At 49.7% G+C, this 118077-nt stretch overlaps 2 protein-coding genes and 2 long non-coding RNA genes across 12 annotated transcripts; 2 read left to right on the top strand and 2 right to left on the bottom strand.

The window, feature by feature from the left end:
* The first annotated feature begins 3971 nt into the window (after positions 1–3971).
* ZXDC (ZXD family zinc finger C) lies at positions 3972–42158 on the top strand. Of its 5 annotated transcripts, XM_021934155.2 has the most exons (11): positions 3972–5002; positions 7574–7726; positions 7829–7907; positions 9148–9278; positions 13831–14001; positions 17623–18308; positions 19403–19465; positions 20111–20195; positions 37655–37836; positions 39868–39963; positions 41132–42158. In XM_021934155.2, exons 1-11 carry the CDS (start codon positions 4096–4098, stop codon positions 41216–41218), a joined length of 2640 nt encoding a protein of 879 aa, XP_021789847.1. In that variant the 5' UTR covers positions 3972–4095; the 3' UTR covers positions 41219–42158. The 5 variants fall into 5 exon arrangements, with proteins under 5 accessions (XP_021789847.1, XP_003894098.1, XP_021789850.1 ...); XM_003894049.5 differs by lacking the exon at positions 19403–19465 and having other exon boundaries at positions 3973–5002; XM_021934158.2 differs by lacking the exons at positions 37655–37836; positions 41132–42158 and having other exon boundaries at positions 3973–5002.
* An 866-nt stretch (positions 42159–43024) lies between these two features.
* CFAP100 (cilia and flagella associated protein 100) lies at positions 43025–84208 on the bottom strand. Of its 5 annotated transcripts, none has more exons than XM_017955221.3 (18): positions 83619–84029; positions 83000–83107; positions 74691–74759; positions 71337–71417; positions 64438–64532; positions 62099–62291; positions 61339–61409; positions 61090–61253; positions 60697–60777; positions 60041–60222; positions 59837–59878; positions 59641–59758; positions 56479–56530; positions 56211–56362; positions 46363–46498; positions 45179–45384; positions 43909–44002; positions 43025–43289 (listed from the first exon to the last, which is right to left on the bottom strand). In XM_017955221.3, the coding sequence occupies exons 2-18, from the start codon at positions 83046–83048 to the stop codon at positions 43176–43178; spliced, it is 1899 nt and encodes a 632-aa protein (XP_017810710.1). In that variant the 5' UTR covers positions 83049–83107; positions 83619–84029; the 3' UTR covers positions 43025–43175. The 5 variants fall into 5 exon arrangements, with proteins under 5 accessions (XP_017810710.1, XP_017810711.1, XP_017810712.1 ...); XM_017955222.3 differs by having other exon boundaries at positions 61339–61406; positions 83619–84028; XM_017955223.3 differs by lacking the exons at positions 74691–74759; positions 83619–84029 and adding an exon at positions 84113–84208 and having other exon boundaries at positions 61339–61406.
* Positions 45373–46374, top strand: LOC108584499. Its single transcript, XR_004182078.1, has one exon. It is a non-coding gene; the product is annotated as an uncharacterized LOC108584499 (long non-coding RNA).
* Positions 70499–71307, bottom strand: LOC110742532. Its single transcript, XR_002520305.2, has 2 exons — positions 71167–71307; positions 70499–71071 (listed from the first exon to the last, which is right to left on the bottom strand). It is a non-coding gene; the product is annotated as an uncharacterized LOC110742532 (long non-coding RNA).
* Positions 84209–118077: the final 33869 nt, after the last annotated feature.

Here is a 118077-nt window from a genome sequence, read left to right as displayed (position 1 = left end):
CCTGGGTTGGTGGGATTTCTCCCCAGACACAAATAAATCTGAATGTGCATGCGTGTGTCATCTGTGTCCCTTCCCTTGGCTTCTCCAAAATCCTTTCCACACAGCCTGGAGAGTGCAGGTCTGAGTGGCCAAGGCGCAAGCTCTGTGGTCCTTGTAATTTGGGGGACTCCTTTGAGACTACCAAGTTCAAGTCTCTGCCTGAGTCCCACTGAATGACAACATTGAGCTGACTCGAGCCCTCCTGGTGAAGTGGTGCGTCTGACCCTCGCCAGGAGTCCTGTTGCTACTTTCAGGGTGTCTCAGCAGAGGGCATTAGAAACAACCGAGTATCAGATTTGAGCTTTGGTTGGGTGGGGGAGTCTTAGGAAGCGGGGATTTGCCTGGATTGGCTCTTACCAGAAATCGAGTCAACACCACGACTAGGTTTCTGACTAAATCCTATATATAGAGAGGGGGGCACACAGACAGACAGGCTGTCAGGGGTACAAAAGCGGCAGTCGCTCACGTTAGCTGAGAGAGGGGGTGCTGGGTGTCTTGTAAATGGCACAGCAAGTGACCTCGCTTTACCTGGGTGGAGACACATCATGACGTGGCCTTGCTTTGTCTCATGTCATTGTGTCTCAGTGACCTTGGCCTAGGTTGGTTTTCTGCGTGATGGTTCAAGTCTTACAGAACAGAGTGGCCCAGCTTTAGCCCCCGACCAGTTTCTGGATGGCAGGGGCTGCCCTTTTTCTTTCTCAGTCCTCTTCATTTTACAGATGAGGAAACTGAGGCACAGAGTTGTGATAGTTTAAAGATGGCTGCAAATTATTTCCAGTACCTCCCATTGAGAGGTGGAGTACAAATTCCCCTTGCCTGGGTCTGCAATGTCTTATGACTTACTTTGATCACGAGAATGTGGCATAATCAATGCTGTACAACTTCTGGGTCTGGGTCCTAAGAGAGGGCTGCTGGAGTTCTAGCAACATACCCTCTGAGAGGCCAGCTGCCATGCTGGGGCACCTGGTGAGCTGTGTGAAAGACCAGGACAGCAGCAGCCTCCAGACCCTGCCTTACAGCAGTGACAGACCTAGTGGCGGTCTGCACTGTCCAGTGTGGTAACTGCAGGCTGTACACAGTGTGTTCAGTATTTGACATAGTATTTGACACAGAGAGGAACTGAACTCTAAAATTTGATTTTTTAATCCATGTAAATCAAATTTGATTATATTTAATATAAATGTACAGTAAGGAATCTCTTAATGAGCTCTTAATGAATACTTTCTGAGAAATGCATTAATAGATGATTCCATCATCGTATGCATGTCATAGAGTATCCTTTCACAAACCTAGATGGCACAGCCTACTACACACCTAGGCTATGTGGGATAGCCTACTGCTCCTAGGCTATACACCTGCACAGCATGGTACCATGCTAAATATGCCAGGTAACTGTAACACAACAGTAAGTGTTGTGTCTCTAAACATAGATAAATATAGAAAAGGGACAGTAAAAATAAGCTATTTACACAAAATATAAAGAAATGGTACAACCGTATAGGGCACTTACCATGAAAGGAGCTTGCAGGACTGGGAAGTGCTCTGAGTGAGTCACTGAGTGAGTGGTGAGTGAATGTGAAGGCCTCGGGCATGACTGCACTACCGTAGACTTTATAGACACCGGACACTTAGGCTACACTACATTTATTTTAAAATATTTCTTTTTCTTCAAGTTGGGCATGATGGCATATGCCTGTAGTCCAGTTAATTGGGAGGCTGACCTGGAAGGACTGCTTGAGGCCAATTGGAGGCTGAGTTATGACTGCACCTGTGAAGAGCCACCACACTTCAGCCTCAGCAACATAGGGATGGACTTGCTGGCTCATGTGGAGATTATGTTTAGCTTTCTGCAGAACTGCCAAACTGTTTTCCACACCGCACCATTATACATTCCCACCAGCAATATGTGAGGGTTCCAATTTTTCTATATCCTGTTTTTTAAAAAATTACCGCTATTTTAGTGGGTGTGAAGTTGTATCTCACTGTGTTTTGATTTGCATTTCCCTAATGATTCATGATGTTGAGCCTCTTTTTATTTGCTTATTGGCTGTTTGTATTATCTTCTTTGGAGAAATGTGTCTATTCAAACCTTTGCCTTTTAAAAAAGTGGACTATTTGTCTTCTTGTTGAGTTAAAAGAGTTCTTTATATATTCCAGATAGTAGATCCTTATCAGATACACGATTTGCACACTCTTCTCCCATTCTGAGTTGTCTTTTCACTGTTTTATTGGTGTCCTTTTACCTGAGTAAGTTTTCAATTTTGATGAAGTCCAAGTTATCTATTTTTCTTTCTTATGCTTTCAATATTATATCTAAGAAACTATTCCCTAATACAGGGTCACATAGATTTACACCTATTTTTCTTCAAATAGTTTTATGCTTTACATGTAGGCTTTTGCTCTATTTTGAGTTAATTTTTGCCTCTGATGAGAGATACAGGTCCAAATTGGTTCTTTTGCATGTGGAGATCCAGTTGTCCCAGTGCCGCCATTGTTGAAATGACTATTCTTTCCTCCACTGAATGGTCTAGGAACAATATGCTTTTGGCATAAACTGATATATTTAATGGATGTATCCTATTCTTTTTAATATTATAATTTGTGTTGCTTCTAAAAAATACTCTTAATAATAAAGCATTCATGTATTTAATAAATATGCATCAACAGTCTTCCTGGGCACACACCGTGAATAGGACACAGTTCCTGGGCTCCAGCAGACTACATTCCAGAGGGGGAGAGGCAGTGAAGGAGCAGGGAAGGAACACACAAAACAGCGGGTGATGAGAGCTCTAAGAGCAAACAGATCAGACAGAGGTGGGAATAAGGGACTGGGTAAGCATGTGCTTTGGATCAGAAGGGCCGCAGAGTCCTCCCGGAGGAATCAGAATCAGCTGCGCCAAGTCTCTGAGGCTGGAACCAGCTTGGCCTGCTGGATGAACTGGGAAAAAGAGGTGGGGTGCGGGGGAAGGGTCGGGGGCAGCGGGAGAGTGGCGGGAAGTGAGGGAAACAGGTCTGGGAGGGTAGACTAGCAAGGCCATAGGCGCCTTCGGGAGTAAGGTGGGGGTGAGCATAATTTGATGTGCAATTTTTACATCATAAAACCGTGCCCCATGGACGGGAGCGAGTGGAGCGGAGGGAGACCGATGACCAGCTAGTAGTTATTTTTCAAGTACCCAGGAATAAAGTGCGAGTTTGGATCTGAGTGGTGGTGAGGTTGAAGTGGAGGAGTCCAGATTGAATGTGGAGGTGCACGGTGAGGTGGGAGAGGGCAAGGAACGGAAACAGTAAGTAATTCAGCTGTTGCAGAGTGAGGTTGTGTCAAGTTTAGTAGGAAATACAGTTGGAAATACAGACAGGGGTCCTACCTATCAGGGAGGCCCCGTGTGCCCAGCAAGGACCTGGGCCAAAGCAAACGAGGTCTGTGCGCCAGCGGCGGCGGGCGGGCTTGCACTTAAGTGAGCTGGGGGTAGGCATCCAGCTTGTTGGACAGGTTCGAATCCTGAATCTGCCGGCTGCCAACTGTGTGTGTGACTCAAGCTCTCCGTACCTGTTTCCTCACCCCTGGGTGACCGCGCACGCTTAATCAGCTCAAACAGGCACAGCCCCTGGGACGCGGTCAGTGCTTACGAGAGGCTGCTTGTGAAGTGTCTGAAATACTAATATGACTCGAAGTCAGACAAGCTTCGACTCCCATGCCAGCGGGAACAAGAGGGAAGCGCTCACTCAGCTTTCGGGGCCTCACCCAGTCCCCGGCAGTCCTGCGCCCCGCCCTCCGCCCTTTACGGGGCCGGCGCTCCGCCCCCCGACCCCGCGCCCCGCCCTAGTCGGTCCCGGCGCCCCGCCCCCGCCTCTGGCGCCCCCGCAGCCCCGCCCCACGTCACGTCGGCCCAGCAGGCCTCGCGCATCGCCCGGCGGCGTCCGCGCACGCGCGGTTCCGAGCCGGACTCTGCGACGGGTCTTGGCGCGGATCGCGTCCCGGGGCAGTGCACGCACACTTGGGCGGGGCGCGGGCCGCGCTGCGTCCGAAGCGGGTCCGACGCCGTCGCTGGGCCCAAGATGGACCTCCCGGCGCTGCTCCCCGCCCCGACCGCGCGCGGAGGGCAACATGGCGGCGGCCCCGGCCCGCTCCGCCGAGCCCCAGCGCCGCCCGGCCCGAGCCCCGCGCGCCGCCGCCTGCTATTGGTGCGGGGCCCCGAAGATGGCGGGCCCGGGGCGCGGCCCGAGGAGGCCTCCGGGCCGAGCCCGCCGCCCGCCGAGGACGACAGCGACGGCGACTCGTTCTTGGTGCTGCTGGAAGTGCCCCACGGCGGCGCCGCCGCCGAGGCTGCCGGATCACAGGAGGCCGAGCCTGGCTCCCGTGCCAACCCGGCGAGCCGCCCGGAGCAGGGCCCCAGCGGCCCGGCAGTCGCCGCCGGCCCTGGCGTAGCCCCGGCGGGCGCCGTCACCATCAGCAGCCAGGATCTGCTGGTGCGCCTCGACCGCGGCGTCCTCGCGCTGTCTGCGCCGCCCGGCCCCGCAGGCGCGGGCACCGCCGCGCCCCGTCGCGCGCCCCAGGCCTCCGGCCCCAGCACGCCCAGCTACCGCTGCCCCGAGCCGCAGTGCGCGCTGGCCTTCGCCAAGAAGCACCAGCTCAAGGTGCACCTGCTCACGCACGGCGGCGGTCAAGGCCGGCGGCCCTTCAAGTGCCCGCTGGAGGGCTGCGGCTGGGCCTTCACAACGTCCTACAAGCTTAAGCGGCACCTGCAGTCGCACGACAAGCTGCGGCCCTTCGGCTGTCCGGTGGGCGGCTGTGGCAAGAAGTTCACTACGGTCTATAACCTCAAGGCGCACATGAAGGGCCACGAGCAGGAGAGCCTGTTCAAGTGCGAGGTGTGCGCCGAGCGCTTCCCCACGCACGCCAAGCTCAGCTCCCACCAGCGCAGCCACTTCGAGCCCGAGCGCCCTTACAAGTGTGACTTTCCCGGTAACTGCGCGCTCGGGGGCGGGCGGGCTGCGCGGTGTTGCAGGCAGGCCCCGGGTGCCACGTCCGTCCCACAGAGGGGCCTGCCAGACCTTAGCAAGCCGGGGACGCAGGCTCTTCGGGATTTGTGTTCTAGCTCCTTCCATGTCATTCGATTTGAGATCTTGGCCCTGCCTTGCCGCAGGGATTTCGATGGCAGGTAGCGCAGATCACCACAGCTGCGCTTCCCAAAGGCGGCGGCAACAGATACCCTTAACCTGCTTGCGCTTGATGAAAGCGGCAGCGCATCTTCACAGAGTGGCACGGAGCTGTGTGTCAGGTCTTTATTTTCCTCAGTCTCGTCATTTACTTATGGGGTGCACACTCCGTGCTGGAGGAGCAGAGATGAATGTGGCCAGATTCAGGACCTTAACACGCTGGGAGGATAGCCACAGGTGTGCGCACATCCTGGCTTTTTTGCCTTTTATACTTTTATTTCCGTTTTACCTCACAGTTTTGTGAAGTTTTAAAAATTAGCCGACTGTGAAGGTTAAAAACTGTCCTCATTTTACACATGAAGAAACAAAGGCCGAGCCTCGTGGAGAAAGTCCACTGCTGGTGGCCGGGCGCTGTGGCTCACGCCTGTAATCCCAGCACTTTGGGAGGTCGAGGCGGATGGATCACAAGGTCAGGAGATCGAGACCATTCTGGCTAACACGGTGAAACCCTGTCTCTATTAAAAGCACAAAAAATTAGCCGGGCGTGGTGGCAGGCGCCTGTAGTCCCAGCTACTCGGGAGGCTGAGGCAGGAGAATGGCATGAACCCCAGAGAGGGAGCTTGCAGTGAGCCTAGATCTCGCCACTGCACTCCAGCCTGGGCGACAGAGCCAGACTCTGTCTCAAAAACAAAAACAAGAAAAGTCCACTGCTGGTTATTTCTCCGCTGTCTCCACTGTGTGGACTTACAGTTGTAGGGAATGTAGGACTCCAACACAGTTAATTCTTCACCAGGATGGGCAGCTTTCCCTGCTTTCACAGGGACGGGGTTCCTCCAGAAGGGCAAGAGAGGATTCCTGCCTGGAAAGGCAGAAGAATGGGGTCGGCTGGATGGCAGAACCCAGGTGGGGATTGTGGGCTGTGGTGAGGGCCCAGGAAGAAGGACCAGTCATTCAAACCAAACTGGAACGTGTGCCTAGCATGCCCTTAACCTGTATATGCACACGGCTCTCCTTATAATGTTTTCAAACAAGAATTTTGAAAGGATGAGATGATAATTATGAACGGGTTTTATTATTTTTTCTCTCACATATGCCCGTGGACTGTCTTGCGCATTCCTCTTCAGAGAGAATGTGGCTTGAGGCCACTAGCTCAAAGCCTTTTTTAGTCATACATTCTTGGGAATCTGATGGTGGCTGTAGACCCTCTCCCTGCTAAAAAAGTTTCATTCTGTGTATGATGCTAGGAAGGTTAGGGATCCTGCCTGCTTCCAGGCGTGAGGTCCCTTGAGGGTTTTGTGTTGGCTGATCCATGAGGCTTCTTGTGTTGAGATGAGATTAGATGGTTAAAAGCAGGAGCAGTACCAGTGAAGCATCATCAAAGGGCCCAGACCTGAATTTCCTGAGGGCCTGAGCCAGGGAGTGGGAATGATGAGGGTCTCTAGCAGGTGAGACTGCAGAGGGAGAACCAAAGGGTGTAATTATCTATGGGGTTGTGGGGGGTTCTTGGGGGTATTTTGGGACCAATCGAGGCCAAAGATCAGCATTTCCTGGTTAGATGTTGCTGGGGAAAGTAGGGTTCCTTGGGTTGATACTTTTGGGCAGTGCTATGCCATGTGCATCTGTGTGGCAGTTCACAGGCACGATGGTATCTTGTTAAAGTCTCCAAGAAGAGCTGCGGCAAAGACCCGTGTTAAACATCCTGCAGCCTCATATTTTCCACCCTGTTGGAGCCTTGAATGTTTCTGTTGGAGGAGAAGCATTGCTGTGGAATTGTTAAGGCTTGGCTGCTTTGGCCGGGGGTTAGGATGGAGGTGAAGATTACAAAGCAGAGAACCTAAGGAAATGGCAAAAGGAAAAAGAAGCCAAATAGCAAGGGACAGGGCTGGCAGTTAGAGGGTGTCAGGGAGGAAATTTGGATGTGTAGAGGATGCAGCATCACCCCCAAGGGGTGAAAATCCTGGCCAGTAGGATGATTTGTAACCTTTCAAAGATCAACCCTGCCAGACAAAATCTTGTTCCTTAGTATTTGATTTCTCTCATGGGGTTCTTGGGTCTCAGCCTGTGTTTAGGATCAGTACTCTGGAACTGGCCAGTAGATGGCTTTGAACAGAGAGCTTTCTCTTTATCAGTTGTTCCATCTCAAAGTCGTGTTGCAGCAGGTGGCCAGCGTGTGCCTATTGGCTGCCATTAGCTGCCTTCTTGTGGTGATCACAAAGCCAACAAGCATTAATGGTCATCCCTTTTTAGAGAGTGCTTGTGAGTCATGTTTTTCCTTGTCTGCTTCAGGGTGAACAGTGTCCGGTGGGTGTGACTAGCATTAGCTATGTTGTATAATTTTTGCCACACTTTGAGCAGGGTTTGTGTTTTCCTTGTTCAGGCTGTGAGAAGACATTTATCACGGTGAGTGCCCTGTTTTCCCATAACCGAGCCCACTTCAGGGAACAAGAGCTCTTTTCCTGCTCCTTTCCTGGGTGCAGCAAGCAGTATGATAAAGCCTGTCGGCTGAAAATTCACCTGCGGAGCCATACAGGTAATGAGCTAGGGAACGCAAAGCATTTGGACCCAAGATTTGTCTTCATCGTAGCTGTTGGAGTTGTAAATTTTATGCTGTGTACTTTTTTTCTTTTACAAGGTGAAAGACCATTTATTTGTGACTCTGACAGTTGTGGCTGGACCTTCACCAGCATGTCCAAACTTCTAAGGCACAGAAGGTAATCCTTACATTTTGGTTTGCATTATCAGCTTTGAAAATGAGTGATCTGTCAGCAGCAGAAACTAACGAATGAAATATCTGTAGACGTTTTTTAAGTTGTAAAAATAGCTCAGTGTTGATAATTTGGAAAATTCAGAAAACTGTAAAAAAAAAATTGCTGAGAATCTCATCACCTGAAAATACTTTTTTCTGTGTGTACTTTTTTTTTTTTCCCCGAGACGGAGTCTCGCTCTGTCGCCCAGGCTGGAGTGCAGTGGCGCGACCTCGGCTCACTGCAAGCTCCACCTCCCGGGTTCACGCCATTCTCCTGCCTCAGCCTCCCGAGTAGCTGGGACTACAGGCGCCTGCCACCACGCCTGGCCAATTTTTTTTTTGTATTTTTAGTAGAGACGGGGTTTCACCGTGTTAGTCAGGTTGGTCTCGATCTCCTGACCTTGTGATCCGCCCACCTCAGCCTCCCAAAGTGCTGGGATTACAGGCGTGAGCCACCACACCCGGCCCTGTATATAATTAAAAAAAAAAAACTTAATTGGTATACTCTGTTCTTTAAAAAAAAAAATTCCAGTTTTGTTTAACTTAACATTGTAGAATAAGCTTTCTTCATGTAATTACAAGTTTTCGTGGTGGTAATGACAACCCTGGAGACTGTCCAGGTGATGCTCAGCACTTTACATGTGTGTCTTCTATCTTCACAACAACCTCAAAGCTAATGTTCTTATTCTCCCTGTTTTACAGTGAGACTCGGAGAGATTCGATGGTTTTTCTGTGCTTGCACAACTGGGCTCTGAGGATTTAATATAAAAATGTCACTTAGGAAAAGACACAGTCTTTACAAGTTGGCTTAAGAGAGTCTTTTAGCATTGCAGCTGATGCTCTGTGCACATTTCTCATGGCCCTCTGTCGCTCGGAAAGCTTGTTGATCATGAGGGTTTCTAAACAATAGAAACACCTTCATCAATACATTTGGGACTCCACTGTTCTTAAATTGAAATAGCATTAATTGTTCAATGTGTGACTCTGGGGTCTGCTTAGTCATTAAGGTAGAATTTTTAACTATGGGGTAGCTAAATTGCAAATCTTCTCACATGGATTAAAGACAGAGTAAAGATTTCCTGAAATGTACTACTGATTTTTGTAAATGTGAAGTTTGTATTTTGGTATATTTTGTAGAATTTTAAACAAAGAATCACGGTGAATTGTATGAGGAATCACAGCTCCTTTATTTTTCTGTCTGGCAGGAAACATGATGATGACCGGAGGTTTACCTGCCCTGTCGAAGGCTGTGGGAAATCGTTCACGAGAGCAGAGCATCTGAAAGGCCACAGCATAACCCACCTAGGCACAAAGCCATTCGAGTGTCCTGTGGAAGGTAGATTTTAAAACATTGCTTTGAGCAGTAAACTAAGTACCAGGCCAACATTTATCTTGTTAAGTTTCCATTGTTTGAAGGTAAATGTTAGCTGCTTAAAGACTGACTCAATATAAGTTGTGGCGTTATGTTTAGTTACCTCGTTGAGTTAGTTGTACTATTTTGGGAGTAGTGACTTGAGAATCAGACATGGTTTGACTCATGGCCCTGATCCTCACTAGATCTGTGGCTCTAGTTAAGTTACCTGTTTAATTTGGTGGTCATGAGGATTAGGTGAAACGTGGAAAATGCCTGTTTATCCATCTGGCGTGGAGCTCGGACTCAGTAAATTGTAGGTACTTTTGAGATCACGTCTGAATGGTCGCTCCAATCATTTTGTAATTGCATAGCAATAAAGCTAGACTGACTTTTTTTTGTTTGTTTTAATTTTTGAGACAGAGTCTTGCTTTGTCGCCCAGGCTATAGTGCAATGGCGCAATCTTGGCTCATTGCAACCTCTGTTTCCCAGGTTTAAGTGATTCTCATGCCTCAGCCTCCTGAGTAGCTAGGGCTACAGGCGTGCGCCACCACGCTTGGCTGATTTTTATGTTTTTAGTAGAGACAGGGTTTCACCATGTTGGCCAGGCTGGTCTCAAACTCCTGACCTCAAGTGATCCACCCACTTTGGCCTCCCAAAGTGCTGGGATTACAGGTGTGAGCCACCGCACCCAACCTGACTTTTTAAAAGGGATAGTAGAGAGGTTTCTTCCTTTAAAACACTGAAGCCTTAGTTCATTTGCCAGAAATTGGCTGCGTGACCTGTGCGTGCTGGCCCTACTCTAGTTCTGCAGGTGCACTGGGAGGCAGTGAGCCAGGGCATGTCGGGTGGTCATGGATTCAAAGTCTGGCTCTACTGCCCCCTAAAGTGGTGACCTCAGGCAAGCTGCTTCTTTGGGCCTTGGTTTCCTTATCTGAAAGAGAGAATATTAAAGACCCATTTAAAGCTGAGACTAGCTCTTAGAACATAGTGAACATATATACAAGTGAACGTATATGCAGTTCCTTCTTCCGTCAGGGTTTCAGCTGGAGGTGCAGACAGGGGAACAGGTAACATGTAGGGTGCTGCAGGGACACAGAGGGTTTCCCCAGACTGCTCTTCGGGGTGAGAATGACCTCACAGTCAGCTGAAGAAGGGGAAAGCGCACCAGACATGTGCGTGTGGGTGTTGGGGGTGGAATGGCCTGGGAGAGCCTCTCAGGGCCACGAGTGGCAGGCTTGAGTGTTTGGGTGAGCGTATAATGTGATCATGTTTGAGTTGTGGCTCAGTCTGACTTCAGGAAGGAAAGCAGCCAAGGGTGTGGGGAGGTGGGATGGCCTGGATGGGGGCGTTAATGGTGGGAAAAGAGAAAGCGGCATCGATGGCAGAGGTGGGAGTTAGAAGTCACAATATACGGTGATGGATTTGGATTTTAGTTGAGGTCAGTGTCTCAGCTGAGTGGATTTGGAGGAAACAGTTTGGTTTGGACATGTTGTGTTTTTGGTACCTTTGTGCATCTAATGCACAAAGGGCAGGGGATGTGCTGCTGGCGCTGAGGAGAGTAGACCAGGCAGGGAGCGAAGCAGACAGCACCCAAGTCGTCATTTAAGCCACAAAAGTGGATGAAATTCTCAAGGAAGAGTATAAATGGAGGAGAGGCAGGGTAGTGTAGTTGATCAAAAACCTGAATTCTGGAGTCACACTGCCTGGATTCGAGTCCCAAGTCTGCCTCGTAAGTAGCTCTGGGACCTTGGACAAACACTTGAAGCTCTCTGTGCCTCTTCCTTGTCTGTAAAGTGAATAAAACCTCCCAGGGTTGTTGGCGAAGGCTGGATTGGTTAGTAAGTTTAGAGCATATGGAAAACATCAGTACATATGTCAGTTTACTGTTGTTATGATTGCTGTTAGATTTTCTTAAAAAGGACCTAGGACAGAGCCCTGGAGCTGCCCCCGATTCCAGTGGAGTGGCTGGGACGGGTACTGGCAGGACCAGCAAGAGCACAGAGGGGGTGGTGCTGAGGTGAGAGGGGATGTGTGGAAGTGGGGGTCACCTTGAGTGCTAGGGTGAGCCAGGACCAGGGAAGACATGCCTCAGTGCCACCTGCGGGGTTGTCTTGGTGTGTTGATGGATGAGGTTCCGTGGGGTCACTCAGGCAGAGTCCTGCTCTGATGCCCTGAGAGGTGGCCTGAGTGGGAGACGGGGATGGTTTGTGCTGACACTTCCACCAGAGGTGACTGGGGAAAGGGGAAAGGTGGGAGTTGGCTGTGGAGGATGGGGCATTTATTTCTGTAGAGCTCTGTTTCTTCCAGCAAGTCTAGGTGTTCTGCTGGGAGAGAAAGGGGGCACTCCCCACGTGGTGTGGGCAGCATGTGGAGATGGAGTTGGAGCTAGTGGGAGGAGCCCAGAACCTCTTCTCAGCTGGACTGAGAGTTGATCATTCTTGGGGCTGGGCAATAGTTGGGACTGATGATACCATTTTTTCCACTTTGGTAGATGTTTGAACTGTTGTATAATAAAAAGTAAAAGGCAAAACTACCTTTTTTATAGTAACAGGAGGAGGAGGAAAGGACAGGACCACAGACCAGAAGTCTGTCTGAGGGCAGGCACTGGGTGGCATCATGACAGCCTCGGGGCTGTGTGTTGCTGGGGCCTGTGTCTCGTGTGTTGCTGAGCCTCGTGCTTGCCTGGCCATCCACATGAGCGCCTCACTGTCCTCTGAATGCAGCTTGCAGACAGGTCTATCAGTAATGGCTGCTTCTGCCTCTCCCTGGTTGCAGCGTGGATTTGTAAAGAATGGACACAGATCTCAATATATGGGCAGAATTTGGAAAAGCCAGCAGTTAGTACACATGGAGAAATGATTACATTCCTGGTTGTCACAGGAAATACAAACCAAAATGAAATAATTTTTGCCTATGGAATTAGCAAATACTTTAAAAAATGGAAACCCAGTGCTGGCAAGAGTGTGCAAGGGTCCTGTTGTAGCGTGGCCCTGCCATTGGGAAGGCATTTTACAGAAGATGTGCTTAGAGCCTCTGCTCTGTGACCTGTCTCTAGAAATCCGTGCTCAGGACCCCCAGCTGGGAAAGGGGGTTCCAGGGTACCCTGTGTACCATGGTGAGCAGGGCATGCGGAGGAAACTGTGCATTTTCAGGGCAAGCCTGGGCCATCGGACCATCTCCTGTGTTTCCCAGATGGTCTTTGATGAGCCTGACCTGGAAATGAGTTTGCAGCTGTATTAGAAAATGAAAAATGTAGTTGAAAACTACATTCACAGGCAGCCAAGGCCCTTACTCATCTGGCCGTATCCTATCTTCATAGCCTCTTTCCTTAAAATATCCCTCCTCCAGGTGCTGGGCTCCAGCAGTACCGCCCCACCGTCCTGAGAAGGTGCTGCGAGTGCGTCGTTGCTCGCTCCACTTGCTTAGGTCCGTGCAGAGGCTCTGTAGACAGATATGGCTTTATTGGGCCCTCAGCACCCCTGAGAAGCAGGTGTCATTCCCATTTCACAGAACAGAAAAAGGAGACCCGCAAAGGATAAATAATTTGTCTAAGGCCACACTGCTGGTAAGAGGTTGAACTGGAACCCAGGCTGGGGTGCCTGCACAGCTGCCCTTCATGCCCCCATACCTTGGCTGGGCAGCTTTTGCGGCAGGAGCACCATCTGCTTTGCTGCACAGTGGCCCAGTCACCTCAAATGCTGTATACTCCTGAGACCACTTTTCTGCCTTCTTGGGAGGTGTGCGGTTTCCTCTGCCGCTTGCATGCTTCAGTGTTGGCACTGACTTACTGCCCTTTATTGAAGCAGCTGGCTATTCTACTTGCCCCTGCTGGGTGCAGGTCTCTGGCCGCCAAGAGCTCCACGTCTTCTCCCTGCACCCGTATGGGGCAGAGCGCCAGCGTAGTGGAAAGCCAGGGCACGGAGGGGAGGTGACTATAACTTTGAATGTGTCTTGTTTTTCCTCTGATGCCTGTGTGCAGATCAGAGTCATAAGTGGATTGGGAGTGTAAGCAAGGAGATGCCAGCTCTGGGCTCCAGGACACCCGCTCAGTCTCCCTGGGCATCCAGTGTCTCAGGGGGAAAGTGAAAGGACTGGCTTTGGTGATCTGTCAAGATAGTTTCCAGCTCTAAATGTCATCCTAGGATTACATTTTTTATGGTAATAGCTTAATCGAGATGACTAGAATAAATTGTTTGCAACTGAATGTTTAAGCAGTTAATACTTAATTTGACTTAATCTTCCCAACATCTCCATGTAGTGGGTGAAGAAACAGGCACAGAGGTTGCTTAGACATAGCTGAGGTAGGACTTCAAATCTCCCTACGGGTTTCACTGTATCTCTTGCTTTTTAAAAAGTCTGCTTTTGACTTGAATTGCTTGTGATGCTACTCCTAGAGATATTTGGTTTCTGTCCTTGCCAGTAGCCAGGGTGCAAAATGCAGGTCTGGTGGTTCTGATCTGATGAGGAAGTGTCACTTGTTCCTGGTTCCTTGGTGATCCTCAGGTTTCACACTCATTACTCTTTTTGTTCCAGGATGTTGCGCAAGGTTCTCCGCTCGTAGCAGTCTGTACATTCACTCTAAGAAACACGTGCAGGATGTGGGTGCTCCGAAAAGCCGTTGCCCGGTCTCTACCTGCAACAGACTCTTCACCTCCAAGCACAGCATGAAGGCACACATGGTCAGACAGCACAGCCGGCGCCAAGGTCTGCACTTTCCACGGCCCCCGTGGGGAGCTGCTTCCCTGCAAGAAACAGGAATAGTGCCAGTGCCGTCTGTTCCTTCTTCACCTCTTGGAAGTCGTCGGGCAGTGGGGTTGTGGCCATGGTTGCCAAGCCAAGTGGCCTCTTTTGCACTTTCTCTGCCACTTTCTTGCTTTCGACCCTCTAATCCCTCCCATGTCTTTTGTTTTTTGAGACAGGGTCCCTCTGTCACCCAGGCTGGAGTGCAGTGGTGTGATCGTGGCTCACTGGAACCTCAGGGTCCTGCTCAAGTGATCCTCCCACCTCAGTCTCCAGAGTAGCTGAGCCCACAGGCATGCACCACCATGCCCAGCTAATTTTTGCATTTTTTATAGAGACAGGGTTTTACTATGTTGCTCAGGCTGGTTTTGAACTACTGGGCTCAATCAGTCTGCCCACCTCAGCCTCCCAAAGTGCTGGAATTACAGGCATGAGCCACCATGCCTGGCCCCTCCCGTGTCTTTGAAATGCTTTCCTGGAAGAATGTTTCACTTTGTTGACTTTCCCTAGCATATGTCCCCTAAGCCTGTGTCTCTCACTGGGACTTTTGTCCTGAATTCTGGACCTGCCCCTCCTGCGTTTCCGTCTGCCTCAGCTATTCTCTCTCTAAGTAACAAAGGCCAGAGCAGAGTTGTGTTTCAGGAGTGGACTGGGAGCAGTGAGGGCTGGAGAGGGCAGGGTTAGAGGGGAAAGTGACAGTGGCTGGGTGACCTGTAAGGGGAATGCTGAGTATGTGAGTGCCTGGTCATTGGGCAGCTTTGCAGCATGGGACTAGGAAACCTATCCCACTAGGCCTTCTCCACAGTGCAGGATGCAGAAGTGCCTGGCAGCTGTGGTGGCGGCCCGTCTGAGGAGCACGCACATGTGCCCTGCTCTCTGGGGCCTGGTGCGGTTATCGCTCCTCACTGGGCCTGGCTGATGGCATCCTAGCTAGCCCTAGAGTTACTTCTGCTGCTCAGTCCGTGGAAGCTGTGTGTGTCACCAACTGGGTCCTCCTGTGGATTGTGTGACCAGCAGCACCACAGGAGAGCACTGGCCTTGAGGCGCAGCTGTGTCACAGCTGCCGCATTGGCAGGGGACAGGCCTCCATGCCTCGCACAGAGTTTGATGAGGGGTTGGGCTCAGGGCAGGTCTGTGGCCTTTGCTTTCTTGTGATCCTATTTGGAAGTGGTCATGAAGCCCCTCCTTGGAATCTTGGACACTGATCTTTCACAGTTTACAGCAGTTGCCATTCAGCTTTATATTTAAATAAATTGCCCTTCTTGCTTCAGTAGTGTCTTGAGGACAGGGAATGTGTGTGCCACCTGATTCATGTTGGAGGGTGTCATCTTTGCTCACAGAGGCCCACATGACCAGGCCCCCTTTCTCTGATGGCTCTATGAGACTACATCACTCAGGCCTCTCCCCTGTTCCGCCGTTCCCTCTCATGGCACACTTCCCCTTTCCTGACCTGGCCAATTCAGAAGTCAGCAGAAGCCCAGTGTTATACCAGATGCACTTTCCTTAAACTCTAGTGGGATGTGAGACCCTCTTCTGCAGCAGCTTGTGTATCCCAGGCTTGAATTTCTTGTGCAACAATGACTTATTTGTGTGTCATCCCCCTTCCAGCTGTCGGGTAGGAGACCAGGTGTCACCATTTCTCCTAGTGAAAAACAGGCACTAGAACACCTGGTTACTGTGGGATTATGTCATGCCCTCAGTGGGTTGTTTCAGTCCCCCTAACGGTGGTCCTGGGAGTGGGGTCCTCACTGGTGAAACCAAGATAGAAAGTACTTGCCAGGGTCACACCCGCAAGAAGGGCTGGGGCTGGGCTTTGAACTGTGGTGATCATGACTGTTTTGCCAGATGCTCTGCTTACTGATGTTTATTTAGTGATTGTGTTAATATCTGGCCCTTGTACATGTCTGGTCTCTCTAGTAGTAAATGTTTATAGAATTAGTAAAGTGCTAAATAAGGAAATTTATTAATAAATGGGTATCATTTGCACTGAGATTATTCATGGTCTCTTCACAGGGAGCTGAATCCTCAAGAGAGTCAAGGGAGTTTTTAGAAAGTTTTGAAAAACTGACATAGTTTTCCATTTTTAATTTCGCCAAAGGATCACTACCATTTTCTTTCAAAATGCTTCATTGGTACCAAGGGATATTTATTGAAGAAGTGATGCTATATTGATGCTTTTTTTTAAGCTTTGAAGTAATATGACAACCAAAGACGATACATTCTGAATTTGATTTGCTTTTTGTCTAGAATAGATTTTTGCAGATTTGCATTAGTAAAAATATAAAATATAATAGACACTCTGGCCAGGTGTTCACAGCCTGCAGGTATGAGTTTGGGGTCAGTAACAGCTGGCGTGGGAGAAATAGGATCAGAGAACTGAGAGCAGGTTTTCCTCTGGGCCAGGCGCTGGCACAGTCAGGAAGCTTGGGGACAGTCCTCAGGAAAGGGTGACATCAAGTCCTTATTTGGCTCTTTTGCCCAAATTAATTATTCTCCCATTTTACCATTTGCTTGATGCTTGAAGCATCCTGTGATTTGGTATAACTGGCATGTACTTGTATACAAACCCAAAACTTGCCTATGCATTGAAATTTTTTGGAAGTCATTATTCTCCCAAAGGTATGCTGATTATTTAAATTTCATAGTCATAGAATAACAAATAATCAAATATTTAAAGAGTATTATGACCAAAAATTAAGACTCCAGATGAAGAAGGGCCTGTTAGAATCATTACATGCTGCATCAGGGCTGGGCACTGTGCTGGGAGCTGAGGGGACAGTGGTGGTCAGACGGCTCTCCACCCTCAGGAGGCTTGCAGTCCTGGTGGGGAAATGTGAGGCTGGAAATGCAGTGGTAGGGGAGGCTCTGGGAGGGAAAGCCCGTCAGGAACAGCTCTGTCTAGGGGGCCCCCAGCATGCCTAGAGGTCCTGTGCATCTGCCTAGAGCTGAAGCTTCGGGTCTGTCCTGGCTTTGCCAGGCAGCCAGTTTCATTTCCTTTGTTTACCCCTATATGGCTCCAGTCGGTTTTGGGGTGGCAGCTAGTTGTGGAGTGGAGCACAGAGTTTGGCAAACATGAGCTGACAAGCTGATTTCGAAAATATCCTCAGAGCACAGGCCAGCCAGCAACTGGCAGCTGAGGATGATGTGCCGTGGAAAGGTTCAGTCCTCTCGGGCAGCTCCTGTAGCACCGGGAGGGGAGAGGGCGCAGGCTTTGAAGCCAGAAAGACATGGATGCAAGTCTTACTTTGCTTCTTGCTGTTACCAGTTGGCCTGACCTTAGGAAATGTTATTTAATCTCTCTCCAATTGTTCCTACTGGAGAAAGTCCTGTCAGCCTGAGGATCCAAGACGCATACATAAAGTGTCTGATGTCAGCCGGCATCCCTTCCTGTCCCTTCCTGGGGTGTGTGTCAGGTGCCCCGAGAGACTGGCCGTGGGACTCTGTCATGATAACCAAGCTTCAGGGTCTGGGAAGAGGACAGTCAGTGCTTCCTTGGGGCATCACTTGGTAACATCATGGGCATAAACAAAAGTACTCAGTCTTCAAGGTCATAAAGTAACCGGAGTGTATTCCTTTTTTTTTCAGATCTCTTACCTCAGCTAGAAGCTCCGAGTTCTCTTACTCCTAGCAGTGAACTCAGCAGCCCAGGCCAAAGCGAGCTCACTAACATGGATCTTGCTGCGCTCTTCTCTGACACACCTGCCAATGCTAGTGGTTCTGCAGGTGGGTCGGACGAGGCTCTGAACTCCGGAATCCTGACTATTGACGTCACTTCTGTGAGCTCCTCTCTGGGAGGGAACCTCCCTGCTAGTAATAGCTCCCTAGGGCCAATGGAACCCCTGGTACTGGTGGCCCACAGTGATATTCCCCCGAGCCTGGACAGCCCTCTGGTTCTCGGGACAGCAGCCACGGTTCTGCAGCAGAGCAGCTTCAGTGTGGATGACGTGCAGACTGTGAGTGCAGGAGCATTAGGCTGTCTGGTGGCTCTGCCCATGAAGAACTTGAGTGACGACCCACTGGCTTTGACCTCCAATAGTAACTTAGCAGCACACATCACCACACCGACCTCTTCAAGCACCCCCCAAGAAAATGCCAGTGTCCCGGAACTGCTGGCTCCAATCAAGGTGGAGCCGGACTCGCCTTCTCGCCCAGGAGCAGTTGGGCAGCAGGAAGGAAGCCATGGGCTGCCCCAGTCCACGTTGTCCAGCCCAGCAGAGCAGCACGGTGCCCAGGACACAGAGCTCAGTGCAGGCACTGGCAACTTCTATTTGGTATGAAGCAATCTATTCAGTCACCACCATATAGGTCACTTCTCTCATACTCAGTCTTGAGGATATTCTGGATTAATCCTTTCTATGCAGATGTTTCTGGTTTACAAAAGGACGCAGCCCTGGACTACAAGTCTGGAACTGACAAGTTCTTATGACCTTGACAAATCACCTTAACCTATCTGAGCCTTAAATTCTCATTTATTTCCTACATAAGGAGATTTGGCTAAATGCTTTCTGAGGTCCTTTGGAGTCCTGTGGCTCCATGGTAATGTGCTCCTTTCCTTGAAAATTGGGGGTTTTGTAATGTTGAGATACTTTGCCTCTATGCTTCTCAGCTCATGACCAGCCCTAGAAGAGGAGTCAAGACATAAGCCACCTTCAGAGGTTCAATGGAAACTTTAAAACCATACCAAACTCTTTTTTAGAACTAGAATTAACAAGAAAAGAAAAAAAGGGAGGGGGTTTATGAGCCTTAGTTCTTGGAGGATTATAAGAGTACTCCAATTTTGAGGCTGAACAGTTAATATACTTTATATCAATTATACATTTAATATAATTTAATTTAAAATAATTTAAAGATTATTGGGAGATAGTCTGATTTTCCTGACTCAGATGGGAATGATCAGATAGGGTTTTTTTTGTGTGTGTGTGGCACAGGCTAAATTTGATGGTGACATTTATATTGTTCAGAGTGTTACATCTTATTTTACAACTTTTAAAAAATGTTAAATCTTTTGAAGTAGGATCAGTTGTGAGGCACATAGTAACTGAGGCTCCGTGGAGCCAGCTTTCATTTCTTTCAGTGGGAGAGGACGGTCTCTGTCTCTGCATTTCTGGTGTCTTGCTTGTCGGTGGCAGAGCTATGCTTGCCAGCCTTTGCTTAGGCAGCTATAGCAGTTGCTAAGTGTACAGGTGACTGGGCAGGGATGGGAGGTGGCCACAGTTAGAGACAAGTGTGCAGTCAGTCCCTGGTGCAAGGACTGTGTGCCTCGGTGCCTTGGGAAATGGAAGCTTCCTGGTGCAGCTGTAGCTGTGGGTGGAGGTGGAGAAGCCAGCAAGACCTCGGTCCTAACCCGTGTTCGTTTTCTTGCTAGCTGTGTGGCGTTGGGCTACCTCGCTTCTCTGAGTACAAATGGTGTGTGGTGAATGGGTCCCAGGTATGCTACGAGCTTTGAGGGCTGCTCTTTTTCTCTTCATAGTGATAAGTGTTAAACTGTCTTTCTTTGGAAATGTTCACAGACTTCCAACAGCTGAAGTCCTCTGAATACTGTCTGGCACCCTCAGGAAAGTTCCTGAATTCAGTACCATCATTATTGTTTTTGCGTAAGACTTTTGAGTGTAGCCCCTGCCACCAGAGCGGCCTCTGCCGTGGGTCTCTAAGGTGGGACCTGTCCCGGGCCTGCCGTACACGTGTGTGGCACAGTGTGAAAAGTGTCGCGGAGTGCCATGGTAAGGTGACCCTGGGTCACCCAGGCAAGGCTCAGTGTTTGTTTCAGAAAGCAGAGAAGTATGTAATTGATTTAAAAAGTTTCTGTGTAAAATATTTTACTATGTTTTAGACTTTGGAGGAATACACTTTGCTTCTCTGGATAAGAAAGTCACATACATTGTTCGAGCTCCAAGTTTGTTCGGCCTTCGCCACAAGTGGACGTAGCATTTGGCCCTTTGTGTGCCTTGCTGGCGACTCTGGTTATGGGAGCTCGGATATGTCCCAGAAGCAGGCTTATGGCACTTCTCTAGCTCCCTTGCTACCCTTCCTTTGTGTCTAGATAAGTGACTGATACGCTTTTCTTTGGTCTCAGGAAAGTGGGGGCTCAGCAAGAACTGATTACCGAGCCATTCAACTAGCCAAGGAAAAAAAGCAGAGAGGAGCGGGGAGCAATGCAGGTGAGGCCGTGTGTGCTGCAGCCCTGATGAGCGAGGGCCTGAGGGTTCTCTGTCACTATTACTGGCAGAAGAAACACACAGCAGGTGTTTCTGTGCTCTTGATTTTACTTTTCTGTTCAGAATACCCTTTTTATCAACTCCTTAGTTTTATTTGAACTTAAGGGAAAAAATTAGTAACAAAATTCCCAGCATCAGTATGAACCTATTTTATTTGCCTAAACAAGCTTTGTGAAAGTTAAGGGTTCAAACACCAGTGTCAGTTACCTGGAAGGCTACTAAGGTAAATAAGCAAAGCAGGCCAGGTGTCAGGAAAGCAGAGATTGTGCCTGGTGCTGAATGGCCTTGGGGCCTGATCTTGGCATGGCAGAGACCTGGGGACTGCCACTGTCCCCAGGTACATGTACATGGAGCCAAACTGTGTGTCCTGTGGCATTGTCAGAGTTTTGTTGAAATCTTATTTGAAAATGTTAGCAACTTATTTGTATTTTTAAAGACCAAACAAGAGCTGGTAACCTATGTGGCCTCAAGCATCTGTCCTTCCTGAAAATGGAATAGTGGGATGTAGTGCTTAATGGAAACTGCTAAATCTTTTTCTAAAAAGTAACAGTGGATTTTTAAAATGTATTGTTTTTTGTGTATTTCATTTGTCCTTTGTATTTATCTAAAAGGGTTGATACGATTTTATATCTTGCTCTCTATTCCTAATAGTATCATGACTGACTTCTTATTTAAAATAAATAACAATTGCCGATTTTCTGTTAATCAGTTTTCTTCAAGCCAATGTTTCCCTATAATGTTGTATGCATCAGTGTGGATTGTGACTTAGGAAGAGACACCTCCACGGTTCACGAAGTACCAGAATGGAACTTGCAGAGATAATAGAAGGAAGTGTGGTGGTGAAATTTGTAGAAAGAGTTGACCATAGACCAAGTAAAGTTCATGAAGGAAAGCGGATGCCTTTATTGAACCTGATAGATAATATTGAAGGAAAAAGAGACAAACATTCAAGTATATACCACGTGTCCTATTTCTTACATTGCTTTGGAGTACTATCTATAAAGGAGATTTGATGTTTTCATTACTGTTTTTGTAAATATTTCAGCATTATCTTTAAAAAGTTAAGGATATTGAGGCCGGGCGCGGTGGCTCAAGCCTGTAATCCCAGCACTTTGGGAGGCCGAGACGGGTCGATCACGAGGTCAGGAGATCAAGACCATCCTGGCGAACACGGTGAAACCCCGTCTCTACTAAAAAATACAAAAAACTAGCCGGGCGAGATGGCGGGCGCCTGTAGTCCCAGCTACTCGGGAGGCTGAGGCAGGAGAATGGCGTGAACCCGGGAGGCGGAGCTTGCAGTGAGCTGAGATCTGGCCACTGCACTCCAGCCTGGGCGGCAGAGCGAGACTCCGTCTCAAAAAAAAAAAAAAAAAAAAAAGGATATTGGCCAGGTGCGGTGGCTCATACCTGTAATCCCAGCACTTTGGGAGGCTGAGGCGGTGGATCACCTGAGGTCAGGAGTTCAAGACCAGCCTGGCCAACATGGTGAAACACTCTCTCTACTAAAAACACAAAAAAATTAGCTGGGAGTGGTGGCGCATGTTTGTAATCCTAGCTACTTGGGAGGCTGAGGCAGGAGAATCGCTCAAACCTGGGAGGTGGAGGTGGCAGTGAGCCGAGATTGTACCACTGCATTCCAGCCTGGGTGACAGAAAACAAGACTCCATTTCCAAAAAAAAAAAAAAAAAGTAAGGACATTAAAAAAAATTATAGCCGCCTACTGTTGCCAATTCTTTAAAAATTAACAGTATTTTCTTAATGTCAGTATCTAGCAAATGTTCAAATTTTCAGTTGTCCCAGATGCCTCAAATGTTTTGTGTAACTGTTGTTGGAATTAGAATCCAGTGGGGTTCATATGTCACTACTGGTTGATACATCATCTCTTGACTCTGTTTGACAGCTGTAGGGTTCTCTGCTATCTCTTGTCTGGTTTTTGTTGAAGGAACTGATTGTTCTTTCGAGTGTGCCAGTCTGGACCTTAATGATCACATCACTGTTTTAACACGTTCCTTCCTTTTTTTTCTTTTTCTGTAAATTAGTAGTTATGTCTAGTGGTTAGATCTGGTTGGTTGATAAAACTCTGCTGCAGGTAGGGGTGGGTTCTCGCTGGAGGCCCCCAGCCTTTGGCGGGCTGTCTGTCTGTACTGCTGGCGACCATTGTGACCAGATACTGGATCCACTTATTCCTTAGGGGTTACTCTAAACGGTGGCACTCTAAATCTGTCATTTCTTTCTTACTTATAGCTGGGACATGTCTATAAAGAGCAGCTTCTCATTTTTTTACCCTGAGGTGCAGTTAATGATGTTTGAATCTGTTTGAGTTTCTTAGCATTCTACAGTGATGGTCAGAGTATTTTAATGCACTCATTGGTTTAAATACTTCATAGACTTCTAAGGGAAATTGAAACCTGGTACCTGCTAGGTCTCCTTGTGTGAGTGCAGCAGGAGAATGTCGTCGTGAGGGTGAGGCTGCTGCCACCGCCACTCACATCCTTGAAAAGCCCCTCCGGGTGCCTCAGCCAGTGGAGGAAGGCCACTGTCTCTTTTCCAAAACCTGCAGGGCACCGTTGTCTTCCTGCGCCCATGTGTCTGCTCTGGTTTTAGACCCCTGCCCCCCCCCCAGCATGGGGGGATGCCCGCCTCCCCTCAAAACAGCATCCTGCATACTCATGCTGCATTTATCACAGCTGAGAGTCCCCTGTGGCCGCAGTCCTGGGAGCTGAACGGCAGACTTGATGTGGATATGACCAGGCTCCCCCAGTGCCCTTCCCTGTTCCAAGCCGCATGTGCATTTAATTGTCACACCTCCCCATCTCCTCTGGTCTGGGTGAGGGCCTTGGCCCTCCCTTGTCATGGTGCTTTCAAAGAGGGTGGGCCTATCACTTTGGACTGTCCTCCCTGTGGGCCTGCCTGGTATCTTCTGGAGATGAGACCTGGGCTGGGGTTGCTAGAGACGGGGGCGAGGTGCCCTCCCCCACACATCTTCCCTGGGCTATGCTGTCTACATGTCAGGTATGTAAACCTGGATCCCTGGTTAGGGTGGTAGCTGCTAGGTTTCTTCATCAACCTCCTGGTTTTCCTTTTGTAATTAACTATCTTGCAGTGGATGCTTTGAGACTGTGTGTGGAGCTTGGGGCTCCCTAAGACCATCTTCACTTCTGATACCAACTGCAAGCTTGGGGGTCCTCAAGACCACCCTTAGGTAATTCTCTAGAAGGACTCATGGAGCTGACCGATAGCTGTTGTACTCACAGCTAACGCTTATTGCAGCAAAAGGACACAAATTAAAGCCAGCTGAGGGAAAAGGGGCCCACGCAGGGCTCATGAGAGTTCCTAGTGTGACACTTCAAGTGTCCTCCCATGGAAGTGTGAACAGTGCCAACTTCTCCCAGCAAGTGACAGCACACACAGGTACCATTGCCCCCCAAGGAAGCCCACCTGAGACTCGCAACAAATCTGGAGTTTTGTTGAGTCTCAGTTGTGTGGACTTGCTGGCCTTACTCTCCAGCCCTCCAGAGGCTGAGCTGGCGCTATGTGCCTGAGGCCTCCACCATGGGTTAGCACAGACTGTGGAAGTGGCCCAGTGCGCCCAGTTAGACAGACATTCTTACCAGACAGGGCATTCCAAGGGCCTAGAGATCTCCCAGGAGCCGGGGCCAGAGGCCAGGCCTCTCTGGGCAGGGTTAACCCTTTGCCTTGCAGTGCAAGTGCCCTGTTTCTCTTTAAGCTTTCCTCTCATGTAACACTCAGCGGGGGCTTTTGCCTGTGGGGTTCTAATGGTGATTTTCCATTTCCCTTATTTTTGTATACTTATTTATTAGAATTTTGTAAGGAAGAGCTGTCTCTTCTCCCTCATTTACTTATTCAGTTATGCAGTATGGATTCAATGATACTGATTTGCGATCTCCGCTCACTGCAAGCTCTGCCTCCCAGGTTTACACCATTCTGCCTCAGACTCCCGAGTAGCTGGGACTACAGGCGCACATTGCCACGCCTGGCTAATTTTGTTTTTGTATTTTTAGTAGAGACGGAGTTTCATCGTATTAGCCAGGATGGTCTCGATCTCCTGACCTTGTGATCCGCCCGCCTTGGCCTCCCAAAGTGCTGGGATTACAGGCGTGAGCCACCGTGCCCGGCCTCAACGGTATTGATTCTTTAGGCTGTAGTTAATATTGGATTATGATTAATATTATCACCATTTATTTTGTTGCTCCAGTTGTTCCAGCTGTGGACAATCCTTCAGTTGGATTCTTGTGCCCCATCAGCATTCTCCACCCTAGCTTTTTGTTTTGAGCACTTCCTTCCTTCCTAGCACCAGCAGGCTCTTGTATTATCCCTGTCCCTGCCCTGGAATCAACTCCTCCTCCAGAGAGCCTGGTTTCTTTTGTTAGAGGGTGGTATTTAGAATGCAGACACTAGTTGTACTTACTGTTACTGGGGTGTTGTTACACTAGGGTTTCAGTGGTCAGTGCTGGTGTTTATGTTAACCCACGCTGTGCTTTGGATTCAGGCTATTTCAAATTTTAGATGATATGGTACATATATTATGTATTCATACCACTAGTTACTACATTGGTACTTTTCAGCAAAATATATCTAAATATATCTAAATAAGACTGTAAATAGCTTTACATCAGTTCAGGTCAGTTATGTTGCTAAATTACTTTTGGCATTAAGTTCAGGGGAAAAAAATGGGGTTTGGGACTTTTTGGGTTTCAGGATTTGTGATTGAGAGACTGTGGACCTGTAATAAGTTCAAGAATGAGCAGTTTCTGTGTAAAAGGACTGTTAATGGAATCAGGTCATTTAGAAACAGTCAAGACTCTGCTGTTGTGAATGTGGTTAGGAGCCAGTGCACACCTCAGTTCTTAGGAAATGTGCAGTCTGAGCAATAGCATCTGAAATTCAAGACTGTTCCCATTGTGTTGCTGTTGAGTGTAGAAAATAAAATGTGCCAATTTCTTTATCTCGAGTATTGAGATTCTCCCCTTAGAATAAAACAAGAATTTTTCTCTCAGTGTAAAACTGTCAAGTTTTATTCTTGAAACGAATAGCAAAGTTAAGCTTAAAAAAAGCGTAAACAGCTTCAGAACTATAAATGGGTATGTATACCTCTCTGCTGTCTAAGGGGCAGAGAAGGGAAAGATGATGTGGTGCTTGTCAGAGACAGCAGCAAGACACATGGTGACAGAAAACCAAGGGTATCCTGTGTCACAGTGAAATGTAATGAGGGCAACTCTCCTGCCAAGAGACAAAGATTGAATACATCGGAAGCACACTCTCCGCTGTGTGTTGTCTAGGAGAGTTGCACCCTGTATGGAAATACTTGGGAAGGTTAAGATTAAGACAGGGTAAAATAAAACAAAGGCAAATCACAAAGCAAGGGCTAATGTTAATATGAAAAGTGTAGAATTCAAGGAAAAAGCATGGGGACAAAGAACATTTTTCCTCTTTTTGGTTGCTGTTCATGTGTAGCCTACAACAGAACTATAAGACCCACAGACATTTATTTGAATATTTATTGGAAAACATATACTATCAAACAATATAAGGTAAAAGCCGATAGAAATCTAGAATAATTGAATGTATAGAAACTAGCAGTTTGAAAGTGATTAGTTCATTATCTGCTGATCAAGCAGAAAAAAATAAGCATACGAAGGATGTTTATAATGGGATTAATAAAGTTGATTTAATGGATCCTACTCCATGTCTGTGGAATATTTGTAGAAATTAAACGGAACAAATTAGGGCATCAGGAAAACTATACAAGTCTTTACAAAAAAAAAGTATATATAGTACTGCCTATATATACACATAATATATAGTACTGCCTATATATGCCTATATATGTATATGTATATATGCGTGTATATATGTATATGTGTATATGTATATATGTGTATACACATACATATACGTATACAGATGCATACACACACATGTATATGTATACACGTATGTATATGCATACACACATATACATATATGCACATACATACACATGCACATGTACATATGTGTATATGTGAGTGTGCATGTATACATGTATACATGTTTGTGCATATGTACATATATGTATGTGCATGTGTATGTGTGCATATATGTATATATGTGCATGCGTGTGCATATGTGTATTACAGATGTGTATATGTGTAGGAATGTATATATGTGTATGTGTACATATATGTATATGTGTACATATGTACATGTATAGGCAGTACTATGTTTTCTGATCATAATATGTTAAATTAGTAAAAATTACTTGGAAAACAAAAGAAAACCTCTAGACAATTGGGTGAAAGAAGAAATAAAAGCAAGGCTGGGCGTGGTGGCTCATGCCTGTAATCCCAGCTCAGCTACTCAGGAGGCTGAGGCAGGATAATCACTTGAACCCGGGAGGCAGAGGTTGCAGTCAGCCAAGATCGCACCGTTGCACTCCAGCCTGGGCAACAAGAGTGAAAGTCCATCGCCAAATAAATAAATAAATAAAAGCTAATTACAAATACAGGAAAATGGATAGGCCATGTGTTTATAAGTTTGAACTCTTGAGCCAGTGACTTCTCTGCACATTCAGCTTTCTCCTTTGTGAAATGGTAATAGAAGCATGCTGCACTTGGGATTCTTGTGGATTACACGTGAGGGTCTTAGAAACACTTGACGTTGAAGCCAACTATTATGTATTACTGTATATGGAACACAAGGGATGTGGCCAAAACTAGATTCAAGTTTGTGCCTCAGATGTCTTCCTGTCAGAACAGAGTCAAATCCAGATTTTGATGCTTAAATGTGACAGCTTATTCAGATTTAGAAAAACTTTGGTATGGGCCAAAGAAAACATATCCCCAGGCCATCATTTTCCATTTCTGTCTGAGTAATTAAAAAAAAAAAAAAAGCGTCAAGTAAATTCCACAAATTCTTTGGAATACATAGAGGTAAATAGATATCATGTTAACTGTATGATAATAAGTTAGAATACTTGCAACAAAATGCAGCGTTTTCTAGAAAAACAAGTAATCATTCAGAAATAAGAATATGAATAGTTCATTAACAGTTACTCCCCTTTGTGGAATTTGTGCAGTAAATGCTGCTCCAAAGCTCTGTGGAAAACAGAAGCTTCCCATGAAAAATCTGACAAGGATATCTCTCAGAAAGAGAGCTGTAATCCCAGCACTGTGGGAGGCTGAGGTGGTAGTATTGCTTGAGGCCAGGAGTTCAAGACCAGCCTGGGCAACGTAGTAAGACCCCCATCTCTAAAATAATAATAATAATAATTAGCCAAGTGTGGTGGTGCAAACCTGTGGTCCCAATTACTGGGGAGGCTGAGGGGGGAGAATCACTTGAGCCCAGGAGATGGAGGTTGTAGTGAGCTAGGGTCTACCACTGCACTCCAGCCTGGGTGACAGTAAGACCTTGTCTCAAAAAAAAAAAAAAAGAAAAGCTATAGATTGGTGACTCCTACGAAGATAGATGGAAATGTTCTAAATAAAACACACTTAGGATCTGGCAATGTATATATTTAGTGTACTATTCTAACCAAATAGAGCTTAATCAGATAGCTTGAGAATGATTTAATGTTAGGAAGTCTGTTAATTGCATTATCTCAATAATCGGTGAAGAACTTTATTATTTTCTCAACAAATCCTATATTTGATTTACAAAATTGATATTCATTACTGTACTGGTGGGACTAGGAATGTAATAAAAGATTATGTGCCCAAACCAACAGCCAACATCATGCTTAATGGTGGGTTATCAGAGGCGTTCTGTCCACACACCTAGGAGTTAGACAGGAATTGCGTGTATTACCCTTGTTACCCTTGGTGTTGGATGTTGTTTGAAGGTTCTTGCCATTGAAATAAACCAAGAAAAAGTAATAAGATAGAACTGCAGGAAGGAGACAAATAACAGCTTACTGATGATTTGACTACTTATTGGAAAACTCAACTATCAGAAAAATTAGTAAAACAGAAGATATTTAAGTGCCAGTTAGAAAATAAATGTCTACTATCCAGAGCTTCCTGCATAGCCAAGTAGCCAGCTAGGAAATGCAGTGGGAGAAGAGATCTCATTCACACAGCAACAGAAATCATAACAGCCAGAAGGAGATGTCACCAGTGGACAGGAGGTGAAGGGAGGGATGACAAGATCAACTGCTGTCAGCTGGGGTGATCCCTTGCCTTGGATGAGTCAGGCACACGGTGGTGAACAGCACAGACACCCTGCTAGAAGTCTGGTAGCAGGACTGGGTGAAAAGCACCTCATAATCAGGAAACCAAATGATAAATGTCATGAAGAAAGACAACCAGGAGGAGTCTGTGGAACTTTGTAGTTTTAAATAGTGGGGATAGGGAGGGTCTCCAAGGAGGCAACACCCAGCAGGGGCAAGAAAGGAGCCATGGAATGTGTCTGCGGAAACACTTTTCTGGGCCAAGGGAGCCAACAGTCCTGACCATGACCCGTCAGAGGCAAAGCCAGGAGGCCGTTATGGAGGCGGACCTCGCTGAGGGAGCATTTTAGAAGAGCCAGAGCTTGCTGAAGGCGCCTGGGTCCTTGTCAGACTCCAGCTTTCCCTCAGTCAGATGGGGAAGCAGAGGATGTGATTAGGAAAATGGCGTGATAGTTTGAAGAGGGCCGTTTCTGCTGCCATTTTGAAAATAAACTTACTTGGGGGAATGGGAGGTTTCAGGGAGAGCCGTTGGAAGCCTGTGTGCTCACCTAGCAGGAACGAGAGTGGCGATGGCAGTGGGGAGGAGTGCTCGGGCTCCTGCACCTATCCTGATGGCAGAGCCCACAGGCTTAGCTGACAGACGTGGGATGAAGGAAAGGGAAGCCTCTTTCGCTCTTCCCACAGCATTGCAGTGCGATTTCATGCAGAAGTCCAGGCAGGTTTCAGGACAGTTGTGTAAGAAGCTATGGACAAGAATGTCTAAGAAAATGGAAAATGGCATAGAGGATTTGCACTGTAGCTAAGACTTCATGCAAGGCCATGGCAGCTGAAAGCATGTTCTGGTGCTGGGGCTGCATGGCAGAGCCAGGAGCCCAGGATCCAGCACACCGGGCACTGACCTGATACCTGGTCATCTTTGCGTGTGGAAAGGTGGCATTTCCAGTTATTGACGGGTGAATGCTGGCCTTTTAGAGAAAAAATATATTAGAATTCCATACAGAATAGAGAATGAAGATGAGAGGTTAAAGGTTTTTCTAAGGCATGAAGAGCCGTGGGGGCAGCCTGCACTTGTTCTGTTTGTCCTATGTCCTTCACATGCAGCAACTCTGTTCACGCCTCACAAAAACCCTATGAGTTGGAGACCTGCCATCAACCCTTCCTGCACGGGCGCCACCGAGGCCCCGAGGTTAAATCATTTCCCAGAGTGTGTCAGCAGAGGCACAGCCGCAGAGACGTGTCCGCACAGAGAGCTTTCCACATCACCAGCAACAGCGTGAGATCATTGTGCAGAAGGTCATAAGGAGTTTGGCAACGAGCCAGATGCAGCCGGTTGGTGCTCACAAGGACACTGGTAGATCTAACTGAGGGCCAGGTCGGCTGGGCCTTCCTGGGTGACAGGAGCCCAGTGCTGGCCTTGGTGCACACAGCGTGTCCTTGTGCTTTCTCAGGAGAGCTTCAGTGGGGACACACTGTGATGTTTCTGGAGGGTCATTTGGTGGTGTGTTCAGGAGCCAAAAAATATGCATAATATTCAGTCTTACAATTACATTTTATGAATTTATCTCAAGGAAATCCCAGGGATCTGTGTGAAGCTGCACATGCTGCTGCTGCTCAGTGCGGGACTGTTTAAATATTTGTAACTCAAATGTCCAGAAGAACTGCACACTCTGTGCATGTTTTTAGTACGTTCGTATTTGTAAGAAAAAGTGGGTGTGCTGAGAGACAAATTTGTGTGTACATTTACCTGGAAACAAGCAGTAGTACACATATGCGTGCATGAAGTGGTGTTTTCCTGAGTGTTAAGTTGTGAATGTTTTGTTATGATCATTTCTACTTTTTGTATTGGAAAATACTTTGTGTAATTAAAACGTGAAGATGGAGCTGCCATCAAAATGGTGAGCAGTAGAGCACTGTTCCTCCTGGGGTGGCCTGGTGGGCCTGAGGAACTCATGGGGTGATGAGAAGTGGCCTCGAGTCCTTTCTTTCCAGGGAACTGTGGGGACGAGAGCTAGAGGGAGGAGGCAGGTTAAGTATGTGCCCGCCTCTCTGTGACTGGCGCACTGTTGTGGCCACCCCGGGACCCCCTGAACCTGGTGCAGTGCTGGCTTGCTGGCCCCAGCCTAGGGAGTGGGCCCCTGCGGGCGGAGGGTGAGGTGGCTGTGCTGGCACTGCAGCTCAGGCACGCACATGCTAGAGTATTCCAATGGGTGATCAGGTTGGATGGAGCCTTGAAATTAAGTCAGTGATCAAATTTTTGTAATCTTTTTGTTTCGCTTTAAAACAAAAATCTTTGCACACCTAGTCCAAGTTTTCTTCCCTTTCTTCCCGTTGCTGCCATGATGAAAGCAGAAGGGACCACCCTGCAGGGAGAGCAGCAGGAAGGGAGGTGCGGGCAGGGGCCCTGGGTCAGCAGGGGCAGTCAGCCCGGAGGTGCACCCCCATTTATTCCTCATTCTGGAAGAGATTTCTAGTCACATGCGTGTGGCTGCTGTGCCACGTGTATCATGAGGTGCCCAGGTGGGTTTGGATTTGGATGAGGGCATCTTTGAGGATGCAGGGGCTTTGTCATACCTTGTGGGCCCCATGTACACCCCTGGGGCAGATGTAGCCTGTAACAGGGGAGGGTGCATGGGTCTCTCAGTTGGAGAGGAAAGCAGATTACAGACTTGTCAAAGTGGGAGCTGTCTGCTCTTGTGTTTTCTTTAGGGGCAGGAGGATTTTGCCCAGCAGTCCATCATAGCTCGCTCCACACCACTGACCCTTACGTGTCCAAGGTCGGAGCCTTGGCAGGTCAAGGGTGAGCGAGGTGCAGTTGCCTGTGAGCAGCTGTGGAGGGGCCTTTCCTGTTTACACTTCCTGTGAGGGTCTCAGACCCCTTGCAGGCTCTGGACATCGCTTCCTAGAGGGGCCTGGGCTCCTTTTGTCCTGTGAGTAAAGCTTCAGTTTTGATGGCTGTCGCAGGGAGAGCTAGAAAGGTGCTTGGTGGCAGTTAACTTCCTGCCGCAGAACTGGGTGTGACCCCACTGCTGGAGAATGGGCTGCAAGCCAGGTTTCCCACACTTGCATGAGTGAGCGCCATGGCCCTTCTCCACAGAGCGTCCTGCTGTCACTTTGGTTTCTGTTAACTTTTACGCCTTTCTTGTTTCTTACTCTATTTTCCTGCCTGGAGCACACAGCCCCGGCTCCCTTTCCATCTGCATGGCAGACACCTGGCCTCTGTAGGTCCAGCTCATTCCGTGTCCCCTTTCGGTTGTCCCTATGTCGCTGTCAGCTGACTGAGGGTGAAGGTCGGCCTTGGCAGCCCAGTGGGAAGTCCCTTGACTCCTGTCCCTCAGTGGCAGGTGTCCAGCCTTTGGGAAGAGGAAGCTTCTATTTAACAAATAAATGGAATCGACTTTGCCACACACAGCCAGAACAATGATTTGTAGAGCCAGCCTGCTGAGAGAGTCAAAGCGTCAGTCGTAGGGTCAGGACCGCCAGGTGAGGTGTGGCTCCACCTGCAGCAGCCTGGGGCAGGTTGCCTGGCCTCTGGCTTTAGCATCCCCTTCTGCGAAATGGGGAAAGTGATGGGACCTGGCTTTGTAGGGTGCTTGTGAGGACCTACGGGGGTTCTTGCAAAATACTTGGCCCAGGGCTGACTAAAAGATTCAGAGATGCTGGGCATGGTGGCACACACCTGTACTCAAGAGGCCAAGGTGGGAGGATCACTTGAGCCCAGGAATTCAGGTCCAGCCTGGACAACATAGTGAGACCTTATCTCTTAATAAAAAAAGTAAAAGCTTTGGTAATAGTTTTAAACATATATTTTGTTCATTACATCTCCTTCTGTACATTCAACATTTTGTCGGAACAAAGTAAAGCAAAGAGTGGCAGGGCTTTGTATGTATGTGGTTTCGGAGCTGCTGACCTCTAGGATGGGATCCCACTACATTTACTCTTCTGAGGCCTCTGGAGCTGGCTTTGGCTGCCCTGTGCCACGCCCTGCGTTATGTGCAGTGCCTGTGGACCTGCCCTGCCTGCATGCTGCCCCGTCCCACCCCCCGCCCGGGCAGTTCCTGCTCCTCCTGCCATGTGGATGCTGGCCGTTGCTGTCTGACTCGCATCCTTGGAGATGCTGACCCAGGCTCCTCTCAGCACTTCCAGCTAGGTTTGGCAGTGGGAACATTAGGGGGATACTAGAGGGTGTGTGGCGGGAGGCAGGGCATCACTTGCTCTGCTTCCGTGGGAGTTTCATGGCGATGGCTGTCTGCCCCCATGGCTGTGGCCCCAGTTCTTTCTGGGTGGCCCCTGCTGTAGTTCTGCTATGTGCTGTCCCTATTCTGGACTCTGGTGACACCACCCCTTCCCTAGTCCCTCTGGCCCTAGGGGTGGCAGCCCCACGACGTGCTGGTCTCTGGTGCTTGCTTCTTAGTGCATGGCTGTGCCATGCCCTGATGCCTGCCCTGGATGCCTGTGTGGAATGCCCAGAGTGTTCTCGGCAGGGTCCCCACTGTGATCAGCTCCTCAAGGGCGGTACCTGTGTCACAGACACTTTGGGGTCCTGTCAGTGGTCTCTCGAGGCTCCCAGGGTACCCTGCACTTTCTCATCCCTCGTTGCTCATCCGTTGTGGGTTTGTCTGTGTGCTGCAAAATGCACAGCTGTATTGAGTGCACCAGCCAGCAGCTGAGAGCTCCATGTGCAGGGCCACCATTGTGGTCGAGCACCTGCCGCGCAGTGGAGGGGCAGTACACACTTGTTGAGTGGATGATGAAACTTGGGCAGACCTCAAGTAAAAGCTATTAAATTCAACGTATAAAGCTAACATACCCTGGTTCTAAAACTTGACAAAGGTGTGATAACTAATGAAGGCATACGGTATGCCCTGCACAGTTCTAAGCCCAGCATGTCTACATCTGTTACCCCATTAGTCCTTGCAACAATCCTATGAGGTGTAGGTCCTTGTGTCCCCACTTTTCTGAATGAGGAAGCTGAGGCAGGGAGAGTTTAGCCAGGGCTGCATAGCTGGTGAGGGCAGGGGTAGGGGCAGGATGGAACCCAGGGCCGGCTGCCCTCAGAGCTGTTACTCAGCCTGTTGGCCACGTGGTATGCAGGAACACTGTGTCTCACTTCCAGCAGGTGAAGCAGGCATGGGAATCCCAAGTGAAATGCCAGCACATGGACAGCGGGCGAGGGTGATGTAAGGTGAGGCAGCCCGTCAGCATGATTTGCCACAGCAAATGCTACAGGAGATGTGCAGGGTCCCCAGAGGTGGAACAGGGCAGTTGATGACATTCATCACCTGCTGCTGATTTGAAAACATCATAAATATGAATCAGCTAGGAACCCAGAAGATTTCCCTAATACTAGAGAGCAGCCAGCTGTCAGTGGCATTTTCAGTGGAGAGATGCTGGCTGCATTCCCCACAAAGCTGGAGGAATAGTAAACCAAACCAGCTGCGCAATCTATTTGACACTTTTATGGAAGTCTTTATTTTTAAAGAAATAGATAATCAAATAGAAAGGAGAGAATGATGATTACTTAATGACAAAGTCATTGTCAGGCTTAGAAAACCCAGGGGAATCAACTCAAGCAATTAGAAATAAGAAGGATCAATAGATAGCTAATTGCACAGTACACATTTGTATATATAAAATGAATAGCTTTTCAAATAAGAGTAATTGTGAAAAACTGACCTCATTTGTAATGACAGTAAAAGTAATAAAATATGCCAGGCTCACTCATGACAAGTGTGCTCCGAATGGGTAAGGTCCTATGTAGGATCTGCCAGCTGGAGATGCCCAATTCTTGTTCACTTACATACTTTATTCATTTCCTTTAAAATCCTGAGTAACTTAAACACCTGTCCACTTTAAGTTCATCTGGGAAGGTAGCTTGGCAAGAATACCCATGAAGGCTGTGAGAGAGGAGGAGGCAGTCGGCAACTCAGCCAGATGCCCTGGAGGAGAGAGTGCCCCTGCGGAACAAGGGACCTGTTGTGTGAGCAGCACATCCCTAAGCAAAGGGTGAGCGCTCAGCACAAGCAGGGCTGGTCATGCGGGTTTACTCTGGAAAAGATCAGTGTGGGTTCCTTACGTTTTCTCGCCTGTAGCTTCACCACCCAAGAAAAACTACTCTCAGTGTTTCAGTATTAAACATTTCCCTACACAAATGACTTGTTTTTGAAAAATGATAAACATTTTTATCTGCTTTTTGTTCTTAATATGAATATATTTCCTTGTGGATAAGTATATTAACATATTATCTCCTTCTAAGAGCTATGCTGAACTAACCCTGTCAGGGACTGAGTGACTTAAGCCCCAGTGCCCTCTGATCTCCCACCCTTGGGAGAATTGGGAAAATAGTCACTTACCTCCTGTTCTAGTGAGGATCTCAGTAGAGGAAGCTTACATGACCCCCTGTGGTTATCAGAGGGAGGACCTGAGCTTCGTCTGTGCAGATCCTTTTTCTGGGCACTTGGCTGGCTCTGAACTCTGTCCTGTGGCGGCCACTGCGGTGCTCCTGGTGTGGGGATGGCATGCTGTTTGAGCCAGGCCCAGTGCTGTTGACCTCACCTAATTCTCGTCATGGCACGGCAAGGTGAAAGCAGTGTGGCAATCTCCATTCACCGCAGATCCATGGAAGCTGAGTCACATGGCTGGATCGTCCAGCTCCCAAGCCCGGGCCCTTGACTGCTTTGTGTTTACCTTCATACCCAGATAGGACTCTTCCCTAAAGTCTCCTTCCTTGCTTCCCAGGAGGTTGCTTGGTATTGGGTTTATACTGTTCCTCTCCCCACTCCTACAAGTTCTCTAGCACAAAAAAGCATTTTGGATAACGACTGAAAATATTGAAGCAAAATTTAGTTCAGTGTTGTTAGGGTTTGCGGTTGTCCATAGTGAGAAAGGAATTTGATTTTTCTTGTGACTGTTTATTAATTAAATTGGTCATGTTGCATTTGATGCCATGGCGCTCTTTACTAGTGAGGACGCAGGGCTGCATGGACATTCTGAGGACGTGGTGTGGACCCCATTTGTTTGCTCTGGCATGTCTTTAAGCATCCCTAGATAAACATACTTGCTTAGTTAACCCAGGAAGTTTATGATTAACTTTCAGCCATCTTAAATGTTCACGACATAATACCAGGCTTCGGGGTGTACCGTCGGGGGTTCTAGGACAGAACACCCTACCCAGGCCTGGGGGACAGCTCAGCGACTGGGGCTTGGCCCCTCCTCCCCTGGCTGCCCTGTTCTCTCGCAGCCGTTGGCCTGGACCCCTGCATCCTTTCCAGGCTCGTCTTCCAGGTGCAGTCCTTGCTGGAACGGACTCCCTGAGAAGGGGTGTCCAAGCTCATCTGCGGCAGGTTCTCCCCCTCACCCACAGCTGCCCTTCTGCTTGCCAAAAAACGGGGAGGCTGTAACTCTCCACCAGACTTCTACCACAGTGTGTTGCCTTGGAGTGCACACAAAACAGGATATCCTTCCAGAGCACTAAACCCAGGGGCAGGTCCAAATACTGGTTTCAGGGAAGCATCCTGTGGAGTAATACTGACATCAGAACTTTGATGAGCTGGGCTCGCCAGCTTACCCTTCCTGTGCAGAGATGTGTCTAGGGGTGGATGCTGAGCTGTTCTGCTCCAGGTACATCAGAGAGGGGCCATGGGGCATGGATGGACATCTCTCGTAGAAAGTCCTCACCTTTGCCAGCCCTCTGCTGTTGTCAAAGAATGCATTACTTTTAAGGAAAGAGCCCTATGTGTGTATAAGCATGAGCAGTTCTTTTCAGCTGTTGACTTTTTATCCCTAGACGAGTTGTTAGCTGGGAAGAAAAACACCTTCTGATGCTAAAACAGTACGAATTAGTGGTGGTGTTTCTTCGCAGTGTAACTGGTGTCTGCAGGACTACCTGAGACGCCAAATTAAATGTGTGGATTGAAAAGAGAAATTCCTGTGATTTTTTTTCATGTTGTATGCTAATATAGAAGTTAAAACCAATTTAGCTTGTCATGAGATATTCTAGTTATAGCCTGCCTTTTTCCCTGTTGTAAAAGTAATACAAGTAAATTATGTTAATAAAGATAGAAGAATTTTAGTTACTAACTGGTTTAAGTTAGTACACTGGGAAAGTGTAACCATGTCTAGCGACATTAGTGGAATTATTTCTGATTTTGCACATAATTCTAAATTTTCCCATGATTCGAATGGCACATACATGCTTGCACACATTTTGCAAAGGAATATTAGGATTCGGTCATATCTCTTGCTTTATAGGTAACTTAGTGGCCTACATATATGGCATTGAATCATGATAAATGGCTCAATTTTATCTTGTTTGTGTTATAAAACTTGATAATAAATATTTGATATATATCATTTAAATCTTGCCTGCTTTTAAAAGTAATCTGGAGAGATACACTATTCACTGCCTTCCTTAATTTATTCTACAGTGGTTTTCATAATATTTCTTTTTTTTTTTTTTGAGATGGAATCTCGCTGTGTTGCCTAGGCTGGAGTGCAGTGGCACGATCTCGGCTCACTGCAAGCTCCGCCTCCCGGGTTCATGCCATTCTCCTGCCTCAGCCTCCCGAGTAGCTGGGACTACAGGCACCCGCCACCACGCCTGGCTAATTTTTTGTATTTTTAGTAGAGACGGGGTTTCACCGTGTTAGCCAGGATGGTCTCGATCTTCTGACTTCGTAATCTGCCTGCCTTGGCCTCCCAAAGTGCTGGGATTACAGGCGTGAGCCACCATACCTGGCCTAGACTAACAACTCTTAACATGCTTAGACATGATACTGACCACACCAACTATGCTAGCAGTACTTAGCATTGACACTACCTGTAGTAACTATGCTAAAATATTAAGAAACCATACTGACTGTACTAACTACACTGAAAGGTTAAGCAACCATACTCACCATGCTAACTATGTTAAAATACTAAGCAATGATACTGACTACATTTATGCTAAGATGCTAAGCAACACTACTGTTGCTTGTGTCTGATTACCATACCATCTGGCAAAAAAATGTATGATGTTTTTACATTTTTACAATCAAAATCCTGGTGTTTTTTTTGTTTGTATGCTTGGTTGTTTCAACCTCTTAACTCTTGGTTTTTTCTGTTGAGTGATTTTACGTCTCTTGGCTGTGCAGAATGACGATTAATGGAAAGGCCGTCTTCCCCATAGACCTCGGTGAGGGTGGACCTGACTTGTAGATTGTAGATTGGGTGTGCTCGTTTTTATATTTCATTTTAGGCACCTCACAGTCTACTCAGAGAAAAATAAAAGAAGGCAAAATGAGTCCTCCCCATTTCCACGCAAGCCAGAGCAGTTGGTTGTGTGGGAGCCTTGTGGTGCCCAGCGGAGGACAGCCAGGACCAGCTCCACCTGCTGGGGTGCAGTGCGGGGCGCAGGGCGTCCAGGTCCAGCTGGTGCAGGTGAGAGCTGGCGAGTCACACAGGCCAGCTGTAGGTGGGGTGGGAGGGTCACACAGGTCTGAGAAGTGTGCAGCATGCCGCAACCCCTGCCCATCGCAGCACCCCCTGCCTGCCGCTTGCCCATCCTCCCCTGTAGACTGCCCCAAGTCCTGTCTCCTCACAGCCCAGCTCCTCCCTTTTTCCCAGCCTGTCCTGCTGCATCTGCTTAAGCTCTGGGTGTTGCTGGGACCGTCCATCCACTTCCTGACCCTGTCTGTGCACGGCCCTGCGTCTAGCCCCAGTGCAGCCTGCCTCCCTGCCCGAGGCCCCCAGGGCTGTTTTGCAGCAGGGTGAGATCTGTTTGAGGCCACCCTGCCCTTCTTCTGCAGGGCTGGGGCAAAGGGGCTCTGCAGGCCGCCTCAGCCACCCCATTTCTAGGGCGGCCTGCTTGTAGTGGACTAGCAGCCTTTCTATGCTGAAGGTGGTGGGGGTCTTTTCAGTGTTGTTCTATTTTCTTTCCTATGAAGCGGAGCCCCTCCAGGGCAGGCCCAGGCCCCTCCCAGCCTGTCTGGGCCACAGATACCTGCAGCTGTGGCCAGTTTCCAGGTTTTTGAGGACACCCGCTCCAGCAGCCCTGAGCACACCTGCATCTTCAGTCTCAGTTTGAGGGGCTGGAATGGGGAGGGAAGATGATTTGGAAGGATTTGGGGAGAGAAGAGATATACAAGCCGGGGCTGTCTGGGTTTGGCCCAGGTGTGTGCCCCCTTCACCACTCCACTCTGTAGATTCCCTGTGGCAGAGGATGTGATTGCAGGCCCCACGGAAGTGCGGAGGGTGGAGCTGACGCTGGCTCTGAGTTGGGAAACAGGCACGCTGTGGGTTCATAGTCCTGGGAGAGGCTTAGCAAGGAAACAGGACCAGGCCTGGGGCTCAGAGAGGCAAGAGGAGGGATGGCCTGGGCAGAGGTGGGCTGGGAAGGGGGCAGGGAGGAGGCTGCAGGCAGCTGGGGGTGGCCCTGTGCTGATTGGAAGCTAGCGGTGAGCATCAGGTGGGGGCTGAAGCTTGTCTCAGGGATGGGCAAGAAGAGCACTGGTCCTTTCTTTCCAGCTTCTGAAGAGGTAAGAACTCCCCAGGAGCAGGAGCAGTGGAGGGGGAGAACCGTCCAAGGAAACAGTACCTCAACTGGCAGGGCAGAGGTACAGAGGCAGGACCAGAGGCTTGGCAATAGGGAGATGGTAGGGAAGCTGGCGCCGCTGGCAGAAGAGGAGCAAGTAGGGGGTATACTTTTAAGAGACGCCTGATTAAACCTGGGTTTGAGTTCTTTTTCTGTCCCTTACTAGCTAGTGTAGTTCTGGTTACTTAAGCACTCCAGGCCTCAGTTTTGTCATCTATGAAATGGGAACAGTAGTGCAGTCCTTGACACACAGGAGCTTCTCAAGCAGAAGGAATGAGAGGTACAGGGCAGCAGCACCAGGAGCTCTGCTTCGGGGTGTGAATGGCCATGGGTGGACATGCAGGTGCAGGACAGGTGAAGTGTGGGACAGATGAAGTTTCTAGCCTGGACTGTGAGGGGCCTGACAGCCTCCCCTCCCAGGAGCCCCTCCACCTGCCCTGGTCCTTCCAGCTGGCCTGTAGGCAAGCTGGGGCATGCAGGGAAGGCCCTCTCTGGGGCCCGAGGATTTGCTGGAGAGCACTGTGGGTACTCGAGGTTGGTGGGGGTGCAGGGGTTGCCCGGGCACCCACAAGGAGTTGAGGAGCGTGCCTTAGGAGGGAAATCGGTATTTGGGCTGACTGAGGGGAGGAGCTGGACAGCAGAAGGTTCCAGGCCCAGCAAAAGCTGCTGGGATCAAGGTGAGAGAATAAGCACCAGGTGGGAACAGGTAGTACCCAGACCCCATAAACAATTCCTGCTGGGTCCTCAGGCCTCCCTTGGAATACAGAGGGTGGGCTGGTTCTGCCACGCATTGCAGTTGGAGGAGACTTCTCGGGTGAGGCGAGGACTGTTGCTGCACTCACAGACACGTGACAGGCCTTTCTGTGTTGCCTCCCCAGGATGACCCCTCCGGCGAAGGTGTCCTGCCCTCAACCCGCGGCCCAGCCGCCTTCCTCCCCTTCCTCACTGTGGACCTGCCCGTCTACGTCCTCCAGGTCTGGATGGCTTACTGCCCTTTGTTTTTCTTATTGAGACTCACAGAGCCTTCGACTTCCGGAAGGCTGGCTTCACAGCTGAGGCTGGTCACTGAGGCCGCGTGGCTTGGGAGGCTCAGTGGGTTGGTTGCCAGGATGTCTTGCTGCCTTGTGTAGAAGGTGGGTGAGTGGAGCTCAGATCTGCAGGACACTGCAGCTCCTGCTGGTAAACAAAGCAGGAGAAGTTAATACGCTCTTGAAAGTGCCGTGCCTAGGAATTCCAGTTACTGCTCTGGGAAGAGGGCTGGCCAGGGCCCAGCCTGTGGGAGAATAGACTCAGATGAATTCAGTAGTTTGCTTACATGGTTAAGCTAAGGATGGGTGGCAGTGAATGATTCAGAGTTTGGTATGAAATACCGAAAGTGTATAGCTTACCACATTTCTAACAATTTGCCTTACATGTTTATATATTTACAATAAGCCATGCAAATTGTGTTTTAGTTTTTTTTGCAAATTGGGCTACTCAGCATTTTCCTCACAATGAGAACCAAACTTGGACAGAAGCACTGGTGGGAGCAGAGGGCCGGGCAGCACCCGGGCTGCAGAGGGGTGAACTGGAGGGCGGTTTGGCAGCATGGATCAGAGAACTTCAGAAGTCTCTGCTCCATGTGCCTGGCAGCCCCCTCCTGGGACTGCTCCTGAAAAAAAAAGTAGTGGAATAATCACCGTAGCCCGGAGTCGAATGGTGCAGCAGCAGAAACACTTCTAACACGAGGAGACAGGCTAGATGGGGCCTCCATAGCCCTGGGCCACATGCCGGTCAGCTGTGAGGGCGCAGGCAGACACCTAATACCTGGGAGAGTGCCTTAGGAGGGACCGCATGAGAAGTGGGGAGAAAGGGTTGCAGAAGTAAAGATGATTTTGTTTCTGTAAAAAGGCATGCGGGTGTGTGAACATGTGAGGTATACGTCAGTGTGCAGACAGAACAATCTTGAAAAATCTACAGTACAGTATTGAGTTCATTTTTCCATCAAAGAACATGTGTTTAGAATAAGGGGAGCCTGTAGTTTTGATTAAGAGAAGTCAGGTATCTCACCACAAGCCCGTTCAGTTGCCTGCTGTGTGGAGCCACAGGATCCCTCTGCTTCCCCTCCCTCCTCCCTCCTCATGACAATGCTTGGTTTTGCAGGAGGTGCTCCCCTCATCTGGAGGCCCTTCTGGACCGGAGGCCACCCAGTTCCCAGGAAGCACTATCAACCTGCAGGACCTGCAGTGATGGCAGCCTCGGCCTGGGCAGGCCCAAGGCCACGGTCTAGGACTCACCTTCCCTGACAGTCAGATGACATGAGCCTGGGGAGACCTCATTTGGTTTCCATTCAGAAGACCAGCATAGCCCTTTTGAGACTTTTGGGTACATTTATCAAAATGTTTTCCTTTTGTTTTACCAGGAACGAGTTTGGGCTGTACTCTTTGAAACTGCCTTTGTGAGCAAAGTGCTTTGGCAAGACAAGGGTCTCCTTCAGCAGGGCTGGGTGCACAACAGCCCCTTTCCCCGTGTCCCATTGATCTGAGCTGTGTAGCACTTGTTGCATTACAAGGAAAAAGACTTCTGCAGGAAATAGGGTAGAGAACAGGCTCTCTAGTCAGATGCAACTTGATCTGTGGCAAAACCAAGTGGGGTCTTTCAGCTTCAGTGTGTGAGCATCCCAGCACCTGGGATGGGGTTTGTGGGAAAGTTGGTTTTGCCACACTGTAGGACCCAGGAGGTCCCACTGCCACAGTGAAGCCAAATTCTAGCCCAAGTCTGGCAGAGCAGTTGGGCAGCTAGTTTTTTGGGGAGAATGATGTGGTGGGACAGAGGACCTCAGTGGCCTATTACAGAGCCCTCTTTCCCAGACTAAATTCATAGCTGAGAGCTTGGGGGTATAGTAGAGTTAAAATTTTAAGTAATTTTCTAAATTCTGTATTTGGGTATTAATGTCTAAATGGTAATTTGACAATAGTTTATAAAGTGATGTTTTGAATACCATAAATTACGTGTAGGACTGTGATGGTGCATTTATGTTTTATTATTGAGGTTGATGTGCACATAATACGTCAATGTATATTTTTATAGAGTGAGGTCTGTCTTGCAAAAGGAGACAACATGATCACCTTGCCTTTGTTTATTTGTAAGTCTGTTAACTTAGCAATAACACAGGGTCACTCCTAAACGATTTTTTTTTTTTTTTTTGCCTTGTGCCTTTTGAAGTGTGTGTTCATTCAGAGGCTGTTTTGGTTCCCAGACTGAATCATTCAAACTGCCGTGTTTGTTTCTTGAATTTGGGGGTGACACCAAGTTTGAGTGAGTCCTCCCTCTGTCTTGTCCCACTCCGAGGTACTGTCCCCAGGTGCTGTTCCACATGGAAGAATCCACACCCATCAGCAAGTGGGTCTTCTCCACAGACCACCGCTCTGTCACCAGCTAAAGCCAAGGAGAGAACTTGCCCACCTGGGAGACTCTTCAGCCCCAAGGTGGCCCAGAGTCCTCCTCCTCCATGGGAGGCTTTTGGCCACTATGGGGGGTGGAGCCGCACCCACCCCGTTTCTATCGGGGAGCAGGGTCTGCCCCCAGGAATGCCCTCTCGGCCTCTACTTTTCTCCCATGTGCCTCCCTGGGAACGCCACCATGAAGTGGCTGGGACTGGCACCCAGCATTCTGGACCCTGAGGTTCCCTGCCGGTGACAGGCCCAACTCCTAGTGCAAATGAATGAAAGTTTGCCTCTAGTCATGCACCGAAGGTTTTTCACCTTGGCTTAATTCGAGTAGCTGCATATATGGCGTTCAGCCCGTTGTTTCTCCTCTAGTTGGTAGCGATGGCCCTGCCATATACCCAGCTGCCTGCTTGCATTTCTTTGGTCTTTGCACAGAGGCTGATCTCACACTACACTCAGCGTGAAATTAGCTTTTGTCTCGTAGAGCAGCTGTTTTAGATGAGAACCAAGGTGTCATGCTCTTGCCCTCAAGCATCTGCTTAGGGTTAGATGATGAACCGGGGGGATGCTGAGATTTGGCAATGGTGGCTGCGTCCTTCAACAGGCCTTCAAGACTCCAAAAAGACATGAATTTATTCAGGTGAGGAAGGGAGCACACAGGAGGCAGAGAAGACTCAGTTGGGCCATTCAAGACCCAGCCCAGACTCTGCCAACATCTTTGCTAAGCCTTCAGCTAGAACAGCTATGGTCTGCGAAGATTACGTAAAGAAAAATAGCAGCTCCTCCTTCTCCTTGTCCATCAGTGTGTGCTCAGACTCTTGTTTGATCCTGTGGACTGGGGGTTGTGAGCGGCATACCAATGTCCTGCCTCTCTGCAGGGGAAACAAGCCCAGTGAGCCGTATGCCCATGTACCCCTGCCCCTGGTGCAGGGAGAGGCCCAGCAGCTCCAGTCAGCTCCAGCCCACTCTGGGCAGCCCTGCAGGCTGAGGGCTGGAGTTAACTCTGAAATAACTGGGGATGTGAGTCTGCCTGGCATTTATCAAGTCTGGTCCCTGGATCACCACCTCTTAAATGTGGGAGCAGGGGGACCCTCTTCCTGTTGCCAGGGTCAGAAGGCAGGAAGGGCGGAGGCCTTGGGACACAGCAGTAGGGGGACCCCAGTGACAGGCAGTGAGCAGGGCTTGGGGTCTGGCCGGAGTGTGGGTAGGGTGGTGGGACCCTGTTCCTGAGCAGAGTGTACCTGGCTGGGGTGGGTGGGCATGGCTGAACCAGTCTCAGCCTGGCATGGGCCATGAGCTGGCAGCCTGGGGAAGAGCCCCCTGCAGGAAGCAGGTCCTGGGAGAGCCTTGCTCTGAAGGCAGGCTGGCTCCCTCAGAGCCTCAGTGAATGCCTTCAGAGTGGGGGCACTGGGGGCTTGGGCTGCAGGACCTCAGCTGCCATGCTGTCTTGGGACCCCCTCCAGCAGAGACCCCCGGGGCGACCCTGCCTACCTTCTTCTTGATCTCAGCCTGGGCACGCGCCCGGGCCCGCTGCAGACGCTCCTCCTGTAGGATCTTTTGCATCTGGAGCTTCTCTTCTCGAAGTCTGGGCAGCAAGAAATGACATTGAAAACTGGGGGGACCTGGGAGTTGTTGTGTCATCTCCACACGGAGTCCCCAGGCCAGGCCGTGTCCTCCCTCAAGAAAACTCCCAGCTCCTCTTCACCTCTTTTGCCAGGTCAAGGCCTCAATACCTATCCACAGCCAAAGCACCACTGCTTCTGGCCGAGGTGGGCTAGGCGCACAGGAGGACAGCCAGGGCCCTGCTGTTCCAAGGCCCTGGCTCTGGCCTCCTGCAAGGGCTGATCTAAGGTTCATCCAGCAGACCTCTCCCAGAGGCACATTTCCCTGAATCTACACCCATGGCCTGATCCGTGCACCTGTGGCCCCCCTTGCCACCGTGAAGGTCCAGCATCCCCCTGGAGCAAGAGTCCTGTCTCCGTCTTGTGTATACTCTCAGTCGTCAAAGCCTGGTCTGGTACCCACTCCGAGCAGGGCACCAGGGACCCAGAGGAGAAGCCCCTGTGCTTGTGGGGGACGGATGGATGTTTGCAGATTGTGCTGTCTCAGGGCCCTGCACGGGGTGGATGAACCGGGCTGCCCACAGGCCAGGGAAGCCATGACCCCCATCTACCTTGGGTCCAGGCTGGTGTCCCGACAGATGACAAGCTGCCGCCCATCTGCCCCCCTGCACTCCCTTCCGAGCTGAAACTCCCAAGGCTCTCTGAGCCTCTGCACTTCATCTTCCGCTCCAGCACCACTGCTGTAGCCATGCCTTCCCTCTCGGGTGCTGGCAGCTGCCCTTGCCCTCAGCCTCCAGCCCCTCCAGTCCAGCCCCAGAGGGAAGAATCTAACCACGCCCTACCTGGCCATGTTTGCCCCACTGTTTAAAGCCCTCCACTACTATTCCATGTCTTTGAGGCTGGCCATGATAGCCACACTCTAACTGAGCTCCACCTCTTCTGTCTTCTAGACCTTGTCCCTCCCTGAGCCTCCTGGCCACATCGAGTCACTGTCCTTTGCTCTAGGGAGCTTTCCCTAACCACCCCCTAGTTGAGTGTGATACCCCTCTAGATCCCCCCAAGACCTGGGCTTTTGTCTCATAGCATGGAGCATGAGCGGCCTGTCTCCTGGGAGCGCTTTGAGGGCAGGGCCTATACATGCCCTCTGCCCTCAGGGCCAGTCCGGACACAGCAGCTGGCAGGGAGGGCCTAGAGCTCACCTGATGCGCCGCTCCTTCTCCTTTGCCCTCTCGGCCTGCTCGATCTTGACCTGGGGCACGCGCTCCAGGTTCTCTAGCAGCTCATCCAGCTGGTGCTCAATGATGGTCAGCATCTGCACGGTGCCCAGGTTGGCCTCCTGCTGGGTGCCGATGCAGTTCCGATACACGTCCAGCACCTTCCGGTTCAGGCTCTCTAGCAGCTTATCCTGTGGAGTCGGCGGCTTCCAGCAGAGTGCTGGCAGGCCGAAACCCACCCCCATGCTAGTGCCTTCAGCGGTGGCCTGCTGACCTCCCAGGGTGGGGGCCTCCCACCGCTTGGCACACACTGGGAGCTCTGAGAACATAGGCTGAAATAGAACTTGGGAATCTGGCTTGTCTTGGCCAGAGCAGCCTATCCCTTGGGCCCCCTGGAGTCAGCCAGATCCCTGGTTCCAGCCCCTCCCCTAGTTGCCTTTGGTACACCAACAGGGCCCAGTCCCCTCCTCCAGGGAGCCCTGTACCCTGAGCACCCCACAGGGCCATGTCTTCTCTGAGACTGTTCTGACACTTAGAAAACAGATAACAGCGCCTCCATGTGGGCTGTATGAGGAGAGAGGAGCAGCAGGCAGGCAGCTCAGCCCAGCCTGGGCACAGCTAGTGCCCATGGACTCTGGCTGTATCAGAGGAGTGCTTTCTTGCTCATGGCTGCATCCCACACCCTTGGCCCAGTGCCTGGCACACAGCAGGCACTTGACAGTAGGAAGCCGCCCCATGCCCAGGGTGGCCCCAGGTGTGCTGTCAGGTTGGGAGCGGGCTGAGCCCTTGGCTGGGTCCTGGCTTCTGCTCAGAACACCACTGGCTTTCTCTTGTCTCCGAATTCTCTCACCCTTTCAGACTGGCTTGGGGACACGCCTCTTCCCCGCCTTCAGGATCACCTTGCCAGGCACAATTTATGTGTTTAAGAAGCAGACACATTTGTTGAATAAAATAATGAAGCAATGAATGAGGCATGGGGGCAACCAAGCTGGCTGGCACAGACATGGATACATGTGGTGGCTCCTGGAGGCAGGCAGGGCAAGGGCAGCTGCAGGGCACTTACCCAGGCCTTGCCCTCCATCTTCCCAAGGCCTGTCAGGGCTCCTCCAGTGGGTGCCCAAGGGTCCCTCCTTCCCCTGGGCCTCTGGCCACCTTGATCCCCAGCCTACCTGCTGATCACCCTTGTACTCGCCGAAGTGGAAGACTCGGGCTTTGAGCTCCAGCTCAGCTGCTGTGTCCTCCTCCTTGGTGATGGACATCATCATCGTGCTGACCCACTGCTTCAGCTGGTTGACCTCCCTGTCCCTGGAGGAGGGAGAAACCGGCAGGGCATCAGTCACTCAGCGCAGCCCTGGGCACATCGCTTCTCTGAGCCTGACCGTCTGTACAGTGCTTTGCCCCTACCAGCTGTCCTAAGGGCTGAAGGATCATGGGTGCCAAGTCTCTGCATGCCCAGGGGGTCAGAAATGCTGGCAGAATGTAGGGGAAAACTTAAAATATTTAACAGTCAACATTAAAGAAAATAAACAGCTTCTTTGAGGCATAATTCACAGACAATAAAATTAGCATAACCATCATAAAGTATACAAGTCAGTAGTTTTTTTGTATATTCAAGGAGTTTACACAACCATCACCATAATCTAATTTTAGAACATTTTCATCACCCCATGCCCATTAACAGTCACTCCTCATTGTCTCCTCTATCCTTTGGTCGTGTTTTTTTTTTTTTTTTTTTTTTTGAGACGGAGTCTCGCTCTGTCGCCCAGGCTGGAGTGCAGTGGCTGGATCTCAGCTCACTGCAAGCTCCGCCTCCCGGGTTTATGCCATTCTCCTGCCTCAGCCTCCCGAGTAGCCGGGACTACAGGCGCCCGCCACCACGCCCGGCTAGCTTTTTTGTATTTTTTAGTAGAGACGGGGTTTCACCGTGTTAGCCAGGATGGTCTTGATCTCCTGACCTCGTGATCTGCCCGTCTCGGCCTCCCAAAGTGCTGGGATTACAGGCTTGAGCCACTGCGCCCGGCCTATCCTTTGGTCTTAAGCCACCATTAATCTAACTTTGTGTCTACCCTGAACACTTCATAAAAATGGAGTCACACATGTTTTCTTTTGTGACTGGCTGCTTTCACCCAGTATATTTTCAAGGTCCATCCATGTTGCAGCATGTGTCAGCACTTCATTTCTTTTTGTGACTGAGTAATCTTCCATTGCATACGTAGGCCACACTTTGTCGATCCATTCATCCATTGATGGGTATTTGGGTTGTTTCCACCTTTTGGCTCTTGGGAATATTGCTGCTATGAACATTCACGTACAGGTTTTTGTGAGGACATGTTCTCAGTTCTCTCGAATATGTATCTAGGAGTAGAATTTCAACATTCACCTTTCAAGTGAAATAAGAAACAGATGCACAAGGGACATGCTGCTCAGAGTTGGGCCTCAGACCAACTTGGGCATCACCTGAAAGTGTGTCAGAAATGCAGAGTCTTAGACCTTGACCCACACCTATTGAATCAGAAACTTCATTTTAAGATCCCTGGGGGATTCAAGTGCACATAAAGTCTGAGAAGCACTTCACTATAGGGAACGTGATCTGGTTTCTTCAACAAATGGATGGCAAGGGGGAAAACAGAAAGGAAACCTATAGATTGATTTTATAGATAGAAGAATTTAACGATACAACCAGAGGAATAGCATCAGCAAGATGGTGGAGTAGGGGGTCCTCAGCTCTTGTCCCCCCACAGAAACACTAATTTGACAACCATCCATGGATGAAAATGTCTTTGTCAGAGCTCCAGAATTCAAGGGAGAGATTATAGCACCCAGTTTATGCACCCAGTGGTGCATAAAAACAGAGAAAAGCCATAGAGAGTGAGAGAATAATTTCACTCTGCCTATGTCACCTCTCTCCCAGGCCATGGCAGTGCTGAAAGAGATCTCACTGGCCTGCAGTTTCTCATGTTGGGGGAAGGAGAAAGCAAGGTGGAACCCCAGGTTTCCATGCATTTTGGGGTACTTCCCAAGAGGCCCATTTCTGTCTCATCTCTGCCAGAGCCCTGGTGTAACTGTCATGGATGGATCACCTAGGGGGGCAGCTAGGAACAAATAAAAGGCACAGGGCCTGATAGCACCCAATGTGCAGACCTCACCTGTCTGTAGACCCACCACAGCATGCCCCACCCACCTTGGACCCTGGCAGTAGGCCCTGCCCACAGACCCCACCAGCCAGCACATGGAGAATCTCTGGCTGAGCTGTCTGGCTTTCTCCTTTGGCTTTCCCTGCTGAAGCCAGTCCCTAATGACTGAAAGAAGCAACTCCTTCTTCAAATGTGCAGATAGCAATGCAAGGCCACAAGAATCATGAAAAATCAGGGAAACATGACACTACAAAAGGAACCTGATAAGTCTCCAGTTATTGACCCTCAAGAAATAAAGATCTACAATCTGCCTGAAAAAGAATTCAAAACAATTGTCTTATAGACTCCCAGTGAACTGTAAGACAACATAGATAGGCAACTAAACAAAATCAGGAAAACTGTAAGTTCAACAAAGAAATAGAAACCATAAAAAAAACCCAGAAATTATTGAGCTAAGAATGCAATGACTGAACTAAAAATTTCAATACAGAGCTGTAACAGCAGACTAGATCAAGCATAAGAAAGAATCAGGGAACTCAGAGATAAGTCATATGAAATTAGCGAGTTAGAGGAACAAAAGGGCAAAAAAATGAAAAAGAGAAAAAAGCTTATGGGACTTACAGAGATCATCAACTGAAACAGTATATGCATTATAAGAGTTCAAGGAAAAGGAGAGAGAGAAAGGGCAAAGTATTTTTTAATTTTATTTTTATTGATACATCATAGATGTACATATTTTTGGAGTACCTGTGGTAATGCATTCATATAATTTGTAAAGATCAAATCCGTGTAATTGAGATGTCCATCACTTTAAATATTTGTCTTTCTACTAAAAACATTTGAATTATTCTAGCTATTTTGAAGTATACAATAGATTACTTTAGACTACAGTCATGCTACTAATGTATCAAACACTAAATCTTATTTCTTCTATCCAACTTTATATTTGTACCCAATAATCAAGAGAACTTAAAGAAATAATGGCTGAAATGTTCCCATGTCTGCAGAGGGAAATGGATATCCAGATTCATGAAGCCTAAAGATTCCCAAGTAAGTAGAACCTAAGAGATCTACTTTGGGGACATATTATAATTAAATTATCAAGAGTCAAAGATAAAAAGATTTTGATAGCAAGAGAAAAGTGACTTGTCATGTACAACAGAACTGCTATAAGATTATCAGTATATTTCGCAGCAGAAGTCTTGCAGGTCAGGAGAAAACGGGTTGATATATTTAAAGTACTGAAAGAAAAAAATGGCTAAAAGGTATACTATATGCAGCAAAACTATCCTTTAAAAATAAAGAAGAGATAAAGACTTTCCCAAACAAAACCTGAATGAGGTGGTCACCCACAATACTTGTCTTAGAGAAGTGCTAAAGAGAGTTCTACAAGTTGAAACAAAAAGTTACTAAATAGCAACACAAAAGCATGCAGAAGTATACATCTCACTGGTAAAGGTAACATCACAAAAAATGGTTACATTCAGAGGTTTTTGTATGCAATTGAAGTAATTTGTTATCAGCTTGAAATAGACTATTATAAGATGCTCAGTGTAAGTCTCATGAAAGTAACTACAAAAAAAACCTATAGTAGATACATAAGAAGATAAAAAGAATAAAAGCAGATCACTGAAAAAAAAAAAAAAAAAAACCCAAAAGACAGACAGCAGAAGAGGAGGAACAAGAGAGCTATGAAACAGACACAAAAAATGAACAAAATGGCAACAGTAATATCAGACAAAATAGACTTTAAGTCAAAAACTGTCACAAGAGGCAGAGAAAAGAAGATTCACATAAAGTCAGAAATTAAAGAAGAGACATTACAGTTGATGCACAGAAAGAAAAAGGAACATAAGGAACTATTAGACAATCCAGAAAAAAAAAAAAAAAAAAAAAACCAGATAAATTCCTAGAAACGTACAACCTACCAAGACTAAATCAAGAAGAAATAGTCTTAACAGATCAATAACAAATAGGGAGATTGACGTAGTAATCGAAACACTCCTAACAAATAAAAGCACAGGACCTCATGGTGTCATGGGTGACTTCTGCCAGACATTTAAGGAATTAACAGTAATCCTTTCTTTTTTTTTTTTTTTTTTTTTTTGAGGCGGAGTCTCACCTGTCAGCCCCAGGCTGGAGTGCAGTGGCACCATTCGCTTCACTGTAAGCTCTCCCCGGTTCACGCCACTCTCCTGCCTCAGCCTCCCGTAGCTGGGACTACAGGCGTACCGCCACCACACCTCGCTAAGTTTTTGTATTTTTAGTAGAGACGGGTTTCACCGTGTTAGCCAGATGGTTCAATCTCCTGACCTTGTGATCCTACTCGCTTTGTCCTCCCAAAGTGTTGGGATTAGCGCGGAGCCACCATGCCCGGCCTTTGGTTTTTTTTTGTTGTTGTTGTTGTTTGACAGAGACTCACTCTGTCACCCAGGCTGGAGTGCAGTGGCACAATCTTGGCTCACTGCAGCCTCCGCCTCCCGGATTCAAGCAATTCTCCTGGTTTAGTCTCCCAAGTAGCTGGGACTACAGGCACGCATAACCACGCCTGGCTCATTTTTTGTGTGTTTAGTAAAGACGGTTTCACCATGTTGGCCAGGCTGGTCTCGAACTCCTGACCTCAGATGATCCACCCACCTCGACCTCCCAAAGTGCTGGGATTACAGGTGTGAGCCACTGCACCCAGCCAGCAATCCTTTCTAAACTCTTCCCAGAAATGGAAGAGGAGGGAACATTTCCAAGCTCATTCTATGAAGCCAGCATCACCTTGATAACAAAGCCAGACAAAGACACCACCAGAAAAGAAAACTTAGGCCAATATCCCCCATGAACATAGATACAAAAATCCTCCCAAAACTATCAAGCAGAATTCAACAGTGCATTAAAAGGATCAAACACACATCACCCTCACACATGCATAGCCTCTCCCACTATCAACATCCCCCTCCAGAGTGGCACATTTGATACAATCGATGAACCTACCTGGACACATTATTATCACCCACAGTCCGGACTTTACATGGAGGTTCCCTCTTGGTACTGTATATTCTATGGGTTTGGACAAATGTATTATATAATGATACATATCCACCATTATAGCATCATACACAGTATTTTCATTGCCCTGCAAATGCCTTGTGCTTTCCCTCTCTTCATCCCTCTCTCCCCCTAAGATCCTGGTAACCACTGATTCTTTTAGTTTCTCCACAGTTATGCCTTCTCCAGAATGTCGTAAAGTTGGAATCATACAGTATATACCCTTTCCAGGCTGAGTTCTTTCACTTAGTAATATGCATTTAAGGTTCTTCCATGTCTTGTCATGACCTGATAGCTCATTTCCTTTTAGCACTGAAAAATATTCCATTTTCTGGATGTACCACAGTTTAATGATTAATACTGTCTGGATCTGTGTCCCTGCCCAAACCTCATGTTCAAATGTAATCCCCAGTGCTGGAGGTGGGGCCTGATGGGAGATGATTGGATTATGGGGCAGTTTCTCGTGAATGGTTTAGCACCATCCCTTTGGTACTGTTCTCCTGATAGGAGTGACTTCTCATGAGATCTGGCTGTTTAAAAGTGTGTGGCACCTCCCCACTCTCACTCTCTTGCTGCTGCTCCAGCCATGTAATATGGGCCTTCACCTTCTGCTATGACTGTAAGTTCCCTGAGACCTCTCCAGAAGCTGAGCAGCTGCCAGCATCATGCTTCCTGTACATCATCATATAGCCGGGAGTCACAAATTAAAACAAAATACCACTACACATCTATTGGAATGGCCAGATCCAAAACACTAACAACACCTAATGCTGGCAAGGATTTGAAGTAAGAGGAAGTCTCATTCATTGCTAGTGGGAATGCAAAGTGGTACAGACACCTTGGAAGACAGTTTGTCAATTTCTTACAAAACTAAACATACTTGTACTATATGATCCAGAAATTGTGCTTCCTGGTATTTACCCAAATGAGTTGAAAACCTGCATCCACACACACACAAACATCTGCACATGGATGAGCCATACAGACATGGCGCTGAGGGAAAGAGACCAGACACCAATGAAAACCTACTATACTATTATTATCTTGAAGTTCTAGAACCAGCTACTTTGGTTATCCGTTGCTCCACAACAGGTTACACATAACATGCATTTATTACCTCAGAGTGTACAGTACTTATGTGGGTTAATTGCTAGGCTCTCTATTCTATTCCAATGATCTATTTCACTATTCTTTCACCAGTACACACACCATTTTCATTACTGTAGTTTTAGTAAGTCTTGAGGTTGGGTAGTGTCAGTCACCCAGTTTTCTTGTTCATCTTCAGCGCTGTGTTGGCTATTCTGGGTATTTTGACTCTTCATATAAACTCCAGAATCAGTTTGTCAGTAACTACAAAGTAACTTCTTGGATTTTCACTGGGATTGCATTGAAGCTATAGATCAAGTGGGAAGAATGACATCTTGACAATATTGAGCCTTCCTATCCCTGAACATGGAATATCTCTCTATTTATTCTCCTTTGATTCATCAGAGTTTTACGGCTTTCCTCACATAGATCTTGTATGTTTTGTTAGATTTATATTTAAGTACTTCATTTCAGAGGGTGCTAATGTAAATGGTATTATGTGTTGAATTTCGAAGTCCACTTGCGCATTACTGGTATATGAGAAAGCCACTGACTTTTGTTTGTTAATCTTATATCCTGCAACCTTGCTTCTTGCTGTAACAGCTTATTAGTTCCAAGAGCTTTTTGTTTTTATTATTCATTTATTTATTTATTGAGATGGAGTCTTCCTCTGTTGCCAGGCTGCAGTGCAGTGGTGCGATCTCAGCTCACTGCAACCTCCGCCTCCTGGGTTCAAGTGATTCCCCTGCCTCAGCCTCCCAAGTAGCTGGGATTACAGGCACATGCCACCACTCCCAGTTAATTTTTTGTATTTTAGTAGAGACGGGTTTTCACCGTGTTGGCCAAGATGGTCTCGATCTCCTGACCTCGTGGTCTGCCTGCCTCGGCCTCCCAAAGTGCTGGGATTACAGGCATGAGCCATCACACGCAGCCTTTTTTTTTTTTTTTTTTTTAAGACAGGGTCTCAGTGTGTCACCCAGGCTGGAGTACAGTGGCATGATCATGGCTCACTGCACTCCTGGGCTCAAGTGATCCTTGCACCTCAGCCTCCCAAGTAGCTAGGACTTCAGGTGTGTGCCACCATGCCTAGCTAAGTTTTTAATTTTTTCTAGCAATATGGTCTCACTATGTTGCCCAGTCTGGTCTCGATCTCCTGGCCTCGAGTGATCCTCCTGCCTTGGCCTGCCAAAGTGCTGAAATTATAGGCATGAGCCACTGCGCTTGGCCATCAGGAGCTTTTTGTTGATTGCTTTGAATTTTCTACATAGACATTCATGTCACCTGTGAACAAGGACAGTTTTATTTCTTCCTCCCAATCTATATACATTTTTTTTTTGTCTTATTACATTAACTAAGACTTCCAGTACAATGTTGAAAAGCAGTAGTGAGAGAAGACATCTTTGCCTTATTTCTCATCTCATGAGAAAGCTTTTAGTGTTTTTTTTTTTTTTTTCATTAGGTAACATATTAGCTGTAGGATTTTTGTGTTCTTTATCAAATTGAGGAAATTCCCTTCTATTCCACATTTTCTGAAAGCTTTTATTATGAATGGGTATTAGATGGTGTTCAGTGCTATTTATATCATGTGACTTTTCTTATTTAACATGTGGATATGACAGATTACGTTAATTTTTGAATGTTGAACCAGCCCTGCATACCTAGGATAAATCCCATTTGGTTGTGGTGTATACTTCTTTTCATATACTGTTGGATTCAATTTGCTAATATTTTGTTGAGTATTTTTGCATCTATGTTGAGGATATTGGTGGCTACTTTTCCTTTCTTGTAATGCCTTTGTCTAGTTTTGGTATTAGGGTGATACTGGCTTCATAGAATGGGTGAGGAAGTACTCCCTCTGCTCTTATCTTCTGAAAAGTGATTGTAGAGAATTGGTGTAATTTATTCCTTAGATGAAATTCTTCCTTTGTAGAATTCACTAGCAAACCCATCTGGGCCTGGGGCTTTCTCTTTTGGAAAGCTATTAATTATTGATTTAATTTCTTTAATGGATATAGGCCTATTATGATTGTCTATTTGTTTTATATATTTTTAAGACTGTATTTTGATTTTTTTCTGAGAAAAGATTGCTGAGTTCATGGAAGTTAAATACACATGGGCTGCGACTCCCCTGGAAACAAAGTGTGGGTGCTCTCAGGGATGGCTTGGCTGGCTTGGCTGGCTGAAGACCAGCTTTGGGATGTTACATCCAGCATTCTGCTATGAGGTTTACGTTTGCATGTGTGTGTTGGAGGAGGAACCTGTCTTCTTGCCCAATTAAGCTGGGAACCTGCCCACCTCTCCCTAGCTCGTCTTCCTCTGTGTCTGTCACCTCCCAGCATTCCAGGATACATAGTCTTGCCTGAGGCTGGGGGTTTCACATCATTCTGGGGACTCTTTGCCACACCTCACCAATGGGACATGGGTGCTCAGGAGCATGGTTCCCCCATGGGACACTTAAGCCTCAATGGGCCCCCACCTCAGCGCCTTTGCACCCACTGTTCCTGCTGCCTGGGACCCTCTTTGCCCAGCCTCTGTGTGGATGGCTTTCCTCCCACTCCTCAGGAAGTTTTCTGACAACTCCTGGAAGCCTTCCCTGCCCCTCCCATCTGCTGTCACCCTCCATTTTAGCCCTCTTTCTCAAGTTGCTTTATTTTCCTCCTAGAACACATCAGTATCCACAAGTCACATCTGTGGACCTGTTTGTTGTATCTGCTGCCATTAAGGTCAGCTGCATGAGGGCAGGGCCTTGCTTTATCCTTGCAGAGCTTAGACCCAGGCCTGACCCAGAATGGATGCACAGGCAGTATGTGGGGAGTGAGCAGAGGATTCCCTGCTCTGGACATGCCTCACCAGTGCCTCAGGCTGACCCTGCCCTGCCCAGTTCTTCTGGAGGCAGGTGTCCTGCAGTAGACTGAGTGGCCACACCCAGCAGGAGGGACCATAATAACCTCAGGTGGGCTTCAGGTGAGAGCTGGGCAGCCACCTGACTTCTTCTGCTGCCTCTCTGGTTGGAACTGGGAGGCCAGGATTTTCCCAAGGCCCTAGCCACTTTGCCATGCTGGACAAGCTGTGTTTTAGGCCTGTCCCCAGAAGCCCAGTCCTGGGTGACCAGATGGCCCTCACCCATCCCTGCCCATCTCAGCCCCACTTGGCCCCAGCTTGCAGGATGGCATGACTCACCACGCCCATGTCCTACTGCTCAGGGCTGCACCCACTCCCGTCCCCATTACGCTGCTGAACAACAGTGGGGGACACACTTCACAGCAGCCCACAGGTGGCTTGGCCTTCCCCAGTTCTGTGCCGTGAACACCCACTCTGGTCTACGAAATATGAAGCAGCAGCAGCTTCCAGGCCCTTCTGAGCAAATGACTGCTTTGGGCGCCTGTGTGAAGTATGTTAGTGCTGCCAGGAACTGGGGTGTCAGGGTCGCTGTGGATCTCCAGCCACTCCAAGGGCCCTCCAGGAGCTTGGCGGCAGCAGAAGGAGCCTAGGGTGGAAGCTCCTTGGAAAGGCCTGGCTCTAGCCATGGGCTGCTTCAGGGTGGGCACAGGTGCCTGGGCCCTGCCCACCCCCAGCTCCAGCACCCTCTCTCCAGGATCCGGCCCACAAACGGAGCTTCACATGGAGCTTTTCAGACAATCTGGACCAGGCCAGGGCCGTGGACAGGGGTGGGGGCTGTTCTGCCAACTCGGCTCCCAGTGCAGAGGGATCCCAGGATGAGAGTGGCAGGGAGCCCCCGCCGGCCACCGCACGGTACCTACATGCGGATCTGCGTGTGTTTCAGGGTGCGGCTCAGCTCCTCCAGGGTCTCCTCCATCTCCTGCCTGTTCTGGATCAGCGACAGGTTCTGCTCCTCCAGCTCTCGGAAGACATCCAGGAGCTGCTGGGGCTCCGTGAAGTACAGCTGTGGTTCCTGCAACCCACAGGTTTTGGCAGGGACTGGCCAGGGACAGAGCCAGAGGGGCAGGGATAGGGGCACGGCAAGGGAGGGGCGACTTCTGAATTCCAGTACAGCACTGGGCCATTCACCTCCCCATCGCTGTCGGTGTCCTCCTGCGTGAGGGGGATGGGAGAGTTCGACCTGCGAAGAGATGGCAGGGTCGGGACTCTGGGACCAGCCTGAGCAGACAGGAGCCCGGGGAGGGGCACAGAGGTCTTGAAGGCATTGTCAGCATCCCCATCCCTCCTCTCCCAGCTGCCCACAAGTTGCCCAGAGGGCAGCACCAGCTTCCTCACAGTCCCCAGCTGCCACACTGCAGCCAGGGGATAGTTTCAATCCACTCATTTTCCCAAGGCCCTAGCCACTTTGACATGCAGGACAAGCCATGTTCCAGACCTGTCCCCAGAGGCCCCAGTCCTGGGTGGCCAAATGGCCCTCACCCTTCCCAGCCCCACTGCACTTAGAAGAAAACCCTCTCTCCTCCTGGGGACTGCCAGGCGGCCCTCCCAGCACTCACCTTGCCTCCCCTGCCCCAGCCCCTCTGCCCGCCCGGTCAGGTCCCCTCTCTCCGGGTGCTGCCCTACCCCAGGCCTCTGCACCTGCAGCTCCGCTGGCTGCTGGGGCTGTCCCTCCTCCCCCACCATTGTTTACTGAGTGCCACCTTTGAGGCCTTTCCTGCCCTGCCTCCCCCATCTAGGGTCAGTCTTGGCCCCTGTCCTTGGGGTCCCACTCACAGCAATAGAGGGACTCTCAGGGCTGCCTTCAGGTGATCCTGAGTGCCCAGGGGCAAGGTCTTTCTGGACCAGTGGAGAGGGGTTGGGCACAAGCTGTGTGAGCTTTAAATGCTCAATGTGGGCCCCAGAAGGCCCCACTGGATGGGGACCTCACCTCCACCGACTTCCAAACCTGCCCTCCCAGCATGCTGCAGCCTGGGCCTCACCTAGGATCTGCAGGTCCTGCTGGCTGAGGTGGGGGGGCTGCGTTGGCTTGCCCCAGGCACCTCAGGGACCTGAGCTTGGGCTTGGAGATGCCACCCCCTAGCCCCCAGAAACAGAGAGGCATCAGGGCAAGGTCCTGTGGAACTCTGAAGGCAGATCCAGGAGGGCTTCCCAAGAGAGGCTGTGATATCAACTACAGCACTTGCCAGACCCACGCCTCACACTGCACACCGATGCCCATTTTACAGATGAGGGAGCTGGCTGCCTGCAGGGCACTGCTGGCCCATACGATGCCTTTCTGAGACTCCACCCTCCAGATGGATGTAGCCTGGGTCAGGGAGCCTGACCTGGCAGTTGGTGGGGGTGGGCTGGACTTCAGCTCCCACGTGCCCTCTTGGCTGAGTGAGTGCCTTGTATAGTTCACAACCTGCCCAGCTGTACTCAGTGGCCCTGGTCACCTGGCTAATAGACGGAGGGGCTAGGAGATTGAAACCCAGTATAGTGTGGTCCCTGACTCTGTTCTCAAGTCTCCCAAGTCAGGGCCTGTCTGGTAGGGGTCAGTCCATGGCTGAGGGGGCCCTAGGCGGAGCAGGCTGCACTGCATACATTAGAACCTCTGCTCCTCAACACAGAACTGGAAATGCAGGGCGTCATGGCAGGCAGCATTAACAGCAGCCTGTGCATGGCCCAGCAGCACGCCCCAGTGGTGGCTGGTCTTCCCCACAAGGCATGGCTGCGCTGGGCAGAGAGGAAAGCCAGCTTGGGTCCTCTTCCAGCTGGAGAAGCATCAGTTTGGGCCATGGGAGGCTGATGTTGGGGCCACCCATCTGGGTGTGGAGTTCAGGAACAGGCAGTCGTGGAGAGGGGAAGACAGAGGGTGGAGGGCAGAAGGGCTGAGCAGCAGATAAAGACCCTGTGGAGGAGAGTGGGTCGCCACAGACACAGGGCCAGGGCAGGGGTGTAGGGAGCAGCCCCGAGCCCTACAGTGCCCACTTTTCTCCATCCCCGCTTCTGCCACCCTTATCCAAGCCAATAAAAATCATCAGCTTCCAGAAGAAAACACAGGAGAATATTTTAGTGACTATGATGTTGGCAAATATTTCTTAAGCAGGGCCCCAAATTCACCAATCATAAAATTACAGATTGGTAAATTTGACTTCCCTAAAATTAAGAATTCCTGTTCTTCAAAATACAGTATTAAACAGAAATAAAGTGACTGGGCGCAGTGGCTCACACCTGTAATCCCAGCACTTTGGGAGGCTGAGGCGGGAGAGTCACCTGAGGTCAGGAGTTTGAGACCAGCCTTCCCAACAGGGCGAAACCCCGTCTCTACTGAAAATACAAAAAATTAGCCGGGCGTGGTGACACATGCCTGTAATCCCAGCCACTCAGGAGGCTGAGGCAGGAGAATCGCTTGAACCCGGGGAGTGGAGGTTGTGGTGAGCCGAGATCACGCCACTGCACTCCAGCCTGAGCAACAAGAGCGAAACTCCGTCTCTAAATAAATAAATAAATAAGAAATAAGGCAAGACACAAAGTGGAAGAAGATATGTGCACCACACTTACCACACCAGGCTGGTCCCCAGAATACATAGAGAACCAATAGGTAACCATAAGAACCAGGCCAATAATCCAACAAAAATGTACAGAAATCGGATACTTCACAAAAAAATGACATCCGAACAGCCAGTAAGTATGAAATGTATCCAGATGTGTCATCAGGAAAATGTCCTGAAAATCGTATGGTCCTGAAGACCACTTCACCCATGTAGTGACCATGACTTTGATGTTCTGTGTTTTGTTGCTTTTGACACCTGTGGCCTTGCCAAGCCTGGAGGGACCACCTCTCTCAGGGCTGACCAGTCCACGGAGACAGGAAATGACTCACCCTGGCCTCCGAGCTTGCCCTCAGCTCACCTTTCAAATGCAAACCACCCAATCCACTGTCCACACCCCAGCCAGACCCTCTATCGGACTTTCACACTCAGGACCTATCCCCCCAGGGCCAGGACCAGACAACCAGGGGCAGGCCTTTGTCCAAGAGCCCCGAAATTATTCCAAAACAAATCAGCCCTACACCTGCTCACCGCCTCAACCTGAATTCCCATGGGAACCACAATGGAAACTCCTGCCCTAGGGCCCTACTCCCTCTGCCTCCTGGCCGACCTGGGACTTCCCAGTGTGGCCCTTCGTGGAGTAAGGACTGTGAGTAACATTCTTTTCTGTGGCACTCAGACCTGACTACACGTGGGTGCCACAAGGGAGGGCTCCCTGCTAGGCCCCAGCCCCTCCCACCCACCGGAGTCCACTCACCCTCTGGAGTTGCCACCGCTAGACTCGCTGGGCTGGCTGCCTTGCTGGGGGCTGCTCAGGTAAGACAGGCTCCGCCCCAGCCGCAGAAACCTCCAGGGCTTCTTTGTGCCCTGACCCTCTGGAGAAAGCAGAGGAATGGTTTCTGAACCCTGTGCAGGGCGGAGCCGGGCTCCTCAGGCTGGGGGCGGCAGCTCACCTTTGGCCCACACAGAGCTCGCCTTGCCCTTGATCCCTGGTCCTGCAGGAAGCAAAGGGGGGGGTCCCGATGGCCTCAGCTGCAGCCAAGCTTCAGTGATGCCACGTGGCCCAGATGCCTGCAGGTAACCTGCCAGCTGGGCTCAGGGTCTCAGTGGGCCACTGGCAGAGCCCACATGGGAACCCACATTCTCTTTTCTGCTACCTTTGTCCCCTGGTGTGGAGTTAACACTGCTGTCTTTGGAAGCCTCGGAGATCTCCTTGGCGTTTTTGAGAAACAAGTGTTTCTTTTCCTGTTCTTCAAGCCACTCCTTGGGCGACAGCTTGTATAGGAAATCCTTGTAGACCTTGTAATGCTGCAGAGTGTCTTCAAATCTGGAGATCTCACTACATCGGGGTGGGGTGGGAAAGAGGAGGTCAGCCTCTGCCACAGTGAGGTCCCCATGCCGGGGCCACACCTCCATCCTGGCCAAGTCTGTGTGGGCTCCTTGTTTTCCTTGAGAAAAGGTGTAGGAATGCCACATGCTGGAAGATGGGCACCCACCCTGCAACAAGCAGAGTCACAGCCTTTTGTGACTTGCAAGTTCCTCTCCACCCTGGAGACCGCACCTCTCTCAGGCTGTAGCTGGGCGAGCCTTTGAGCCAAACTGCCTGCCTCCAAGTGGAAGCTTTGGGAGTCACTGAATCTCTCTTGGTCTCACTCCCCTTGTCTATAAATGGGCAACAGCCTTATGGAAGCACTGAGTCCCTGGGAGGTAAAGCCATGAGGTTCACATGGCGCTAGGCTCCCTTTGGCCAGATAAGATGACTGAGGGACCAGGAGGTGGGCCAGTCAATGGCCGGCATGCCCTCTAACCTCACCTTTTGATATTAACAATCTGGGTGGTGAGGTCCCGGATTTCAAGGATCTTCTCTATCTTGGCTTTGGTCTCCTTCTCAGCCCTAGGAGTTGGGTGTGGGGGAGGAGGGATGGGGGCAGGGGGCCAGTGGCAGCCTATTAAAGAGGGGTGAGCCCACCACCCACAGGCCCCAGGGTTGTGCCCGGCTCCGGACAGGGCTGGAGAGCCACAGAGTTAATCCTTTTGCCTGTAGTATCCCCTGCCCTTGGCTCCCGACCAGCCCTGGTGCTTCCAGAAGTGTTGTAGGGGCTGGGGGCAGAGGCTGGGTGAGGGGATGGATGAGTGGGTGTGCACAGGCTCAGGGACAATGGGGGTTCGGCATTGCCCAGCCAGCCCCTCGGGCCTGCAGGCTCACGCTTTCATGGCCTGTACGGAGCTGCAGTCGTTCTCCCTGAGGAACTCGTCGAACAAGGCGGCATCCTTCGCCAGGGACTTCTCGGCCTGCTGCAGCCTGGCCTCCTCTTTGGTGGCCAGTGTCTCCAGCCGCTGGATCTCTCTCCGTTTGCAATCCAGGGTATACTGGGGGCCAGTAGAGTGGGGTCATGGTGCCTGGCCCAGGCCAGCCCCTGCTGGCATCCCTCGAGCTGGGGGCTGCGGGACCTACCTGGAGGAGGAACATTTGCCGCTTCTGCTTAAGGTAGCCACTCATGTTCTCAGGCTCCACATTCTTTTCTGCTGGAAGAAGAGGGAGGTGAGCAGGAGTGGGAAGCCCAGGCTGAGGAGGGGCCTGGCAGGTCTGCAGAGAAGCCTTCCGCTGGCTGCTGGGCACTGCTTTGCGTCCACGCCCAGGTGATTACCGGGACCATGGAAGGGAGTGTTCTTGTCCTCTGTCTCCACAAAGAGAGAAGGCTCTGCCTGAAATGTTACATTCTCCATGGCCAGAGTCCGGCCAGGTGGGAAGTCCTTACTGTGTCTGACTTGCACCTCTCTTTTTCCCACACATAGCTACCTGTGATGGAGTTATATTAGATCTATGAATTAGGCACAGTCAGAGATAATAACGACTCATAAAAATAGAACAATTATAACAATATGCTGTAATAAAAGTTAGGCAAATTGTCTCTTTCGCAAAATATCTTACTGTATTGTACTCACCTACTTTCAGCTCCGGCAACTGATGCCAAGGAAAGAGAAACCAAGGATAAGGTGGGGAACTATCCTATTAGGATTGAAAAGCTTTTAGGCTTGCAGTCCTGGAATAGAGCTTTGGGACCCCCCTGGAGGGGCCAAACACAGAAAAGGCGGGCCTTTCCAAAGCACTTCCCATCTGTGCAAGACAAGTGGCACCGAGGTTCCAAGCGCCCCATGCGCTGCGGATGTGGGACGCCACTGGCCCAGGTTCCCCCGCGCCAGAGGGGACGCACCTTTGGTCAAGGTGAGCTTCCAGGTATTGTAGTTGCGGAAGGCGCGCAGATGGTCTGCCTCGGTGCGCGCCTCTAGGTCCTCCTGCTTATCCTCCAGCTGCAGCTGCCGTCGCAAGCTGGTGTGCTTAGCCAACACTTTGGAGGAGTAGGTCATCTTCTCGTGCACTCGCATCGTCTTCTGCTGCTGCCGCTCCTGGGGGCGTCGGGCCAAGTCGGGCGGGGCCCAGGCTCCCCACCCGCGTCCACTCCTAGGGGCGCGCGGGTCTGAGGCCCGGGACGCGGGTTTGCGCGCGAGCGCGGGAGGATGCCCGTGGAGCTACGCAGCGCGGGGACACGGGGGCCTGAACACAGCAGCCCCGGGCTGACAGCCAAGCAGGCAGGGCAACTGTTGGGGAGGCCAGTTGCCCCTGAGAAGGGCGCCAGTCAGGGTCCCCTGGTCAAACACAGGCTGCCCGGTCGAATGAGTACTCCAGACCCACAGAGGGGACACGCTCACCCGAAAAGATGATGTCTCATTTTATCCGAAATCCACATTTAAGTAAGAGTCGTATATTTTGATGACCAGCCCAGGGCAGGGAACCTAGAGGCTCTGGGGTTCCCGAAGACTACGGCTGTGTAGTGGGTGTAGCCTAGCTGGAAGGTCACCGTTGGTGGCCATCTCCACCTGCTCTCCACCCCACTCCAGCTCCTGTGCGGCCTGGGGGTGGCTTTGAGCCAGCCCTCCCTTGGGAAAAAACCCTCGGAGGAGGGGGAAGGCTGGACTCACCTCCCCACATCCCCACCCTGCCCTGTGTCCCTTTTGCCATCCGGTTTTCACGGTAGGGATATCCCCTGCCAGCTCCACACCCTCTCCCACTTTTCTGCACCGGCCCGGGAGTCTCTTCATATGGACTTTCTAGGGTCACTTCTGTTTCCTGCTGGGACCTACCAGGTACACAAATGGCATCTAAGAACCCAGGCAAATGGGTCCAGCCTGAGGCCCCTGGAGTGCACGTCCCCATCACTGCAGTCAGGAAAATGTCACCTACTAGATCCTCAGGGTACAAGGTGGCCTTTAGAAGACATTGGGCAGCTGACTGAGGGCAGGGCCAGACTGAGGGGGACCCTGTCGGGAGTGGGAGGTGGTGGCGGTGAGTGTCAGACCCTGCTGGGTGGGGAAGGGTATAAGTGGGAGAACCTGCTGGGTAGGGGAGGTTGTGAGTGGGGTACCCTGCTGGATGGGGGAGGGTATGGTTTGGTGACCCTGTTGGGTCGGTGAGGTTGCGGTTCGTTGACCCTATTGCGTGGGTGAATATGGCGTTTGGTGACCCTGTTTGGTGTGGTGGAGAGAGTGTGTTGGATGAGACTCTTAGTGGAAGGCGGGGGAGGTACTGAGCTAGGGCTGGGCTTGAGTGTAGAGGAAAACCGAGTGCCTCATTGGAGAAGATACAGTAGGTAGCCAAGGCGTGGGTCAGAGAATCTCTGGGTCTCAGTCAGTCTAGGAATCACAGCCCACAGGCTCAGCCCTGGTTTCTGATGTGGAGGCCTGGGCAGGCTGAAGCCTGTGCATCTCCACCCATGCCCTGCAGATGCCAGTGTAGCTGTTGCTGCCTTGGGAACCATGGCTGTGAGGAATCCCTGAGACGCTGAGCCCTGAGTCAAGGGGAGGTGGATGGAGGCTGTGGGGCAGCCCAGGTGCGACCCTGGGAAGGCTGCCATGCCTGGCATGTGGGGCAGGGCTAGGTGCCCAAGGCAGCAAGAGTGGGCTGTCCCCACTCCGGGCTTATAGCTGTCAGGGCTGGGAAAGCAAGAGGACAGGCTGGGGTGAAGATGGGGCAAGAGTGGGGTCGGCGCTGGTCCAGGGACCCTAGGCACCTGGGGGAGCATGTGTATGCGTGCCATGGGTGATTCTGTGCGGATCTGACCTGCAGGAGTCCAGCCAGAGGAAGGGCACAAGGCCTGAGCATAGGGGGTGCCTGTGGGATGGGAGAGGGCCTATGAGGGCTGAGCTGGGCCTTGGAGTACCCAGAGAGTATCAGGAGGGGATGGTGTTTCATGTAGGTGGCATTGGAAGTGGCGGTGAGGTGGCTGAGGCTGTTGCCACGGCAGCCCAAGAAGTCTATCTGACTGAGACCCAAGAAGAGTGGTGACAGACAGGGGAAGACGGGTGGGACACTGTGAGTCCTGAGAGCCAAGGAGAGTTTCCAGCTGATTTTGTAGGAAGTGATGAGCCATTGACTATTCTGGAATGAGAAGGACCTGAGGAAAGTGCTCCTCCGAGAAGGGCAATGTGGCCACTCCAGGAAGCAGTGGGAGCAGGGAAGCTCCTGGAGGTGCTGGCGTCTGTCCTGGATACTCACGGAGAGAGCCTTATTCCGCTCCTGATCTCTGAGCAAGAAGAAATCCACATCCCCAGACAAGTGGAAAGGATTCGCCGAAGGGTCAGGACCATGCTCTGGAAAGGGAGACACCTCGCTGGAAAGGCGAGCCAGCTCTTCCAGGCGGTGGTCTGTGTCTCCGGGGCCCCACTGCCCACCCAGCCCAGCATGGAAAAGCATGAGTGAGTGGGAAGGTTCTCCTGGATCCAGCTGTGCTTAAAGTCCAACCCTGGACCTTCCAGCTCCATAAAGGCACCTCTGTAGTTTAACCTGGTTTAAGTTGGGCTTCTGTCCCTGGCGCCTGAAAGAGAGCTGGTGAGCACAGCCTTGTCTCACACATCTGCCTTCAGTCAGCCCTCACTGCAGGCCTCTGGAGTCTCCCTTATGGAGGAGGGAGGCTGAGCCTGCTGTTTGTCAGTGATGGGCCTGGTGACCAGGGTCTGCTGACACTGAACTCACGGCCCTTGCTGTGGGCCTCCAGGTGAACTTGCATCTGTCTTTTCAGGCCTCTCAGTCCTCCCAGGGAAGGCCAAGAACAAAGTACTTCAGACCTGGGGAGGGACCAGAGGCCCAGAGAGGGGCTTGTGAAGGTTTGCTTTGCAGGGTGGACTCTCGTCCCACTCATAATTCTACAGACTGACTGCAATTCGGAGACGGAGCTGATGCCAGCGGCCTCCCTGTGAGCCTCAGGCAGCCAAGAAGTCAGGTGGAGAGGGTAAACTGAGCACATGGGCTGCCTTCCCCGCCAGCCCAACACCAACCCCCCAGAAACGTTAGAAAACAAATGTAAAACTCCAGTACAGCTCTGGAAGACAGGGAGGGTGGCTCTGGTGTCACAGAAGTTGTTAGGAAGCTCTGGGAGAGGGCAGGCAGGTGGGATGGGGTGAGGAGGTGCAGCCTGGCACAGCTGCCAGGACAAGGGCGTGGAGAACAGTGTGAGGCTCCAAGGCTCTGCGTGGCAGACACTGGGACACAGGCAGCTGGTGGAGGAACTGCCAGGCACTTGCTTCACCTTCCCAATCTGCACTTGCTCTTGCTCCCTGCTCCTGTCCAGCAACTCAACCAGGGAAGAGGTGTTTGCCCTCAATTAGGAATCGTGGGACCTGGTGCTTGATCACAGGGGCAGAGAAGTAAAATTCTTTATGCTCCCAAACTGGCGATGAGCACATATGGGTGGCCCATCCCATGTCCCCATCACAAAAGCAAATGGATAGCTAGGAAGCACCCAGCACTTGCCATGGGCCAGACTGGGGACTTTCCATGATTTAATGTTCCTGACCGCCCAAGGAGGTGGAAATTATGGTTACTCCCATTTTACCTGTGAGGAACTGAGGCTTGGAGCAGTCAGATACTCTGCCAAGGTCCCATAACTGTAAGTAGCTATGGGGAGACTGGCTTAAGAAGTCAGGCACTGCACCTGCAGTCTGGTGACTTAGGAGTGGTCAGAATTCATGTGAAGATGATTGACGTGTTTAGGTGAAGATGAGCCCGCCCCAAAAATGGCAGTCATTTGAGGCGAATCATTCCAAAAATGCAGAGGTGGTTGAATGTTTTTAAGCCAATCAATGTAATACCTTCCATTAACAGAATAAAACAGGAAATGATACAATCATTTCAAGAGATGCAGTAAAATTATTTGATACAATTCAAAGCTTATTTTTGAATAAAACTCTTAGCAACTAGGAATAGAAGGGAACCCCCAAATCTGATAAAGGGTATTATGCTTTGGCTGAGTAACAGCCCCCAAAGATGCCCGTGTCTTAATCCCCAAACCTGTGATAGTGTCACCTTCTGTGGCGAAAGGGCCTTTGCAGATGTGATTGAGCTAAGGATCCTGAGGTGTCCTGGCGTGTCCGGGTGGGCCCAGTGTAACCACGGGGGTCCTTGTAATTGGGAGGCAGGAGGGTTGGGGCAGAACGAGGAGTGCAGGAAGAGAAGCCAAGGTGGAGTAATGTGATAGAAACACACGGAAATAAATAATCTGCTCTTGAATGACATCTGGGTTAACAAGGAAATCAAAATGGAAATTTAAAAATTCTTTGAATTGAATAATAATGAGATAAGTTATCAAAACCTCCGGGACACAGAAAAGCAGTCCCAAGAGGCAAGTTCATAGTGTTAAATGCCTGCATCAGAAAGTCTGAGAGAGCGCAAACTGACAACCTCATGCCACACCTCAAGGAACTAGAGAAACAAGAACAAACTAAATCCAAACCCAGCAGAAAAGAAATAGCAAATATCAGACCAGAACTAAATGAAATGGAAACAAAGGAAATACAAAGGATAAATGAAACAAAAACCTGGTTCTTTGAAGAAAATGAAATTGGTTTAGACCACTTGCCAGATTAACCAAGAGAAGAAGAGAGAAAATCGAAATAAACTCAATTAGAAATGAAACTGGAGATATTCATCCACCACCACAGAAATACAAAAGATCATTCGAGACTACTACGAACATGTATGTGCACAAACAGAAAACCTAGAGGAAACTGGTAAATTCCTGGAAACATACAACTCTCCCAGATTAAATCAGGAAGAAATAGAAACCGTGAACAGACCAGTAACAAGTAGTGAGATTGAATCCATAATTTAAAAATTGCCAACAAAAAAAAGCCCAAAAGCAGACGGATTCACAGCTGAATTCTACCAGACATTCAAAGAAAGATTGGTACCAATCCTACTAAAACTATTCCAAAATATTGAGAAAGAAGAGATGCTCATAGAATCAAACCAGTATCACCCTGATACCAAAACCAGGAAAGGACAAAACAAAACAAAACAAAACAAAAAACTACAGATCAATTTCCCTGACGAACATAGATGCAAAAATCCTCAACAAAACATTAGCTAACTGAATCCAGCAGCACATCAGAAATATAATTCATCATGATCAAGTGCGTTCCATCCCAGGGATGTGGACATGGTTCAGCATACACAACTCAATATATGTGATACATCACATAAACAGAATTAAAAACAAAAACTACATGATCATATCAAAAGATGCAGAAAAAGCATTCGACAATATTCAGCATCCCTTTATGATAAAAACTCTCAACAAACTGTGCTGCTACCTTTGAAGACAAAGTGAGAGGCTTGAGCCAAGCGATGCGGGCGGCCACGCCTAGAGGTTGGAAAAGGCAGGAAGATGGGTTTTTCTCCCAGCCTCCAGGAGGAAGGCAGCCCTGCCAATGCTTTGGTTTAGTCCTACAGGACTTCTGACTTCCAGAACTGTAAGATGAGCTATTTGTGCTGTTCTAAGCCTTTGAGTTTGTGGTGATTTGTCACAGCAGCAATAGGAAATAAATACATATATCTACAAGAAACCTTCAGATGAGATACTGAATGTCCCTCCACCCATGTAGGATCAGACCAGGAGCAAGGCAAGGATGCCTGGTCTTGACATTGCTATTCTGCATTAAAATGAGGGTCCTCACTGGGGGAGTGATTCAAGAAAAAGGAATAAAAAGGTTGGACATGGTGACTCATGCCTGGAATGCCAGCACTTTGGGAGGCTGAGTGGGAGGATCACTTGAACCCAGGAGGTCAAGGCTGCAGTGAGCCGAAATGGCACCACTGCACTCCAGCCTGGGTGGCAGAGTGAGACCCTGTTTCAAAAAGAAAAAAAGAAAGGCAGAGAAGGTATAAGGATCACAAAGGAAGAGAAAATAATGCCATTCAAGGTGGCACGATTGTTTAGTAGAAAACCCAAAGGAATCTACAAATGAAATGGTTACAATTAGGTCAATTAAGATGTGGTTTGTAGGTCTTATTGTGAAAGTAAAACAAAAAGTTGTAGAAGACACAATCAGAGGATATCATGACCTTGGGGGTCACTAAAGAGTTTTAAAATAAGACACTAAAAGCCATAACGAAGAAACGATTGAGCTACGTGAAACTGAACTACACTAAAATTAGGAACTTTTTTTTTTTTTGAGATGGCGTCTTGTTCTTTTGCCCAGGCTGGAGTGCAGTAGCATGATCTTGGCCCACTGCAACCTCCGCCTCCTGAGTTCAAGCAATTCTCCTGTCTCAGCCTCCTGAGTAGCTGGGACTACAGGTGCCCACCACCACACCCAGCTAATTTTTATAGTTTTAGTAGAGACGAGGTTTCATCGTATTGTTCAGGCTGATCTCAAACTCCTGATCCTAGGTAATCCACCTGCTTCGGCCTCCCAAAGTTCTGGGATTACAGGGGTGAGCCACTGTGCCCAGCCAGGAATTTTTTATTGGTGCCTTTTAGCACTGCACAGAGAGTAAAAGGCAGTTCCAGGAGTGGGAGAATATATCTGTCATCCTTAGAACTAGCAAGTGACTTCTACCCAGTAAAGAGCTCCGATAAGTCATTAAAATAAACAGGCAGTGCAACAGACAAGTGGGCAGAAGATGGAAACAGGTACGTCCCAACACAGAATCATCAAATGACCCAGAACCATGTGAAAAGGGAATGGCCCTCCTGGGTTACCAGGAAATATGAGATACTAACATATACCCAGAGGACAAAGTCATATTAAAAGGATCAACAGTGTCCCAAGTTGGAGAGGACACAGAGCAACTGGAAGTCGTATGCCTGTTGGTGGGACTGGGAATTGGTACAGTCCTTCTGGAAAACTTCATTTATCCACTAAAGTTAAACACACAACCAGCAATTCCACTCTTGGGTGTGTACCCAGGAGATGCAAGTGCTTATGTCCCCAAAGTGACATGTACAAGACTTCATAGCAGCATTATTTGTAAAAACTGGAAACAACCCAAATGTTCACCAGCAATAGAAAGAATAAATGCTTGGCATATGCACAGAAGGGATTCTGGCTAGGTGCAGCAATGTGGATGCCTCTCACAGACCGGATATTGCGCGAAAGCTGAAACTGAAAGGCTAGAGAGTGTGTGATTCCATTTACAGGAGGCTGGAGAGGAGAGCCAGTGGTTTGGTGGGGATAGCTGAAGAGTGGCTGTCTCTCCGGGAAGGATAATTTCTGGGGAGATGGAAATGGTCTAGATCTTCATAGGGTGGAGGAAACACATTGTACACATTTGTCAAAACTCACAAACTGGACCAGGTGCTGTAGCTCATGCCTATAATCCTAGCACTTTGGGAGGCCGAGGCCAAAGCACTAATTGAGCCCAGGAGTTTGAGACCAGCCAAAGCAATATGGTGAAACCCTGTCTACGAAAAATACATAAATGAGCCAGGTGTGGTGGTGCGCACCTGTTGTCCCAGCTACCCGGCAGGCTGAAGCAGGAGGATCGCTTGAACCCAGGAGATTGAGGCTGCAGTGAGCTGTGATCGAACCACTGCACCACAGCCTGGGTGACAGTGAGACCGTGTCTCAAAAAAAACAAAGGGATAGATGGGTGACTAGGTGAATGGCTGCCGTGATAGTTTGTGCAGAGGGTCAGGTGCTCACCCCCAGGGCTCTCTCCCTCCCGTGCCTCTGCATCCACAGCAGATGCAGGTGCTCCCTCTGCCCATGAGAAGAGCCTGGTGACCAAGGGGAGCCAGGATCTAGTCAAGCACCTGGGGCTAATGTCCAAGGGCAGGAAGGATGGGCACAGAGAAGCAGTCCCAGTGCCAGCATCAGGAAGCAGACACACAAATGCAGAATGGGGACACTGGGCCCTGCTGCAGAAGAGGCGACACCACTGCTCAACAAGTCAAAGGCCCGAGAGTGATGGGATGGGCCATGGAATGGGCTGCTAGATTCACAGAGACTGAAGGAGCTCAGGTCTCCTTTGAATCCTGATTAGAACGAATCTTCTACAGAAGATGTTTCTGAGATAACTGGGCCAGTCTGACCGTGGGTTGGGCTGGTTCACTTTGTCAGGTGTGGTGATGGTGCTTGGGTTTGTGCGGAACACCCCTATTGTTGAGAAGTGCACACTGAGGTGGAGGAAATGACATGTCTGGATTTTACTTTAAAATATCCTGGCAAAGAAAAAGAGGGAAAGGACAGAGGAAGCAAATGGGCACATTTGAGTCAGTGGCAGAACCTGGTGGTGGGCCTGTGAGGCTCGCTGGCTCCAATCTCTACATCTGGACATGTTTGAATTTTCATTTTATAATTCCATAATAATAAAAGAGAGGAAATGTGGTGGGGAGAGGGGTGGGAGCCTGGGCCATGGAGCACAGGCTGGGAGAAACGCTCACATCTGCAGACCTCAGCGGAAGGACCAGACTGGTCTGTTAGCTCAGGGGCAGAGGGGAAGCAGCAGGGAGTCCAGGCAAGGGAGGTCGGAGCCACAGTGCAGGAGGTGGCGATGCCCTGTGCAGGGCTACCAGGGTGAGGTACATGCAGCTAGCTAGCTGCCTGCCCTCCTTCCTCCTAACGGTGGCAGCAGTGTGCCCTCCTTGTAGATCCTGATGGCCGTATGGCAAATTTAGCTGCTGGAATGTGGGAAGACATTGCTGCTTGGGACTTTGGGGAAGAATCCTTTCCCCTAGAAGGCTAAGTTGGCTGGAGGGTAGTTTTGCCCTTCCCTTTGTTCCTTTCTCTGCCTGGAATCAGATGTGCTGAGGCTGGAGCTGCAGCAGCCATTTTGTGAGCATGAGACAATCTTGTGGTTGAAAGCCCTAATTCCTTTCTGGTGGAGCAGAGAGACTTGGGGACTTGGTCACCTGAAAGGTTTTATGGAACGGCTGTTTATGGAGCCTCAGGAAAGCCTGCACTCCCTCCCACATTTCTCATTAATAGAGGGAGCAATAAGTCTTACTTTGTTTACGTGCCTGTTATTTCAAGTCTCTGTAATCCAATTCCTAATGGAAAGAGAAGCATTTCCTTCTGTCCTTAGCTTTCAAGACCTGGTCTGAGGGGGTCTGGGGGCAGAGGGAGAGGAGTTGCCTCCTGCCAACTTGGACTTTAGCCTCCCAACTTGAAGGTTACCTTTGGGTTTTTTTGCCTGTTTCTTTGGGTTCTCTTCAGCGCTTGAGGAAGAGCTGATGTTCATGGATTCCAGGCTGTTCTCTGAGGAGACACAAAAGTGAGGGCCGCAGCAGTGACTCCCCTGGCCCATGAGAACTTTGAACACAGCCTGAGGTGGGGAATGTCTCAGACACACAAGGGTTCAGCGTCAGCTCCCTCCCCTGTGAGACTGAGGGCTCTAGGTCCCAGACGATCACACTGACTTTGCTGGGAAGTTGTGAGAATTGTGCAAGAAAATAGCCTGGGAATTCCCTAGCACCTGTGCCTGGTGCACAGATGTTTTGTGCCTCCCCTTTCCCATCCTTCAGTGTGTGCCTTAAGAGTAGCAGTGCAAGGCTGTTTTACAGATGGACATACTGGGACCCAGGGAGGACAATGACCCCAAGCCTCTGACCCTGGCTTGGCCAGTGCCTTGCCTCCCAGGGGCTTCCTGCAGGACTTGGATGGAGGACCCTAAGACCCCACCTCCTCAGGGAGCTCCCACCCCTATCCCACTGTGAGGAGTGGCCCTTCTGACCAAGCTAGGAAACTGGAGTTGTGCTGCCTGGAAGCTACAGCCGATTTTCTCCCCAAGGCCAGCAAGTCTCCTCCCCGTCCGGGGTGGGCTCCCCAGCACCCTGCTTCTTCAGGTGACTACTCAGGTGTTACTGCTGGGTCCCCAATGCCTTGCAGTTCTCTTCAACCAATACCCATAGGGAAGGAGGCATGTGGCCTGACACCTCCTCCATTCCCACCCAGGAATCCTCTGTAGCTTGGAGATCCTGGTCAGTGCCTGAGGGACAGGGACTGCCAGAACATAGTCTCTGGTGGGCTGCTCAGGGTGCCAGTCCTCCTGGGGTGGGATGGGGGAGGGGCTGTGTGGTCCCCGAGTGAAACAGTGAGCAGGAAGACAGGGCTTCTCTTGAGGTGGGGCTCTGATACCAAGGCCCAGGCCCTGAGCAGATGGTCATGGGGTGAGGGAAGAGTGAGGAAGATGGCGGGAGTCTTGTGGGACAGGTGGGAAGGCCAGGCCTAGGCTGAAACTCAGAGGGCTTCAGGGCCACGCAGAATCCATAATGTATAGTCGGGGAGGCAGAGGCGGTTGGGAGGGGTGAGGCTTGGGAGAACTCAGGGGCTCGGCTGCTGAACCATGATTGTCCTCTAACTCTCTTAGTAGGCATGTGGTTAGATTTCCAGGTAGAATTTAATTAACCATATCATATACATCAGAAGATACCACTGTTATTTAAATAGACCAAAACCCAAACCACACAAACCAAAAGGCTATTAGAAATGAAAAAGCAACGGATCTAGATGAGGTCCCAGTTACTAGGGAGGCTGAGGGGGAGGATCACTTGAGCCCAGGAGGTTGAGGCTGCAGTGAACCATGATCATGCCACTGCACTCCAGCCTAGGTGACAGGGTGAGACCCTGTCTCTAAAACAAGAAAGAATGAAAGAGCAATGCACATATATAGCACATATTTCAAACAACACAGGTTTGATGTATTGATGTGATGAAATAGCCTCACCTGAAGCTTTTGATACCTATATATTTTATTTATTTTATTTTATTTTATTTTTGAGATGGCGCCTTGCTCTGTTGTCCAGACTGGAGTGCAGTAGCACGATCTCAGCTCACTGCAACCTCCACCTCCCAGGTTCAAGCGATTCTTCTGCCTCAGCCTCCCAAGTAGCTGGGACTACAGGTGTGCACCACCACGCCCAGCTTATTTTTGTATTTTTTGTAGATACGGGGTTTCACTGTGTTGGCCAGGTTGGTCTCAAACTCCTGACCTCAGGTGATCCACCTGCCTTGGCCTCCCAAAGTTCTGGGATTATAGGTGTGAGCCACTGTGCCTGGCCAAGATTTTTGCAGATCTGACTAGAAGTATTTTATGCACTGTTTTTTTTACCTGTTTCTTTGGCAAAAGAACATACACTTATATGCCCTTGCTTTTTCACTAAAAAACTCACCTGCTTACACACAAAAACGGAAATGAACCTTATGGACATTACACTTAGTGAAACAAGCCAGCCCCAAAGGACAAATGCTGTATGCTGCCACTCACAGGAGGTCCCTAGAGCATTCAGAGACTAAGTAGAACAGTGGTCACCAGGGCTAGGGGAGGGGGAATGGGGAGCTAGTGTTCATGGGGGTGGAGGTTCAGTCTGGCCATGAGAAGAGTTCTGAGATGGAAGGTGGTGATGGTCGCACAGCAATGTGAATGTGCTCAATGCCACTGAACCATACATTTAAATATAGTTAAGATGGTCAATGTTATGTGTATTTTATCACAATTTTAAGACTTGAAAGAAAGATCATCTGTGGCTGGGTGCAGTAGCTCATGCCTGTAATCCCAGTGGGAAGGCTGAGGTGGGTGGATCATAAAGTCGGGAGATTGAGACCATCCTGGCCAATATAGTGAAACCATGTCTCTATTAAAAATACAAATATTAGCCGGGCATGGTGGTGTGCGCCTGTAGTTCCAGCTACTTGGGCTGAGGCAAGAGAATTGCTTGAACCCAGGAGGTGGAGGTTGCAGTGAGCCGAGATCGTGCCACTGCACTCCAGCCTGGGTGACACAGCAAGACTCTGTTTCAAAAAAAAAAAAAAAAAAAGCTGGGCACGGTGGCTCACGCCTGTAACCCCAGCACTTTGGGAGGCCAAGGCGGGTGGATCACAAGGTCAGGAGTTTGAGACCAGCCTGACCAACATGGTGAAACCCTGTCTCTACTAAAAATACAAAAATAAGCCAGGCGTGGTGGTGCATGCCTATAATCCCAACTACTCGGGAAGCTGAGGCAGGAGAATCACTTGAACCCGGGAGGTGGAGGTTGCAGTGAGTCGAGATCGCGCCACTGCACTCCAGCCTGGGTGACAGAGAGAGACTCTGTCCCAAAAAAAAAAAAGAAAAAAAGAAAATTCATCTGTTCACGCACAAGTCTCATCCATACTTAGCCAAGTCCCTCGGAGGACCCTGGGGTTTTTTTTCTAACATCTTTTGCAATTTCCGAATTTTTGTAATGGTTACTCTTATAAAATAAAATTTCAGAATGCTCTAAATTTATTAGGCCAAGGAGGAAGTTAAGTCCTGGCACCTGACGTACATAACCTGTTTGCAGTTCTGCTTCTTAGGGAATAACCCTCCTCCGGAGGTTGCAGTGAGTCGAGATTGCACCACTGCACTCCAGCCTGGGCGACAGAGCGAGACCATCTCAGAAACAAAACCTCATTGTTCCTGCTCTGTGAATGACCGGGAGACCGGACACCAGAACTCCCGCTTCCAATCACTAGACTTTGTTACAGATTAACTGCCTCTTTATTGTTCCATACCTAATTCAGAGCAGATGGCACCCAGGACCCCATGACAGTTGCATCTGCAGTGTGGAATGATAAATATACCTGTCCAGAGAGAAAAGGATCCCTTAGCAAGTCAGATCCTTGTAATGTGCATGCAGCCTTCCATAGCAGGATACTGAAATTCTGCTAAACTTCCCAAAGCTTTGTCTAGATAAACAATCTTAAACTTCTATACTTTGGAACATGGGCTTTCATTCTCTGGATCTCTGATTACTGGTGACCTGTCCTCAACTTTGTGCTTGGAGAAACTCTAAACCTGATTCTGACTCTTTTGGTTATTTTAGCTTGATACTCTCCCATCACCAACTTTAGTGGGACTGCTTTCCCTACACCGGAAACTGTCACTCTAACAGGTCACAAAGGGCATCTCAGTTTTCATTTGCATTTCTTAATTCGGAAGAAACTGTGTGTCTTTTCGGATGTTAATTATCCATCTTCTTGCCTCATTCTGTGAGTATCGTTTGCCCATTTCTCTACTGAAGTGTTCTAGTTTCTAGATGATTCTTGAAAACCTTCATCTATTATATTGATGGACACTGGCTCATTTGTCAGATACGCTGAAAATAATTCTCCTTCAGGCAATTTGACTTTATCATTCATTTTCCTTGTATGAAAATTAAACTTTCACTTAAAGAAATGCTTTGGGGTTTAGTGTCTTGTTTAGAAAGGCATTCTGCCACTGAAGTTTAAATATTTTTTAGAAAATTATTGTGTTTTCTTCTAGTATTTTAACATGATTTAATTTTTTAACTTAAAAAGTTTCTATTAAGGTATAAGTCTACTTTTATAATAATTCAGGAGAAATAGGAAAAGAATGAACTGGTTGTGAAACTTTCTCATAAAAAAGGATAAAATAGGCCAGGTGCGGTGGTTCACGCCTGTAATCCCAGCACTTTGGGAGGCCGAGGCAGGCAGATTACTTGAGGCCAGGAGTCCAACAACAGCCTGGCCAATACAGCAAAACCCCATCTGTACTAAAAATACAATAATTAGCCAGGCATGATGGTGCACCTGTAATCCCAGCTACACTGGAGGCTGAGGCAGGAAGATCACTTGAACCGGTGAGGTGGAGATTGCAGTGAGCCGAGATTGCACCACTGCACTCCTGCCTGGGTGACAGAGTGAGACCCTGTCTCAGAAAAAAAAAAAAAAGATAAAATACACTTGACTGGGCACTCCATTCATGTGACATGAGTTCCGAACATCAGAAGGTCCCTGTATCGTCTATCCATCAGAGTCTTTTGGGCTGTGTCCTGGGCCATTCTCTCTCCTTTCCTCCTAGACGCCTCACCAGTGCCCATGGCTTCAGTTGCGGCCCCAGTGGATTTGCTGATGCCCTCATGTTTCCACCCACTCTCCTGACCTCTGGGCCTCCATCCACAGTAGCCTCTTCAGAGTCTCGGCTGGGAGTTTCCTACCGGACACTGACACCCACACATCGCCAACTGAGCTCCTGGCCTTCCCCCTCCTGCGGAACCTGCTCCACCCCTGGCCTTGGCCATCTCAGCAAACAGCACTGTGATGCACAGGTGTCACTGAGGAGACAAGGCATCCCCAACGCCCTCTTCTCCCTCATTCCATACCTGATCTCAGTCAGTCTCCAGATCCCACAGACTCTCTCCTGAGGAGCACTGGACCCAGCCACCCCTGCCACCTGCACCCTATTTGCTGGTTCTCTGTGATTGCCCTTACCTGGACTCCCACAGCAAGTCTGGACTGCACCCCCCACCCCCGACCCCCTAGGCAGTAAACTCCTGGAGGGCAGGCATATTAACCATGCCTTTTACCTTCTCAGTTAGATGCTTTGACCTCTGGGGCCTTCCTGAGCCTAGAGGACCTTCCCTTCCCTCCCCTCGCCCTAGGATTAGCCAATCCCTGGAGATAGAAAATGACTTGCCCAGAGCACACCTTTCAAATGCAAACCACCCAATCCAGAGCCCACATCCCAGCCAAAGCCTCTATCAGACTTTCACTCTCAAGACCACTGATCCCTGCCCTCTCCCCCCAGAGCCAGCACCAGACAACCAGGGGCAGCCCTGTGCCCTAGAACCCCAAAACTATTCTTGCAAATCAGTCCTATACCTGCTCCCTCACCTGCTTCCTTCCTGTGATTCCATAGTGGAGGCTCCTGACCACATCCCCCTCTCCCTCAGCTTCATGCCTGACCCTGCAGCTTCTCCCACACAGCCCTGCGTGGTGCACCCTCTCTGTCCTAGGGATCTATGAGTAAGCAGCCATTTATCCAGTGGCAGTCATCTCCTGCTCTTTTGGCCTCACCACACTGAGCAATAATAAAACCTGTGTTTTAAACCAGAAGGAGCCATGTCTGTCCCATCCCTCACCACTCCCAGGACTGGGTTAGTGATGGTGCCAGACAGTGGCCAGGTCTCCTCGGAGTCCCCACCAGTGGCTGCAGAGCAGCGCTTGGGCACAGTGATGGAAGGACTCTGGCCGTCTCTGGGCTGGGACACAGGGTGATGCGTGCTCACTCAGCATCCGCTCAGCCACAGCTGTGGGCACTTTCTCAGGGTCAGGTGTGGCTGGGGATGCCGCCCTGAAGGAGGTGCCATGCCTGCCTTCCTGGAGTCCACCTTCTGGACAGGCAACAAGCAAACAAAATAAAGAGAAGTGAGATATTCCAGTGGCTGTGGCAACCAGGGAGCCCACGGAGGACACACCATCAGAGCAGAGCCCCAAGGGGAGTGTGGTGACATCGTGGGGTCATGGAGGCAAAGGCTGCAGGCAGACCTGAAGAGGAGCCACTGGGGCCAGCATGACTGGTGGGGTGTGACACTGGGGAGCACAGGGATGAGGCCATTGGGAGCCACAGAAGGACCAGGGTTTGGCAGGGATGCTTTCCACAGAATTGGGCCACATCTCATCCCCATTCACAGGTCAGTGTCCTCCCCTGCAGCTGGGCACAGCCACACCTCCCTCCATCCCCTCCTCCTCCCACCTGCTGCTCCCTCTCCCGGGACACTCTCTCCATCATTCCCCATCTCTGCTGAAATGTCACCTCCTCCAGGAAGCCTTCCTGATCCCCCTGTCTAAATGCTCCCCACCACAATCACTGAATCAGCCTCCTATTTCAGCACTGCTGGGAACCATCCTATTTAGTTGTTTACTTCACTTATTTAATACATTTTAAGAACATATTTTTTGATTGCAGTAACATACATACTATATATATAATATATATATATGATTTGCCATTTTATGCCATTAAAACCTTTTTAGTATGGTAACATATATATAATATAAAATTTGCTATTTTAATTGGTTTTAGGTGTACAACTCAATAGCATTAATTACATTCACAATGTTGTACAACCACAACCAATACCTATTTCAAAAACTTTTCATCACCCCAGACTGAAACTCTGTGTGCATTAACAACTCCCCATCCTCCCCTCCCCAGCCCTGGTGGCCTCCATTCCACCTTCTGTCTCTATGACTCTAACTGCTCCACTCACTTATATGAGCGGAATCATACAGTATTTGTCTTTTCGTGTCTGGCTAATTTTACCCAGTATAAGGTTTCCCAGGCTCATTTGTGTTGTAGCATGTATCAGAATTCCCTTCCCTTTTGAGGCTGAATAGCGCTCCTCTGCACGGATGGACCACATTTTCTGTATCTGTTCCTCCACCGATGGATACTCAGGCAGCTTCCACCACTTGGCTCTTGTGAATAATGCTGCTGTGAACATGCGTGTGCTAATAGCTGAATTCCTGCTTTCCGTTCTTTTAGGTACATATCTAGCAGTAGAATTGCTGGATCACATGTTAATAATGTTTACATTTTTGAGGAACTGCCTATTTTTCTCAGTGGCTGAATCATTTTACACTTTCACCAACATGTAAAAGGGTTTCATTTTCTCCACATCCTCGCCAACACCTGTTATTTTTGTTTTTATTTTTTGATAGTAGCCATCCTAATGGGTGTGAGGCTAGGTCTCATTTTGGTTTTGATTCGCATTCCCTTAATGACTGATGATGTTGAGTATCTTTTCTCCTGCTTGTAGGTCATTTACATATCATCTTTTGAGAATTATCATTCAAGTCCTTTGCCCAGTTTTGAATTGGGTTGTTTGCTTTTTGTTGTTGTTGTTGAGTGTTAGGATTTCTTTCTATATTCTTGATATTAATCATTTGTCAAAGATTTCTAAATGTGAGCTAATCTCAGATAAAAGTCTAGCTCTCTTGAGGGTGGAGGGGGTGGGGAAGGACAGCCCTTGACCAACAGGGCCAGGAGGTTGCTTTAGCCTGTGGAGTTGGAACAATGGTCAGCCACTGAGTGGGCCCCTCAGAAGCAAGCCATGGTCAGCAATCAAGCACACAGCCTGATTTTTGGAGGACAAGATCCTTATTTCCCACCCTGGCACTAGCAAGCTGTACCAAGAACGCAGGCCACCTTCTCCCTGCTGCCTGCTGCAGGCTGGAGGCTGGTACAGCCACTCCAGAAAATGCTAAAAATTCACTAAAATGTCCCAGCCTCCTCATCAAGATCTTCCCTGCAAGCTGCAAGCATTTCACTAAACTCCAGAGTTTCAGAATAGTTGCTTCTGATAATTCACACCAGCACAATTGTTTCAGGGGAGGGATTTCTGGAGCTTCCTACTCTGCCATGACGCCATGACGTCACCCCTGTTGTCAATGAGTTGCTTGCTCCATTTCCTTTATGGGCTGTTCATTGCTGGTGAACAGAGACAAACTGGTTTTTCTGTGTTGGTCTTGTAACCTGCAACTTTGCTGAGTTCATTCATTTACTCTAGTAACTTTCTTGTGGATTCTTTGAGATTTTCTATATATAGGATTGTGTCATCTGTGAATAGTTTTACTACCTCCTTTTCAATCTGGATGTTTTACTTCTTTTTTTCTTTTTCTTGCCTAATGACCCTGGCTAGATCTTCCAGTGCAATGTTGAACAGTAGTGGTGAACGTGGGCTTCACTGTTTTGCTACTGATCTTAGAGGGAGAGCTTGTAGGCTAACAGGTTTTGACTGAGGTCTGTGATGTGCCAGGCTCTGGGGGCACAAATGCCCCTGCTGGATGGGAGTGAGACAGTAAGCAACATAAGTGAGGAAGGGTCAAGAGGCCAGAGGGTAGAACGTGTCACTGAGAAAATGAAACAGGGAACAGCAATGAGGGACGTAGGGCAGGCGGGGCACTGCGTTTTACCTTGTTTAGGGGAGGCCCCCCTGTGGAGCTGACATCTAAGTGAGCTCCTGTGGGGCATGAGGGAGGCAGTCCCAGGAAAATCCGGAAGAGCATTCCCTGTGGAGGACACAGCAGCGCTAAGATACTGAGTGGGAGTGAAGCAGGCCTGGCCTGGCCAGGGCTGCAGGAATGGATGGAGCCAGTGAAGGTGAGAGCTGTTTGCTGCACTCTCCTAAATGCTCAGAGAGCAGGTGCCCCCGTCTCATGGTCCTCTGTGCCCCAGCCCAGCACAGTGCCTGACACACGGTAGGTGCTCCATAAATATTAGTGAAATGACTGTGGGTCCCTGCGTGGCGTGGTGCGGCCTGCATGTGTGGACGGCCCACTCTGCCCACCAGGCCACCAGGCCAGGCTTCGGATGTCCCAAGATGAAGGTTAGATTACTGAAGACCATGTTTCTCCACACTGCCAAATTAAACTCCTGCCTCCAGCCCTTTGCATCCCTCATAGCCAGAACTGGCAGGGGGACGGCCTGGCCATCTGGGTTTAACAACCTCTCTAGATCCCATGCCCTTCCTGAATGCTCCCATTGTGGGGGACGTGGACTTGAGAAGCAGCAGCAGGAGCCTGCAGGGCATCCTGATCTGATGTGTGTGAGCACGGCTCCTTCAGCAGGGCCAAGCCTCTCCCAACCCGCTCCTCCTGGAGTCTTGTACCTGGAGCCTGGTGTCTTGGGAAATATATTTGGCTGCTCAAGGAACAAACTCCCCACAGTGAGGCACGGGCAGGGTTCTGGCCCAGAGGGACCAGCTGCAGGCCCCTCTCCTGGAACTGGCCCCTCACTGGGCTGGGAGCTGAGGGTACAGGGCCAGAGCTCTGGGCACTCCTGCGGCCCCACCACTCCCCCCCGCCGGCGGGGAGGCCTGTGGTCCACTCTGGCTTTCCCTGACTCTTCAGCCTGGCCAGGGTTTCCATTAGGTGCCCTCCATCCTCTGCTTCAGGGGCGAGGCCTTGCTCAAGGTCTCAAGAGAGGCTGTGGCCAAACCAGCCCCTCTGCTGGCTTTTATCACAAAAGTCGTAAAGCTAGACACTGAACAGTCTCCCTCTTAAATCCTTCCCGTCATCTGGGCAGAGGCCAATAGTCCTCCTGGGCCACAGGCCCTACCCAGTTGGCCCATGTTGGCCTCCTGTCTCTCCCTTGAACACGCCACGCCCTCTCCCACCTCAGGGCCTTTGGGCCTGGCTGGCCACCTATAATGCCCTTTCCCCACTTGCCCTCCAGGCCCCTGCCCTGGGCCCTCTGGCTAAGGCTGGGGTCCTATCTGTACTTGGCTCAGCATGCCCAAACCTCTCACCCCAGGTGGTTCAGTGTCATTCTGCCCTACCTTTGTCCCAGCTCCTGCAGCTGACCCCAGGACACAGAGCTCAGCAGTCTTCCAGACTGGACCCCCTGGCCAGGTCCCCTGCACTGCCCATGCCAAACTCCCTGACCCACCCAAATCTGAGACCCCCGGCCCTGGGTGCCAATCCTGGCTCTGCCTGTCTGGCATGGTTTTCTCACAAATGCACAGGCCCCCAATCAATCTCGAGGGACTACCAATGCCACAGGGTCACAGGGTACCCCAGGTAGGCACTCCCCCTCATACAAATAAACAAATTAATATAGTTTACATGTCTTTCAACTGTCTTGTGGTAGCATAATTATCTGCATTGTTTTATGGGCATACTGAGAGTTAATTTGTTATCTATAAACATTTTAAAGCCTTTTTTTTTTTAAACCCTATTCCAGCCTTTTTTCATTTTAAAATTTACTCTGGAGCAAAAAAAAGAGAACGAGAGAGCATGTGCATGCATAAGTGTAATGGTGGAGGTCACTGTTTATAGCAGCACACTTTCTGAAACAAGCTAATCACCCATATGAACAGGGAATTGGTTAATAAATTATGATAGAGCCATACTAAAAGATTACTATTCTGCTCAAAAGCACAAAAAGTATAAGGGAATTCTTGATGTATTGATAAGGAACAGTCTCCACAATGTATGGGTTAATTTTAAAAATTAAGGTGCAGACAGGGTTTTCATTGTGTGGTCTCTGTGTAAGAAAAGAACAAACCCCATCTACACACATTTCCTGTACGTGCACTGAGCTGGTAGCCTAGAAGAGACAGGTGACACTGGCTACCTCTAAGGAGAGGGCACTGGGTGCCTTTGACAGGGTGGGAGGGGCTTTTCACAATGAGGGGCTTTTACACACTTTTGAATTTTGAGCCACGAAATACTATGCCTGGTCAAAACCAAATTAAATTCCAACAGAAAAGCTGAAGGGCCCCAGGTGGGCCTGGGCAGCCTCCCTCAGCGCCACCCTGTGTGAGATCCTGGCAAATGCATGTAATTCCCCAGGGCAGGCAAGTTCCATCCAGGGAAGAGTGCCAGCTGACCACCTCCTTGGAGCCCAGCCTGGCATTTGTGGTCAGAGGGGTGCTGAGAGAAGCTCACCTTCACGGTGACACCTTCCTCATGGTCTGTTGTGGGTTGAATTGTGTCATCCCAATTCATATGTTGAAGTCCCAACCCCCGCTGTCTCAGAATGTGACCTTGTTTGGAAATAAGGTCTTTGCAGCTGTAATTCACTAAGCTGAGGCCATTCTGGAGCAGGGTGGGCCTCCAATCCAATGTGATGGGGTCCCTGTAAAATGGGGAAATTTGGACACAGACACGCACAGGCAGAATACCACCTGGGCAGGAAGGCTGAGATGGGAGTGATGCTTCTACAAGCCAAAGAGCACCAAGGATTGCCTGCAAAGCAGCGGAAGCCGGGAGAGAGGCCTGGAATGGGTTTTCGGTCAGAGCCCTCGCAGGGACCTGGCCTTGTGGGCACTTGATCTCAGACATCCAGCCCCCAGAGCTTGAGAAAACAAATGTCTGTGGCTTCAGCCCCCCAGTTTGTGGTGGTGCTTTGTTACAGCAGCTGCAGGGAACCCACATGCATTGTCTCAAGGGAAATGGGCAGATCTATGACTCCTGCCTAGTGCTTGGCTTACAGCCACCTTAACCCGTGAGGGAGCTGGAAAGGTTCCGAGGCTGCCCCTGACCTCTGAGAGTGCCCACCCTGGCCCAGTACTTACTGTCATTGGTCATGTTCTTGGAGACTATATTGGACAGTGTCTCAGACATCTTGGCTAAGGCCCAAGAGGTTGATGCAAGGCTTCTCCTCTTCTAAAGGAGATCCTCACCTGGGGAGTGACACAGTGCTTAAGTCTGGTGGTCCCTAAGCCCAGAGCTCCCTTCCCCTGGGTGGCTGACAGCCACCGGCATTTGTTGAGGGCTCGCCGTATGGGGACACCTGCCTGCTCCCTGCCTCTCCCACCCGAGGGTCCACTTTTCTCTCCTGGACGTGGCTCTAGCTGCCTACTTTTTCAGTGCTTAGAACACATCAGTCTTGGCCTCGAGGGTTTGCATTTTCGGCCTCCTCAGCTAAAAAAATATTCTCCCATACCCAGATGGGGGTAGTGGGCTCCCCTCTCTTCAATTCCGAGCTCAAATGTCACCTCTTTAGAGAGACCTCTCACCATCCCATCCAAAGTGGTTTCTTCCTCCCCACCCCGGTGTGGCCTTTATTTTCTTCTGTGCAATTCCCACTATCTGATTATCACTTGAAAAATCTGTTCATTGTCTATTTCCCCCTAAAATGTGAGCTCCATGAGAACAGGGGGTCTTTTCTGCTCATCCAAGCTCCTGACATACCCTTGGCACGCCTTAACTTCATCCGTTGAATGAATTTTCATTTTTGCAGGGGAGGAAGCAGAGATTCAGCGAGGTGTCCAAAGTCACAGTCAGGAGGAGCTGCCTCTGGAAGGGGCCCAGGGCTCTAGGCTTGTGCCATTCCCGCCGCATTCCTGCTACATCCCCCTATTGGGTGAGCCTGGGGTTCGCAGGGTCTCCTCCTAACACCTGCGCTCTGCCAGGCCCCGGGCCACACAGCAAGGTGCACAAGGATGGTAGGACAGATGGGGTGTGTGGTAGGACAGATGGGGTGGATGGTAGATGGTTGTGTTTCAAGCAAGTGTCATGCGAGCAGAGGGCGGGGGGCCTTGCAAGGCGCCTTGCAAGGGGCGCGTGAGAGGTCCGCTCCCGGCCACGCGCGCCCCTCGGGCCCTGGTTTCGCACCTCTGCCGCCGCCCCCACGCGCCCTCACGGACCCCGCGCGCCCTGCCTACCCCGGCCCCGCGCGCACCCACCGGCCCCAACTGCCTGGGCTCACTCCGAAGCCTCCGCGCTGCAGTTCTCAGCTCCAGGAGCAGGGCTCTTGGGTTTACGTCTCCAAGGCAACCATTCTTCAGGCTGGTTGTGACGCCACAAAGGCCGTGGAGGCTGGGCGCGTGAGGGCTGGGCCTGCGGGCCGCTGGACAGGCAGGGCGCGGGGCACAGCTGCTGGGTCCGAGCTCCCGGGAAGATGTCCACCCTGACGCCGCCAGGACAGCGCCTGGCCCAAGCCCGGGGCCTGGTGAACGCGGGTTTCTTCCTCTGAGGTTCATTCATCACTCTGCACTTGGGCCGGCTCCTTTCTTTCATCCTGATTGATTTATTCACCAGGTGCCAAGCGCTGAAGAGGGCGCCCAGAATGGATGCTTTTGGAACAAAAATAGCCCTGGTTCTTTCCTGGGGAGGGATCGCACTTTCTCGAGGGGCATCAAAAAACTCGTTAGAAAAGCAAGTTTTCAGTCCTCACCCCAGAATCAGAAACTCGGGGTGGAGCCCAGCAATCTGTGTCCTGACAAGTCCACGTGATACCCCAGTGCTGGCTAGGGTTGGAAAGCCACTGCTCTACCGAGCGAGCTAGACCCATCATAGTGGGACAAGCGAGAGGATGAGGCCATGCAGACCAGGGCAAGTTTTGGGTGTCCAGATCCACCAGCTGCTTGCAGCCAGGGGCACCTGGGTGTCTGGTCCCCCGGCTCAGGGATCCTGCCTCCCCACAAAAAGCAGCAGCAGGAGACCCCTCTTTGAGTTCTGAACATATTCCTAGATTTTCCCAGTATCTATGGGGATTGAGAGATTGACAAAGGCTACTTGGAGCTGAGAGCACAGTCAGGGACTCATCTTTTTGGGGACATTTACGGGTTTCTGGAGGGACTCTGGAGCAGTCTGCAGCCCAGCAATGTCGTCCCAGTGAAGATCCCAGCTGTGCCAGGCTCTGCCTAAGGCCGGTGTAGTGGGTGGGAAGACCACATCCACAACAGGAACTCCACTGGAGCTAGGGGTGGGAGTGAGGGGGAGCTAGCAAGATGGAAGGAGCAGGGATCCCTGAATCTTTGCTGGTAGAATAGTGTCCCAACTTGCAGTATCCACAGTGGGCGTTGCACAAGGGAGGAAGAACGTGGTATTGTGTTAAGCCACATAAGTGATTTGTGCATGTGCACATATGTGCACGTGTAGTGTGTGTGTGTGCATGTGTGCACGTGTGTGTTTGTTACAGCTGCTAGTGTCAAATATGCTGAAAGACAAGTAGTCCCTTTACCCTTAGGAGAGAGGCTCCTTACACTGACATTCAAAGACCTCAATGACCCGGCCCCAGCCTAGCTCTGCAGCCTTATCTCCCTACAAACCATCAAAGCAGATCAAAAAGCTGTGCCTCCGATTTAGGTTTCAGCAGACCACAAGAAGCACTTCATGAACTGGTGACTCAAGTAGAAAAGCAAATGTTTTTGAAATGGTTTATCTAAACACAAGGTGTTCTAATGAGGCTTTTAGGAAGCTAGAACATAAGTGACCCAAAGAGAACAAAGGTACCCAGGCTCCTGCCCATTCATTGTTCTCAACAGATCCGTTTATGAACTGTCGTGAATCTCCCCATGAACCCTACAGAGTGTTTTCTATGTGCCAGTTGCTGTTCCACGCGCTTGACACCAATCCACCCATTTCACCCATATGATCACCCTACCTTTGCATGAGTTGCCGTGTGGACAGAGCAGGGACACAATGAGGCAGTGGATTGCAGCTCTGCTCTTACCTAGAACACACTGCCTCTCGCCAGGAATCGTCCTACCATTTTATGCAGTTATCCCAGACAGTGATGCACAAGCTTTGGGGAAAAAAAAACCCCACAAGTCCAAAGGTGTATTTCATAATAAAGGCAAGTTCTCTAGTCAGTTTGTGTGTTCTGGCCTTTGTTTTTGCTCTTGGTAGCTTACAAGGTTAGAAAGAAAACCACCTAGAAAACGTGACCTGATTTGGAACTTTTAGTCTTAGCCTAACAGATCTAACTAAAAATACCATTTGCTGATTGAAAGCTAATTTTAAAAATCAGGTAGGTGATTGGTGGAGCGATGGCGGCTGGCTGGCTGTGTGGTGAATTGTAGTGGCCTGTGAGCTGGCCAGCCCAGGCAGCGGGCATGTGAGTGTCTGCTTCAAAAGTCTTCCAACATTTCTGTATGTTTGAAGCTTGAAAATGTTCATAATCGAACACTTTGGGAAAGCTAACAGTCTTCTTAAAGGAGAAATTTGTATTTCTGATTTCGTATTTTCCTCCTCAAACAAGGTGTATCAGTCTGGGCCCTTGGGAATAAACAACAGAAAGCAACTATAGCCAGTTAAAGGAGAAAAGGACATGGGGGTGCCCCCAGACTCCGTAGGACAACAGGGAATCAGGCTGGGAGATGTTGTAGCCTGGAGCGGAGCCCAAAGCCATGGCAGGCGCGTTCCGGCAGAGACCATGCTGTGATCTGAAGTCGGCTTTGTACTCCTGACTGGCAGGCAGCACCTGGATCACCTGCTTGCACCTTGGGCCTTCCACACAAGATCTCTGGCTTCTGCCGTGGGAGGAGGGACTCAGAAACCAGGGGGATCAAGGGTTGTCCTGTACCCAGACAGGGTATTCAGAGGTCTACCAGAATGACAAAGCCTGAGAGAGCAGCTCGTGTTTCTTTTCTGTAGCACCTGGTCTCACTGTTGTTCTGCAGCACAGCAGGCCAGGGAGAATTGGAGGGTCACCTTCAAGGTAAAATGCCTTAGATGCCCAGATCTCTCACTTGTGGGTTTTCCTTTTGCTGAGAGGTGGTAGGATATGGAGAATGACAGCCATGTCTACCGTGCTTCATGGTGAGTCAAGGGCTTTCCACGGGGAGGACAGTGATATGAGCTCTTTGCACTACTTACACTGCCCTAGGATCCCCTGCATGGGTTGTGACCGGCAGGACTTTGTCTACCGTGTTTCAGGGGAAAGCTGCAAAGTCCTTAAAGAGTGTCTGAAGCCCCATCCCCCCTCCCTCTCTGGGCATGTGTCCCCACCCAGTGCCAGGTGCTCTAGCTTGGCATGCTTTTTATATTTTGTGAGCAATCACATTAATCAGATTGCTTTCCTGCCAGCTCAGATGGACAGATAATGTGATTGGAGTCTGGAAAAAAACAGGGATGACTTTTGGCATCCACATCCCAGGCATATCACATTTGACCACAGTGTCAGAGAAACAGTGCTAGTGGAATAAAACAAAAAAAAGGTCTTGGAGCCCAGAGTAAGACTAGGCTCATATGTGGTCACAAGAGACCACATATCCTATGGAGGCGCCTAGATGGAATTGGGGAAACAGGCAAATGGGCAGTGGTGGCTAATGGAGATGGGATTTTGCTCTTTAGGGTGATCAAAATGTTCTAAAATTAGACTATGATGAACATTAGATTTACTCTGAATATAGTAAATGCACTTTAAATTGGTGAAGTTTAGACATGTAAATTATATCTCAATAAATATGTTCAAAAGGAGAAGAAGAAAGGGGTCCACATTGCCCAGTGCTCTTGAGTGGCCAAGCGAGAGGGACTGAAGAGTGTTCATTGGATTTGCCAACAAATTGGTTGACCTTGGTGTGAGCAGTTTCAGTACCTTCTGGGGGACTGAGATGGATGGGTGATGAGGAAGAGGAGAAAGTGCCCTGGACAGCACTTTCGAGGGTCCTGGCAGTGGCTCCATCTTGCTCTCTTATGGGTGTGCAGACCCACAGTGGGACTGGGGAAATGACCCTGGTCTTCCCCGCAGCTCTGGTGGAGGCTAGGTCATTAAAGCCAGAACCCCAGTTCAGAGGGCAGGATGCTGGGGCATGCAGCATGGGGGGTGAGAAAGGTGCATGGCACTGGCCTGGGTCCTGGATGTGCTCCTGGGCATGGTCTCCACAGGCGGTGGGGGAGGGGGGTGCAGGTCCCAGGTGGTTAGGGGACTGTGGTCAACCGGGAAGAGGGGCTGAAACTAGACCAGGTTGTGGGCATACAGGAAATGAAAGAGACACACACACAGAGGGAGAGGGTGTATGGAGGCAGAAGGCAAGCTGGAGGGACCATGGTGCTGAGGAGGCTGGGATGGGATCCAGACACAGGAGGAAGGGCAGGAGATGTGAGCGTTAGGTGTGCTCCCCAGGAGGGTGTGATTTAGCCCAAGAGCCCAGGGAAGGTCATCTTTACACTAGTTTCAGACATCATTTAGGTTGTATTTTGCTTCAAGAAACAGAAAGCTTCACCAGAAATGACTTACAAGGAAATTTCTCATGAGAAGCTCCTCAGTACACCTCTCCTCATATCTTAGCCAAAAAACTGCATGTCTAAACCAATCGCTGCCAGGGGTGGAAGCTGGGGACTCTGTGGGAGGCCCCATCCCGGGGCCATAGGGCGGGTGCCTGGACGGCATCCGTTGTGTTAGGAAGGGGATGGGGTGATCTGAATGGATTCTGGCTTGGTCAGAGCACCCACTCCATGACATCCCCACCCAGGTGTCTGCAAGCCCTGAGGCAGGCAGCTCGCTCTGGGTTCCCCCCTCATCTAGCCCAGGAGCGCCGCTCTTCCGCGGATGCCTGGGGAAACCCCATATGTGCACATACACCGAAAACTATATCTGCGAGGCGGGATTATGGCTGATTATTTTTTTCCTATTGCTCGCTCTCATTTTTCTTTACGATGAAGTTGTAGACATGTATTACTTCTATAATAACAAACAGTGAAAAGTAGAAGAAATCCCTGGGGGCACCGTGACTCCCGGGTGATGCCCGCGCTCTGTCGCGCTGCTGACGAGGACTTTCGGGTCTGGCCTCTCCTCCCGGGGCTCCTCGGTGCCCTCCGCCTGGAGCCCACTTAGTTTCCAGGACTTTCCCTCTGCCAAGCCCCTGCTAAGGGCCTCGACCTTGTCCTCTTTCCATCTCTTCCCCAGTTAGTCTTTCCGTCTCAGCCCCAACCCCACCACCCCTGCGCCCAAGTGTGGGCTGATATGTCCTCTTTGTGCCCCCAGAGCCATGGTCACTTCACGAGGACTTCTGCTGGTGTCTCCTCTGCTATCTTGCAGGTCCCAGAGGGCAGCCTCCTGAGTAGCTGGGACTATAGGCGCCCGCCACCGAGTCCAGTTAAATTTTGTATTTTTAATAGAGACTGGGTTTAACCATATTGGCCAGGCTGGTCTTGTCCTGTGACACTCTGACCGCAACCGGAGCACCCGGAAGGTGTTCATTAGATAATTTGTTAAATGAGTCAATGGACAGTGGATGGGGAATGGAGAGTGGACGGGAGGATAAGTTGTTTCCATGAAAGGATGAAATTCCTGTGGAGGGAGTGGACAGTGCATGTCTGTCTGAGCCACGCGCAGATGAGTGCGTGGGTGGACCAGGCGCGGACTGCGGGGAGCCTGTGGGTGGGCGGGGCGAGGACGGCAGGACGCTGTGGGTGGGTGGACTACGTAAAGGAGGCTGGTGGCCGAGGCTATGCGCAGATGACGCGCGCGGCGGGAAGAGCGGGGCGCTAGGGGGCAGACGGGCGAACGGGCTGCGCGCTGTCCGCATCCGCCACGGCGTGGCGCCCTGCACCGGCCAGTGCGCTGGTCGGCGAATGCCCTTTCTGCCCAGAAGGCACTTACAAAAGAGGAACCTTTTGTCCCAGGCGGCGGTGAAAGGTTCCCGGTGACGCAGGCTTGTAAACAAGTTGAAAACTGGCCCTGGTCAGGCGTCAAGACGACCGCGCAGACAGCGCTGCCGCGACCTGGGCTCGCTCGCCCGCTGCGAGTCCCCACAGTTCCTAGCTCGCAGGCGGGGCGCCGAAGGGGCCAAAGACCCCTCCCCAGGCCCCAGTGTCCCTTCCTTGAGTTGCTACAGGAATCCACAGAGATATTTTGGGCAGGACCTCCAAGCCTACAGAGCCCCTCTGCCAAAATGCTAACACTTTTTTTTTTTTTTTTGGCAAAGTCTCGCTCTGTCCCCAGGCTGGAGTGCAACCGGCGCCTCCCAGGTTCAAGCGATTCGCCAGCCTCAGCCTCCTGAGTAGCTGGGACGACAGGCGCCCGCCACCGCGTCCAGCTAATTTTTGTATTTTTAGTAGAGACTGGGTTTAACCATATTGGCCAGGCTGGTCTTGAACTCCTGACCTCAGGTGATCCGCCTGCCTTGGCCTTCCAAAGTGCTGGGATTACAGGCTTGAGCCACCACGCCTGGACCACCCTAACACTTCTAACCCTGCCTGATTTCAAACCTTCAGCCTGATTTTATGCATAATTGAGTTTTGTTTTGTTTCTTTTTGTTTGAGACAGGATCTTGCTCTGTGGCTCAGGCTGGAGTGCAGTAGTGTGATCTCGGCTCACTGAAGCTTTAACCTCCATGACTCAAGCGATTGTCCTACCTCAGCCTCCTAAGTAGCCACAACAGGCATGCCACCACATCTGGCTAATTTTTGTATTTTTTTCTGTAGAGACAGGGTCTTGCTATGTTGTCCAGGCCGGTCTTGAATTCCTGAGCTCAAGCGATCCTCTCACCTTGGCAAGTCCCAAGGGGCTGGGATTACAGGAGTGCCCCCCACCCCACAACCACATCCGACTTCAAATCCAGCCCCACCCTAGCCTTGGCTTCATCAGATCCAAATTTATTCCAAATCCTGACTCAGGCTCACATTTTGAACCCAATCTTCCCCAAACCCTAACCCAAGGTGTCCACCCCAACTCTAATAAGGTCTTTAGTGTAAAACCCGTTACTAACTGGATGCTTATTAGAGCACCTGGTAAACTTATAACAACATACTTTCTTTTTTATTTTTTCTTTTGGAGACGAGTCTCTCTCTGTCACCCAGGCTGGAGTGCAGTGGCCCCATCTCGGCTCACTGCAAGCTCCGTCTCCCGGGTTCACGCCATTCTCCTACCTCAGTCTCCCAAGTAGCTGGGACTACAGGTGCCCATCACTTTGCCCGGCTAATTTTATTTTGTATTTTTTTGGTAGAGATGGGGTTTCACAATGTTAGCCAGGATGGTCTTGATCTCCTGACCTCATGATCCGCCCGCTTCAGCCTCCTAAAGTGCTGGGATTACAGGCGTGAGCCACTGCGCCCGGCCTATAGCAACAAGCTTTCACCCAACCCCAATGTGAACCAACTGCAAACCCAAACATAGATTCACCGACTCTCCAAAATGCTGTTTGCAAAAATAGACAAGAAATGCATGAATACATTGTGGGTGTAAAAAATCCCAATGATACAACAATGAAGGTGGTAAAAGCTGGACGTTCCCCTTTATGAGCCACCACGTCCCCCTCCATGTACATATTCTTCAACAGCAACTTGCTTGGCTTTTCTTACTGGTGAACCTTCATGGAATGGAATCATTTGCCCTTACTCTCCAGGGACTGGCTGCTTCTGCTCAGGGTTGTGAAATCCATCCACGCTGATGCCTGTGCCTGGGGCTGATCCTTCATTATTGCTGCATAGTAGGATTGCATTGTACTAATACAGCAAAATTTATTTGTTCCTTTTACTGTTGATGACATTGGCTTGTGTCCAGTTTTTTCCTTTTTAAAAACAATGCTTCTAAAACCAATTGTGTATATGTCTCCTGATGCACAGAAAGAAGGATTTTTCTTGGGCACACACTCTTGAGTGGACCTGCTGGGTCATCAGAGGTACATGTGTTCAGTGTTACTAGATAACGCCATCCTGTCTTCCAAACTGGTTGTACCTATTATACTCCACCAGCAGGTACTTGTATCTGCTTCCTTGCCAACACTCTGTATTGCCAAGCCTTTTAATTTTTGCCAGTCTTTTGGGAGAGTCCTATCTCATTGTGGCTTTAATTTGCATGTCCCTGTTGACAATAAGGTCAAACATCTTCCCACCTGCTTATTGGCTTTCAGCTTTCCTCTTTTTTGAAATGTCTCTTGAAGTCTTGTGCACTTCCTATTAGGTTATTTGTCTTTGCCCTACTAATTTGCAAGAGTGCCTTATGTCCTGCGGATACTTGTCCTTTGTCAGATACATATCTTCGTTTTCCAAAAACCTTATCAATTTCCCCTTTATAGTTTGGTCTTTAATTCACTTGAAAATTACTTTTGTGCACAGTGTGAGGCAGAAGCTTAATTTCACTTTTTCTCCATTAGGATAAGCAATTGCCTATCATATATTAAAAAGTTTATCCTGGGGCCAGGTGGTTCATGCCTGTAATCCCAGCACTTTGGGAGGCTGAGGTGGGTGGATGACTTGAAGCCAGGAGTTTGTGACCAGCCTGGCCAACATGGCAAAACCCCATCTCTACAAAAAATACAGAAATTAGTCAGGCGTGGCAGCACATGCCTGTAATCCCAGCTACTTAGGAGGCTGAGGCACGAGGATCGCTTGAATCCAAAAGGTGGAGGTTGCAGTAAGCCAAGATTGCACCACTGCACTCCAGCCTGGGCAACAAGTGAGATTCCATGTCAAAAAAAAAAAAAAAAAAAAGGTGTATTCTTTGCCCTCTGGTATGCACTTTTATTGGTGCCATATATTAAGCATCTATGGATACATAGGTCTGTGTCTGGGTCCTATTTTATTTGATTGTCATCATCATCTGTTCTTTTCTGTATATTATTGTCACTAATCCTTACAACCTCTGTAGATATCATTTTCTTTTTCTTTTTCTTTTTTGATGAGGGGCACAGAGTTTTGCTCTTTTTGCCCAAGCTGAAGTGCAATGGCGCAATCTTGGCTCACTGCAACCTCCGCTTCTCGGGTTCAAGGGATTCTCCTGCCTCAGCCTCCAGAGTAGCTGGGATTACAGGCACCTGCCACCACATCTGGCTGATTCTTGTATTTTTAGTGGAGATGAGGTTTCACTATGTTGGCCAGACTGATCTTGAACTCCTGACCTCAGGTGATCCACCTGCCTCGGCCTCTCAAAGTGCTGGGATTACAGGTTTGAGCCACTGCACCCGGCCAGATGTCATTTTCTAACAAACAAACACACAGAGAATTCCATCAGTGCCATAAATGTGTATGTTTTCCTGCAGATCTCCCTCCTGCACCTGCCCTCCCTCCTTGTGTTAGATTCACGCAAGGAAGTATCTTTTGCTTCCTTGACTTACTTTTATATTTTAGTGGATCATTCTTTGAGTAACTTTCTGAAAGAGAATTGCAGGAGGTAAACTTTAGAGAAGTGTCATGTCTAGAAGTTCTCCTGCTTGACAGATTAGCTGGGTACAGGATTCTAGTTTGGAATAAGTTTGTCCCTGGAATGTTGAAGGTATTTTGTAGCTGTTTGTGACAGATAGTGTTTTCCACAAATAGCCAAAGCAATATGTCCAGTCCTGCATGCTCTTTCAGAAACTTTTTACTCTCCATTAGGACACAGACTGTTTCCCATGCCCTTGATCCTGGGTGGGTCTTTGGAACTGGCTCGACACACAGAAGGTGGCAGAAGGGAGGCTGCATGACTTTTTCTTTTCTTTTTTCTTTTTTATTATACTTTAAGTTCTAGGGTACATGTGCACAACGTGCAGGTTTGATACCTAGGTATGCATGTGCCATGTTGGTTTGCTGCACCCATCAACTCATCATTTACATTAGGTATTTCTCCTAATGCTATCCCTCCCTCAGTCCCCCAGCCCCTGACAGGCCCTGGTGTGTGATGTTCCCCACCCTGTGTCCAAGTGATCTCATTGTTCAATTCCCACCTATGAGTGAGAACATGTGGTATTTGGTTTTCTGTCCTTGTAATAGTTTGCTGAGAATGATGGTTTCCAGCTTCATCCATGCACCTGCAAAGGGCAGGAACTCATCTTTTTTTTTTATGGCTGCATAGTATTCCATGGTGTATATGTGCCACATTTTCTTAATTCAGTCTATCATTGATGGACATTTGGGTTGGTTCCAAGTCTTTGCTATTGTAAATAGTGCCACAATAAACATACATGTGCATGTGTCCTTACAGTAGCATGATTTATAATCCTTTGGGTATATACCCAGTAATGGGATTGCTGGGTCAAAAGGTAACTACCTTGTGGAATTGCCACACTGTCTTCCACAATGGTTGAACTATTTTACACTCCCACCAACAGTGTAAAAGCGTTCCTATCTCTCCACATCCTCTCCAGAATCTGTTGTTTCCTGACTTTTTAATGATTGCCAGTCTTACTGGTGTGAGATGATATCTCATTGTGATTTTGATTTGCATTTCTCTGATGGCCAGTGATGATGAGCATTTTTTCATGCATCTGTTGGCTGCATAGATGCCTTCTTTAGAGAAGTGTCTGTTCATATCCTTTGCCCACTTTTTGATGGGGTTGTTTGTTTTTGTCTTGTAAATTTGTTTAAGTTCTTTGTAGATTCTGGATATTAGCCCTTTGTCATATGAGTACATTGCAAAAATTTTCTCCCATTCTGTAGGTTGCCTGTTCACTCTGATGGTAGTTTCTTTTGCTGTGTGGAAGCTCTTTAGTTTAATTAGATCCTATTTGTCTATTTTGGCTTTTGTTGCCATTGCTTTTGGTGTTTTAGTCATGAAGTCTTTGCCCATGCCTATGTGCTGAATGGTATTGCCCAGGTTTTCTTCTAGGGTTTTTATGGTTTTAGGTCTAACATGTAAGCCTTTAATCCATCTTGAATTAATTTTTGTATAAGGTGTAAGGAAGGGATCCAGTTTCAGCTTTCTACATATGGCTAGCCAGCTTTCCAGCACCATTTATTAAATAGGGAATCCTTTCCCCGTTTCTTGTTTTTGTCAGGTTTGTCAAAGATCAGATTGTTGTAGATGTGTAGTGTTATTTCTGAGGCTTCTGTTCTGTTCCATTGGTCTATGTATCTGTTTTGGTACCAGTACCATGCTGTTTTGGTTACTGTAGCCTTGTAGTATAGTTTGAAGTCAGGTAGCGTGATGCCTCCTGCTTTGTTCTTTTTGCTTAGGATTGTCTTGGCTATATGGGCTCTTTTTTGGTTCCATATGAACTTTAAAGTAGTTTTTTCCAATTCTGTGAAGAAAGTCATTGGTAGCTTGATGGGGATGGCATTGAATCTATAAATTACTTTGGGCAATATGGCCATTTTCATGATATTGATTCTTCCTATCCATGAGCATGGAATATTCTTCCATTAGTTTGTGTCCTCTTTTATTTTGTTGAGCAGTGGTTTGTAGTTCTCCTTAAAGAGGTCCTTCACATCCCTTGTAAGTTGGATTCCTAGGTATTTCATTCTCTTTGTAGCAATTGTGAATGGGAGTTCACTCATGATATGGTTCTCTGTTTGTCTGTTAATGGTGTATAGGAATGCTTGTGATTGCTTATCAGCTTAAGGAGATTTTGGGCTGAGACGATGGAGTTTTCTAAATATACAATCATGTCATCTGCAAACAGGGACAATTTGACTTCCTCATTTCCTAATTGAATACCCTTTATTTCTTTCTCCTGCCTGATTGCCCTGGCCAGAACTTCCAACACTATGTTGAATAGGAGTGGTGAGAGAGGGCATCCTTGTCTTGTGCCAGTTTTCAAAGGGAATGCTTCCAGTTTTTGCCCATTCATGTGCCCATGATATTGGCTGGGGGTTTGTCATAAATAGCTCTTATTATTTGAGATACGTTCCATCAATACCAAGTTTATTGAGAGTTTTTAGCATGAAGGCTGTTGAATTTTGTCGAAGGCCTTTTCTGCATCTATTGAGATAATCATGTGGTTTTTGTTGTTGGTTCTGTTTCTGTGATGGATTATGTTTATTGATTTGTGTATACGAACCAGCCTTGCATCCCAGGGATGAAGTCAACTTGATCATGGTGGATAAGCTTTTTGATGTGTTGCTGGATTTGGTTTGCCAGTATTTTATTGAGGATTTTCCCATCAATGTTTCATCAGGGATATTGACCTAAAATTGTCTTTTTTTTGTTGTGTCTCTGCCAGGCTTTAGTATCAAGATGATGCTGGCCTCATAAAATGAGTTAGGGAGGATTCCCTCTTTTTCTATTGATTGGAATAGTTTCAGATGTAATGGTACCAGCTCGTCTTTGTGTCTCTGGTAGAATTTGGCTGTGAATCCATCTGGTCCTGGACTTTTTTGGGTTGGTAGGCTATTAATTATTGCCTCAATTTCAGAGAGGCTACATGACTTTCAAGGCTAGACCATAAAAGGTGATATGACTTCCTCCTGGTGTTCTCTTGGGAATCTTGACCTTGGAAACCAGCCTCCGTGGAGTGAGAAAGCCATGGCCACATGGAGGGGCCATGTGTGGTGTCCTGGCTAAAAACCCCAGCTAAGGTCTCAGCCCACAATCAGCATCGATTCCCAGACATGTGAGTGAGCAATCTCTTAGGTAATGTCAGCCCCCAGACTTCGCATCACCTCAGCTGATGCTGAGCAAAGCAGAAATCTACTATCCCCTCCCAGCCCCATGCAATTGGAAGTTTTTTGAGCAAAATAAACATTGTCATTGTTTTAGCTACTAAGTTCTGGCATCTTTGTTATGCAGCCAGCGTGACTGGGACTCCCCTCTCTATGCCAGCTACTGGATAACTAGACTGTGGGGAAATGGGGTGGTGAGTAGGCGATTCCCTGCATCTAAGGAGATCAGAATGGATTCACTACAACTTAAGTACACTTGTGACGGCCAGGTGCAGTGGCTCACGCCTATAGTCCCAGCACATCGGAGGATTGCTTGAGGCCAGGAGTTTGAGGCTGCAGTGAGCTATCATTACACCACTTTACTCCAGCCTGAGCAACAGAGTGAGATCCTGTCTCAAACAACAAATAAATAAATACACTTTCAGGACAAAGTAACAAATGTCAGAAGCCATGGTTGTTTATTTTTGTTTTAATTTTAAATTCTGCAAAATTTTACAAGGCCCCTGCGTCTTTGAAGACAAAGCAAGAGAGAGCACACGATCCCCTATGTCTCTTGCCTATGTCACTATATTCTTTAAAAGAAAATGACCCTAGTGCTTGCCTTTTTTCTCACATAACATCTGATGAGCTTAGTGATTATGCCTCTGTCATCTATAACCAGATATACTCTTGCACCCAAACTCTGATGTGACTGCACATAGTGCACCCCCACCACCTGGATATAAGCCGTGCACAGAATCACTGTGCAGAAACGGCCTGACAGAGCCTTTCAAAAGAGCTGCTCCCAGCTATAGGCCTCAGTCTATAGTCCTCAGTAAGGCTTCTATATAAAACTGACTTTAATTCTCTAAAAGCTTGACTTTTTTTTAGTAGATACACTTAAAAATAATATAAAAGAGTGAGTGACTCCACATTCCCCAGTGCCTTAATGTTTGTTCCAGTTTCCATCCGGACACTTTAGATAGCCCTGAGCTCGCTGGTGGGCTCTCCCGAAAGGTAGAGGGAGGGATGGTGATGGTTTCAACCAGGCTCACCTGGCCCACGAGGAGGAATTGATTAGTGATGTGGGGTGACAAGAAGTTGGAGAACACTGCCCAGCAACGCTTTTGCCTGGGCTGACCCTCGGAGCTGCGCTGTGGGGCATGTCCTGTGCACGGTTCTCATCTGCCGGCGCCGAGCCCAGCCACCCAACAGGCTGTGAGCACAGATAGTTTTTTCCTCCTCAGCCCAGAAGAGAGTGAGAACTTGGGAACGCTTGTGGAGCTGAGCTAGAGAGCCATGTTCCTAAGACTTGAAGTGGCAGAGTTCAGATCTGATAAGAAATTGCCGGACCCTGGATACATCCAGCTTAGTGAACCCAGAAATGCAGTTGCCCTGTGCAGTTCCTGCCACCCCCGGGGAAGCCAGAAAGGTCCGTCCCTTGGAGAGGAGTGTGGCTGCTGTGAAGGGGACTCTGGCCAGCCCAGGACCAGCGTGCAAAGGCCCTCGGGTCCAGAATGAGTTGCCGCTCACCTGCTGGGTGCTTCTCTACCCTGACCCTGAGGCAGAGCGAGGTGGGCAGGTGCTTGAGCTGCAAGAGGAGGCTTTGGGAGAACCACAGGGGACAAGGGGCCCACCAGGGGCTGCAGCCACCTGGGTGGTGGAGCGTTCTATTTTACAGAGTGGCCACGGGGTCTCCCGGGCACAGGGACCTGAAGGAGGACAGGGCATGGGTCAGCCACTTCCTGGGAGAAGAGGATGCCGGGCAGAGAACCAGTGAGAGGGCGAGCCCTGACCCAGAGCGGGGCCAAGGGACTGGGCAGGGTCAGTGTGCTTGGTGCAGAGCCAGCAAAGGTAGTGTGGTGGGCAGCCCGGAGCCTACAGGGTCGCTGGCCACTGCCATGATCCTCACTCCCCAGGGAAAGGGAGAACACTCAGGGGCAGGATCTCACTCATAGTGTTTTTGTTTTGTTTTGTTTTGTTTGTTTTCTCTGGGAGAGGGTCTGTCTCTGTGACCCAGGCTGGTTTTGCAGTGATGTGATCACAACTCACTGCAGCCTCAAACTCCTGCACTCAAGTGATCCTCCTATCTCAGCCGCCAGAGTACCTGGGACTAGAGGCACATGCCACCATGCAACTGGTTAATTAAGAAATTAAGAAATTTTTTTTAGTGATGGGGTCTTGCTATGTTACCCAGGCTGGTCTCAAACTCCTAGCCTCAAGTAATCCTCCTGCCTCAGCCTCCTAAAGTGCTGGAATTCCAGCCACGAGCCACTGTGCCTGGCCTCACTCGTAGTTTTGAAGGGTCACTGTGGCTGCTGGATTGAGAAGAGACAGGAAAGCAGGGTAAACACAGGGAGCTAACTTGATGCAGGGAGCATCATGTGCCTGGTGGAAGGCAACTGTAATGGTCTAGGAGAAGGGTGACAGTGACCTGAAGCAGAGAGGGGGGCTATAGAGGTGAGGGAAAGTGACCAAAGCCTGGCTATGTTGTGAATGATTTGCTAGATGCAGTTTATAAGACAGAAGAGTCAACAAGGACCCAGTAATGATTTTGGCCCTAGCACCTGAAAGGACAGAGCTGCCTAGGAGGGACCAGAGCCCTGGGCTCTGGATAGTTCTTGTTTCCTGGCCTGTGACCCTATTTGTTACTCAGTACGGCTTCATCTGACCCATGCATCCCACCCTGAACTAACATACCCTGCATGTTGCAAGGGCTAGGTGTTGGTGAAAAAGATGACTCAGATGAAGATCTTCAGTTCAGTCAGTTCCTCACTGAGCAAACATTCATGGAGCTCCTGCTCTGTGCCAGGCACGGTAGTAGGGGCTGGGATATGACAGTGAGCAGAGATATGGCCTCTGCCCCCAGGGAACTTACAGCCCGGCAGGGGAGCGAGATGGTAATCAGGCAGAGAAATGAAGAGGTGAGTGAGAAAAGGGCTTCTCTACATAGGAGACCCTGCACGCTGGGCTGCTGGCTGCACATTCTCCCCTCACAGAGGGAGCACGAGGAAACAAAATGGGACTTACCTAAAGGAAGCTCAGAGACGGCCTTCTAAAGAGCAGCTGTTGAAGGTGAAGTCTAGAAGCCAATTAAAGAGCTGGCCTGGCAAGATCTGGGTGCAGCAAATTCTAGAAGGGAAGGTGCAAGAGTGACAGCCCAGTAGTAGGGAAGGCCTTGGCAAACCTGAAGAACAACAGGAAGGAGTCAGTCAAGATTTGTTCTGGAAGAAAACACTTGAAAATATGGCGCTTCAAACAACCACCATTGATTTTGCTCATGATTCTGTGGATCGGCAATTTGGGCTGACCTCTGCTGAGCCGTTGTCCTGCCGGGCTGGGCCTGGCCCACGTGTCTGAGGTCAGTCACCAGTCGGCAGAGCTGAGTGGCCTTGGAGAGCCTTAGTTGGCATGGCCTGTCTCTGTTCTGCATGGTCTCTCCTCCCCCATGGGTTTGTCACACACAGCTGGGCAGGGTTCTTAGGTGTGAGGGTAGAAGCGGCAAAGCCTCGAGACCCAGGTTCAGAGGGGGTCAACATAGCTTCTGCCACAAGCTGTGGACCAAAGCAAGTCACAGGTCAGCCCACATCCAGGGGGATGGAAGACTCCATGTCTGCATAGGAGGAGCTGCACAGAATTAAGGACAGACCACATCTTCCCTGGCCCATGGGGCTGGAGCAGAGCAAGAGGAAGGATGTGGTGACAGCAGGGGTCCCTACCACTGGGCTGTCACTCTTGTTCCTTCCCTTCTAGAGCCTTGGTCACCCTGATCCTGCCAGGCCAGCTTTTTTTTTTTTTTTTTTTTTTTTGTAACAGAGTCTTCCTCTGTCACCTAGGCTGGAGTGCAGTGGTGCAATCTCAGCTCACTGCAACCTCTGCTACCTGGGTTCAAGCGATTCTCCTGACTCAACCTCCTGAGTAGCTGTGATTACAGGTGTATAACACCTCACCCAGCTAATTTTTGTATTTTTAATAGAGATGGGGTTCTGCCACATTGGCCAGGCTGGTCTCAAACTCCTGATCTCAGGTGATCCACCCATCTCACCCTCCCAAAGTCTTGGGATTACAGGCATGAGCCACTGCACCCAGCCCACAAGGCCAGCTCTTTATTGGCTTTTAGACTTCACCTTCAGTGGCTGCTCTTTAGAAGGCCTCGCCATTGAGGTCATGGTGAGAAGTCTGTATGTTTCCACATGCAATGGAAAACCACTGAATGGGGAAAGATGACTTAATTAACATTACAAAAATCCAAGCAAATTGGAGAGGACAACAGTAGATATGGAAGCCACTGTTCTGTGGTCCGGTTGAGGAGGAGAGGACTGGGACGAAGATGGAGGCACTAGGGAGGGAAGTGGTAATGGAGAATTTGCAGGAGAAGGCCATGCATCAGGCATGGGGTCAGGATGTGAGAGTGCTAGAGATGAAGTCCCGGGTTTCTGGACTCCAGAGTCCCCTGCGCAAACAACTGGGAGCCTGGCTTCAAGATCTGCACCAGCCTTTGCCACTCATCCCCAGTGTTGGAGTCTGCACCCGCTTAGGCCCAGAAGCCAAGGGGTGCTGTTTGCCTGAGTGTGGTGGGGATATGGACACAGCATGGACTCAGCCTGGGCGTCTGCAAATGTGTGAGTGAGGCCTTAGTAGCCCTAAATGTGTCCAGGGCAGGAAGGGAAGGGCAGTAGACTCCATTTTACTGTTGGCCTGGGTTCCATAAATATTAGGGGTGAGGCTGCTGGGGTGGGAGAGTGCCCGAGAGATACCCATGTGGAGGTAGCAGACAGGTGGCTGGATCCGTGATTGGAATTCAGAGGGCAGATCCTGGCAGGAGTCAGAAATTTGGAAGTCGCTACCCAACAGATAGAATAAAAGCCACAAACACTGATGAAGTCATCTGGGAAAGGCATACCTCAGGGCATGATATAGTGCCTGGCACACAGGTGTTTATCCGAGAAATGATTCAATGAGAGCAAAGAAAAAACACTTCTTTCTCTGCTAGGAACACATGTGCTGCATGAGTCAGAAGCAAGTATCAGAAGATGATGGATCTCATTACTTAGTGAGAGAAAAGAAGGCCTCAAACCCATTGCACATGGGTAGGGAGGATGAAAAGAAACACCCACAGAGTTAAGCCATAGCACTGGGAAAAATGATGGATTTGTGTACATGGGAGATGAACTTGACAAAGACTCCAGATGCACCAGGAGTGGAATATGAATGGGAAGGATGGCCCTCCAGACAGCTAGCAGAGGACTTCCCCTTTAGGGCAAAACACATGGTTGAAATTTACCAACTAAGATCCCATAGGGGAGTGAAGAAGTCGGCTGGGGCTTAGAGAGCACCCTCCTCTGAACTGAGGAAAATGAACATGAAAGCTCAGCAGCAGCCACAGCTGGGGCATTGTTACAGATCTCAGAGAAAAACGCCAACCCTCAGAAGCTTCCTGGCAGAAAATAAAAGTTACTTTCAAAGATGCAAGCTTCAGATTTACAGCCTCAGAGGGACCGGAACCCTCGGGGAAAAAGAACAAGACAGATGGATTTCGCGTTTCACAGCAGCAGAGGGGCAGGTTCCCAGCCGGCAGAGCGCGTCTAGTGTTTGCAGCAGGAGGCCATGTCCTGCTAGCCGTGCCCTGACCAGGAAGATTTCTGGCAGTTTGCTCCTCTATTCTGCAGATGAGGAAACAGAGGCCCAGAGAGGTCCAGGCCCAGGAAGGCTGCACGCCGGCCAGCCTCTGAGCAGGCCTCTGTGGCTGGGGCTTCTACCCCTGCTTCCTCTGCTTCCTAGGAGGCCACTGTCCTCCCGGAGGCCCTTGATGCAGCTCCACTGCTATGGCCACTCCTGCCTGTCACAACTCCTCCCAGCCCTGGGGCCCAGGCCTCCCCAGCCCCTGTCAGGCCATCCCATCTCCAGCCCTGCCTCTTCGGCTCAGTCAGACCACCTCTGGCCCCTGCTGGGGGAATGGTGGGGCTAAGGCACCTCCCTGAGCATGTGGTGCCCAAGCCGTCCCTTGCCCCCCACCACACCTGCGAGGCAGCCCTATCATGGCCCCAACTCCCACAAGGTGAAATGGAGACGTGGGGAGGCCCAGGGACCTGCGGGAGCCCACACTGCCAGGAGAAGTGCAGTTGGGATCACCCAAAGTTAGACTGGTGTGGACTTCTCGCCCCTCTGATGGCCCCTCCTGGATCCAGGGCCCACTGTTCTCTTTTCTCTACAAACATCCTCCCACAGGGCAGGGTTTGTGCTTTTCTGTCTGAAAAGTGTGGCTTTTTTTTTTTTTTTTTTTTTTTTGAGACAGAGTCTCCCTCTGTCACCCAGGCTGGAGTGCAGAGGCGCGATCTCAGCGCACTGCAAGCTCCGCCTCCTGGGTTCATGCCATTCTCCTGCCTCAGCCTCCCGATTAGCTGGGACGACAGGTGCCCGCCACCACACCGGGCTAATTTTTTGTATTTTTAGTAGAGATGGGGTTTCCCTGTGTTAGCCAGGGCATTCTCAATCTCCTGACCTCGTGATCCGCCTGCCTCGGCCTCCCAAAGTGCTGGGATTACAGGCATGAGCCACCGTGCCCGGCCAAAATGTGGCTCTTTAAGGGCCTGGGCTCTGACTTCAGACTACTTGGGTTTAAATCCTGGCTCTGTCGTCTTCTAGCTGTGTGGCCCAGGATGAGTTACTCACCCTCTCTGTGCCTCCATATCCTTCTCTATAAAACAGGACAATGAATGTGCCTGTTTTACAGGGCTGGGCAAGCATTAAATGAGTTATTACTGGGGAAGCACTTGGAACAGAGCTTGGCCTGGCTGAGCAGCCCATCCCAGGCAGGATCCTGTTAAATTCGCACCATGGCTGTCACTTGCCTCAGACACCCTTGCCCCAGTTACAGAAAGAGTCTCCAGCCGGTCTCTGGCTTCTGCCTTATCCGCCCCGACCCCACACCCAGATTCTGTTTTTGGTGGGCCAAGAGGGAGAGATCCTTGAAAACATGTTAGACTAGGTCATCTCTCTGCTCAAAACCCTCCAACGACTCAAACTCACTCAGCATCACATCCCCCGCAGGCTCTCTGGCTTCACTGTCTCTTCATTCTCCCTGAGCCACTTCTGCCACACCAGCCTCCTCCTGACTCTCAGTTACACCAGGCGTGCTGCCTCAGGACCCTTGCATGGCCTGTCTTACTCTACCTCCAAGACTTCAGTCACCTTCTCAATGAGGCCTGCTCTCACTGGCCTGCTCCACATTGCGGCCCATGGCTCTAGCCTGACACCTCCAGCACTGCCACCTCTCCATGATCACTTCTTGTCTCTCCCTCTGACACTCCCTGTCACTTACTGCCTGAGTCTATTGCTTGCTTTCTGCCTTCCCCTAACAGAATACAAGCTTCTTGAGAGCAGAAGTCATCGTCCATGGTGTTCACGGACATGACCCAAATGCCCGACGAGAGCTGGCACATGACCATGACTCTGCATGAAGATTGACTGAACTAGGAATTTCAGAATTAGCTGAGTGTCTCCTGCAAATGCAGATTCCTGAGCCCCTGGCTCTACCTGTCTGGGAGTGAGACTCAAGACTGTCTTGTTAACCTTCCTGCCAATCTGCCAGTTGAATTTGATACAGTTACACATTCTCGAGTCATCACATGGAAAGAGTCCCATTCCCGAGTGCAGAGACCACAGACCACATCTGACTTCTGAGGCTCTCTAGCCCATCAAGTCCCTGAATTTTTTTGGCCTCTCCAACAGTGGCAAAATGCCCAATGCTGTATGAGAGTCATTTTCTTTTGCAAGAAGTGGCCAGAGGCATGGAGTAAAAGTCCCAGCCAGGACCAGGACCAGATAAAGGCCCATTTCCAGGTGGCTGAAGAGGTCAAGGCCTTGAGGAACGAGGATGGCCTGGAGACTGGTGGGGGGAGGTGGCCGATGACTCCCAGGCAGGATGATCCACAGGCCTGGGCAGGCCCAGAGAACAGCTGGTGACTCTGAGCAGAGTAGGGGGCCTGGCTCACAGGGGTGACCACCCCACAGGAGGAGGCAGAGCTGGTGCAGGGCTGCTGGCACGTCCTGGCACTACAGGAGGAAAGGGGCTAGAGGTTCAGCATGGCTCTGCCCCTGTGGTGCTCACATCAGGACTCAGCACTGTAGGATAACACGTTGAGCCAGGGGAGGCAGAAGCCAGAGGGAGAGGGAGAGATTGCAGGTTGGGGGTGCTGAGTTGGGGGAGTGGGTGCAGGGTACTGGGTGCAGATGTCGAAGAGAAGCCAAGACCCCTGCCCACAAACACAGCAACTTCTCAAGGCACTAAAAGGTTGTAACCTGAATTCAGAAACTTATTCTCCGTCCCAAGCCTGAAAAGAGAGTGGACACCACTTCCCTTGTACCCACAGTGAGCTCTGCTGTGCTCTTTCCTTTCCTTTTCTATTTTATTCTTGTCTTCGTTGATTTTCTTGACAGTGTTGACTACACTTTCCTAAATGTGCAGCTGGAAACAGCCCTGGCATGGCCAGTGACGTGTAGGGACTGTGTGAGGTCCAGACCCGGCCCCTTCCCAGAGGCCTTTCCTTGAGTACGAAGGGCAGGGAGAGAGGAGTGTCCAGGTCTTCCTCCTCCCTGCAGGATCTGGCTAGTGGCCTGACCCAGTGGGCCACCCTGGGCTGGGCTCTGCCTCTAAGTTTTTCCTTTGTCTTTAGAATATTTGGGCACAACTTCCCCACTCTTTTGGTAACATACCCAGGAGGCCCTGGCATGGATGGAACAGCTGGGAAAATATTCCAGCCTGGGCAAAGGGCACTGTCTGAACCCTCCAGATGCCCCTGACTCCCAGGGACTGAAGTCACTAGCCCTCCTTGGTGACCCTGGGCTTCTCATGGCCAGTAACAGAGGGGACACCTCTGCCCCATCCCTCTGTGGCACCTGTGCCCTCCCGCGGTTAGATACTGTGAACGTCTCTCACCCTCGGGTCTGTGTTGGAACCCGCTGGGTCCAGGCCTGTCTGCCTGAAACCTGGTCTCTCTCCACTCCACCCTGCCTCTCTCCAGCACAGTTTAACACCTTCTGCTCTTCAGAGTTACCAAAGACAGGTGAAACAAAACCTGTTTCTCAACCATGTCCAATGCACCTAGTCCTGAGGTTCTGTCTCCAAAATATGTGCTCAAGGCCATTTGCATCTCCATTGCCACCACTGGTGTAAAGCCCCCACTCCCTCAACTCACATCTGTCTCCTGTACTGCTCAGCTCCCTGTGCTGCCCTGTCCTGGCCCCCACAGTGTCCTGAGGCTGACCTCTAGGACAGGACACACTGACTTCTGGTTTGGTTTCATCAGTAGGAGGCACCAGCACACTGGGGTAGGGGCAGCAGAGAGAGCTCAGGGCACCTGGCTGCCTCCTCCCCTGCCTGGGCGAGGTTCCAGCAGTGCCTGTCGGGTGGCTCCTGTGCGTCCACCTACTGGCCCTGCCCACAGCTCCTCCAGGCCTCTGGGTGGGGTGGGAGCCTCCACTCCTGGGAGCTGCACCGTCTAATCTGCCTGCCTCTGTCACGAGCTCTGGCATGACATTTATTCTGTTCAGCTTGCTTGAGTGTGCTGGCTTCTCCTCGGCGGGCACCGACTGATACATCCCGACAGCCCTTGTTTTATTTTAAATTGTGGTAAAATATACATAACATAAAATTACTGTCTTCATCATTTTTTGAGCATACAGTCCAGTGCATTAAGCACATTCACATTGTTATGCAACCATTACCACCATCCATCCACAGAACTTTTTCGTCTTGTAAAACTAAAACTCTGTCCCATTAAATGCAGACTCCCCCAAAGCTTGGTGACCACCATTCCACTCTCTGCCTCTGTGAACCTGATTGCTCTGGGGACCTCGTATAAGAGGAATCATACAGGACTTGTCATTCCATGCCTGGCTTATTTCCCTCAGCACCATGTCCTCAAGGTTCATCTGTGCCATGCATATGACAGATTTCCTTCCTCTCTAAGGCTGGTCACGTTCCATGATGTGGATAGAGCACATTTGGCTTCTTCATCCGTTGATGGACACTCGGGCTTCCACCTTTTGGCTACTGTGAGCCACACCGTGATGTGCATGGGTGCGCCCAGCTGCAATTTTGCACATGGCAGCAAAGGAATCTTTCAGATCAAGTCTTTCTCTTGCTTAAACACATCAGTGGATTCCCGTTGCTCTGAGAATACAGACAAAAATCTTTTTTATGGTCTACAGCCGTGTTTTTGAGTTTCCAGTTGCAGCCCCTCTGTGGGTCAGGATGGTTAGCTGCATGGCTGCACCCTCGCTTCATGGAAGGAGGGCAGAGGTGCATGGAAGGGAGCAAGCAGCTGTGCCCCTGGGGCTCACACCAACAGGAGCCGGCGAGCACAACGGTGTGATGCTTGCATTGGTGGAAGACAGGCGCAGGTTGAGCCAGGTGATTGCTCACTGTGGGCGTGTCCTGCTTGTTTTGACTCAGGCCCTCCTCACAGCTCCCATAGCTCCCACTCATCTCCCATATCTGCTGTTCTCAGTTTCAGCATCCTGCAGAGCCTCCAGCGTGCTGGCACTTCCCCACTCCCGGCCCTTGCCTCCGCATGGCTCACCCTTCCCTGGATCTTCTCAAGACAGCGCCTTCTCAGCTCCAGCAGGACCTCTGCGGAGAGGCCCTCCCTGTGCAGCCCACCTGAAGCAGCTTCCCTTTGCCTCCCTGCTTGTCTGGTTGGAATGTTCACAAAGACAAAGGCCGTGCTGTGCTCCCTGCTCTTGGGCCGGGCCCAGGCTGGGCTGGCATGCCGTGGGCCTCCACAAAGAGCTGTCCTAGCACTTAGCACCACTGGGACTTCTCCAGTCTCTGCATGGAGCCCCTGTATATCCCACACTGGAATACAAGCTCCCAGAAGGTAGGTCCCGCCTCTGTGTGAACGCTGTGTCCCCAGAACAGTACCAGGCACACAGTGGGTACTCAATGAATGCCTGTTGGGTGAATAAGTGTATGAACTGCATCTGTAGCCAGGAACAGGGGGATGTCAGGGAAAAGCACCCCCAGGAAGTTGCGTGCTCTGCACTCTGGGCTGGGGGCTGGAATCCAGGAGCAGGTATGGATGGGGACAGCTGAGGGTCCCTGGGTCTCAGGCTTACAGGCTCCTTGCCAGCCCTCTGCTCTGGTGTGCCTGGCCTGGCTCCTCGGTCTCCCCAGGCAGCCCTGACAGCTTGCAGGGTCCACCAAGGCCCCACCTGACAACTGCGGCTCGGCTGCCCCCGAAGCAGAAAGTATAGACGCTGTGAGAGCCTGGCCCTGCCTCTACACCCTGTGGCTATGTCACTGAAGTCCCTCTGTGCTCTTGGCTTCTCTCAGCTTCTTCCCTAGAACTCAAGCAGCAAAGCCTCCTGTGAGGACTGAAGGAGACAGTTGCTTCGCAATCAACCAGGTGCAGTTCGATATCACGGATAATGAATTGTCTCCAGGTATGGGGAGAGCAGGTACTGACCTGGCTCTTGGGGAGGCATAGAGCCCCTCATCCCGTGGTGGCTCCTCCATTACTAGGGACAACAGTGGTGCCTGGAATCCCAGCCATAGGACCTCCACACCTGGTATGTTCTCCTGGGTCCTCCTGTAAACAGCAAAGGTCTCCAAGCAGGCCTGTGCAGAGAGGCTCAGCCTTGGGCGGCGGATGGTCTTTCTCTTCGTGCAGGTGGGGACAGTGTAAAGGTCTCACACATTGTGGGGAAGGTACTGAGGGAGGACGGGACTCTCCTGATCATGGCTTTAGACACATCTGAGATCTGACCTCGGCACATGCCCATCAGAATAAATTAAAGCTGCATGAAAGAGGCTGATGATAGCATTAAACCGTGACAGTTCCAGAAGTCATGTGAACATAACTGTGTGACATAAGTGAAAATGTGACTAGATACACAATCTTGAAGCAAACAGGTGTTCTAAATAGAACACCAAAGGCAGAATCTGTAACTATATTTGGAAATACAACAAATTCTGCAACTCCAGAACGATGGCTGACCACAGATCCAGGCAGAGTGTGAGGGTCCTTCCCATGCAAGCAGATTGTGCACCTCAGCAAGGAAATGGGCAAGCCTCCTCTAGGAAGCACAGGCCTGAACAAGCCCTGTAAAAGGAAAGCCCGTCAGCCTGTCCAATATTTCAATAGTATGAACTAACCTTCAACTTCATCAGTTATCAAAGAGATGCAAATGAATACAATGACACTTTTTTACCTGTCATACTGACAAAAATTGACAGAAAAATGTGTAAATGTGTCAGTTTTTACAAAGCGAGGCCACCCGTGGTGACAATGACCATGAGGACAGGGAACTACTGATGCAGGGGTCTGCATGAATGTAAGGTTTAAAGGGCAACAGGGTCACAAATATCACCCCTAGAACATGTGATGCTCAAATCCCACTTTCAAATTCTCTTTAAGAGATAGTAGGATCAATATACAAAGACATATGCCCTAGGCCAATTGTTGCAGTTTTGCATATGAGAGTAAAAAATTGGAAATAATATACATGTTCTTCAAGCACAGATTGGCTAAATCAATTATGAAGCATCTACCTCTAAGGGTCACTAGGCAGCCTTTAAAAGTGATTGATATTAATGTGTCATTATTGCCACAGAAAAAATATAGAAATGATATAACAATATATTGTTCTGTTTTTAAAAGGTCCTGGAAGCAACCCAAGTGTCCTTCAATGAGTGACTGGATAAACAAAATGTGGTCTGTCCATACAGTGGCTTATGATTCAGCTTTAACAAGGAAAGAAATTCTGACACATGCTACAACATGGGTGAACCTTGTGAACATTACCCTAAGTGAAATTAACCAGATACAAAAGGACAAATACTAAATGATTCCCCTTATATGAGGTATCTAGAGCAGTCAAATTCATAGAGACAGAAAGTACAATGGTGGTTGCCAGTGGCTGGGGGAGGGGGAATGGGGACTGGTTTAATGGGGACAGAGTTTCAGTTTTGCAAGATGAAAAGGTTCTGGAGATTGGTTGTGCAACAATGTGAATATAATTAGCCCTACTGTACACTTAGAAATGGTTAAGATGGTAAATTTTTTAAATGTGTCTTTAACCATAATCTTTTTTTTTTTTTTTTTGAGATGGAGTCTTGCTCTGTCACCCAGGCTGGAGTGCAGTGGCGCGATCTCGGCTCACCACAAGCTCCGCCTCCTGGGTTCGCACCATTCTCCTGCCTCAGTCTCCCCAGTAGCTGGGACTACAGGCCCCCACCACCATGCCTGTCTAATTTTTTGTATTTTTTTTTAGTAGAGACGGGGTTTCACTGTGTTAGCCAGGATGGTCTCAATCTCCTGACCTTATGATCCTCCCGCCTCAGCCTTCCAAAGTGCTGGGATTACACGCGTGAGCCACCACGCCAGGCCTTTAACTATAATTTTTAAAAAAGCCTCCAAAGCAGTATGTATGATGTGTTCCCATTTTTGTAATATAGCAAGAAAATATTAATAATAATGTGGTTGTCAATAATTGTTCCCTTCTTATACTTGTCTATATATTCTGATAGTTTGGTCAGTGAGAAGATTTATAGAAAAACTACTGCAAAATAATATACTAAGTTGCCCAATCAAAACAAACATAAAGCAAACCGTATTTTTTTCTGGTTATAAAAGTAATACATGTTCATTGTGAAAAATCTGAAAAAGTAAAATATGTAATGCTAAAAAGACAGAGCACTTGTCATCCCTCTATTCAACATAAATATTTGAAAAATCATTAACTTAAATATTTCTATATTGATTTCTTTCTAATTTTTTCTATGAATACATTTTCCTTGCATAATCATATTTAGAATAATTCCTATACAGAGTTTTAACTTTAATCAAGTAGTCTTAAACACCTGATTTAAATAGAGAAATGATGTTCCACTGCATGCATGGGACATAGTTTATGACCAGTTTTCCTTTTGTTGGTCACTAACCAGTTTCCATTTTTTTCTTAACGGCAAGTCATGTTGGAAAAGACAAGTTTGTGCATAAATCTGACTGCAAATCTGAATTTCTTTGAATCAGTTTCTGAGCATAGACTTATTGGCTCAGGGTTCTAGTGCAAGGTTGTTTGCTGGAAGTGTACCTATTTCTTTCCAACAGTGTTATAACTCTAGAATATCCCTATCAATTGGATGAAAATAATATCTTGTTTGCATTTGTGTTTCTTTGATCAATGGTGAGGTTGAACATTTCCCAGTGCAATGACTGGCTGTTGGCATGCTCTGTCTTCACTCTACTCGGGCTGGTGTTGTCCTGACTGTGTGGAAGTGCCTGGCATCGGGCTGGGTGGGTGGTGCCATCTCATTGCCCTCTGAGGCCCCTCCTTGTGTGTGAAGCTTCCCCTTTATGTGCTGAGCCGTGACCCCTTGGTTCCTTTTGGGCAGCTTGGAGCAGAGTGACAGCTGGTGACCCCAGTCTGCTGGGCTTACGGGACAGGCACCTTGGGGAAAAGGGATGGGAACTTCAGGCCTAAGGTTGGCCTGAAAAACATGTGTTAAACTTTGAGGACTTTAACCAGGCAGGAGTGATTCATTAACTCCCTGTCACCCATCAGTGCCCGCCAGCCAGATTCAACTGGGGAGGGCTGGGGCTGGGGAGGGGATTTGGACCTGTCTTCCCTTCTGAATGGGAACTCAATTCCTTCCCAGTGGACACTGAGGCCTTGGCTGTGGAATATTCTCTTATGATTTCCATCTGTCGTTTTTATTGGGCTCCTTGGGTGTGTCCATTCTGCTCTTCAGTCTTTGGATTGAGTTTGCATGGATACCATCAAGCATTACATTTCCAGGAATCATCTCTCATTTCTGAGTGCTCCTTTTTCATGGCAGCTGGTTCTTGTTTTACGGGTTCACTATGCCCCTGGCAATAGCAATAGGCCTACCTCGTGGGAGATTATGTGTTAGGTGAGGTGGAATTTGTAGAGCACTCAGAACAGTGCCCGGCATTCACTAGTTGCTCGAATGTTAGCTCTGAGCCACATGCCTGGGATACAGGAAGCACTCAGTAAAGTTACCTATTGTATTATCTGGTGGTCCACAGATGTTTTTCCAAGAAAACTTGGAAGTTCCAGGGCTATGTCAATGGCCTGCCCTCTTCCTCGTGCCACAGCCCAGGGAGCCCTCGCAGCCCAGACCATCTGTCCTTCCCCCAGGCATTGTCCCATCTGCCCTCAAAGAGTTGTAAGTAATAGTCCTCCACTCAAGACCCCCAGAGGCTGTTTTGGCTGAACTCTTGGTGCAGAGGAGAAAGCAGAGACCAATGGAGGGTGGTGACTTGCTCAGATCTCTGCAGCCAGTTAGAGCAGGGCTTCGCCTGCCAGTCTCCAGGCTCCCAACCTGCTGGCAGAGAGACATCACACCCTGGGCTGATGATGACTCCTTCTGCCGGATTCCCTTATAGAGCAGATCTGTGCCTTCCCGCCCCCCTTCCTCTCCCCAGGGGCTGGAGCCCGTGTGTGTGTGTGTGTGTGTGTGTGTGTGTGTGTGTGTGTGTGGTTGAGTCATCTTGGGCCATGCAAGTGAGGACTGTGACTGAGCAATGGCAGAGCCACAAGGTGGGAGAAGCCTGGGCCCCCACACTGGGTCACCATCCCCATTCCTGACACTCAGCAGGTGGGAGGCCAGAGGCAGAGAGACAGTCTCCTGTTGAAGACACTGCTCTTTTGTGTGTCTGTGCCAGCGTGGGGACTGTGTCCTGGCTCCTGGCAGTGGCTGGCTTATACCCACCTAGCCACTGGTCACTGTTGGGACCTCCAGGACCCTGACCCTACATTCCTCACTCCCAAGCCAGGGGGCAGCAGGCTCCTACAGTCATGCAGGTACAAGGACAGTAAGGACCGTGTGTCAGCCAACGTGGGTACAGGTGAGTGCCAGGCAGCACTGCCCTCCGTGTGCCTCAGCTGTGTCCTACCCCAGCTCTTCCTGCAGGCTCCCACTTCCCACCTTGTAAGGGGTCCCTCTCTACATCCTCCCCCTTCCTGGGGTCTCAAAGCCTTCTCTATAGAGGAGGTGGCAGATTCTCCCAAATTCCCACTACCTCATCGTTTTCCAGATTGGGAGTAGTTTTTGCTACAACAAACAACAGGGCCTGGCTGGTCAGCACTCACAGTGCCGGCGGAGCTTTAGGCCACCCTGCAAAGCCCAGCACCTCATTCACACCAGCCTGGGTGGGGGTGTCCTGGACCCTGCCATGGGCTCAGTCACAGCTCAGGGAAACTGGGACACGGCCTACACGGTTCTGAGAGGTAAGTGTTCGGCGAACCCTGGGACTTTGCTGGTCTCTGAGCAGCATGTCCTCATCTACAGAGCAGGGAGCAGACCACAGCCTTTTATCGCATCCTGACGACTCAGGAGGCCTCTGCAGAGGTCTTTGTTAGCTGTGAAGTGCACTGTGCATGCTGCCACTAACCAAAGAGCTGGAGGAGCCTCCAAGGAAGGTTGCCCCAGACAGGGTGATTTGCTGTGAGGATGGGACAATTAAAGCAGAGGTAAAGAAGTGAGGCCAAGGCTTTGGGAAGCTCTGCCAGACTGAAGCCCCTCCCCAGGCTGAGGGTGTCAGTGGTGGAAGGAATTCCTAGGCCACTTACCGCCGTCTCCATCCTGAGCTGGCTCCACCAGGGTGGTCTGGACGCTGCCTCCTTCCCAAATCTCTGCCTCTTTTGGAAGACTAGCCCAGCCCCAGACCTTGAGTCCCTCCCACAGGGACCCACTCCTCCACTGCCTGGGATCCTCCTCAGAGGAGGATCCCTCTGAACCAGCGTGGCTGCAAGTGAGGAAACCTGGGTGTGAATTCTGCTCTGCTGAGGACCCAGCATTGCTTTGGGTGAGCTGCTCCACCCTCTGCTTCCTCCTCTGCAGGCAGAGAGGTGGGGTGGGCTGCATGCTCACCAGTTTCCCCCTGTGTCCATCTGGTAACAATGACAACACTCTGGTTTTGTGCTGGGAACTTCCCTCCCCACTCTCTGTTCATGAGATTCGGCAAGGTCAACTCTTCTTTCTTTCCAGGGGTGGCCCAGGCCTGGCTGTCAGTGGCCCACCTGCCCCTGGCTACAGCAAGTGGGTCAGAGATGAGCATGTGACACTAGCAGGATGAGCCAGCAGCTGGCCAGGGCCCTTGCTGGGCCCATCAGCATCAAGCAGTGCAGCCTGGAGCTGCTGAGACAGGCCCATGTGGAGGGAAGTGAGACCAAGAAGCCGAGGAGCAGGGTTCCCCTGGCAGCAGAGGCCCTGGCGTCAGCTAGGCCTGGAGCCCACAGAGGCTCCACTTATTCCAGCCTACCAACTCCATTTCCCCTTGGACAAATGTGGGTTGGACTGGTTTCAGCTGAAGTGTGCTTGAGCTAGGGATGGTTGTCTCTGAGCCTTGGAATAGGAGCCGCAGCGAACAGAATTCTTGAAGGAGCAAGAGGGAGACTCAGGCCAGAACGAGGGAGGCTGGCCAGCGGCTAGGAGGTGCCCAAGAGCAGGACGCCCAAACACACATCTGCTGCCCACCTGCTCTGGACTGGACACTCAGACAGCGTGTCTGTGCTGGGGGCCTGGCCTTGTGCTGGTGGCAGGGGGTCTGCAGATGATGCAGGCCTGGTTCTCACTGCCGTGGTGCTCATGGTCTAGGAGAGGGAGAAGCATGTGCCCAGCACACTTCCTGGCTCACTCAGAGCTCAGTGGAGTCCTGGGAATGGAGGGCCCTGCAGCAGGGCGCTGCTTGGGAGGGCCACTAGAACTTACAGGTAGCCAAGGTGGGGAGCACCTGGGCCACAGGACTCTGAGGAAGCTCCATTGGACCTGTGGACAACAGCGCTCGAGTGGATGAAGTGCCAGTGAGGTGGCCTCAGAGCACGGGGGACTGGGGAATGAGAATGGAAGATAAAACGAAAAAAAAAAAAGTAATAGAAAAAATTTTCAGAGCTGAGTAAAAGCATGAAGTCTTCTTCACATGCTGACCAAATAGAAGAAGAATGAATAAATGAAGGCAACACCAGGTAAGTCACTATAAAATTTCAGATAATCAAGGATAAAGAGAAGATCCCAAAAGCTTCTTAGAGAAAAAAACCAGGTAGCCTCTGTCTTAGTCCACTGAGGCTGCGAAAACAAAAATACCGTAAACTGGATAGTTTATAAACAACAGAAACGTATTTCTGTCAGTTTTGGAGTCCAGAAAGTCCAAGTTCAAGAAGCAGGCAGATTCAGCCTAGTGAGGGCCCACCCTCGAGCTCATAGATGATGCCTGCCATAGATGGATGTGTGACCCTCCCAAGCTCATGTGGAAATGGGGAGGTGGGGCCTGGTGGGACGTGTCTGGGTCAAGGAGGTGGATTCCTCATGAATAGATTAGTGCCCTCCTGGGAGAAAGGGGTGAATCCTCACACTGTGAGCTCCCTAGAGACCTGGTTGTTAAAAAGAGCCTGGCACCTCCCGCCAACCTCGCTTTCTCTCTCACTGTGTGACCTCTGCACATAATGATTCCCCTTCACCTCCATCATAAGTGGAAGCTTTCTGAGCCCTCACCAGGAGCAAATGCTGGTGCCATGTTTCCTGTATAGTCTGCAGAACTGTGGGCCAAATACACCTCTTTTCTTTATCATTTACCCAGTCTCCCTCCGGTATTCCTTTATAGCAATGCAAATGGACTAAGACAGCGTCTTCTCGCTGTGTCCTCACATGGTGGGAGGGAGGAGGGGTTCTCTGGGGCCTCCTTTATCAGGGCATGAATCTGCTCAGGAGGGCTCTACCATGTGACCTCATCACCTCCTAAAGGTCCTACCTTCTAATACCGTCACCTTGGGGGTTAGGATTTCAACATGTGAGTTTTGGGGGGACACAAATATTCAGACGATAGCACCTACAAAGGAATAAAATTCCAGTTGGTATCAAACATCTCATAGCAACACTGGATGCCAGATGACAGTGAAGCAATACCTTTAAGTTCTGAGCAGAAATCATTTTGAATCTAGAATTCCATAGCTATCAATAAAGTGTGACAGCAAATTAAAGATGTTTTTAGACATGGAAAGTCTCAGAAAGGTTATCTTCCAAGTACCTTTACTGAAAAAAATTACTTGATGATGTACTCCAAATAAAATAAGAAAGAAACCCAATCATAATCATAATCAATTATAACCATAAAAATAGTGGTATTATGAAAAGAAATCTGAGGGTTGCTTTTCAAAAGGTTTAGAAAACACCAGTCCAAATTAGAAAAGAAATGTGATTTGCATCTTGAAGTATGACAAAGAGACTGAATAGCAGCAATGCTAATGCATGCTGGTCCAGCCCCAGCAGAGTACATGGGCACTGCCACAGGGTGATCAAGGGGCCTTGAATGCAGGAAAGATTTACAGACACATGGGCAGAGTAAGGGGTTAAGGGACTTAAGGGTTTGGGGAAGGGTTACCTAAACCTGAAGAGATCTCTAGGAAAGGCTGCCTGATAGAGCCATGGCCATGAGTAGAGGGACACAGCCAGTAATGGTGACACATGGGGAGCCAGCCAGGGGAACATATTGAACCTCACATCCTGCCCATACTCCAGTAGCTTGCCAGTGCCTCCCACGGGCCAAACTCATTCAGACACCAAAGGCACCTGTTCACAGTCTATGCAGCCGTGCCTCTGGGGGCACAGACACTATTTGGCATGCAAGGTAGGGCCATACACTTCTTGTACAGATACAAAAGACACAGGCTTATTTATTTATTTATTTATTTATTTATTTATTTATTGAGACAGGGTCTTGCTCTGTTGCCCAGGCCAGAGTGCAGTGGTGCAATCTTGGCTCACTGCAGCCTCCACCTCCTGGACTCAAGCGATTTTTCCCACCTCAGCCTTCCAAGTAGCTGGGACTACAGGCACACACCACCATGCCTGGCTAATTTTTGTATATTTGTAGAGACAGGCAAAACTGCCGTGTTGCCTAGGCTGGTCTGGAACTCCTGGACTCAAGCAATCCGCCTCCCAAAGTGCTGGGATTATAGGCATGAGTCACTGCACCCGGCCCAGGAACATTATTTTGAACAACAACAATAACAAACAGAAATGGTAGGTGGCACTGGGGCTGGGTAGAATTTTACTTTTCATTTCATGCCTTTCTGCAGTGCTTGAACTTTAAAAACATGTGCAGGAGTTATTTTTAAAAGAATTACTCAAATGAATGGCCTGAACACCAGTCTGGGAGTCTTGAAATTGAACCACAGGGGACAGAGAATCCCATGGCTTTCATCCTATTGACAAGGTGGCCACTGTTTCCCTGGCTTCTAGCCTTTCCCGAGCTTGGTACACCCTTCCATGAGAGAACCTGGAGTGGCGGCCACTCCCACTCCCTAGAGCTAACCTGCCCTGCTCTGTGGTCTCTTCCCGCTCCTCAGTGCTGATCCTTGCTGTTCCTAGTGCGTCCCCCCAGGGTGGGGTCCATAGCCCCCTTCACACTTGTCCTTATCACCTGTGCCACCATCATCCTGCTGGGTCCCCTACACTGCACTGGGGTCTCAGGAGGCTCTGGCAGTGTGAGCGGCATCTCAAGTCCACAGCAATGCTCAGCACTGGCAGGATGGCTGTCCAGGAGCAGTGAATACACATCAGAAGGAATGGTAATAGCCTCTTCTGAATCTCTGTACTTTCCAATGCCTTTTCCCATCTCTTACTTTGGTTATCTTCAAACAATCTTTTGAGGTAAATAGGATAGGGGTCTGAGTACCCATTTTATAGATGAGGAAACTGAGGCTCTGAGAGACAAACTGATTTGCCCAAGGCCACTCAGCAGTGAGGGACTCTGCAGAAGAACCAGATTCCAGGCTGCCACGCACGTACAGCCCCACTAGGCTGGGGTTCAGGCTGCCTGCCTGCCTGGAAATCTGTCAGGTGTCAGAGAGACCACAGCTCATGGCAGAGACAGGGATGAGGGGAAGCTGAGGAGCCCTTTGACCCCAGCACCACACTAATGTGTCCATGGACCAGGGGAAGCTGGAGCTTTCACCCCACCTCAGCCCCTGCTGCTCCTGGATCCTCTGGGCAGGGGTATCCCTGGGACTTTGCCAATGCTCAGAGCTGGGGGCAGAGTCTCTCAGGACTCAGCCCTTCTCTGTGTCTTCTTGGACTGCCAGGTCCCCAGGTCCCCGGGCTGATGTTCCTCAGAGCTAGGTGTGCTCAGGGCTAGGGGGCTAGGGGTGGGGACAACACTGGTCATGAGACAGGGGTGGGCCTGGTGTTGCCTGGTTGCCAGGACAGACCTCATCTCTTGTCTACATAGCACCAGGGGTCTGCTTGGTGCGGAAAGGGTCCAGCCCAGCCTGAGGAACCTCCTGCAGCATGTTTTTCCTGGCCCCTGGGTACCAGCAGCCCTTCTGCCTGCCTATTCCCTAGTCTCCAGCTCAAAACCACTTCCCGAGCCCAGAATGGATAGGGTCTCTTCAGCACCCCAGCCCTTAGAGGAAGAGGTGAGAAGGTAAGGGGCTCTGGCCAGAGACCCTTGAAACATAGCTGGGGACAGGGGAGCTGAGAGTAGGGTGAATTGTTGCTTCCCACCTGGGAAGGGTGAGAAGTCAGTCACTGTGGGAGGTCACAGGGCTTGATGGCCACAGTGGGCCCTTTGTGCACAGACCATTGAGTCACTGAATGGGGCCCTCAAAATGCTTCCTGGCA

The sequence above is a fragment of the Papio anubis genome, chromosome 2 (genome assembly GCF_008728515.1).
Source record: "Papio anubis isolate 15944 chromosome 2, Panubis1.0, whole genome shotgun sequence".
Taxonomy (NCBI): Eukaryota; Metazoa; Chordata; class Mammalia; order Primates; family Cercopithecidae; genus Papio; species Papio anubis.
This window is presented reverse-complemented; position numbering and strand designations above follow the sequence as displayed.

Coding starts and splice junctions, on each gene's coding strand:
- ZXDC (XM_021934155.2), top strand. CDS start 4,096: ATGGACCTCCCGGCGCTGCTCCCCGCCCCGACCGCGCGCGGAGGGCAA. Junction 7,727..7,828: donor TCACCTGCGGAGCCATACAG/GTAATGAGCTAG, acceptor TTCTTTTACAAG/GTGAAAGACCATTTATTTGT. Junction 9,279..13,830: donor ATTCGAGTGTCCTGTGGAAG/GTAGATTTTAAA, acceptor TTTTTGTTCCAG/GATGTTGCGCAAGGTTCTCC.
- CFAP100 (XM_017955221.3), bottom strand. CDS start 83,048: ATGTCTGAGACACTGTCCAATATAGTCTCCAAGAACATGACCAATGAC. Junction 71,418..74,690: donor TGCCATCTGCTCTGAATTAG/GTATGGAACAAT, acceptor GTGTCTCCTCAG/AGAACAGCCTGGAATCCATG. Junction 43,290..43,908: donor AGGCTGAGATCAAGAAGAAG/GTAGGCAGGGTC, acceptor TTTCCCCTGCAG/AGAGGCAGGACATTGGTATG.